Source organism: Eleutherodactylus coqui, chromosome 1 (assembly GCF_035609145.1).
Source record: "Eleutherodactylus coqui strain aEleCoq1 chromosome 1, aEleCoq1.hap1, whole genome shotgun sequence".
NCBI classification, from domain to species: Eukaryota; Metazoa; Chordata; class Amphibia; order Anura; family Eleutherodactylidae; genus Eleutherodactylus; species Eleutherodactylus coqui.
Genome location: NC_089837.1, coordinates 314,804,816 through 314,948,994, shown reverse-complemented (window position 1 = coordinate 314,948,994; position 144,179 = coordinate 314,804,816). Strand labels below are relative to the sequence as shown.

General features: G+C 46.3%; 2 protein-coding genes across 2 annotated transcripts in view; both read right to left on the bottom strand.

Moving 5' to 3' along the window:
• The window catches only part of HDAC1 (histone deacetylase 1), a 24,851-nt gene extending 23,574 nt beyond the window's left edge, over nucleotides 1-1,277 (bottom strand). Inside the window, exon 1 of the mRNA XM_066575019.1 lies at nucleotides 1,130-1,277. Coding sequence (XP_066431116.1) covers nucleotides 1,130-1,178 — 49 coding nt within the window. The 5' untranslated portion in view covers nucleotides 1,179-1,277. The remainder of the gene's footprint in view (nucleotides 1-1,129) is intronic.
• A 57,076-nt stretch (nucleotides 1,278-58,353) lies between these two features.
• On the bottom strand, nucleotides 58,354-132,247 carry LCK (LCK proto-oncogene, Src family tyrosine kinase). Its single transcript, XM_066575017.1, has 13 exons — nucleotides 131,926-132,247; nucleotides 125,699-125,796; nucleotides 113,375-113,450; nucleotides 107,294-107,384; nucleotides 105,748-105,846; nucleotides 103,927-104,030; nucleotides 103,633-103,782; nucleotides 96,640-96,792; nucleotides 94,740-94,919; nucleotides 76,844-76,920; nucleotides 76,272-76,425; nucleotides 63,072-63,203; nucleotides 58,354-59,692 (listed from the first exon to the last, which is right to left on the bottom strand). The coding sequence occupies exons 2-13, from the start codon at nucleotides 125,789-125,791 to the stop codon at nucleotides 59,490-59,492; spliced, it is 1,512 nt and encodes a 503-aa protein (XP_066431114.1). The 5' UTR covers nucleotides 125,792-125,796; nucleotides 131,926-132,247; the 3' UTR covers nucleotides 58,354-59,489.
• Between the last annotated feature and the right edge of the window lie 11,932 nt (nucleotides 132,248-144,179).

Genomic DNA, 144,179 nt, shown 5'->3' with positions numbered 1-144,179 from the left:
CCACAAGCAGAGGTGGTTCTCCGCTCATGGACAGGGGGGCTGCGCTTTCCATAGCAACACTATGGAAGGCATTCACTGCCTTCCCTGCGGCCGGATTATCGCCCGCGGACAGGAGCCCTTACACCCATAAGCTCACAGGGCTATCAGTAGATGACATCCCTTCTACAGTGATGGGCTGGGGTTAAGGATTTACAATGGGGCAGATCTATCAAGACCAGCAATTTAAACGCTGGTCCTAATATTATTTGTGCCAGCGCCTGATGTGCCTAACATTCGGAGAGGTGCCCGCCTCTTCATATATTGGGTGCATCATGGCTGCTCCATGCACCTAGACAAAAAATTTACACTAGCCAGAGCAGAGTTTTTTAGTATATTTTACCAGTTTCTGGCGTAAATTATACATAAATACGTCGGTTCAGGACAGTCACACCCGCCCCGCAAATAGCGACCATAGCATGCTATGGAAAAATCGTTTCTTACTCCACAATTGGTTTCCGCAAGTGGAGGAAAAGTTGCAGCAGGCTCCCTTGGTGCACAGATTCCACACAGACAACTTTCATTGCAGTCAATAGAAGCCGTCCAATCCGCGGCCCGTCCACAATGAACATGCGGCACAAGGGAAGGAAAAAGGAGTCCATACTGCACATGTGTCGGGTTCATCCGCAGTCCAGAAAAGACGCTGACAGAGCAGGGACGCACCAAAGGGCAGCGAAGATGAAAGACGTGCATTCTCCAAAAGCAACCAATCAGCTTTCAGCTCTTATTTTCCGGCTACTCGTCGTCATATGAAAGACACGAACTGATTGGTTATGGGACGAGGGCGCCCGCTGCAGCCATGAACAATAGTATGAGCCCGCCTCCCGGGATACCGGCAGACCTCTACACTCATTACCGGGGCGCCAGCCGGATGCCGCGCCACGCTGTACGTGGAGCCACTTCCGTATTGTGAGCAGACCGGCTCTCCTCCTCGGAAGAGGCGCCATACCAGCATCCCATTATCTACCCGCCTCCGTGATAACTGGCGGGCCGGCAGAGTAACCAGGAAGAGGTAGCCTCCTATGTGCCGCAAGCCGTGCCCAGCCCTCCCTCACCAGCAGTGTCGCGTCCCGGCACCACGTGCCCTCCTTACCATCGTAGTAATAGCACACTTTCTTCTTTGTTCCCTGGGTGTACGCCATTTTCCTTCCTGGGCTCCGGATCCACTCCTTCCTTGCGACCCAGCGTCCGCCTACGTGCTGGACCGCTTCCACCAATTACAGCACTGCTTCCACGGTCAGGAGATGACGAACAGGTCAGCGGCCAATCAGCAAGACGAACGAACAGTAATGAGGCGACACCTTCCGTGCTGCTCTGAAAAATAAGACTAGGTTGATTTACGACCCCTTCTCAGCCAATCCTGGCCCGGGCTCAGGAGTGGGTATTTAGACGAACAACTCAATACCCAATCAGCGATTACAGTGCAGAGTAGCTGGGCGGGACTTTGGTGCCCTTTGAAGTTAGGTTGATTCGTGGAAATTACTCGTGTGCTCCTATTAGCTTTCCTGCGACGGAAGTATCGCGAGATTACACTCCCGCCCTTTGTTTAGCAGCCAGTCCAAAATGTAGAGCAGGGGAAGCATGGCCAAGTGATGGCGCTGTCGTGTCATGTTTACAATGGAAAGACCATAGAAATATGTCATTTTTAATGCCTAAGTACCTAATACTCTGTTCATTAAAATTCTCATCTGTGCCCTAGTCAACGTAAAGCTGTACAAACATGTCTAAGGTGACCAGATTTTCCCAGGGTCACAGCGGGGAAGAAGGGTGTGGTCGGGGGCGGGGCTTAGTGAGACTTATGATTCTAAAAAGTACAGGGCCAAATAAAAAAGACAAAGCAAATTCCACAGCATGTCTGCATCCGAAAAACAGCCAACCTACATATCATTGGTGCGGATATTGACTGGAAATCAGCTGCATATAACCCCTCACCTCCTCCGTAGGCTTCCTGCTGTCAGCGCTCCCCGGCTTTCTGTTCCCAGCGGTCTGTAACGGCAGCACCTGACCAGTGGCGCCACACCTGACCAGGCCACTGGGGAGCACTGACGGAGGGAAGCCCTCGATGGAGGTGCAGGGGAGCGCCGCTGCGTATATGCAGCCGATTTTTAGTCAAAATCTGCACCAATGATACAGATTTTGACAGATTTTTTTAGCCGTGGAAATTTACACTGCGGACATTCTGCAGCATGTCCGCCATGTGTAAACACACAAGTCAGCTTGAGGTATGCTGCCACATGCAGAGCAGCATCAGTAGTAATAGTGTCTCCTATATCAGCCCAAGCCATAATAGTGACCCCTACAGTATCCCCAGCAATAATAGTGACCCCTACAGTATCCCCAGCAATAATAGTGACCCCTACAGTATCCCCAGCCATAATAGTGACCCCCCTACAGTATCCCCAACAGTAATAGTGACCCCTACAGTATCCCCAGCAATAATAGTGACCCCTACAGTATACCCAGCAATAATAGTGACCCCCCCACAGTAGCCCCAGCCATAATAGTGACCCCTCACAGTAGCCCCAGCCATAATAGTGACCCCCCTACAGTATCCCCAACAATAATAGTGACCCCCGCAGTATCCCCAACAATAAGTGACCCCCCACAGTAGCCCCAGCAATAGCAGTGACCCTCACAGAAGCCCCAGCAATAGTACTGACCCCCCACAGTATCCCCCCACTAGAATGGTGACCTGACGTTACAAAATGAGGACTCGCCGGGGTCATGGCAGAAAGCGGGATGTCTGGTCACCTTATACATGTCAGATAAAAGCCAGTTGAGTCAAATGAAATATTTTTACACAAATGAACTTCATGATGGCTGCCTGAAAATAGGATGTCAAGTTGAAAAATGTGGGCTATGGTGGGCTCTAATTACATGTGTAAGGCACGGGATGAAGAAGAATAGTGTCGGGGACCCAGGGAGAAGATGCGGCCAGGCTGACATTGCTTCTAAGGTGTTGTATAGTGTTTTTTGCAGTTTTGCTCGCAATTAGGGCTTTGGTTATGGCTTTGACAGTAGGATTTCCTACTGTCAAAGTAGCATCGTGGTTTTGTGCGACGCAACAGAGAGGAAGGCTCCATAGGGAAACATGGGCTACAAAATCTCACGAGTCATGTGCATATCGCTGGACCCGCTGGGTTTTTGTGTCGGGATGTCGCATGCTACAAAATATCACACGCGTGAATCAACCCATAGGAAAGCATGGACTTCACATACATGCAGTTTGTAGCAGTCACAACACGACAAAATCACGTGACTTTGTCCCCTGTGTGAAGGAGGCCTAAAACTGTCTCAGATATGGCTCTCGCACTATTGGTTGTCAAGTTGAATTTTTCAAGTCCTGAAAGACCTGCAACCCTTGAGATAATGTGTCTCAAGGCACGTTGTGTCTGAGCATTATGTTTGGTGCATATGCTGGGATAAGCTCACTGATTACACAATACATAAAATTCTACCTACCTGATGGAAACCAGAGACTGTATTTTGCCTCTGTCGGATTGCAATGAAGAAAAGAGTGAATGGAGCGATGGTCACACATGCGTGGTGCCATGCCATTCATTTCAATGGGGCTAAACTAAATAGCCAAGTACAAGCACTTGGCTATCTAGCCAGGTAACATTACTGGATCATTGTAGCATTGGTGGAAGATGCCCAAGATCAGGGTGGCGAAGTTCTTTCGCCAGCTCTCTAGCCTTAGGAGCCTGAGCAGGTACTGTCTGTATCAGGGTCAGAGGAGGAAACTCAAACTTCTCATCTCTACTAGAGGTAGCCACAAGGATATCTTCAGAGTGAAATCTTTGCTTAAAAGGTGCTAACATTATAGGCACATATCTTTGGGTTTTGATAGGGATTTCGGGAAGTACCACTCGCCCAACCCCTACAGGAACTGTAAGATGTCAGTGAATTATAAAGTTGTCACTGGCCTGATTGACAGTACGGGATCCCTGAACAGGTCCACATGAGGGATTCTGGATGTTGTCAGATTCTTTTACTTGCACCTTTTGAGACAGAAGGACCTTGATTGGGATGCGGGATCTGCTTTCCTGGCTGCATCGGTCCTTCAGCCAGGGAATGACATCTTACCTTGATTTTTATCGCCATTTTCAAACGCAGAAGAAAGGAAATACTGCAAACTTTTAATGCCACATCACAAATGGGAATTAAATAGAGATGAGCGAGCACCAAAATGCTCGGGTGCCCGTTACTCGGGACAAACTTTTCGCGATGCTCGAGGGTTCGTTTCGAGTAACGAACCCCATTGAAGTCAATGGGCGACCCGAGCATTTTTGTATTTCGCCGATGCTCGCTAAGGTTTCCTTGTGTGAAAATCTGGGCAATTCAAGAGAGTGATGGGAACGACACAGCAACGGATAGGGCAGGCGAGGGGCTACATGTTGGGCTGCATCTCAAGTTCACAGGTCCCACTATTAAGCCACAATAGCGGCAAGAGTGGGGCCCCCCCCCCTCCCAAAAACTTTTACTTCTGAAAAGGCCTCATTAGCATGGCATACCTTTGCTAAGCACCACACTACCTCCAACAACGCACAATCACTGCCTGCATGACACTCCACTGCCACTTCTCCTGGGTTACATGCTGCCCAACCGCCCCCCCTCCCCCCCACAGCGCACACCAAAGTGTCCCTGCGCAGCCTTCAGCTGCCCTCATGCCACACCACCCTCATGTCTATTTAGAAGTGCGTCTGCCATGAGGAGGAACCGCAGGCACACACTGCAGAGGGTTGGCACGGCTAGGCAGCGACCCTCTTTAAAAGGGGCGGGGCGATAGCCCACAATGCTGTACAGAAGCAATGAGAAATCCAATCCTGTGCCACCTCCATCTGGAGCTGCACACGTGGGCATAGCAATGGGGAACCTATGTGCCACACACTATTCATTCTGTCAAGGTGTCTCTGCATGCCCCAGTCAGACCGGGCTTTTTAATTCATAGACACAGGCATGTCCAACTCCCTATTGTGAAGTCCCTGTCGACCGACAGCATGGGTGGCTCCCTGGAACCCACCGGCGATACACAAAAATATCCCATTGCATTGCCCAACACAGCTGAGGTAGTAATGTCGTGCTTAATGCAGGTGGGCTTCGGCCCACACTGCATGCCCTAGTCTGACTGGGGTTCTTTACAAGTGGAAACGGATGCATTTATAATTCCCTGTGGACCCACAGCATGGGTGGGTGCCAGGAAGCCACCGGCGGTACATAGAAATATCCCATTGCATTGCCCAACACAGCTGAGGTAGTAATGTCGTGCTTAATGCAGGTGGGCTTCGGCCCACACTGCATGCCCCAGTCTGACTGGGGTTCTTTACAAGTGGAAACAGATGCATTTATAATTCCCTGTGGACCCACAGCATGGGTGGGTGCCAGGAAGCCACCGGCGGTACATAGAAATATCCCATTGCATTGCCCAACACAGCTGAGGTAGTAATGTCGTGCTTAATGCAGGTGGGCTTCGGCCCACACTGCATGCCCCAGTCTGACTGGGGTTCTTTACAAGTGGAAACAGATGCATTTATAATTCCCTGTGGACCCACAGCATGGGTGGCTCCCTGGAACCCACCGGCGGTACATAGAAATATCCCATTGCATTGCCCAACACAGCTGAGGTAGTAATGTCATGCTTAATGCAGGTGGGCTCCGGCCAACACTGCATGCCCCAGTCAGACTGGTAATATGTACCTTAACAGTAACCGCGTTGGTGGTAATGTGTTGGTGACTGCGGACCTAGTAGCGCGGTTTTATTTTGTTGGTTTTCGGAATGTGGCCAGGATTAAGTGGGCCGTGGCGGGGGATGTTTTGGAGGCACTACGTGTCCTCTCCACGTGTCCGTGGTTATATGCACCTTAACAGTAACAGCGTTGGTGGGAAATGGCCTCGCCGCCATCATGTCTTTGGGAAGCCTCTGTTTCCACACCCCAGAGACATACCATTAGCAGCGGTATAGGCAGAGCCCAGAATTAGTAAAATTTCAGCCGTAGCATTAGCGACAGGCCCCACTAACATATCACTAGCAGCATTATAGGGGGAGCACAGTCTTAGTTCCATTTAAGTCATTGTAGCAGCCTACACAGGCCCACAGGAACAATTCCGAAGCAGCAGTATAGGAGGAGCATAGTCTTAGTTCTATTTAAGTCATTCTAGCAGCCTACACAGGCCCCAGGAACAATTCCGAAGCAGCAGTATAGGAGGAGCATAGTCTTAGTTCCATTTAGGTCATTGTAGCAGCCTACACAGGCCCCAGGAACAATTCCGAAGCAGCAGTATAGTGGGAGCGCAGTCTTAGTTCCATTTCAGTAGCTGCAGTATAGCCAAGGCCCAAGTTACATTTATGTAGCTAAAGTGTAGGCCAACCCCGCACACACTTCTGTACCATGAGTGCAGGCGAAGAACATACAAATTGCTATGATTACACTGTAGGTGAGGGCCCCAAAACATTGGTGTACCAACAGTACTAATGTACCTCAGTAAAAATTGGCCATGCCCAACCAAGATGGCAGGTGAAACCCATTAATCGCTTTGGTTAATGTGGCTTAAGTGGTAACTAGGCCTGGAGGCAGCCCAGTTTAACGAAAAATTGGTTCAAGTTAAAGTTTCAACGCTTTTAAGAGCATTGAAACATATAAAAATTGTTTAGACAAATTAGATGAGTGAGCCTTGTGGCCCTAAGAAAAATTGCCCGTTCAGCGTGATTACGTGAGGTTTCAGGAGGAGGAGCAGGAGGAGGAGGAGGAATATTAGACACATATTGATGAAGCAGAAATGTCCCCGTTTTGGATGGTGAGAGAGAACGTAGCTTCCATCCGCGGGTGCAGCCTACGTATTGCTTACGTATCGCTGCTGTCCGCTGGTGGAGAACAGAAGTCTGGGGAAATCCAGGCTTTGTTCATCTTGATGAGTGTTAGCCTGTCGGCACTGTCGGTTGACAGGCGGGTACGCTTATCTGTGATAATTCCCCCAGCCGCACTAAACACCCTTTCCGACAAGACGCTAGCCGCAGGACAAGCAAGCACCTCCAGGGCATACAGCGCTAGTTCAGGCCACGTGTCCAGCTTCGACACCCAGTAGTTGTAGGTGGCAGAGGCGTCACGGAGGACGGTCGTGCGATCGGCTACGTACTCCCTCACCATCCTTTTACAGTGCTCCCGCCGACTCAGCCTTGACTGGGGAGCGGTGACACAGTCTTGCTGGGGAGCCATAAAGCTGTCCAGGCCCTTAAAGACTGTTGCACTGCCTGGGCTGTACATGCTGCTCGATCTCCGCACCTCCCCTGCTACCTGGCCCTCGGAACTGCGCCTTCTGCCACTAGCGCTGTCGGATGGGAATTTTACCATCAGCTTGTCCGCCAGGGTCCTGTGGTATAGCAACACTCTCGAACCCCTTTCCTCTTTGGGAATGAGAGTGGGAAGGTTCTCCTTATAGCGTGGGTCGAGCAGTGTGTACACCCAGTAATCCGTAGTGGCCAGAATGCGTGTAACGCGAGGGTCACGAGAAAGGCATCCTAACATGAAGTCAGCCATGTGTGCCAGGGTACCTGTACGCAACACATGGCTGTCCGCACTAGGAAAATCACTTTCAGGATCCTCCTCCTCCTCCTCCTCAGGCCATAAACGCTGAAATGATGACAGGCAAGCAGCATGGGTACCGTCAGCAGTGGGCCAAGCTGTCTCTTCCCCCTCCTCCTCATCCTCCTCATGCTCCTCCTCCTCCTCCTGAACGCGCTGAGATATAGACAGGAGGGTGCTCGGACTATCCAGCGACATACTGTCTTCCCCCGGCTCTGTTTCCGAGCGCAAAGCGGCTGCCTTTATGGTTTGCAGGGAACTTCTCAAGATGCATAGCAGAGGAATGGTGACGCTAATGATTGCAGCATCGCCGCTCACCACCTGGGTAGACTGCTCAAAGTTTCGAAGGACCTGGCAGATGTCTGCCAACCAGGCCCACTCTTCTGAAAATAATTGAGGAGGCTGACTCCCACTGCGCCGCCCATGTTGGAGTTGGTATTCCACTATAGCTCTACGCTGTTCATAGAGCCTGGCCAACATGTGGAGCGTAGAGTTCCACTGTGTGGGCACGTCGCACAGCAGTCGGTGCACTGGCAGATTAAACCGATGTTGCAGGGTGCGCAGGGTGGCAGCGTCCGTGTGGGACTTGCGGAAATGTGCGCAGAGCCGGCGCACCTTTACGAGCAGGTCTGACAAGCGTGGGTAGCTTTTCAGAAAGCGCTGAACCACCAAATTAAAGACGTGGGCCAGGCATGGCACGTGCGTGAGGCTGCCGAGCTGCAGAGCCGCCACCAGGTTACGGCCGTTGTCACACACGACCATGCCCGGTTGGAGGCTCAGCGGTGCAAGCCAACGGTCGGTCTGCTCTGTCAGACCCTGCAGCAGTTCGTGGGCCGTGTGCCTCCTATCTCCTAAGCTGAGTAGTTTCAGCACGGCCTGCTGACGCTTGCCCACCGCTGTGCTGCCACGCCGCGCGACACCGACTGCTGGCGACGTCCTGCTGCTACTGACACATCTAGATTGCGAGACAGAGGTTGAGGAGGAGGAGGAGGAGGAGGGTGCTTTAGTGGAGGAAGCATACACCGCCGCAGATACCACCACCGAGCTGGGGCCCGCAATTCTGGGGGTGGGTAGGACGTGAGCGGTCCCAGGCTCTGACTCTGTCCCAGCCTCCACTAAATTCACCCAATGTGCCGTCAGGGAGATGTAGTGGCCCTGCCCGCCTGTGCTTGTCCACGTGTCCGTAGTTAAGTGGACCTTGCCACTAACCGCATTGGTGAGGGCGCGTACAATGTTGCGGGAGACGTGGTCGTGCAGGGCTGGGACGGCACATCGGGAAAAGTAGTGGCGACTGGGAACTGAGTAGCGCGGGGCCGCCGCCATCATAGCTTTGAAAGCCTCCGTTTCCACAACCCTATACGGCAGCATCTCAAGGCTGATAAATTTGGCTATGTTGACGGTTAACGATTGAGCGTGCGGGTGCGTGGCGGCGTACTTGCGCTTGCGCTCCAACACTTGCGCTAGCGACGGCTGGACTGTGCGGTGCGAGACATTGGTGGATGGGGCCGAGGACAGCGGAGGTGAGGGTGTGGGTGCAGGCCAGGAGACGGTAGTGCCTGTGTCCTGAGAGGGGGGTTGGATCTCAGTGGCAGGTTGGGGCACAGGGGGAGAGGCAGCGGTGCAAACCGGAGGCGGTGAACGGCCTTCGTCCCACCTTGTGGGGTGCTTGGCCATCATATGTCTGCGCATGCTGGTGGTGGTGAGGCTGTTGGTGGTGGCTCCCCGGCTGATCTTGGCGCGACAAAGGTTGCACACCACTGTTCGTCGGTCGTCAGGCGTCTCTGTGAAAAACTGCCAGACCTTAGAGCACCTCGGCCTCTGCAGGGTGGCATGGCGCGAGGGTGCGCTTTGGGAAACAGTTGGTGGATTATTCGGTCTGGCCCTGCCTCTACCCCTGGACACCGCACTGCCTCTTGCAACCTGCCCTGCTGCTGCCCTTGCCTCCCCCTCTGAAGACCTGTCCTGAGTAGGCGTTGCACACCAGGTGGGGTCAGTCACCTCATCGTCCTGCTGCTCTTCCTCCGAATCCTCTGTGCGCTCCTCCCTCGCACTTACTGCCCTTACTACTACCTCACTGCAAGACAACTGTGTCTCATCGTCATCGTCCTCCTCACCCACTGAAAGGTCTTGAGACAGTTGCCGGAAGTCCCCAGCCTCATCCCCCGGACCCCGGGAACTTTCCAATGGTTGTGCATCAGTGACGAGAAACTCCTCTGGTGGGAGAGGAACCACTGCTGCCCAATCTGAGCAGGGGCCCGAGAACAGTTCCTGGGAGTGTTCCCGCTCCTGAGCATGTGTCATTGTAGTGGAGTGAGGAGGCTGGGAGGAAGGAGGAGCAGCAGACAGAGGATTCGGATTTTCAGCACTGGACGGCGCAGAACTCTGGGTGGATGATAGCTTGCTCGAAGCACTTTCTGCCATCCACGACAGGACCTGCTCACACTGCTCATTTTCTAATAAAGGTCTCCCGCGTGGACCCATTAATTGGGCGATGAATGTGGGGACGCCAGAAACGTGCCTCTCTCCTAATCGCGCAGCAGTCGGCTGCGACACACCTGGATCAGGAGCTCGGCCTGTGCCCACACCCTCACTTGGGCCTACACGTCCTCGGCCGCGTCCACGTCCTCTAGGCCTACTCCTACCCCTCAGCATGCTGTATTACCAGTGATTTCCAAGCCAGGAAAGAAATTGGCGCAAGCCTGCAGCCAAAATAGAATTTTTTCCCTTGTTTTTCAAAGGACAAGCCACACTGCGTGTATTCAATGAATGCAACTAAGTGTAATAACTGTGTTGTGGCCCTGCAAATGTGTCAGAGAACTGCAGTGATGCAAAGTTATTCGCTACAGCAGATCAGGGATTTCCCATGCAGGAAAAAAATTGGCGCAAGCCTGCAGCCAAAATAGAATTTTTTCCCTTGTTTTTCAAAAGGACAAGCCACACTGCGTGTATTCAATGAATACAACTAAGTTTAATAACTGTGTTGTGGCCCTGCAAATGTGTCAGAGAACTGCAGTGATGCAAAGTTATTCGCTACAGCAGATCAGGGATTTCCCATGCAGGAAAAAAATTGGCGCAAGCCTGCAGTAAAACGTAGCTGGCTGCGTCTGATTTTTTGTAACGTTCTGCACGCAGCACACACGTACCCAGAGCCCTGAGGACTGTCAGAGGCAGGCGAAATAGAATTTTTTCCCTTGTTTTTCAAAGGACAAGCCACACTGCGTCTATTCAATGAATAATGTATGTCTTCTGGCCCTGCCTACACAATTCTATCCCTGTAGTATTAATGCCGGGTGCAATGGTCTGCACAGCCGGTTTTGAGAAAAAAAAAAAAAATGCAACACTGCTAACAGCAGCCTGGACAGTACTGCACACGGATAGATGTGGCCCTAGAAAGGACCGTTGGGGTTCTTGAAGCCTACACTCACTGCTAACACTCTCCCTGCCTAACCACCACTTCTGTCCCTATTGCAGGGCGCAATGCTCTGCAGATCCAATTTTGAAGAAAAAAAAAAAAAAAAATTACAGTGCTAAGACAGTACTGCACACTATTAGATGTGGCCCTGAGAAGGACCGTTGGGGTTCTTGAAGCCTACACTAACTCCTAACGCTCTCCCTACAGCAGCTCCAGCACGATACCACTGTCCCTCAGCTAACTCACAAGGCATCTGAGCCGAGCCGCGGGAGGGGCCGACTTTTATACTCGGGTGACATCTGATCGCCCCAGCCACTCACAGCAGGGGGGTGGTATAGGGCTTGAACGTCAGAGGGGGAAGTTGTAATGCCTTCCCTGTCTTTCAATTGGCCAGAAAAGCGCGCTAACGTCTCAGAGAGGAAACTGAAAGTAACCGGAACACCGCGTGGTACTCGTTACGAGTAACGAGCATCCCGAACACCCTGATATTCGCACGAATATCAAGCTCGAACGAGTACGTTCGCTCATCTCTAGAATTAAAGCATTGAAAATCATTGGTTTCATAATTCTGTGTTCTTACTCACTCTCGCATCACGCAAATTTACTGCAAGTGTAAAGGCACCCTAACGCTACTTTAACACAAGCGAGTTTTATGCTTTGCGCAAGGCACAAACCCCCCGCGGATATGAACTCCATTCTTTTGAATAAACTCATACATATGAGCAACATTTATTTTTTTCTCTCACAGTGATGCTTGGATCGCATCGCCCATTGTTTTTAATGGGACAGTCAAACACATTGCATGCGAGTGCGATGTGATGTTTCACATTAAAAACAATGGGAAACACTTGCCGATCCTCCTTTCTCAGAATTTCAGAGAAGTGATGTGAGGCGCTTTTGCCTGAAAATGGTTTGCATTTGTGGATAAAATGCATGTTGACAAGTGTGATATCAGGCCGGACTTCTCGCCCGTGTGAAGGTAGCCTTAAGATGAGTTTTAGTTGGCTGAAAGCCTGATGTTTCGGTTTAGTTTTGCTTAGAAAAAGTAATATTTTAGTGTTTTTTGTGTGTATGTTATATGCAATGTGTTCTGTACAATGTTTCAGTTCGGCCTTTCTCACACAGACGTTTTTGTACAGCGTTTAGCGCTGCCTTTTCAGAGCTGTGCGAAACGCTGTACAACGCTGCCATTCATTTCAATGGGGCTGTTCACACGAGCGTGAAAACACAGTGTCTTCAGCTTTGCATCTCCCATTGAAATTAATGGGCAGCAGTTTCAGCGCTGCTGAAAATGTGGCACAACTTGGTACCCCCGTTTTTGGCAGCGCTAAACACAAGTGCTAGCTGTACTACCTAAAAAAAGGAATACTCACCTTACTGCCGCCATCTGGGTCCCCGCCGCTGTTCTCCAGAACTCCAGGCAGGCTTCCGTGCACTTCTCAGGCTGACAAAGCATCTATTGCTAGTGACGGAGATTGAAATCCCCGCCTCCCAGCGAGAGAATGCTCTGATTGTTTCTGGAGCGCCGGCTTTGCCAATTAGAGCCAGAGCTCAATGCACCAATCACAGCCATTTAATGAATGGCTGTGATCGGTGCATTCAGCGCTGGCTGTGATTGGCTGAGCCTGCTGAAGCAATCTCTTGCTGGAGGCGGGGTCTTGAAACCCCGTCACAAGCAAAAGATCCTCTGTCGACGATGACAAGTGATGGGAGCTCCGGAGAGCAGCAGGATGGACCCGGACAGCTACAGCAAGGTGAGTATTCTTTTTTTTTTCAGCATCCTTGGCTGGCAAAACGTTGTCAAAAATGCATAACAATGCTGCTAAAACTGCAAAGTTTCTGCCTTCTTGTTACTGTTATGTTTTTCAACTTTATAATAAAAATCTATAGAATCTTCCAGGACTATTTTTGAAACCAATGTGAGCGCAGGACCTTTTGTAGCCTAGTTTATTCTGTTTTTGAAACCAAGCCTTTGTAGGCTTTGAACCATATTTGTAATAATTGTCCTGTTGGAAGGTCCAATGACACACAAGGGACCCCTTACCACACTACTGTGTAAACCTTTAGATTTTGAATAATTGTGTTGCAGCCACGCAAGGCAGCATGTGCATTCTCCTACCCTATGTCCTTCTTGATTATTCTAATGCTCTGAGGCACAAGACTGGAGGAAACGGAGGAGGTGGATGAACATGCTGGTCCGTGTTTAGGAGGATGAACACATTGGGCCGTATTTGCCGAAGGCAGCTAGGTTGTGGGGATGGCAGGAGCCGCCAACAGAAAAGCATCTCTTCTTTCGTCAAACCTTTGATTCCCTATCTCCTGAAGGACCGACATCCTTATTTGAGGAAGGTATGGAGTGCGAGGACACTGTCCATGTGGATAGGAAGCAAAGGAAATAGTACGCTGCCACTATTATTCCTTCAGCACTCACTATACATAGAAGCCGCAGGTGCACAACGGTGGCAACATTACAGGTCAGGAAGATAGTTAGAGGAGCATTCTGTGTAACTGCACTGGATCAGAGGGGAAAAGAAGTCTATGAAGAGCTATATATGTGATGGAGGAGAAAACAATGATGAGCTGTATATGTGATGGTAGTGGATAACCATGAGGGGCATTTCGTGTGAATGGTGGGGGGAAAACCATGAGGAGCAATTTATGTGAATTTGTTGTGATCGATGTGGAGCGGTTTGTGTGAGAGAGGGAGGCAAGGAAAGCCAGTTTTAAGACATAGGCGACATGAACAGTGGTTTGGAAGGGAGAGGCATTTGGGGTAGTAGCTTGTATGAGATTAATAATTAGGAGTAATAGCAGGATGGGAGATTTGTGAGGATGGTGGGGATGTACTGGGAAACGATGGAGCCATAGATTTCTGTGTTGCAAATTTTGCAGAGATGAGATGTGGCAGGAAGAAGTCATTATGGCAGTCAAAACCAGATGGAGAAAGTGAAGAAAGAAAACATCTCCAATCTGAAGACATTACCTGTGGTCACTAAATTTAGCATTTTATTACTTTCTCCAGGTATGTGACTACTACCCACAACGCCACCTCCAGGGACAGTTATGGCGGGACCGCTGCAAGGGAGCAGAGGCTATCAGGTTCTGCGCTGCAGGGAAGCCGCCGCCTACAGGACCTGTGAGCCCGAGGACGGGGAGACAGGCAGCCAGCCAATGATCAACAGGGGGCATCAACCACCCTGTATCTTGGCTCCACCAGTACTTCCGGTGGTGTCAAGATACAATAATATCGGCATATATTCCCTTAGTGCTAAGGGCACCGTGAGCTGCAAATATAGCGGAATTTCCATGCAGAAAGTCCACACGGAAATTCCGCCTGGGGGAACCCAGCCTAAGCTTATTAAAGCTTTAAGCTTTAATACAAAAAGATGCAATGCTTACAAAGGATAAAAAGGGGACAAAATAAAAAGACATGAATACACACAAAAGACTGGACAATGAGGTAATAATACAATAAATACAATAAAAATTCCCACTGAATTCAATGGAAGCTGCGCCTGCAACACCAAGCCCAGGCTGCTGCGCTATAGATAGTGCTTTCTGCATCCTGCACTGACAGCAGTAACAGCGGCCTAGGAATCAGCTGATCATCAGGGATATTGAGTGCTGGATCACCATTGATCATCTATTAATGACCTATTGGTCATCAATAGAAAGACTCTGTCTTTCCTGGTTGTTGCTGACCTGGACATGTGACTGCTGTAGCCAAACACTAGCCAGAGCAGTGACATTTTACAACCAAAATGTGATTGCTCCCAGCAAGAGAAACCACGTATTCTTGCAGATTTGATACCGTTTAATGACTAAAAAAATACATAATGTTATCGTGCGTTTCCAAACCAATGAGGGTTCATCTTCAGACTTAAATGAAATAGATCCAAAGAGGCATGCATATTTATACACACTTATGACACATAGTTATTACAAGGCACAGACATGGATGTGATTGGTTTGCACTTCAAGGAATACTGCAACAGAAACATAAACCTTTTCAACTAGACACTGATAAGGGAGTGAGAGTTTTATGGTCCTTGAATTACTGTTGGGGGGGGTCGCCTAAACACATCAAAAAGTCCATTGTCTTCAGCCAGACCATCAGATACAACCCGATCTGCTCCAACCCAACAGACAAAGAGGAACATCTATACCATCTTAAAAGGACATTTTTAAATCACGGCTACCATCTCACCTCAATTGATGACCAAATCACCATAGCCAGCAGGATACCCAGGAATCAACTACTCCGATACACAGAGAAGAAAATAAACAATCATGTGCCTCTATTAGTGACCTACAATTCACAGCTAGGGGTACTAAGGAAAACTGCAAAGAAACTCCACCATACCCTACACAAGGATGACCATCTGAAAACCATATTCCCGGACCCTCTCCTTCTGTGTTACAGGCATCCTCCAAATTTGGGGAACTTTATAATCAGGAGTGCATTGCCCTCTGACACACAAAAACATTTTCTATTTGAAAATAGAAAAATAAGTTACATGAATGCTAGTGCTGGTGTTTTCCTGGCAATTAACGTTATGCTATTACATGAGGGTTAACTGTACTCATGAATATTATGGGGATCAATATTACCACTGTCTCTACTATGGGGGTCTTGATTACAACTGTGTCTAATACAGACTTTGCTATTACTACTGGGTCCACTATGGGGGTCGCGATTACCACTGGGTCTACTATTGAGGTTGCTATTACTACTGGGTCTACTATGGGGGTTGCTATTACTACTAAGACTACTATTGGGGGTCACTATTACTACTGGGTCTACTATTGGGGTTGCTATTACTACTGGGTCTACTATGGAGGTCTCTATTACTACTGGGACTACTATGGGGGGCACTATTATCACTGGGTCTGCTATGGGGGTCACGATTACCACTGGGTCTACTATGGAGGTTGCCTATTACTACTGGGTCTACTATGGGGGTTGCTATTACCACTGGGTCTACGATGGAGGTTGTTATTACTACTGGGTCTACTATAGGGGTCGCTATTACCACTGTCTCTACTATGGGGGTCTTGGTTACAACTGGGTCCAATACAGAGTTTGCTATTACTACTGAGTCTACTATGGGGGTTGCGATTACCACTGGGTCTACTATTGAGGTTGCTATTACTATTGGGTCTACTATGGAGGTCTCAATTACTACTGGGACTACTATGGGGGGCACTATTATCACTGGGTCTGCTATGGGGGTCACGATTACCACTGGGTCTACTATGGGGGTTACTACTACTACTACTGGAACTACTATAGGGGTCACTACTACTACTACTGGAACTACTATAGGGGTCACTATTACTATTGGATCTACTATGGGGGTCACTATTACTACTGGGTCTACTAGGGAGGGCTTTATTACTACTGGGACTACTATGAGGGTCACTATTACTAATGGGACTACTATGGGTGTCGCAATTACTGCTGGGTCTACTATTAGGGGGTCGCAATTACTACTGGGTCTACTATGGGGAGTCGCAATCACTACTGGGTCTACCATGAGGGTCGTTACTACCACTGGAACTACTATGAGGGTTGCTTTTACCACTGGGTCTGTTATGGAGGTCGCCATTACTACTGGGTCTACTATGTGAGTCGCTATTACTACTGGGACTACTATGGGGGTCGCTATTACTTCTGGGACTCCTATGAGGGTCGCTATTGCTACTGGGTCTACTATGAGGGTCGCTAATACTACTGGGACTACTATGAGGGTCGCTACTGCTACCGTGTTTCCACGAAAATAAGACCCTGTCTTATATTAATTTTTCCCCCAAAAGAGGCACAGGCTCTTATACTCACCTAGCAGGCGCCATCCGGGTCCCTCCTGCTGCTCTCTGGCATTCCTCCAGGCTTCCGTGCACTGGTATTATTGTATCTTGTCACCACCAGGAAGTAGTGGTGGAGACAAAATTGTGGAGGCTTGACAGACCGGTGACGCCCCCAGTTCATGATTGGCTGCCCCACTCCTCGACCTCACAGGTCCTGGTACTCACTACTGCGGTCTTCTGTTGTGATGTTCCGATGCCATCTACACTGCCGTTCTGCCACTTGCCGGCGCCGCTCTGCCAGCACCACTAAAGGTCACTGTGGGTGGCCATCTCCCCTTACAATGTCCCGCATTCCTCCAGGCTTCCGTGCACTGGTATTATTGTATCTTGTCACCACCAGGAAGTAGTGGTGGAGACAAAATTGTGGAGGCTTGACAGACCGGTGACGCCCCCAGTTCATGATTGGCTGCCCCACTCCTCGACCTCACAGGTCCTGGCACTCACTACTGCGGTCTCCTGTTGTGATGTTCCGATGCCATCTACACTGCCGTTCTGCCACTTGCCGGCGCTGCTCTGCCAGCACCACTAAAGGTCACTGTGGGTGGCCATCTCCCCTTACAATGTCCCGCTGTCAGTGTCCCCAGGCCACTAGTATGCGATCCCATTTATTGGCCATGCTGTGAGGGTCCCTGGCGGCTGTAGTCTGACACTTTCTGGGCCGCTGTTGGCCGGCCGTCTCCTCATGCTGTGGTGGAGAAGGCAGGCCAGCCACGCTGCAGTCGGCAGATGGAACAACACTTCTAGGCCACCAGATGCAGTGCGGAGGAGCGTGGGAGAAGGGCATTGACAGACCCGGTGGTCCATGTGAGTGCTGCTAATTGCCGTTGGGCCGCCTTATGCACTGGTGGAGAAGGCAGCGGACATACCCGGCAGTCCACACATGTGAGCGCTACTGACCGTCCGTGGGCCACCTGATGCAGTGAGGGGAAAATCCTGCAGACAGCAGTCCATATGGGCGCTGCTGAGCGCCGGTGGCCACAGCTCATGCTCGTGCTTTTTCCACGGTCAATGTATGTGCTTTATTTTGGCTGCAATGCACGGTTATGCTTTATTTTCCAGTGGCTACCTGCAAGACCTTCCAAGACCTTGCAGAATTCACCCAATCGGGAGCTAGGGGTGTGACGGGGGCGTTCCTCCATGCTAGCCTGGTCAAACCCCTAGCTTCCGGTGGTGACAAGATACTATAATACCCTGTGCACTTGTCTGCACCGACAGACCATCTCTTGCTGGTAATGAGGTTTGAAAATCAGAGGCAGTGCTCGATGAACCAATTACAGCCATGAATGGCTATGATTGATTCATCAAGTGTTAGCTCTGATTGTCTGAGCCGCGGCACTCTAGAACCAATCAGAGCTATCCACTGCTGGAGGTGGGGTTTTCAAACCCTGTTACCAGCAAGAGATGGTCTGCTGATGCTGACAACTGCATGGAAGCCTGCAGGAAGACTAGAGAACAGCGGGTGGGATCCAGACGGCACCTGCTAAGTGAGTATTACTTCTTTTTTCACGTAGTGTAGCTAGGTACGATTTTTAGGGTAGGGTTTATATTTCTACCATTTTTGCCAAGAAAACGCCTCACATCCTCACAAAATTTATCTGGGCGGCACTGCGATACAGGAGCGGGATTCACGTCCCCACATCATGCTCGCCCACGTGAAGTTAGCCTTCCTATGACAGCGTCTTCACACTGGCGAAAAAATCGTGCAAGATTTGTGTGTTGCGAGATGAATGGGGTCAAACACGATATCGCCCAATGAGGCCGGAGGCAGAAGCGCCGGCCCCATTGAAAACAGTAGACGAGCACTGCAATTTCTTGCTGCGGCTGTGTTAGCTGCAGCGGCGATGAAGGGAATCCCCACAGGGATGCAATGCTGTTTCCATGTAAAAACGCCTCGCAACCAGGGGTTTTCAAAAGGATTGCGAGGGCGATATCGGGCTGTGAATCACAGCCCAATATCGCCCTCACCAGTGTGCAGGAGCCGTTAGAGTATACAATGGGCGTAGTTTAGTATAAATGGGTGGGGCCTAAAGACCTGCTGCTGCACTTATTGTGGGTAAACTGGCTGGGGGACATAATTGCCTGCCCCATGCTGGCTGTGGGAACGCTACCATGTGTTCCCTAAAATAAGACCTACCCTAATTTTCAGGCGGGAGTGGTGCTTGAAATTCAAACCCTAGCCTGAAAATAAGCCCTATGTACACTATATGGAATAAAAAGTAATACTTACCTAGCAGGTGAAGTCCGGATCCCTCCTGCTGGTCTTCGGCAGGCTTCCTTGCAGTTATCAGTGCTGACAGAAAATTGCTTGTAAACCCTGCCTCCAGCAAGCGATTGCTCTGATTGAGCCGCGATGCTCGAGAACCAATCAATCATAGACATCGCATTGAATCGCAAGTATTAAACATCCCTCAAAAATATGACCCTGTGCCTATTTTGGGGCAAAAATTAATATAAGACAGGGTCTTATTTTGAGGAAAACAGGGTACCTATAGAGCTTAGCAAACTTTAACTCCTTAAGGACACAGCCTTTTTTTTCCATTTTCTTTTTTTCCTCCCCTCTTTTAAAAAATCCTAACTCTTTTATTTATTTATCTATCGCTGTATGAGGGCTTGTTTTTTTTGTGGGACGAGTTGTATTTTTAAATGGTTCCATTTAACATGCCATACAATGTACTGAAAAACTTTTTTTAAAATTCCAAGTATCGTGAAATTGAAAAAAAAACGAAATTCTGCCATCTTTCAGTGCATTTTGTTTCTACTTTGTACAATCTACAACAAAAATGACATGATAACTTTATTCTATGGGTCAGTATGATTACTACGACACCAAACTAATAGTTTTTTTTGCTGTACTACGTGTATTTTTTTAAAAAGATATTTAATTTTTAAAAATTATTTTTTGTTGCCATCTTCCGACCGCAATAACTTTTTTATGTTTCCGTCGACGTAGTTGTGTGAGGGCTCATTTTTTGTGGGACGTCCTGTAGTTTCCGTTGGTATTTTTGAATACATACAACTTTTTGATCCCGTTTTATTATTTTTTTTTTGCAGACAGGATGACCAAAAAAAGCACAATTCTGGCGTTTATTTTTTTTTTCTGACGAGGTTCACCATGTGGGGTAAATTGTGCATTACTTTGATAGATCAGACTTTTACGGATGCAGCGATAGCAAATGTGTATTTTTGTTTTATTACTTATTTTATTATAAATATGCAAGTGTTTTTTTAAGTAAAACATTTTTTAAACTTATTTTTGCTTTGTTTTTTAGTCTCCAGAGGGTACAAGAATATCTGATACATTCATTGCTCTTGCAGTATGATGTTAGCCACAGCATTACATCATATTGCGATCTGACAGGCAGTTTATCAAGCCATGCTATTCTAACGACTTGATAGGCATTCAGCTATGACAGCGCTAGGGCCCTTCAGAAGGCGCCCGACTGTCATGACACCCTTACAGCTCCCTGCGATCTCATCGCGGGGCATCGTGTAGGACCCCTAAACAGCGGTTGAGGGATTTAAATGCTGCTCTCAGAATTGACAGCAGCAGTTAGCGGAAAGGTTAACAGCCCCGGTAAGTGGTGCAGCTTATCGGAGCTGTTGCCGGTGGGTGCCGGCCGTAGGAAACAGCCGGCAGCTGCGATATATGGTGTGGGATCGCCACTCTTCACATTACCCTGATGCTGCAGGACGCAACTGTATGTCCTACAGCGTTATGGGTGGTGTCACACCTGCGCTGGTGGTTCCGCTTTCCTGTTCTGTTCAGGGAGCATGACAAGGGAATCCCTGCATCCGGTGGTTCTGTATAAGGACGGTTCCGAACAGCAGCGGGCGGACTATATTAGTTATAATGCGGTCCATTCAGTTTCCGCTCAGCTGCCCGATTTCTAGATGGAAGAACAAGCCCTGCATGCAGCACTTTTTCTTCCAGTATCTTGAGCCAGATCGCAGCTCCTGAGGTCCCAATGGCCTGACTCATGAAAGAAGGCTGACTACCAGGTGGTAAGGTGCTGCATGAGGCGGCAGCAGTACTGCAGTGTATTACTCTGGGGTATGGGGAGATCTGTGCGGCTACAGCTGCACAATACCACGTGACGGGCACATACTGTACGTCCGCAGTGTGGTCCAGATCTGAAAGACAAAAGGCGGTAGAGCCGGTGAGTGGAGCACACGGCTGCGTACACACAGGCGGCAGCCGCAGCAGCGCCGCACCTGCCCTCGTGCTTCTTGACCACAGCCAGGCACTTGGCTTCTGGGTCTCGACGTCACTTCCCGTTGCGTGACCCGACGACCCGGTGACCCTTCCCCTGGGGGCCGCACTTGTGTCTGTCCCAGGTTGTCTGGGTTAAGGCACACTTACACTGCGACAGCCAGTCGTGCCAGACGTTCTCGGGCGACTCGCATCGCACAGACACCCCGTCTGTCTGTAATGTAGTGTTATGGCCAGAAACTAGCAGGCATATAGAACCAGCTGCCCAGTGTAAATAACGGCTGTATTTTCGTGCAGGTCTTGTGTGTCTCGTAACACACAAAACTCGCACAATTTTCTCACCTGTGTGAAAGCAAACAAGCGTGGATTTAGGCTAGTCACACCCGGGCGAGCGCAATATCGAGCCGTGAATCCCGCCGCCATATCGCGCTCCCACCCTGTGACAGCCCTGTGGCTGCGAGGCGCTTTCATGGCAAAACAGCCTGGCATCACTTCAGGGATCCTCTAGCACGGCAGTCACATCTACAGCAGAGGATCGCGGAGCCCTTCTGTTGTGTTCAATGTGGCCCGCGCTGTTGCCGACTACCCCATAGAAAACAATGGGGCTGCGATGCGAGAGCATGCAGAAAGATAGAACGTGCCGCCATGTGTTTCTCACATTGCGGTGCCATGCAAGGAAACATCACTCGTGTGTACGACCTAATGCAAAAGAAGAGGATTCACATCTATGAGTCTCAGCGATGGTAAAACCCGTGAATAAGCAGCGAGGGTGTCAAGAGATAGTCGTGGAAATCACGGCTGCGAAACGGGACAAGACGAAACCATTGATTCCAATGGTTTTGCTTTCATTAGCGGGATTCTCTCGAGAGTACGGACAGGACTTACCCCATCATTCTCGCACATAGGACAGGACGCATCTTCCTGCTTTTTTTTCCTCTCAAACTTGCACACAATAGCGTGGATTTTGATATGTCAAAAAAATAAAATATCACTGGTTAATGCGCTCTGTAGCGGCGAACATATTAGCGCATGCGGCCGTGTGCTTTAAGCCCTGAGATGCTCAAAGCTCACACTGAGGGCGCATTCAGACGGGCATGGTTTCTCCCCTTCTGCGGCCGTGATAATCATGGCAGTATAACGGGACAAAACCACTGATCTCAATGGGATTTCAGTGGTTGCGTTTTCACTACGCCTTTCTTGGGCGCGATTTGTACAGCTGAGAATAGATAGGACCGGCCCATCTTTACTCCATGGAGTTAGACTACCTGCCGGGGAAGATCAGGCAGCCGCTATCTTCCAGCTCTGGTACAGGGTTTGAAAAGCCGGCGATGGGGAAGAAATTCCCCTCGTTCAGGTGCAATTTACGCTCCGTGCCGCCGAGTGTAGCTGCGCCCATGCTTGTCTGAATCTACCCTGAGGCTGCATTCAGATGGGTGGGTTCGATAACGGACCGAGAAACTCAGACCAATATACTCTTAAACTTGCGAATAAGGCTGTAAGCACAATACGTCTTTGCTTAAAAAATGCATGGCTTCTAGTACTTACATTTTTCACACACATCAAAAAAATTGCAAGAGATTCCAGTAGTTTCAATAGTAAAAATCGTACTCGCAAGCAAATCTCATGGCACGTGAGTGCAAAGCTACTATTTTAAAGATCCCATAGGATGCTGGCCTATCTTTCCCGCAAGTAGTTAATCCCGCTAGTGAAAATGAAACCACTGAAATCCATTAAGATTTCGTTTTGTCTCATTATGCAGGCTACATAAGTGGAGAAAAACGCATTCGTCTACAGCTGCCTGTCCACGGCCGTGACGGAATATCGCTAGTGGGGTAGGAGGAGGAGCACTGACAGGTCTCCGCGATGAGCCGATCACCACGGCAAATCACAGCATGCCACGATTTCAATACCGCGAGCGGAGAATCGCTATGATTCTCCACTCGTGGACGTCGGGCTGCGCTTTCCATAGTTAGCCTATGGAAAACTTTTCATAGCGTGATCCATGGGCGATTTATCGCAAGCGGATCATCGCCCGTGGACAGGCAGCCTAAATAAGCCCTGATATTGCACTTCCAAACCTGCAATTTTTATGCAAGTCTGATTTATTTTACAAGAAAATCACATCGCTGCACTTGAGCTTTTCACCCTCTTGAAAACCGACCATCATTCCCTATGGAACCAAAAAGCATGAAACTTGCACGTATTTATTTCTCTGCTTCCATAGGGAAGAAGTGGCAATTCTTCAACAGAATTGCCCAAAAATAGCACATTTTGCAATTTTTTTCTCAAACTGGTTCTTTTCGCAGCACTGCAAAACAAAAATCGCACACGTGATTGCACCTATTTAGGCTACCTGGAAACGGATGTTTCTTCCGTCCAATTTATTTCAATGGGTTGTGCACATGGGCTTATTTTTACTCAGACTGACATTCCAAATAAAATTTTTAAAAAGGCAGGATTTCTTCTTGTTCGATTTCAGACAAGAACACGTCAATGTGCGGTGTTCAACACATCGGACAGCACACAGAGACAATGGCCAAGTGTTGTCCGATGTGAGTTGTGCTGGACAATCTCAGGCGTAACTTTTAAATCACCCATGAGCAAGCAGCCTTAGGGTGAATGCACACGGGCAGATCTGAATTGCGGAATCCGGAGCGGGCGACCACCTCTGAATTCCGCAATATATACCGCCCATAGCATGCAATGCAAAAATGATTCTTCATGCACACAAGCGGATTCTGCACATTGTGTGCATGAAGAATCCATTGAAGTCAATGGAAGCCTTCCGACCCGCAGCCCGTCGGCAATTGACATTGCAGATTCCGCGGGAAAAGCAGGAGTTTAAAAAATATATAAAAATCTGTATTGCACATGTCTGACGATTAGCATCCGCAGTATAGAAAAAAAGAAAATACAGGTACGCGTGGACGCCGGCTGGGCACAAGGTTGGATTCAGCTGCGGGCTCCCACATGGAATCTGACCCACCCGTGTGCATGCGGCCTTACGGGTGATTTTCCCTGCATGATTCATGTATGTTGCGAGATACAGAGGAATCGCATGGGAAAGGAACCTATTGTTTATAATGGGTGTGTTTCCATGTGGGATTTTTCTCTTACAGCACTCTGAGAAGCAGCGATGCAGGAGAAAAATTGCAGAATGTCCCATTTTTTGGCAATTCTGGTTAAGAATCCCTCATTCTTCCATATGGGAGGAGAAAAAAAATTGCATCATGCTTAAATGTACATGTGAATTGCATAAGAGCACGATCCAATGCTATTTTTTCTCCTTTAGGCCATAATAGTCGATTTTCACGCAAAACACATTACAGTAGCATAAAAAAGCAGGTTTGCAAGTGCAATATCGGTCTGAGTTTCTTGGACTGATATTGCACTCGCCTTTATAAATGCACCCTAAAAGCAATGGCTCTTTTTCCTCATGCTTTGTGCGAGTCTCACAATGCACAGAAGTCATGCGGGTATTTATTTGCACGTGGCCTTTTTTTCTATCTTGTTCTACCAAATAAATCGGTCAGAAATAGGACTCATTCATTTGAATCAGTTATACATATGGGTTTTTTAAGTTTGAGTAAAAAACTTCACAGCATATCCTATTCTTGCCCGATTTTTGGACAAGAATAACATGTCCATATGCAGTCTCCCACTCATCGGACAGAAAACAGACATGTTTATCCGTGTGCTGCTTGATGCGACTTACGCCCTAGGATCTTGGGTGCAACATTTCATGGGTCCTATCTTCTCGCGCGTAATATTAACCTGCGAGAATCCCGATAGTGGAAATTGTCTTCAGCGCCCGCAGTAGCCTGATAATTGTTGACAAGTTCCATGTGATGAAAGAGGGGGGGTTCAGCTCCTCGGCATATGACACTGCGACAAATACACCCCAACTGTCATGTCACTCCTGCTCCATGTATTACATGGTATTTTTATATCATTTAAATGTATTTTGTATTTTATTTTTATAGTTCTGTTTTTTAATAAAATATATCTGACTTTTATGTTCACATTAGTATATATTGTACTCTTACAGCACTGTCTGCTCCATTTCCTGTCTTTGTATTTTATGTACATTTTTATTGCATTTATTTAGTGTAGATTTTTTCATTTTTATTTTATCTGTTTTTATTTAAATTTTCCTTTTATTATCATATTACTGTAACTACTATAGTACTGCCTCCTATGTACAGGAATATAACTACAGTCAAACCTCTAGTTTCGTTGAAACCAATCGGCCAAACCGTCTGAAACCAATCGGCCAAACTTGAAACCAATAGAACTCGAGGCAATTATTTCCATAGGAAACAATGTAAATCCAATTAATTTGTTCTAGACATTCCAAAAAACACACCAAACCACATTTGATAGAGAATAAAGGTATTAGTACATCCTAACCCCATCGGAAGCTAGGTGTTTGACAGGAGGAACGCCCCTGTCACACCCCTAGCTCCCGATTGGGTCAAGGCACAAAGGTCATAGCAGGACAGTGTACATAAATGCTGCCATGTTACGGCTATAATATGGCAGCATTATAATGTAAGCGTAAGAAGTGATCTTACCCTCACCCTAAGATCCCCCCACTCCCAGCTGCCGCCCTCTTCGCTTCTGTTCTGTCGCCGGAACAGTCCGCTCCCTGGTGGCCGCTGCCCCGGTCACAGCTGCTGCTCTCTGCGCTACTGCTCCTCTGTCGTGGTTTTCTGCTCGGTGTATGCCGCTCCCCTGCTGACAGTTGCCATGCTGAGCGCTTGTGCTCCGCCAGCGGCACAGTCAGATCTGTGCCGCCTAGTCCTCCGCTGAGAGCTGCCGCCATCAACGCTGGTGCTTGGCCGCACAGAAAGCCGTCTGAGATGTGGGGGGAAGGCCGCTGGCGTGTGCTCCTGCATAGCACTGTCTGTTCCCACTGAGGCTGCATCATCCGTCGCCCTCTGGGACAGCGGAACGAGGTGCTGGGGGTGGGGGGCAGCCCGGCGCACTGTGCTCCTGCATAACAGTGTCTGTCCCCCTGACTTTTATGTAAATTATAAAAAGTAAACATTGTGCTGGCGGAAAGTGTACTATATGTATTGAGTGCCGCATTCCTCTTAATACATTTAGCACCTTTTCAGGTTGTCCATGCGCCAAAGATGGATTTTCGTCAATTTCTGGTATAAATGATAGCAAATATGATGGGCCGAGGGCAGCGTAGTCTCCTCATACTAAGTCATGCCCACTCTTTTAAAATGTAGTGAGGCCAGTGTAAAGCACCATTTACATACAAAGATGATCACTCAAAATTAGTTCAAAAGATAGTTTGATAGATAGTTTGAGTGATCATTTTGCATAAGCTACTAATGCACACTAATGCCCATTAGTAGCTTATTAGCTTGATTTGCATGTAAATGAGGCTCCCTTGGCTGTATGAAGATAACAGCAGGAGGTCTCTTATCTGCATACAGCTCCATTGTTCTCCCAGGAGACTGCAGCTGAAAACAATGTTATCAGCAATCCGCAAACTCATTGTGCTGGTCCCTACTATCATGAACAATGGATTTCATGCCCACATGAAATCCATCCTTCAGCAGAAAAGCAAACAATGGGAGGATTTACACTGCACGATTGTCGCTCGAAAGCCATCGTTTGAACGAATTTTGAGTCATAACTGTTGCGTGTAAATCAGCCTTAAGAGACCAAAAAGGTCACATATTTTGTAACAAAATATCCACACAAAACCCCTGCGGAAATTGACATGCTGTCCAGGACCTAATCATGTCAATTTTATCGCCATTTACATTGTGTGATTCCTCTCTTCTCAATGAGGGGGTGAATTCTGCACCAAAATTCACAATAAAAACCACATCAAAGTTTGCACCATTTGAAGCAGACTTTCAGCTGCCGATCTGCTCCAGAATGTCCGCTGCAAACATTCCGCAGCAAATCTGCCCCGTGTGAACATGCCCTTACAGAAGCCAATTAGAAGTTTTTTGCAGGTTTTTCCATAAATCTAAACTATTTTATGCTTTTCCCGTACCGTTGACACTGCACCCTGTTTTCTTACCACTCCAAGCAGAGATATTGAAATATGTCATTCATCCACCCTAAATACAAATCATGCCGCCACCCACCCAGTACACAGCACAATGTACAATGATTCTACAGACTTGGCATAAATGGTTGGTGGGAGTTCTGACATCAGGACCTCCATTATCATCAGAATGGAGGTCCATTGGCACTTTTACTACACATATGTATGACAAACCCCCTTGAACTCAATAAAGAGTGATGGAAACACTCGCTCGGCTGTTCTTACCACTCCCTAGTCATGAAGGTAAGAAGTGTCAGTGGACCCCCAGTATGATAGCTGGTGGGGTCTCAGCAGACTCTCACCAGACCTTACATATCCATGGTAGGAAACCCCCTTTAATGCCTCACTGATATGTCAAATCGGATTTCCCAGGAGTCACCCGGTTTTTATGCTTCCTCAGATGGTCATCTCAGTCGTGCATCTGGTTTTGCAGCTCCCTTAGAGCTTTTACCCACTAGCGTTTTTTTTTCGCTGCAAATTCGCTGCAGTTTTTTTTATGTCCAAATGTCAATGGGAGTTTTAATGTTAAATTTGCATCACACAAAAAACGCAAGTTTGCATTTTTTGTGCAATGCGAATTTAACATTAGAAAGTCTCATTGACATTTAGAGAAAAAAAAAGCGCAGCGAAAAAAACCCACAAGTGGGTAAAAGCCATTACCCAGTCATCCCCTCTGTTCACCCAGCACCCACTCCCATGTTCCCACGCTGTCCATCGGTGAAGTCCACGCACAGTCAAGAACATCTAACTCTTTTCCTACAGCTCTCCTTCAGACCTCTAAGGGAGTGCGTGCACATGGCGGTCTAAAAAGAACTTTCAAGGAGGGAGACTCCCTCTCTACCCATGCGCTGCGGGTGCTTCACCCCAGGAGCCTAGCTGCTTCTCCATCTTTGCCACCCCCTGGACATCAGGACTATTTCTGCGGTCACTATCACTCAGCATAGGGAAGTTGCCCACACTGCAGCCCCTCTGTACTGGCCGTCGCCATGATGCTCTGGCTCTGCCTGTGTCACGCTGCATCTGCCTGCCTCTGTCCTCTGTGCTGCACCACTGACATCAGTGATATAGCTCCTTTTCCTTTTGTATTCACTTCCTTGGATCCTAAAAACTTCTCCGGAGCTTCGGAGATGGGTCGGGCCTAACCCCCATTATTCCCCATCAGTGGCGCAGTCTGTCAGAAGTGACAGGCTAGCTGGAGGAACAGAGCCTCCTTCAGCCTCACATGAGGCTTCTCCAAAATGGTTCAGTGCGTCCTCTACACTTCCTCATACCCTACCGCACTGCCTGGTAGAGGTGCGGGGATTTGGACTGACGCCGCACGTATCTGCGCTCCCCCCTTTCCCGCTGTGTCACTGGGCTGGCAGAGGGGAACACACACAGCGCTCTTCCCAGCAGGCCTAATAGGTCTCTTCTCCCAGCCACATCTCAGACCAGGAGGGGGCGGGACTTAGTTTGGCCCCCTTACAATAGCGCTGTCTGCGGTGCTTTTTTCCGCTAAGAATAGGGAAGCAAACAAAAAGGATCCTTCCTGTTTTATACATTATAGTCAACGAGTGATGGAACTGAACAGAAAGGTTGTTTCCTGTTTGTTTCTATCTTTGCTGTCTGTTTAATGGATCCACTTTCAAATGATCATGCGCAGAAGGCAAAAAACCCAAAACGGATCAGTTTAGGGGCTTCTTCAGACAGATGTATGTGGAATGAATGGAATGAACCTCGGAGGGGACTTTTTGCATTATTGGAGAATATGAGAAATCTGGAGCAGAGATAACACGCTGGTTTGGTGACCCCCTAACACCAATTTAGAGACCATAAAACTTTCACATCCCTTATCAGTGGGCTAATTAAGTATTTATCTCCCCACTCATCCTGTTCTGGTATTTGTGCAAATTAATCACACCATTTCTATGGCTTTGCATATGTGTATATATATACACACATATATATATATACATATATAGACACACACACACACATACATACATACACACACACACACACACATACCTCTTCGTATCTATTTCATTGAGCCTGAGGAAGGACCCTGAGTAGGTTGGAAAGCTCGCGTTAACATCATGTATTTTTGTTAGCCATTAAAAGGTATCATGTCTACAAAACTACTTGGTTTCTCTTACTTGGAACAATCACATTTTGCTCAACTGGCTAACACAGTATTAATAGACAGGCTCACCATGGAGAATCACAGCAAATCGTGGCATGCCACGTTTAAATCCCGCGAACGGGGAATTGCAATGATTCTCCGCACGTGGACGCCGGCGCTGCGCTTTAGAAAGCTTTAGACAGCGTGATTCGCCAGTGAATCATCGTCCGTGGACAGGAGCCCTATGCCAAGAGGGGTGCAGTTTCTAAGTCAGGAGTATCGTTTGTTTTGGGAAGTGCAAAATAGTAGTACTGGACTTTGGATAGGTGCATTTAGATGTGCAATGTTTTTTTTGTTTTTTTTCAACACAAGTAAAAAAAATTGCAGCACGTCTTATTTTGGTCCGTATTTGCAGACCAAAATTGCACATTCAAATCTATAGAAGTGTAAAAACACTGCACTACGGCTGACACATGCGCATTCACTGCGTTTACGCTAGAAGACAGCGTGAAGAAAACGTGATATCAGTTGGGCCTTTTTCTTGCGTGAGTGAAAAATGCATGAATGACACACAGGCCAAAATTGCATCCACTCATGTGAATGAGCCCTAAAGTTGAGATCTCACTGTGTGAGTTATGAAATGCAAGGGAAAAAGATCTGAAAAAACAGATTTAAAACATGTTTTTTTATTACATACGTGCATTGTACAAGTTTAACCAGTGCTAATAATCAGCATTAATAATATATATAAAACACATGAAAAATGCGCTGTGCGAGGCCAACCTACCTAGAGTCCTTGGATTATCATCATTTCCATATATATTTATTATTATTGTAATGGAGTGATATGGGCCCTTTAATTTACTTCTTGTGAGACCAGACATAACAGTTATCCTCTGTGTAGTGCAGTGAAGTGGGCGGAGCTTCCAGAAGGAAAAGCGGCAGTTGGTCAGTCAGACGCCATCTTGAAGCCAGATGAGAACTGCTGGTGCTGCTGACAAGAAGTTAACCAAATGGATTGGATTTTGCCAGGAACAGCTGGAGAAGCCAGAAGAGGAGAAATGACGAGAGTGGCAGATAAAGAAGAAAGAAGAGGCAACAGCAAGTCCTTCGGAGAGTCCAAGGAAATCTATTCTGCAGCAAAGTCCAGGCAGACAAAGAGCAGCGGAGACCCAACTAGGGGCCAAATACATTGGATTGGAGGACAGAAGGAAGAAACTTTAAGGATTGGATTATTACCTGATGGGACCAGTGATCTGCAGCTGTCTGCGGGGAAGCCAGTGCCGGCCGCAGCGTAAGCCTCAAGGATCGCCAGCGAGGGGGTCACCTGGAGTCGTAAGCAACCAAGTCACACAAAGATTAGCAGTCATTTCATTAACAGTTTAATGGTGTGGATTTTGTCTTGGATTTTGGGTGGACTTGCCACAGATTTCACCCTTTGGATTCAAAAAGGTGAAATCTGCAGCACATGGTTAATGATCAGATGCCAGCTGCTGAACTTAAAATGTCACACTCAATGCTGAATGTGGCATCTAAGCCATTAGAGGGAATCCTTCCATCTCTTCCAACAACATAGGATGCCTATGGGTTACTATGGCAACCCAAGGCCTAGTTAATGCTCCTGGAACTGTTGTGTATTAAGGCCTTTTAAGTCTCAGCAGTGATATAAGGACGCAACGATTTTTTGGGGAATTTTCACCTCCACTTTTCAGATGCCATAACTTTTCTATTTTTCAGTTCACTTGGCCGTATAAGGGCTTGTTTGTTGGCCAGGCAAAATGTAGTTTTTATTGCTACAATTTTTTGGTATATATACTATATTTTGTAAATCTTTATGAGCAGCAAGAGAAAGCACATCAATTCTGCCACAGTTTTTTTTTTTTTTACAGTATTTGTCATGCAACGTAATTGACATGATACATTTTTTCAGTTCAATTATGACGATACCAAAATTCTTATTTTTAAAAAATTTTTCCCCAAAAAAATGTTTTTCTTCATTCATTGCTTTTATTTATACATCTTCTGAGTTCTGTGAGGGCTTGTTTTTTCACGTGAATAGCTGTAGTTTTTATTGGTACCATTTTGATTTACATACAACGTTTTGATAATTTTTATTGCATTTTTGGGAGGCAAGAAAAGTACCATATTTTTCGCTCTATAAGACGCACTTTTTTCCCCTCCACAGTGGGTGGAAAAAGTCAGTGCGTCCTATAGAGCGAACATGCTGAGATCTGACCTGACCGGCAGCTGAAACAGATAGTAAATCCTTCTCACTGAGCTGCCGGCCCTTGGTATACAAACAGGAGAGCAGAGCGGCCGACAACAGCTGATTGCTGGGGGCGGGGGAGTAGTGGGGAGCTGTTGTACGGGCAGACGGCTCCTGCTATGGGGCTGACAGTCTGATAAACATTGCAGGTACGATCCGTAGCAGCGTCCGATGCTCGTAGAAACAGCTCATTAATAAGAGGGAACTTCTGCTCCCCCTCATCAGTCAGCTGTAGGGGGATCATACCATGTCGGTCCATGGTTGCACCCCTTAGGCTGGTATTTTCCTGAGCTCTCTGGTGAGGTTGGGAAGGACATAAAGCAGAGATCAGAGGACCTTGACATCTGAGCAAATGGACAACACTTATCTGTTGGCTACATAGCAGAGGTGGGAGAGAGCTGCATGTATGGTGTATATATTTGTGCTTAGTTATGCACACATTTATACACCATACATAACCATAATGAGAAATGCCATGCAGGATCCTGGAAAGTTGAGTGACAACTAATGGAATCATCATTACATTGTCACTCAGCTCTTTCAGAATCCTGAATGCCAACTGCAGAGATATGCAAGCATGTATACCACATGCATTGCTATAGCTAGTCAAACATGACATTCAGGGCTCCGGATAAGTAATAAGATCACCATTACATTTACACTCAGCTTTCCTGGATTTTGAATGGCAGGTTAACAAGTTTTATATACTTCATTCTGAGTTGGTACTACTGCTCTTTATTCCTCATGTATTACCTGACTAACTGCCTGGTCTGGGGGAGTTCCAAATATTTTTTCCAATTTTCCTCCTCTAAAATCTAGGTGCGTCTTATCTTCAGGTGCGTCTTATAAAGCAAAAATACGGTAAGCATTTTTTTAAATGTTTTTTTTGTGCAGGATAAATAGTGTGTTCAATTTATTATAAATATATGAATACGACAATATGAAATGTGGAATTTAAAAAGTTTTTTTATACAAAAAGGGGAATGAGCGCAGAAAAGGTATTGTTTTTTTTGGTTTTTTTACACACTATTTTTATCTTTTTTTTTAACACTTTTTATATTGCTAAGAGCGCCTTCACACTGGCATTAAAATCAGGCGATTTTCTTGTGATGCAAGAGTGAGTGAAAACGCATGATTATGAAACCACTGACTTTCATTGGCTGCATTCTCATTTGCAATGTTTTCATTACTGTGATGCTGCATAAAACAAAATCACAGCATCGCAGGAATGCGATATCGCCCATTGATTCCAATGGGGCCGGCCGCATCAGCGCTGCCCCCATTGAAAGCAATGGGCAGACATCGCGATCCCCTGCTGTGTCTGTGACAGAATCGGCTGGGGATTCCTTCATTCCCGCTGGGAATACTGTGACAGCTGCAGCAGTGGATTCGTTCAGTCAAATCCAGGGGTTTCACCTCATTCTCAATGCGTCCGGCAGCAGCACAGGCCCCATTGAAAATAAAGTGGGAACATTGCGTTCCTCTGCCGCTTCTGTGAGATCAGCGGTTGTGGATTCCTTCATCCCTGTGGGGAGTCCCCTCGTCACTGAATACTGCCACAGCAGTGGCAGAGGATCGCAATGTCTTCCTATTGCTTTCAATAGGGCTGAAGCTGCTGCTGCCCCATTGAAAACAATGGGATGAAAGGGTTCCACCTGCAGTGATGCGAGGCTGTTTTCACATGAAAATGCCTTGCATCCAGGTGCTTCCCATGTATTGCGAGGGTGATATCGCTCTCACCAGCGGGTAGTAGCCCTGTACAGCGATCATAAGCAATGGCAAGCCTGGACATCAGTATCTGGTGTCCTGTTGCCATGGCAACACATAGGCCCCTCCGCAATTACATCACAGGGGTCCGATGATGTTGCACAGGGTATGCCCTCCCTCTGTGAACCCTTTACATGCCGCGATATTAATAGATTAGGGCATGCATGGGGTTAAAAAGGGAGAACAAAGTTCACTAATCTCGGGGGAAGCTGGCTACCAGTAACAGGAGGCTCATGCTGCTCATGGTGAAATTTAAGTATTTGCCAAGACACAGAAGAGTTAAAGGATGCCTCCCCCGATAACCTGCTCTACACCCTAACACACATTCAATTACAGAGGCCCGACGCGGGACAGACCGGCCGAGAGGCCCGACGCGGGACAGACCGGCCGAGAGGCCCGACGCGGGACAGACCGGCCGAGAGGCCCGACGCGGGACAGACCGGCCGAGAGGCCCGACGCGGGACAGACCGGCCGAGAGGCCCGACGCGGGACAGACCGGCCGAGAGGCCCGACGCGGGACAGACCGGCCGAGAGGCCCGACGCGGGACAGACCGGCCGAGAGGCCCGACGCGGGACAGACCGGCCGAGAGGCCCGACGCGGGACAGACCGGCCGAGAGGCCCGACGCGGGACAGACCGGCCGAGAGGCCCGACGCGGGACAGACCGGCCGAGAGGCCCGACGCGGGACAGACCGGCCGAGAGGCCCGACGCGGGACAGACCGGCCGAGAGGCCCGACGCGGGACAGACCGGCCGAGAGGCCCGACGCGGGACAGACCGGCCGAGAGGCCCGACGCGGGACAGACCGGCCGAGAGGCCCGACGCGGGACAGACCGGCCGAGAGGCCCGACGCGGGACAGACCGGCCGAGAGGCCCGACGCGGGACAGACCGGCCGAGAGGCCCGACGCGGGACAGACCGGCCGAGAGGCCCGACGCGGGACAGACCGGCCGAGAGGCCCGACGCGGGACAGACCGGCCGAGAGGCCCGACGCGGGACAGACCGGCCGAGAGGCCCGACGCGGGACAGACCGGCCGAGAGGCCCGACGCGGGACAGACCGGCCGAGAGGCCCGACGCGGGACAGACCGGCCGAGAGGCCCGACGCGGGACAGACCGGCCGAGAGGCCCGACGCGGGACAGACCGGCCGAGAGGCCCGACGCGGGACAGACCGGCCGAGAGGCCCGACGCGGGACAGACCGGCCGAGAGGCCCGACGCGGGACAGACCGGCCGAGAGGCCCGACGCGGGACAGACCGGCCGAGAGGCCCGACGCGGGACAGACCGGCCGAGAGGCCCGACGCGGGACAGACCGGCCGAGAGGCCCGACGCGGGACAGACCGGCCGAGAGGCCCGACGCGGGACAGACCGGCCGAGAGGCCCGACGCGGGACAGACCGGCCGAGAGGCCCGACGCGGGACAGACCGGCCGAGAGGCCCGACGCGGGACAGACCGGCCGAGAGGCCCGACGCGGGACAGACCGGCCGAGAGGCCCGACGCGGGACAGACCGGCCGAGAGGCCCGACGCGGGACAGACCGGCCGAGAGGCCCGACGCGGGACAGACCGGCCGAGAGGCCCGACGCGGGACAGACCGGCCGAGAGGCCCGACGCGGGACAGACCGGCCGAGAGGCCCGACGCGGGACAGACCGGCCGAGAGGCCCGACGCGGGACAGACCGGCCGAGAGGCCCGACGCGGGACAGACCGGCCGAGAGGCCCGACGCGGGACAGACCGGCCGAGAGGCCCGACGCGGGACAGACCGGCCGAGAGGCCCGACGCGGGACAGACCGGCCGAGAGGCCCGACGCGGGACAGACCGGCCGAGAGGCCCGACGCGGGACAGACCGGCCGAGAGGCCCGACGCGGGACAGACCGGCCGAGAGGCCCGACGCGGGACAGACCGGCCGAGAGGCCCGACGCGGGACAGACCGGCCGAGAGGCCCGACGCGGGACAGACCGGCCGAGAGGCCCGACGCGGGACAGACCGGCCGAGAGGCCCGACGCGGGACAGACCGGCCGAGAGGCCCGACGCGGGACAGACCGGCCGAGAGGCCCGACGCGGGACAGACCGGCCGAGAGGCCCGACGCGGGACAGACCGGCCGAGAGGCCCGACGCGGGACAGACCGGCCGAGAGGCCCGACGCGGGACAGACCGGCCGAGAGGCCCGACGCGGGACAGACCGGCCGAGAGGCCCGACGCGGGACAGACCGGCCGAGAGGCCCGACGCGGGACAGACCGGCCGAGAGGCCCGACGCGGGACAGACCGGCCGAGAGGCCCGACGCGGGACAGACCGGCCGAGAGGCCCGACGCGGGACAGACCGGCCGAGAGGCCCGACGCGGGACAGACCGGCCGAGAGGCCCGACGCGGGACAGACCGGCCGAGAGGCCCGACGCGGGACAGACCGGCCGAGAGGCCCGACGCGGGACAGACCGGCCGAGAGGCCCGACGCGGGACAGACCGGCCGAGAGGCCCGACGCGGGACAGACCGGCCGAGAGGCCCGACGCGGGACAGACCGGCCGAGAGGCCCGACGCGGGACAGACCGGCCGAGAGGCCCGACGCGGGACAGACCGGCCGAGAGGCCCGACGCGGGACAGACCGGCCGAGAGGCCCGACGCGGGACAGACCGGCCGAGAGGCCCGACGCGGGACAGACCGGCCGAGAGGCCCGACGCGGGACAGACCGGCCGAGAGGCCCGACGCGGGACAGACCGGCCGAGAGGCCCGACGCGGGACAGACCGGCCGAGAGGCCCGACGCGGGACAGACCGGCCGAGAGGCCCGACGCGGGACAGACCGGCCGAGAGGCCCGACGCGGGACAGACCGGCCGAGAGGCCCGACGCGGGACAGACCGGCCGAGAGGCCCGACGCGGGACAGACCGGCCGAGAGGCCCGACGCGGGACAGACCGGCCGAGAGGCCCGACGCGGGACAGACCGGCCGAGAGGCCCGACGCGGGACAGACCGGCCGAGAGGCCCGACGCGGGACAGACCGGCCGAGAGGCCCGACGCGGGACAGACCGGCCGAGAGGCCCGACGCGGGACAGACCGGCCGAGAGGCCCGACGCGGGACAGACCGGCCGAGAGGCCCGACGCGGGACAGACCGGCCGAGAGGCCCGACGCGGGACAGACCGGCCGAGAGGCCCGACGCGGGACAGACCGGCCGAGAGGCCCGACGCGGGACAGACCGGCCGAGAGGCCCGACGCGGGACAGACCGGCCGAGAGGCCCGACGCGGGACAGACCGGCCGAGAGGCCCGACGCGGGACAGACCGGCCGAGAGGCCCGACGCGGGACAGACCGGCCGAGAGGCCCGACGCGGGACAGACCGGCCGAGAGGCCCGACGCGGGACAGACCGGCCGAGAGGCCCGACGCGGGACAGACCGGCCGAGAGGCCCGACGCGGGACAGACCGGCCGAGAGGCCCGACGCGGGACAGACCGGCCGAGAGGCCCGACGCGGGACAGACCGGCCGAGAGGCCCGACGCGGGACAGACCGGCCGAGAGGCCCGACGCGGGACAGACCGGCCGAGAGGCCCGACGCGGGACAGACCGGCCGAGAGGCCCGACGCGGGACAGACCGGCCGAGAGGCCCGACGCGGGACAGACCGGCCGAGAGGCCCGACGCGGGACAGACCGGCCGAGAGGCCCGACGCGGGACAGACCGGCCGAGAGGCCCGACGCGGGACAGACCGGCCGAGAGGCCCGACGCGGGACAGACCGGCCGAGAGGCCCGACGCGGGACAGACCGGCCGAGAGGCCCGACGCGGGACAGACCGGCCGAGAGGCCCGACGCGGGACAGACCGGCCGAGAGGCCCGACGCGGGACAGACCGGCCGAGAGGCCCGACGCGGGACAGACCGGCCGAGAGGCCCGACGCGGGACAGACCGGCCGAGAGGCCCGACGCGGGACAGACCGGCCGAGAGGCCCGACGCGGGACAGACCGGCCGAGAGGCCCGACGCGGGACAGACCGGCCGAGAGGCCCGACGCGGGACAGACCGGCCGAGAGGCCCGACGCGGGACAGACCGGCCGAGAGGCCCGACGCGGGACAGACCGGCCGAGAGGCCCGACGCGGGACAGACCGGCCGAGAGGCCCGACGCGGGACAGACCGGCCGAGAGGCCCGACGCGGGACAGACCGGCCGAGAGGCCCGACGCGGGACAGACCGGCCGAGAGGCCCGACGCGGGACAGACCGGCCGAGAGGCCCGACGCGGGACAGACCGGCCGAGAGGCCCGACGCGGGACAGACCGGCCGAGAGGCCCGACGCGGGACAGACCGGCCGAGAGGCCCGACGCGGGACAGACCGGCCGAGAGGCCCGACGCGGGACAGACCGGCCGAGAGGCCCGACGCGGGACAGACCGGCCGAGAGGCCCGACGCGGGACAGACCGGCCGAGAGGCCCGACGCGGGACAGACCGGCCGAGAGGCCCGACGCGGGACAGACCGGCCGAGAGGCCCGACGCGGGACAGACCGGCCGAGAGGCCCGACGCGGGACAGACCGGCCGAGAGGCCCGACGCGGGACAGACCGGCCGAGAGGCCCGACGCGGGACAGACCGGCCGAGAGGCCCGACGCGGGACAGACCGGCCGAGAGGCCCGACGCGGGACAGACCGGCCGAGAGGCCCGACGCGGGACAGACCGGCCGAGAGGCCCGACGCGGGACAGACCGGCCGAGAGGCCCGACGCGGGACAGACCGGCCGAGAGGCCCGACGCGGGACAGACCGGCCGAGAGGCCCGACGCGGGACAGACCGGCCGAGAGGCCCGACGCGGGACAGACCGGCCGTGAATACAATAATCATTTTTTCTATCTTTCTATCTTCTTAGGCACAGGACCGGCCAACCCGCTCCACCCAAGCCACATGCCACCAGACTGCAGTAAAGCCAGATGCTGCACCCAAGCCAGACGCCGCCAGAGTCGCTGCACCCAAGCCAGACACCGCCAGACACTCTGCACCCAAGCCAGACGCCGCCAGACACTCTGCACCCAAGCCAGATGCCGCCAGACACTCTGCACCCAAGCCAGACGCCGCCAGACACTCTGCACCCAAGCCAGACGCTTCACCCAAGACAGACGTCGCCATGTATTTTAAGGGACTATTTGTTTCTACAAAGGCTGGCAAGCAGAGACTTTTCTTTTAAATAGTAAAGCCAGCTTTGTCAAAGCATTTGAAATTGAGCCAGTTTAGTGACTGTACTGCTAATTCAGCTGCCAAATAAATACTTATTGTTTACTGCAATGTATGCTGTTTTTAAATCCAACTAGATATACTTTCAGTAGTAGCCTGTGAACTGGCTCTTACTTTGAACTAGGAGCCCTCTACTCTCTAAACTGAGGACCTATACTATGGGAATACCACTTTTTGAAAGTTGTCTGGAACTTTTAGGCTGAGTTCACACAGGGCGGATTTGCCACTGAAATTTTCGTCCACGGCTCCTAATCGCGGGATTAGCCAGCCACGTGGATGAGATTTTGCAAAACTCTCATTCACGCAGGGTGGCCAATCCATGGCGGCAAAGCCGGGCAGAACCGGTGATGTGGCGCAGAATTGACAGTCGGCCGAGAGGCCCGACGCGGGACAGACCGGCCGAGAGGCCCGACGCGGGACAGACTGGCCGAGAGGCCCGACGCGGGACAGACCGGCCGAGAGGCCCGACGCGGGACAGACCGGCCGAGAGGCCCGACGCGGGACAGACCGGCCGAGAGGCAGACCGTAAATACAATAATCATTTTTTCTATCTTTCTATCTTCTTAGGCACAGGACCGGCCAACCCGCTCCACCCAAGCCACATGCCACCAGACTGCAGTAAAGCCAGATGCTGCACCCAAGCCAGACGCCGCCAGAGTCGCTGCACCCAAGCCAGACACCGCCAGACACTCTGCACCCAAGCCAGACGCCGCCAGACACTCTGCACCCAAGCCAGACGCCGCCAGACACTCTGCACCCAAGCCAGACGCCGCCAGACACTCTGCACCCAAGCCAGACGCCGCCAGACACTCTGCACCCAAGCCAGACGCCGCCAGACACTCTGCACCCAAGCCAGACGCTTCACCCAAGACAGACGTCGCCATGTATTTTAAGGGACTATTTGTTTCTACAAAGGCTGGCAAGCAGAGACTTTTCTTTTAAATAGTAAAGCCAGCTTTGTCAAAGCATTTGAAATTGAGCCAGTTTAGTGACTGTACTGCTAATTCAGCTGCCAAATAAATACTTATTGTTTACTGCAATGTATGCTGTTTTTAAATCCAACTAGATATACTTTCAGTAGTAGCCTGTGAACTGGCTCTTACTTTGAACTAGGAGCCCTCTACTCTCTAAACTGAGGACCTATACTATGGGAATACCACTTTTTGAAAGTTGTCTGGAACTTTTAGGCTGAGTTCACACAGGGCGGATTTGCCACCGAAATTTTCGTCCACGGCTCCTAATCGCGGGATTAGCCAGCCACGTGGATGAGATTTTGCAAAACTCTCATTCACGCAGGGTGGCCAATCAATGGCGGCAAAGCCGGGCAGAACCGGTGATGTGGCGCAGAATTGACAGTCGCAACACCCGTGGTGAAATGCCACACGTTCTGAAGCTGCGACTCTCCTGTGGAAATCTTGTGGCTTTTCGGTGTGGCCAAGCAGCGAGATTTCTGCATCAAATCTGTCCCGTGTGAACCCAGCCTTACTATTGATGGTCTATCCACAGGTTATAAATACTTGATTGGCTGGGATCTTCTGCTGGTGATCCCTGCTGACCTGTTGATTGCCGATCCTCAATTGAAGGGGTCAAGTCTGCTGCAGCTCTGCATCAAAATCTGTCAGTGGTGCAGAATTTGACATGATTTTCTGCTGTGGAAAGTCTGCACTAATTTGGCTACATGTGAATGTACCTTTAAGGGTGCCTTCACATGTGACTGATTTACTGCAAATTTTTATACAGATTTTTGTACACATCTACAGTAGATTCCACCCTTCTAATTACTTTCAGGTCACCAAAATATGCAACAAAATAAGCAACAAATCAGCAACATGGGAAAGCACACGGCGGATTCCATTGCAAGATTTTCCACATGGAATCCACCTGTAAAACCTCAGCAGAAATCTGTGGCTATTCTGCCATTGTTTTTGCAGCAGATCCGCATGCAGATTTAGGGTGCCCACCCACTAGCGTTTTTTTACTGCAAAATTCGCAGCGTTTTTTTTTTTCTGCAGGGGTCTTTGGGCTATGGGACATGCAAAGCTAAAATTGCGATCGCGCAAAATCGCGATAAATCGCGATTTTGCGCGATCGCGATTTTTACATTACAAGTCCCATAGACCCCCTGCAGAAAAAAAAAACCTGCGAATTTCGCAGTGAAAAAAAACGCCAGTGGGTGGGCACCCTTAGCTGGTATTATTGTATCTTGACACCACCAGGAATTTCTTGTGGAGCCAAAATTGACAGGGGGGTGAGCCCATCTGTACCCGATTGGCTGCAGAGGGCATTAGGCAGCAGGTCCTGCAAGGCCACTAACGAAGGATAGAAATGCGATGTAGCGGCCAGCGGCACTGCAGCTGCGAATCCCCCAAGCAGCAAGTGCCTTTCCCAGCGATGGGGGCCCCCTAGAAGATGGAACACCCCCTCGCTGTTCAACCGCTGCGCGACATTGGGGGCAGGGAGACCAAACACTACTCACTGTCGTTACCCGGGATCGGCCGTCACGGGGCAGTGATGCAGCCGGCGGAACGGAGCTCCAGCAGCCGGGACGGAGGCGTGAGCCGGCAGGCGGGACAGAGAGGTGACTGTGTGGTAGGGAGCGTATCACGCATGCCTGAAATGCCGGGCAGGACGCAGCACTGAGGCTGCAGCGTCTGTATTGATTTATGGCAGTGCTGCAGGCTTAGGCTGAGGGTTTCTATACTTCTTAGCCTTACATTATGGCATGTAAAAGCAGACATGTTACAGCGGTAACATGGCAGTCTTTACAGGTCATAATGTAAGGCTAAGAACTATGGTAATCCTCAGCCTAAGGCCTCCTGCACACGGGCGGGATTTCCGCCTGTGCACGCTGCCATAGGATTGTATTAGATAATCCTATGCTGAGGTCCGATTGGCTGCATCTGCCTGTGACGTTCCATACACAGGCTGACTGCAGCATGCCAACACTGCATTAGAGGGAAGACTGAAAGATGCGACGCTGGAGATGCATGAACCCAGGAGAAGGGGGTATACATTATTTTTGTAATACATATTTTTTGCATGGTGCGCAGGAATATAAAGGGAACATGTCACGTCCCCACCGCACCAAAAAGAAGCCTGACAAGCCCTGCAAATGTGTTATTGCGTCGTAGAAAGACAAACCTATACGTATTTGGCATCACGTCAATTGTACCGAACCCTAGCATAAAGGTAACACATTACCTATACGTATTTGGCATCACGTCAATTGTACCGAACCCTAGCATAAAGGTAACACATTATTGCCACATGGTGCTGTAGAATTAAAAATGCAAAATAAGAAGCAACAGTTATGGTTGTCTCAAAAAAGTGCCAAAGTTGGCCTGGTAAGAAGTGAGAGATGAGTGCTTTGGTAATTAAGGAGTACAGGCTCATTCACACTAGTGGTCTTGCAGAGCAACCAGATTAAAAGGATCAATTGATTTTAATAAGTTTTTAAAAACAGAAAGCAAACGAAACAGAAATAAACTGAAAGTTTTCAGTCTGCTTTCATTTCTTTTTTTAAAATCCCATTGAAAACAAGGTGGGAGGGGTGGCAATTGATACATTTAATTCAGTTTAAATCTGTTGCTGTGCTCCAACAGAAGAGAAACAGAGAGAAATGACATGCTGCAGCTTGAAATTCTGCACCGCATCGCCAGTTCCGCCCAGCTTTGCCACGACAGATTGGCCGCCCAATGTGGACAAGATTTTTGCAACTCATCCCAGCCACCCAAAAACCTCCACTTTGATAGCAGGGCCATACTAGCAGCACAGCCCCATCAGCAGCCTGCCCTGTTCTTACCCCTCTTGTTTGCTCCAGTCTTACAACCATCACTCACTAGTACTCCTATAGAAAGAGTCAGCTCTTCTCACCTGGTCAGTCAGAGCAGCAGGTGTAATTCATGGGATGGAATGAGAGTTGGGGATCCTCCCAACTCTTCCCCAACCGGCTACAGGACCCTTTACATGCTGGACTGGGACCGAACACAGTTTTCTTCTATGTTCAAACACAATGGAGCTGATTTATTAACCCTTTAGTGACTACCCATACGTGTTTTCACGTCCTTGGTGTCTGGGCTCTAATTTAATCTACAGGGCTGTAAAAACACGCCAGTCTTACAGGGTAAGGCCTCAGGTTCTGTGCATGTGACAGCTCCCTGCTTTCAGCTGCCAGAGGTAGTCGATTGCCGTGAACTGTCACAAGGAGCTGCAGTGTGCAACCCCCAGTTACGTAATTGCTGTTATCCAATGGATAATGGTGATTGCATAAAGTTTTTAAAAAGTTAACGTTTCATCTCCCGTCACGGATCGGATCTGCGAAGAGAGATGAAACTACTCAACTCCGGTCTCTGCGATGCCCTGCAAAGATCTGGTCCTGAAAGACCTGCCGCAACTTCTGCGCACATGCGACAAGTTAAAGTGTCGGGTGCATGTGCAGAAGGATGGGGGGCTCAGGCAATTCAAAATCTCCCTGCTCCAAGCTAGCAAAGATAGCCGAGAGCAGGAAGAAGTCACCGCGGGGCCGCGGTATGCGGTCTCTGGTCACATTGTTATCCAATGGTTAACGATGATCATGTAAGGAGTTCTTTATCCGCTGATCTTTTCCCAGCTTCTGTGCATGAGCGTATCGGCAAAATGGCGGACACATGCGAGGATTGCCCGGGAAATTTAAAATCTCCCTGCTGCTGGCTTCCAAAGATATCTGAGGGCTTGGAGATTTCACTAGGGACCGCAGTATGCAGTCAATTGTCATGTGATCGCCCTTATCCAATGGATATGGGCGATCATGTAAAAGTTTTAAAAAAATTAAAGTTTCACCTCCCCTCACGGATCAGATCCGTGAGAGCAGGTAAAATTACTGCCTACGGCAGTGACTATGGCCTTCTGGAGTGGTCCCAAGTCATGTGATCACCATTATCAAATGGTACAGAAAGGTAACGATATACCATTAGGCCAGTCTCACATGACAGGATAGGAGTTGTGGATTCCGCATGCATTTGATTTGCGGTAATACACGGATCAATCAAATGCATTGGATTACACAATCCACTCACATTAGTGGGTCGGAATTATGTAATCCATGTTCTATTTTACAACAGATATCCGCGACATAAAGCCCATTGTGCTTTATGATCGTGGATATAGCCACAGCACATACGCAGTTGATTTGATGGATCTGCCTATAGCATTTGATGGCTTTTCCTTTATACCCTTTCATGGTTCTGCTATAACCTGATAGCCTATAGCCTTATGGCTCGGTCTATAGCATAATTGCCTTTATAGCTTTACCTATAACCTTATGGCACTGTCTATAGCCTTTATAGGCTTTGTATGTAGCCTTGCGGCTCTGCCTACAGCCTAATAGCCTTTTTTAGCTTTGCCTATAGCCTTTTATGACTTTGTCTGTATCCTTTTTCTTGCATTGTCTATAGCATAATAGCTTTTATAGCTTTGTCTATAAGCTTTTATAATTTTACCTGTAACCTTTATGGGTTTGGAGCCTTGTTCTCAGCCATAAACCGCAGCCCCCGGTGACGGGTCTCAGTGCTGAAGAGCTGGCTGCTTACTTCAAAAAGAAAATTGATGTCATCCGTCAGGAAATAACTCCCCAATCCCAGACTAGCCCTGACCCTAGTCTTGTCAGCACTGCATCTAGCTCCTGCTCACTGTCTGTACTCAGACCAGCGACAGAGGAAGAAGTCTCCAAATTGCTCTTCTCTGCTCGCCCCACCACCTGCGCTAGCGACCCCCTCCCCCCACACCTCCTCCGTTCCTTCTCCCCGGTGGTCATCTCCCATCTCACCACTATATTCAACCTCTCTCTGTCCTCTGGCATCTTTTCCTCTTCTTTCAAACATGCCATCATATCCCCACTGCTAAAGAAGCCGACTCTGGACGCAACTGATGCTGCCAACTACCGACCCATCTCAAACCTCCCCTTCATCTCCAAACTACTAGAACGCCTGGTTTACTTCCGCCTTGTAAGCTACCTATCAGAGCACTCTCTCCTAGACCCCCTACAGTCTGGCTTCCGACCTCAACACTTGACAGAAACTGCCCTTACAAGGGTATCCAATGATCTACTGACAGCCAAATCGAGGGGTGATTACTCCCTACTGATCCTCCTGACCTTTCTGCAGCATTTGACACTGTTGACCACAAATTCTTTCTCAGTATGCTACGCTCCATTGGCCTAAAGGACACTGCCCTCTCCTGGTTCTCCTCCTACCTATCTGACTGCTCTTTCAGTGTCTCCTTTGCTGGCTCTACCTCCCCTCCTCTTCCCCTTGCTGTTGGGGTCCCCCAGGGCTCGGTCCTCGGCCCCCTTCTTTTCTCTATCTACACAGCCCCTATTGGACAAACCATCAGGAGATTTGGCCTCCAATACCATCTGTATGCTGAGGACACCCAGCTATACACCTCTTCCCGAGACATTTCTGCACCTTTACTCCAAAACATCACCGACTGTCTGTCTGCTGTCTCTAACACCATGTCCTCTCTCTACCTAAAACTAAACCTCTCTAAAACTGACTTACTGGTATTTCCACCCTTCACTAACTGACCTCATCCTGACATCTCCATCTCAGTGTGTGGCGCCACCATAACTCCTAGACAACATGCCCGCTGCCTTGGGGTTATATTCGATTCTGACCTCTCTTTTACTCCCTATATCCAATCTCTCGCCCGAACATGTCAGCTGCACCTCAAGAACATTGCAAGAATCCACTCTTTTCTCACTGTGGACACGTTAAAAACGCTTACTGTTGCCCTCATCCACTCCCGGCTCGATTATTGCAACTTGTTGCTGATTGGCCTCCCCTGCTCCAGACGCTACCCTCTCCAATCCATCCTGAATGCGGCAGCCAGGCTCATCTTCCTGTCCAGCCGCTACTCGGACGCCTCTGCCCTGTGCCAGTCACTGCACTGGCTGCCCGTTAAATACAGAATTCAATTTAAACTCGCTACTTTCATCCACAAAGCCCTCCACAGCGCAGCACCACCCTATATTGCCTCCCTCATCTCAATCCATCAACCAGCCCGGGCTCTCCGCTCTGCTAACGAAACCAGACTGAGCGCCCCTTTAATTCGAACTTCTCATTCCCGCCTCCAAGACTTCTCCAGAGCAGCACCGGTCCTCTTGAACGCACTACCAAAGGCTACCCGGGCAATCCAGGACTCGCAGAACTTCAGGCGTGCTCTAAAAACGCACCTCTTCAGGGAGGCATACCACATCCCCTAAACCAAACTCCTCTGTAACGCCGCCTGATAACATGCTCCCTGACCTACTGACTGCAATCCCTGCTAGCCACCATAAATCGCTCCTGCAGTCATACTGTTTCTGCCATCACACGGCTAAATGTCTGACCATTGTCTATGTGTATAACATCGCTCACTCTCCACCTCGCCATACCATGCACATCTCCAGCCCCTTTACCTTCTGTATCACTCCACTATTCGTAGTATGTAAGCTCGTTGGACAACTGATTACTATGTAACCGTGGTTCTGTAATGTTTGTATTGTCTTTCTGTATCCCTCCTGTCTATGTAAGCGCTGCGGAAAATGTTGGCGTTATACAAATAAAGTTTATTATTATTATTGTGGCCTTTGTGATTTAGGTCATGTGGCCTGATATCTGTTATGGCTTTACCTGTAGCTTTTATGGCTTTGGGGCCTTCCTTATAGCCTTTGTGGTTTTGCCCCTGTGGCTTGGCGGCCTTTTTCCCCTTTTGGACTTTTAAAGTTTGTGGTTTACCTATGGTCTATAGCCTTTGGGATTTGCCTATACCCTTTTTTGTATTTTAATTAGGACCTCCGTGCTGGACCTAGGTACTGATAGCGACTCCGTTTGGCCTGGGGCTTGTGTCCTCTGGGCCTCACCTATTCATGTTAGCCTGTAGGCTTGTGGCTGCCGCACTTTGTTTATGGCTGTATGATGTGTCTTTGGCTAATAGCCTCTAGGCTCTGCTTATGACCTGTTTACTCTTCTCCTCTGTGTTGAGCTGCTGGCCGGTGACCTCTGATTTTGACAGACGATCTTCAGTAGAAAGACAATAGACAAAGCCTCTCTTGCCTCGCCATACTCCTTTAGTAATCTATGGTATCTATGGTAAAGAATACCTTTGGAAATCTGAGGTAAGACTGTTCTGAAGACTACATAAGAACAAGATGACAAATAGAAGAAAGTTACAATTTACCTTCAATGGGGAATTTGTATATAGGGATCTTTCTTACTGAAGTTGCATCCTTATGTGGAGTATTTGTAGGATGGTTTTTATACTGTGGAACATTTATTTTTGATAAGCTGCCTAAACGGATCCTCTTAACTTTAAAATCGAGTTCTCAAGCTAGAATTTTGGCTTAGATTCATCTTAAGTACAATTATATTGGTGTAATATTGTGTGAATAGTGTTTTCCTTTCTGGGAATCATACTTCCTAGGAAGAACATCAAAGTGTGTTCAATAGTCTAGCTTTCTCTAATAAAGAAACCAGTACAATGGGGGCAAGTTGGATCCTGGGATCAAAAAAGCTGTTGTATTCTGTAAGGGGACAAGACCTTGTGATGGTTTGATCGTTCCTGCAGTATGATGTAATACCATACTATTACATTATACCGCGATCTGACAGGCAATCTATAACCCACACCATAAGCATGGCTTGACAGGCAATCTGCAATGGCAGCCCTGAGTGCTTTCAAATGTACCCCCGGCTGCCATAGCAACCACAAGGCATGCCGCGACATCATTGCAGGTTGGCCGTATGGGACCCCCAAACATCAATCGGGCATTTAAAGGCCGCTGAAACAATTGACTGTGGCATTGAAACGTCTAACAGTCGCCATCAGTATGGGTATCAGCATGTTGTAGGTGGGTATCAGCTGTAAAAAACAGCTGGCACCTGCATTTTATGGAGCCCCCCATATAAACCTTAAATGCACAGGATGTAACTGTACGTTCTGTGTCGTTAAGCGGTTAAAGAGGTTTTTCCACTCACTGGTCTAGCAGTGACCTCCTATAGGCCCTTCACAGTATAAGACAACTAAAATATAACTTTTATTTAAGAATATTTATAAAACAATTAGGGCTAAGACAAACCAGACATACATAGAGACAGAGAACAGAGATGGTCAGCGTGGGTAGATAAAAAGGTAGTAGTACCCAAACTAAACTTGTAGATACTTGAGACTAGGTGCTCGCTAGTATGATGCGAGATGATCTTAGATTGTGACAGTAACAATCATTGATACGTAAGCTACACATACATGTGGAGTATAGATTACTTAAAGGGGTTGTCCCGCGGCAGCAAGTGGGTCTATACACTTCTGTATGGCCATAATAATGCACTTTGTAATATACATTGTGCATTAATTATGAGCCATACAGAAGTTATAAAAAGTTTTTTACTTACCTGCTCCGTTGCTAGCGTCCTCGTTCCCATGGAGCCGACTAATTTTCGCCCTCCGATGGCCAAATTAGCCGCGCTTGCGCAGTCCGGGTCTTCTGCAGTCTTCTATGGAGCCGCTCGTGCAGAATGCTGGCTCCATGTAGCTCCGCCCCGTCACGTGCCGATTCCAGCCAATCAGGAGGCTGGAATCGGCAATGGACCGCACAGAAGCCCTGCGGTCCACGGAGACAGAGGATCCCGGCGGCCATCTTCACCGGTAAGTATTGAAGTCACCGGAGCGCGGGGATTAAGGTAAGCGCTCCGGTAAGCTTTCTTTACGTCCCTGCATCGGGGTTGTCTCGCGCCGAACGGGGGGGGGGTTGAAAAAAAAAAAAACCCGTTTCGGCGCGGGACAACCCCTTTAAGATAGTGTCACAGGATAAATTCATTCAGTAGTCAACAAAGCTCAAGCTCCAAAATTAGAGGTATGTGGTTTATGTGGCTAGGTGCGATACCAAGCAACAATTCATAAGCCACTCACCACATAGGTAAAATTACCCTCAAAGAGCGTGGTGTTGACAATAATTCGAATGACAGCAGAGGCTGACTAAATTCAAAAGTCAGCAGCGCTGGACTTCAGTATTGAAGATGTAAAAAGAAAAATCCAAGGATCTCATATATTTAAGAAGCGACCCACACCAATATCTAGATGATAAGAGTAACGCCAAAAGTAGATGAAGATCTCAAATTTTAGGTATTTTTTAGAAACTCAAGGACCCGTCTAACTGGGGAGGTAATGGTGTCTCCTCAGTTTTCTGGGGGTATCATAACCTCATAACCACTTGAGAAGGAGAGTAGTCCTCTCAGATGGATTAATTGACGCTCAACGCGTTTCCCTACCAGGGTAGATAGTAGTTCATCAGGAGCGGTTAAATGAGTTTTTAGTCAATTAGAGTTGACAGTATCATCAAAGATATTTTGCCATACTGATATCTTTTGGCAAAAAGAGAGAATATAGTCTCAAAAAGTGCCACAGTGGTAATCTGAGACACAACAGAGTTAGGTAGCCTCTGTCAGCTATCGTTGGTGTGATAGTATAAAAGAGCTCACAGGTAGAATGTAGAACACAGGTTCAGAAAGGATAATATAACCTTAGTATATATTGTCCATGGACTAGTGAGAGATAGTAGATGACAGAATGAATGAAAATTGGCATCAGGGATATCAATTGAGATGATAATTGATTCCCAAGCTCTATGTAGAGGTAGAGTAGTTTTCAGATCAAGACCTATCACTGCCTAGATAAATTAAGTGACAGTCATCCTCTAAAGGGAATAAATCCCAGCCATTATTAGAGCAACTAGATCCCATTCATTCAAAGTTAGTCAAACATGAACAGCATAATAGCGGGCGCAGAACGATATCTTTGCTACCCAGCTAGGAGAGCTAACTATCACACAACAGAGTTAGGTAGCCTCTGTCAGCTATTGTTGGTGTGATAGTATAAAAGAGCTCTCAGGTAGAATGTGGAACACAGGTTCAGAAAGGATAACTATCACACACATCCATTCAAAATAAAAAAATGGTAGAGCCTAGAACTCTGATGGTGAGATTGCCTGAACTCACCATCAGAGTTCTAGGCTCTACCATTTTTTTTATTTTGAATGGATGTGTGTGATAGTTAGCTCTCCTAGCTGGGTAGCAAAGATATCGTTCTGCGCCCGCTATTATGCTGTTCATGTTTGACTATCTCAGGTTCCACATTCTACCTGAGAGCTCTTTTATACTATCACACCAACGATAGCTGACAGAGGCTACCTAACTCTGTTGTGTGATAGTTAGCTCTCCTAGCTGGGTAGCAAAGATATCGTTCTGCGCCCGCTATTATGCTGTTCATGTTTGACTAACTTTGAATGAATGGGATCTAGTTGCGATCCACTTACCCAAGATGGACGCCGTGATGGAGAAGATCCGGGCAGCGGTCGAGGAGCGGGGCCTGGAGTGGCTTGAAAGAGTCCTGGAGGGAGCGGCGCCTGGACCGGTGAGAGACAATGCGAGGGTCGCGGGGTCCAGTGTAGCAGCGGGAGCCGGGCCGGCGGCGGCTGAAGAGCGGTGGCCGATTACCAGGCCCCCAGAGCGGCAGCGGGAGACAGGACCGGGCGAGCAGGCAGCAGGCGTCCAAGAGGAGCAGCGGCAGCAGGGAGCAGAGGTGAACCGGCGGTGAGAGAGAGCAGGCCGCGGAGGGCCCGCCCGCCGGCAAGACTAAGCCCAGAGGTGGCCCCACAGTGCCGACGCCGCGTAGAGAGTCCCTCACGGGTCCCTCCGGTCCGGCTCCCCACGGCATCAGCAGCAGGGGGTGAGGGCAGGCCCGGGAGGAGTCTCGCAGGGCGGCAAGGTGCAGCGTCCGGCTCTAGGTCACGTGCTGCCAGGGGGCGGGGCCTAGCGCCGGACTGTCGGCTGGAGATGCTGGAGATGCGTGGGGATGCTCAGCAAGGGAGGCAGCAGGCAGGGAGCAGCCCCACAGTGGTCGGAGCAGCACGGGAGCTGCTAGAAACACGGGCCAAGTGCCCCCCATTGCTGGACACTGGAGAGAGGCAGAGGAGGGACAGCAGCCGCCAGAAGCCAGACCTATCGGTAGAAGTGCGGCTGCGATTCCGGAGGTGCGACTGCAGCCCGGCATGGATCCTGACTTCCGGCGCGGACCGTATTCGGATGAGGACTCGGATCCGTTGGAGGGAGGATCGGCGGCTGGTGGGACCACAGCCCCAACGCAGCCAGGTGAGATTAATTCCGGGGACACTACATCTGCAGTTAGTCGCGTTGCGCCAGCGACAGATAGCATGGGGGGGTGGACAGGGAGCGCGGGGGCGATGGTAGGCGCAAGCGGTTTAGGCAAGGATTTTGGGTCATTTTTCGGTGGATTATGGGAGATGTGGCGCAGGCAGGAAATAGGGCCGACACCGTCTCCGGTATCGGCATGGGCAGGACCGTCTTGCGCTTCGGTTAGTCGGGACAGCACTGGGGGAAGTAGCATGACAGGGGCGTCAGAGGGTCAGCAGTCAGGGCCCGTCACCGTCGCGGTGCAGACGGAAAAAGATGGGGACGGGATTCGGTTAGACGATAGAGCAAGGGGGGAAGTATATGTCTGCTTCGAGGGCCCCTTGGGGGCTCATTTAAAGAAAGAGGTAAAGGAAAAAATATGGCGCGACGAGTACGTCGAAATTTTTTCTCTTCTCCCTTTAGAAAAAATTAATTTGGATAAAGGGAAGAGAACTGAGTACAAGAAGGAAGAGGAGGAAAAGCGTCGGTGGCGATTGATCCCACAGACATTTTCCAACTGGCTTCAAGCGTTTGCAACGCTGGCCAGTGTCATAGGCGAGAAAGCGCCGGAAAATAGTTCGGGCCTATTCTGTTACCTCGACTCCATAGGCGAGGCATACAGAGTGTACGGGGGACAAACATGGCTCCGGTACGACGAGCAGTTCCGGCAAAGGAAAGCGGTCCGACCGTCCATTCGTTGGGACCAAAAAGATATAGGGCTTTGGCTGCGAGTGATGGCCCCAGTGAGGTATGGGCAGCCCTTTCAGGGGGGGGCCGGGACTTCGAGCTCGGCCGTCGGTTCCCAAGGAAGCGGGTCGGGGGGACAGGCAGGGGGTCACAAGCCAGGGTTATGTTGGCAGTTTAACGACGGCCAATGTAAGTTCGGAAACACCTGCCGATTCAAACACGTCTGCTCTGTGTGTAACGCTACGTCACACGGAGCGACAAGGTGTTTTAGGAAAGGTAGAGGAAAAGGTTTCGGGGGTACTGGTAAAAGGGATGACACCGGTGAAACTGGCAAAGATGGTGCCGTTTCTAAATAGGTACCCAGATAAGGAGAAGGCGAAGTTACTGTTAGAAGGTTTTCGGGATGGTTTCAAAATTCCCGCCCCAGGTCACGAGGTGCCAGTGACGACAAAAAATTTACAGTCGGCACTTCGGCATCCGACAGTTGTCACAGAAAAGTTATTACGGGAAGTGCAGTTAGGGCGCATGGCGGGGCCTTTTAAGTCCCCGCCAGTAGCGGATTTGGTTGTGTCCCCGCTTGGCGTGGTCCCTAAGAAGGAACCAAACAAGTTCAGATTAATACACCACTTGTCGTACCCAAAAGGAGCATCAGTGAATGACGGGATAGACCCGGACGTCTTTTCCGTGGTTTATACTTCATTTGATGCCGCCATTAAATGGGTTCGGAAGTATGGACGGGGGGCTAGGCTGGCGAAAGTGGACATAGAATCAGCTTTTCGGTTACTTCCCGTGTCTCCCGAGAGTATTAGATTGTTAGGGTGTTTTTGGGAAGGGTGTTACTTCGCGGACAGGTGCCTACCCATGGGCTGCTCCATTTCGTGCGCTTATTTTGAAGCGTTCAGCTCATTTTTGGAGTGGGTGGTTAGGGATTCCACCGGGGTTAGGTCCGTCATCCACTATTTGGACGACTTCCTGTGCATAGGGCCAGCGGGGTCGCCAATTTGTGCGACGTTGCTGGAATCTGTTCAATGGGTGTCTCGGCATTTCGGGGTGCCTTTGGCGCCGGAAAAAACCGAAGGGCCCACAACCTGTTTAAAGTTTTTAGGCATTACCATTGACACGGTTGCAATGGAATGCAGACTACCCGAGGACAAATTAGCGGATTTGAAGGGGGAAGTGAATAGAGCGAGGGTTGCAAACAAGGTCACTTTAAGGGACCTGCAATCGTTATTGGGCAAGCTGAATTTCGCTTGCCGAATCATGCCGATGGGTAGAATTTTCTGCAGAAGGTTGGCATCGGCTACGGCTGGGGTTCGGCTACCCCACCATTTTATCCGCCTAGGGGGAGGTCACAAAAAGGATTTGGCCGTGTGGGCGGCGTTTTTGGAGCAATACAATGGTAGGTCGGTAATGTTGGAGGAAGCAGTAGACAATTTTGATTGGGAATTGTTTACCGACGCAGCAGGAAGCACCGGTTTTGGAGCCTACTTCCAAGGCCGGTGGTGCGCGGGCAAGTGGCCAAAGGATTGGTTTTCGTCTGGTTTGGTCAAAAATTTGGTGCTGCTCGAATTGTTCCCTATCATAGTGGCCCTAGCGTTATGGGGAGAATATTTTAGGGATAAAAAGGTACGTTTCCACTGCGACAATTTGGGGGTGGTACAGGCAATAAACAATTTGTCTGCCTCGTCTCTTCCAGTAGTGGCCTTATTGCGCCACTTGGTACTGGAGGCGCTGGCCTTGAACGCATGGATTGTGGCGGTACACGTGCCAGGGGTCAACAACTCAATTGCGGATGCTCTTTCTCGTTTTCAGTGGGAGCGATTCCGTCTGTTGGCCCCAGGTGCAGAGGAGGAGGGGGTGTCTTGCCCGCCACACATCTGGAACGTGGTCGGCGAGCAGCGGAGCACTTGATAAGCGCTTCGCTGGCTCGGGGTACTTGGGCATCCTATGATGCAGCATGGTCGGAATGGGAAGAGTGGCTAGGGCGGTTTGAGAATGTTGAAATGGAAGAACACACCGTTGGGGCGTTGTTAGAATGGCTAGGTGAAAGTTCGGGGGTCAGGATACGCGACGGCCTGTATCGTTGAGATGTTGGAAAAAATAGGAGAGGTATTGAGGGAGGTGTGTGACCAGGTTGCGGAATGTTCACTGTTTAGATTTGCCTTTTCCTTGGCATTTTTTGGGGCTTTGCGAGTGGGCGAGTCGCCCAGCAGGAAGATGGGGGGGGGGGGGGGGGTTTGCAGGTAGAGGACTTGAAAGAGGAAAAGGGTCGATTAGAGTTTTTTATTCGTCGCTCTAAAACGGATCAAGAGGGAAAGGGCCGGCGGGTATCGTTGGGGCAGGTTCAAGGAAGCATCATGTGCCCCGTGAAGTGTTGGAGGGAATATAGTTCATTGCTAGGAGATGGGGCAGGGCCGTTATTACGCCATAGAGATGGCTCCATTTTGTCCAGATTTCAATTTTCGGCGGTGTTCGAAAAGGCACTAATTAAACTGGGCCTGGATAGTGCCAATTTCGGGACACATTCTTTTAGGATAGGGGCAGCGACGGAAGCAGCAAATGGGGGTTTAGACAACCGAACGGTAATAAGAATTGGTCGGTGGAAGTCAGGGAGGTTTAAATCATACATTAGACTGCATTTGTTATAGGGGGAGGGGGTTGGAGGTGGTAGCGGTACAACGCGGGTCGATTATTTACAGTTAATTTCTTTTCGTTACAGATCGCCGAGCGGCCCTCGTATGGATATTGGGTCATTCATACGTTTATTGGGGGGGGGGGGGGGGAAAGGGCTAGGATTAGGCCGAATGGCAGGCACTTGAGGCTTAGCAGGGATACGGCGGTGTTACGGTGGATTGGGGTTAGGGGGATGGCATGGTTCAGAGTTTTACAGGATGTTCAGCGGTTGGTTTCTTTGGATATGGCGCCTGACATTTTAGTATTGCATGTCGGGGGTAATGATTTGGGGCGGAGGCCGTTCAGGGACTTATCCAGGGACATTCGGTACGACATGTTACGTCTACTGACGCAGTACCGGGGGCTAATTCTGGTGTGGTCGGAAATTGTCCCTAGAAAAGTCTGGAGGAATGTGCGGTCGGTGCAGGGCATAGACAAGGCCAGGATTAAGCTCAATCGGGAGGTGTCTCGCTTTGTGGGGCGTAACGGGGGTGTGGCGGTGCGCCATATAGATTTGGAAGCGGGTGTCGGGAATTATTGGAGGACAGATGGCGTGCACCTTAATGAGATAGGCACGGATCTGTGGCTGGAGGGAGTGCAGGAAGGAATTGAGCGGGCCTTGGTTTTGTGGCGAGCTGCGCAGGCATGAGGGGGTCATGCCTGCTGGCCGTGGTGTTTAAAGGGGGGGATCCTTGGAGTCAGCTGTAATAGGGGTGGGGTGAAGGCGGGAGCTCTGAGCTACCTCCCCCACACCCATCGCTCATAGGGTGTATGGTAGTCTGTCGCCTCTCGACTCTGTCAGGCCGGAGTCCCTGCAGAGACGGTGGAGCTAGCATTGGAACGGCTAGCGGGTCTCTGAGTCGGGAGGTCGGCGACTAGGGGCAACCGGGTGTTCCTTCCCTCCCGAGTCGGCGGTCTTGCGGCGGGAGGCGGTAGCGGGATAGAATTTTGGTCTCTCGAGTCGGATAGGTGGAGTGCGGTGGGAGGCAATACAAAATTCGTCCCTGTGGGTGAGGCGACGGCGGTGGTTGAGGCTCCAGGGACTTCCCCCCCAACATTTTTTCTAACGGGGTTTTTTGGTTGGTTGGACGGGTTGTTTATTTTAGGATGTTTTTATAAAATTGTTAAAGAATTTTTTAATAAATGGCTGCTGTGGCCAAATTATTCAAAGTTAGAAGTTGTAACGTGTTTCTTTAAGGTGGAGAAAAGGGGTGGTTGGGTCAGGTCACAGGGCCTAGATCCGTTATACCCGCGTCAAGAATATTAGGGCCACAATGGGTATGTTTCTGAACACGGGACAAACGGGGGTATCCATTTTTGGGTAAAAGCCTCCATTCATATGTCTGCTGTCCAAAAAAAACTGTTTTTAAAATCACATAATTGATAAAAAAAACAAAAATCGTAATTTTTTACTTCTGCTTTGCTTTGATTCATTTAAAAACTGTTGGGTCAAAATACGCAGTACACCCCCTAGATTAATGCGCTAAGAGGTCTAGTTTCCAAAATGAGGTCATTTGTGGGGGGTCCTCCGCGTTTTGGCCGCTCGAGGTGTCTACAAGTGAGCAATGAGGCCTAAAACGCCTTCAAGCAAAATGTCTGATCTGAAAGCCACTGGCTGCTTCTTTCGGTTTTGGCCCCGTTGTACATACGGACAGAAGATTAGGGCCACAATGGGTATGTTTCTGAACACAGGACAAACAAGGGGTTTGGATTTTGAGGTGTAAATCCTCATTTTCATGTGCACTATAGAAAAAAATCCTGTGTTAAAAATTACGTATTTGCAAAAATATGAAAGTTTATTTTTTCTACTCTAAATTGCATTAATTCCTGAAAAGAAACTGTGGGGTCAAAATACTCCTGACCCCCCTCAGTGAGTACACTAAGGGGTGTAGTTTTTAAAATGGGGTCATTGGTGGGGTTATCTATAATTCTGACACCTATAAGCCTTTGCAATCTTGGCTTGGTGCCGGAAAATAAAGTGTTCTCCAAATGTTGATAATTAATGTTAAATTTGTAAGTCTCCTAAATGGTTAAAAAAAACTAAAGTTTTTCAAACGTGCATTCAGAATAAAGTGAACAGATGGAAATATATAGCTTAGCAAAAATGTATACAGTATGTTTGCACATATTTCAGATATTACAGTTGAAAATGTTAAAAAATGACAACCAAATTAAAAAGATCTACCTCCTCACTCAGGGCCCCTGATATGCATTTAAATGCAGGGAAAATGCATACAAAATAATTTCAAGGTGGTATACTACCCCATAACAGACCTACCTCTACTATCCCTTCACCACTGACATTTGTTGGGGATGCAATACAGAACCGGGTATATATGTTCATAACTAGTGGCATTGTTCCTCCATTAGACCACTTTCAGAATGAGGTACTCAAGATCTTGGGCCGTATCTGCTAAATAGGAGTTGATATTCCACTACAAGCCTTATTCCTGAATCTGCCACTAACAAACTGTTGAATAGTTACACCTCATTGAAGAGATGGCAGCCCCTGCAGCCTGTTCTCTCACACATTTCCAACAGACCTGGGATCCCTGGCACAAATATCGTATCTCTACTGAATGCCCATCTTTGATTTCTATGTTCCTCTGACCTTGAATCACTTCTTTACCAAATTACTGTTTTAGATCTCTCTAGACATACTTAGATATGTTGTGCACTCACTCCCACCTCTTGCTTCCCACCCCTTGTTATACTCCCTCCTCCCCATCATCAAGTGTTACTTAAGGTTCGAATCAATATGTATTTCAGTGATAGGCGCACTTCGACCTTAATTCAAAGGTCATTTCTAATTACCTGGCATAAATTACAAGGAATATATTTCTTGACGTCTGTTGATCGTGAATGGTTACCCTGTGCTATTTTTTCCTCATTTTGGTTGTATAATCTGCACTAATATCCCAATTTGATCTGTGGTCATTATTATCTTTCTGAGTATGTGCTTTAAGTATGTTTATGTCTGTTATCTGTTCACTGTTTTATGAAACATTAATGAAAAACTTCGAAACGAAAAAGAAAATAAAAATATGACATTGTCTATTGGTGAAAACATTGATGCCTCTGTATTTCATTTACTTTTGTTGTAGTATGTGATAGGACTTCTAGAACTGATTTAGTAACCATTGTGTTCTATTTGTAAATCAGCAAAGTGATCGTTAAACCACTGTAATAATATGCATTTTTAGTTAGAGATACAGTCAAAATTGCTGTCTTACCTGTTGTTATGTGTGCAAAAATGGCCATTGCAGCAAAATAAAAAGATATTAAATCTCTTTCCTTATAAGCTAAATATACATACAAAACTTTTGATATTTATGTTACATCTGATTTAGTGATATACAGTAATATTTGGTATTTTTTTAAATATGTTTTGTAGGGTTCAAAAAAGTAGACAAGAGTTTCAGTATCACAGCAGTCACTTAGGGTGCATTTACACTGCAAAGATGATCGCTCAGAAATGGCAATCATTTTGCATAAACTACTACTTGGCACTAATGTCTATTAGTACCAAGTAGTAGAGTGTGAGCTGTCAGGAGCTGTAATCAGGGAACAGACCTTTTTCCTGATTACTTTCTCTTTGATCTGTCCGCAGGGCTGACAGCTGAGAATAGCTGATACAATGTTATCAGCTGTCATCAGCTGAGCAGAGCACAGCATGCGGTCCTGTTTTGCTGAGTGATGGCTTTCAAGCAGAACTGAAAACGTCGTTCGGCAGAAAACTGAAAGATGGGCACATTTAGACACAACAATTATCGCTCAAAAGACTGCTTTGCATTGCATTTTGAGCAATAATCATTGTGTCTAAATGGGCTTTTATGCAACCCAGAATCAAGTTGCTAGTGCAATACCAGAGGTACACACTGTATCTCTCCTGACTAGCATTTCTTTGCTCTCTAGTGTTCTGTCCTGTAGTTTTTTAATCTGCTTCTCTCTTATAACGTTAGTTCATTTCTTACATTGTTTATTTCCTCATCTCAAATATTAATCAATAGCTGGTCCAGAGCTACCAGTTTGTTTATTTTACACATTTATATAGAGCATACTTCAATTGATATATAGAAGTGTTGTACATCAATTGATGTCCCTATTGGGGCTCACAGTATGAGTTCTGTATTGGTATGTTATTGGAGTGTGAGGGGAAACTGCAGTACCTGGAGGAAACCCATGCAAACACAGGGAGAACATAAAGACTCCATGCAACTGGCCTTGGTGGAATTTGAGCCCTACAAGGCAACAGTGCTAACAACTGAGCCACCATGCCGCCCATTGTCTGTTGCTGAATCATATAAAATTATGCCAATCATTAAAAATACATCAATTCCACAGATCTTGTTATTACGGTTCAGAAAACTCAGCAGTGTAAACTAATAAGTGTCTTTATTTTATTTCTAAAATGCAAAAGTATTTATTTTACACGACTTGGTAAAATGACTACTAAAAGATAAAGTTACATTTTTCACATCTGAACTTAGGTAAAATAAAAAAATGCATATATATTATTTGTCAATAATTTGTTTGCATAAAAGTATGTAAATAAAGATAGGGCAAGAGTTATAATTTCATATTAAGAGGTATTTCCTGTTAAATAACAACTATTGTCAAAGAGCCCTTTTACACTGAACGATCATCATTAAGATTCGTGCTGAATCTGAATATTAATGGTTCCTTGTAAATGCTACCAGTGATTGAATGCCGAGCAATAATCTGTGCATCGTTAAGTTTCTGCAGGCATACAAATCAAATGACAATCGGCCTGTGTTAAGAGGCAGTCATTCATCTATGAACAACTGCCTGTTTACTGTGAATGGAGGAAGGCAGGTGGAAGCAATCTCCAGCCCACTCCGCCTCCATTCACTGAGTGATGATCGTTATTCATCACTCCTCTGTGAAAGCACAGGAGCAATTATCACTGGGATGACTGTTGAGGGCATAAGTGCCCAACAGTCGTCCCATGTAAAAGAACTCTAAAAGACTAGATTAAAGTGGTTTTAAAAGTACTTACTTAGTTAAAATCCCTAATTTCAAACTCAAGTTTACAAAATAACAAACTTTGCAGTATACTTCTCTTACCATTTCCATTTCTTCCCCTATCACTGGCCTTTTGCATCATCTACTGCTCCTGTTGGTACAACGTGTGTGTCAGTGGACCAGAGAGTAATAGGTAAGGTAACTATATTGTAAACTTTGTTATTTTGCAATCAAGAGCCAATTAAACCACTTTAATGATGGCAATACTCAGTGTCTTGAATGTCCATGTTGCCTATCGGAGTTCTCAACAACAATGCTTGTTCTTGTATAAAATTGCTGGATTAGACCATAAACAAAAGGTGGCTCTTGACCACACCTTCAGGAATGTCGTTGGACAGATGGGATTCTTCGACAAATCTAATGTCCATACTCGGGTTAAGGCTGAGCCTGATACTGGCCCTCTGTAGCTGTGAAAAAATCTTCCAAATAGGAACGAAGAAATTCAAATGTGGGCCTTTCTTCAGGGCCATCCTTCCAACATCGAAGCATCAAATCATAAAGTTCTTTAGGACAATTTTCTGGTCTTGGCATTCGGTACCCACGTTCAAGATGATCTATCACTTCTGGGTTAGTCATGCCTGTAGAATGAAAAAGTCATATCCTTATGTACTGTAATTACTGTAACTAAAGAGGCGCTCTGAAAACACAGGCTATGAGGCATTACATAGCATTTTCTAAAACCAAGAGGGATCCAAATAATGTAGTCATTGTCTATAACAATAGCTATAGCTTTGCAGTCAGTCTCCGCTGTTAACAGAAGGGGATCTTGATTACAGGGTTTAAGACTATCCTGTATTAACTCCAAATGCCTTATCAGGGTATGTGGAAAATATTGCTTATTACAATGCTTTATTCATGAACTAAACACTAACCTAAATCCAAATAAAATTCACAGTAAATGACTAGGAACCACTGAGCACTATTATTTATAAGGGAAACAATACAGTAGTAACACATGGAATTCCCGTGGCTCCAAATTTCTGCACACAGCGCGATATCAGCATATATACTGAGCGATTAGCATTCAAATTCTTGCTGGATCATGGAAAACTGAATGAAAGTCATTCAGTATAAATGGCTACATGATCTGAATGACAAATAAATTAGAATTCGTTCAGTGTCCGTATCGTGCAGGCAAAAATAATCTAACTATATTGGACTGTGTAAACAGGCTGTTGTTCACCTATGAATGATGGTCTATGTATTGTAAATGGAGGCGGGTGACTGGGGCTGTCTTCGGCCCATTCCGCCCCATTCATTGAGTGATGGTTGCTCTTGTGTAAAATCACAGGAGTGATTATCGCTGGGATGACTGTCGGGCGCTTCTGCACCTGACAGTTATCACATATAAAAGGGTCCTTACTCATGCAAAAGATGCTGTGCAATAAAGGAGAATATAATGATGTAAGCAAAAGATATACATAATACTTTCAGTTATGAAAAAATATTATTGTCACAAAGTTTAATAAAAAGTTCCTAAATGTCCCAGCTACAGGTATGATGTGGCACAATGTGAACATTGTATAATATTTCTGTTTAGGTACGATATAACACTATGTAGACACTTGTCTGACTATACAGGCTATCTACTGGGGGTAGTAAGTGATCATGGAATGATATACATGAGGTTGTGTCGATGGACATAAATCTCTTGTAGGGCCAGCTTTGCACTCGTTATGGTGTATTACAAGAATCACATTTCATAGAGAGTCAAGGGCATAACTACCAGGGTAGCAGGCATAGCAGTAGATATCAGGGAGATCAAGGAAAAGAGAATAAGAACAATTTTAGCATTGAAAAGTTACAATTTATGGTACATTTGCAACCTTTTGCTTCTCTCGTCACTTGTGATGAATGGGTTTAGCTGGAGGAAGTAGGGCCTCCCATGGACTGATAGATTTACTATAACCTGCACAAGAAATTGGCTCAAATTATAATGCAAATCGGTTTTAGTGTATTTTGATGCCACCAGTAATTCCTGGTGGAGTCAAGTTTGACTGGGGGTGACGCCTCCTGTACCCGATTGGCTGCAGAGGTGGATGGGCTGCAGGTCCTGGAACCCCACTAACGATGAATGGCAAAAGCATACAGCATCCGCCCGTGCCCCTGTTCGTTCCTGGAACTGCACAGCGTGCTTAGCAGCAGGGACAGAACTGCAACGTAAAGCTCCTTCCCCGGCGGCCCAACGCATTTAGCTGACATGGCCGGCTTCAGCAGGGACACCACAGCGGCAAGAAGCGCCTTCCCTGGCGTCGCTGCAAGACGGAGCCCACAGGCCCGTGGGACAGAGATGGACCGTTGGCGGACGCTGTCTTCCGCAGTAAGAGTAGGAGAGCTGGGAGGTAAGACAGCGCGGAGTGAGGGAGCGGCGGCGCGGCATGGGCTACTATTAATGCAGTGTGAAGCTGCTGTCACAGCCACCGGATACAATGAAGAAGGCAATCTTACTCACTGCCAGGGCCCGAGAGCCTGAGCAGGGAAAGACAGGCCTGCAGCCAATGAGAAGGGGGTGGGTGTGCGGGGGGCGTGCCCAGACTGTCCAGCAGGCTGTATGTTGACACTACCCACAGTTCTGGTGTCGTCAATATACACTAATACCATGCAAATTTAAGGCTGGCTGCACTCAACCGGGTCTGATTCCGCATGCGGGTGCCCGCAGTGGAATCCGACCCTGTGCACAGCCGGCATCTGTGCAGACCTGACATTCTTTTCTTTTTTTTTTGGCGAGCCATTGGACATGCGCAGTGCAGTTTTTTAAATTTTTTTAAATCCCTGCTTTTCCCGCTTTGTCGCTAGGTGATGACGCGGGTACCCACGATCTTTCCGCAATGTCATTGCGGAAGGACTACGGGTCGGATGGCTTCCATTGACTTCAATGGAAGTCGTCTGTGCGTAACCTGCACTGAAATAGAGCATGCTTCGATTTGTACTCTGCAAGTGGAAATCGTGATTGATTTCTGCTTGTGTACAGGAAAAAATGCTTTTCCATAGCATGCTATGGGTCGTATTTCCTGCGGAATCTGGAGGCGGACACCTGCTCCGGGTTTCACGATAGAAATCCGGCCGTGTGCAGGCAGCCTTAATCTACTCATAGCAAGCATAGATTCCGTTTCTAAGATAAGGGAAGGCAAATATAGATACAAGCTTGTCTGTGTGCCCTTTCATACGTATAAATGTTCTCTGTGTAGTATTGGATCCAAAGGCCAAGCTTTTGGTTCTTATTTCTGTCAGTCCCAATTTACTTTGTGACAGATTTGCAGCTTGAAGATGGAAGATATCAGCCATAACTTTATTCTTATGTGGTCATTGCATTTCATATCACTGCACGGGCGCTGCTCTACAGCATGATATGTTTGTGTTCCCTCAGTATGGAGCCGTGTATGGGCACCCTCATACTACACAAAGACTCTTCGTATTACCAGTGACAGCTCTGGGTGATACTACCGCATGCTCAGTCACTCTGTGCAGGATCTCTGTAGCTGCTACTGTTTACTCCTCTTTCTGGCTGTCAGTCAGATGTGGAGCTTTGTGCCTCTTTCCCTTTTTCTATGGCTGTCTGGCTTGCTTATTCCATTATATTTGTGGTCAATAACAGCTATCTTTATGTGTGAATGAGATTCCAGGTTCAGTAGTCCCTGTACAAGGCTTGTCGGGATGGACATAAACTGGGTGTAATACATTTGGGTCATTGTACTCAATACACTTTAGTTTAAGACTGTCATTTAAAAAAACAGTCTTAGTAAATTCCCCATTTAGAGTACAGAGTGTGAACCATAATCTTTTCATGTCCTAAAAATATTTTTACTACACCAACTACTACAACCATTGATGTCTACACAGATGTTATGGAAAGCTTTCTCCACCATTTTCCCTGTAGGTGAAGGATTTGCAGCAATTAGACATTTAATAAGCATAAATGCCATTTTTTTTCATGTAATCTATTTTCTGTAAACTTACCTGGATAAGGAATTCGCCCATATGTGATGATTTCAGTTAAGAGAATGCCAAATGACCATACATCTGATTTAATAGTAAATGTTCCATAATTTATTGCTTCAGGAGCTGTCCATTTAATTGGGAATTTGGCACCTGCAGTTATAGAAAGATTATTTTACTAATCTGACTTACAATAATAATCCAATACTACGCAATAAAAAGATGTACATCAGTAATTTCCCTTGATTTCCATAACCTTCTAAATTTGTAATATGTCAATATCCTTATGTATAAAAGTCAAGGCATATTGGTGACAACTCACTTCTTAAAAATGCCCCCTGAAAGGTATATGCCTCCCCCCAAAAATGTATGTGGACCTGTCTCCAAATAAAAAAATGTGTACCTTCCTGAAAAGTCTGTGTGCTCCCTTTCCCTCAAAAAGGATGTGCTCTCCAAAAAAATGTGTGTGCCCTGTCCCCTCCAAAAAGTGACCACTCCCTGACAAGTATATTTGCCCCACCCCAAAAAGTATGTGTGTCCAATTGAAAATTGTGTGGACTCCTCTCAAAGTGTGTGCAGATTGTGAAAAACAGAGCGCAAGCGCATGTCATGTGTTACAAAGCACATGTCTGAATAGCCCCATTGAGTGTAATGGGTCTGTGTGCTGTCTGTATGCTGTCTGTGTGCAGTCAGATCCTTAGTCCACTCCGCCTCCATTCACAGAAGGACTATCACTCCTATGTAAAAGGACAATAGTGATAGTCGCTGGGATGGCAGTTGAGCACTAATGTTCCTGAAAGTTGTCCCGTGTAAAGGGACCTTAACACTACTACCAGTATAACATAATTATATATTTCTATAGACACAGTAAACACACGGAAACTGACAATTGCATGCTTCACTCAAAAGCACAGCAGAAAACAAGGCCATGAAATATTAGTAAACTAACAATAAAACCTATAGTACGAAAAATTATTGTCGGTCATTTCTTTCATTCTTTATGAAACATTAAATTACAAAATGCGGAAGGATTTACAAGATGATAATCCTCCCAAGGCAAGAGATGTGGATTCCCTCCATGTGTCTCCCCATGTATTTTGTAGGTTTTTGGATTTTAATTTTCTTTTGTATTTATTGTTTCTTATTAGAGATGAGCGAGCACCAAAATGCTCGGGTGCTCGTTACTCGAGACGAACTTTTCGCGATGCTCGAGGGTTCGTTTCGAGTAACGTACCCCATTGAAGTCAATGGGCGACCCGAGCATTTTTGTATATCGCCGATGCTCGCTAAGGTTTTCATTTGTGAAAATCTGGGCAATTCCATAAAGTGATGGGAACGACACAGCAACGGATAGGGCAGGCGAGGGGCTACATTTTGGGCTGCATCTCAAGTTCCCAGGTCCCACTATTAAGCCACAATAGCGGCAAGAGTGGGCCACCCCTCCCAACAATTTTTACTTCTGAAAAGCCCTCATTAGCAAGGCATACCTTAGCTAAGCACCACATTACCTCCAACAAAGCACAATCACTGCCTGTATGACACTCCGCTGCCACTTCTCCTGGGTAACATGCTGCCCAACCCCCCCCCCCCGCACAACCCAGTGTCCACAGCGCACAACAAAGTGTCCCTGCGCAGCCTTCAGCTGCACTCATGCCACACGCTGGCCTCATAGCCACACCACCCTCATGTCTATTTATAAGTGCGTCTGCCATGAGGAGGAACCACAGGCACACACTGCAGAGGGTTGGCACGGCCAGGCAGCGACCCTCTTTAAAAGGGGCGCGGCGATAGCCCACAATGCTGTACAGAAGCAATGAGAAATCCAATCCTGTGCCACCTCCATCAGGAGCTGCACACGTGGGCATAGCAATGGGGAACCCATGTGCCACACACTATTCATTCTGTCAAGGTGTCTGCATGCCCCAGTCAGACCGGGGTTTTTTATAAATAGTCACAGGCAGGTACAACTCCGCAATGGGAATTCCGTGTGCACCAACAGAATGGGTGACTCCCTGGAACCCACCGGCTGTACATAAATGTATCCCATTGCAGTGCCCTGGACAGCAGAGCTAACGTCAGATTAAATGCAGGTGGGATTTGGCCCACACTGCATGCCCCAGTCACACTGGGGTTTTTTATAAGTAGACACAGGCAGGTACAACTCCCTATTGTGAAGTCCCTGTGGACCCACAGCATGGGTGGCTCCCTGGAACCCACCGGCGGTACATAAATAAATCCCATTGCAGTGCCCATCACAGCTGAGGTAACGTCAGGTTTAATGCAGGTGGGCTTCGGCCCACACTGCATGCCCCAGTCAGACTGGGGTTCTTTAGAAGTGGACACATGCAGTTACAACTCCGTGTGGACCGACAGCATGGGTGGGTCCCAGGAAGCCACCGGCAGTACATAAATATATCCCATTGCATTGCCCATCACAGCTTAGGTAACGTCCGATTAAATGCAGGTGGTCTTCGGCCCACACTGCATGCCCCAGTCACACTGGTTTTTTTTATAAGTAGACAGAGGCAGGTACAACTCCCTATTGTGAAGTCCCTGTGGACCCACAGCATGGGTGGCTCCCTGGAACCCATCAGCGGTACATAAATATATCCCATTGCATTGCCCATCACAGCTGAGGTAACGTCAGGTTTAATGCAGGTGGGCTTCGGCCCACACTGCATGCCCCAGTCAGACTGGGTTTTTTTTTATAAGTAGACACAGGCAGGTTCAACTTCGTATTGTGAAGTCCCTGTGGACCCACAGCATGGGTGGCTCCCTGGAACCCATCGGCGGTACATAAATATATCCCACTGCATTGCCCATCACAGCTGAGGTAACGTCAGGTTTAAAGCAGGTGGGCTTCGGCCCACACTGCATGCCCCAGTCAGACTGGGGTTTTTTATAAATAGACACAGGCAGGTACAACTCCCTATTGTGAAGTCCCTGTGGACCCACAGCATGGGTGGCTCCCTGGAACCCATCGGCGGTACATAAATATATCCCATTGCATTACCCATCACAGCTGAGGTAACGTCAGGTTCAATGCAGGTGGGCTTCGGCCCACACTGCATGCCCCAGTCAGACTGGGGTTCTTTAGAAGTGGACACATGCAGTTACAACTCCGTGTGGACCGACAGCATGGGTGGGTCCCAGGAAGCCACCGGCGGTACATAAATATATCCCATTGTATTGCCCATCACAGCTGAGGTAACGTCCGATTAAATGCAGGTGGTCTTCGGCCCACACTGCATGCCCCAGTCTGACCGGGGTTTTTAATACATAGACACTGGCAGGTACAAATCCCTAATGTGAAGTCCCTGTGGACCCACAGCATGGGTGGCTCCCTGGAACCCACCGGCGGTACATAAATATATCCCATTGCAGTGCCCTGCTCAGCAGAGCTAACGTCACATACAATACAGGTGTGCTTCGGCCCACAGTGCATGCCCCAGTCAGACTGGTAATATGTTTATGTAGCAAAAGTGTAGGCCAACCCCACACACCTTGCTGTACCATGAGTGCAGGCGAAGCCCATAAAAATTACTAGGATTACACTGTAGGCGAGGGCCCAAAAAAATTGGTGTACCAACAGTACTAATGTACCTCAGAAAAATTGCCCATGCCCAACCAAGAGGGCAGGTGAAACCCATTAATCGCTTTGGTTAATGTGGCTTAATTTGTAACTAGGCCTGTAGGCAGCCCAGTTAAAATAAAAATTGGTTCAGGTGCAAGTTTCAACGCTTTAATGAGAATTGAAACGTATAAACATTGTTTACTAAAGTAATATGACTGAGCGTTGTGGGCCTAAGAAAAATTGCCCGTTCGGCGTGATTACGTGAGGTTTCAGGAGGAGGAGCAGGAGGAGGAGGATGAATATAATACACAGATTGATGTGGCTAAAAGGTCCCCGTTTTTGATGGTGATAGAGAACGATGCTTCCATCCGTGGGTGCAGCCTACGTATTGTTTAGGTACCGCTGCTGTCCGCTGGTGGAGAAGAGAAGTCTGGGGAAATCCAGGCTTTGTTCATCTTTATCAGTGTAAGCCTGTCGGCACTGTCGGTTGATAGGCGGGTACGCTTATCCGTGATGATTCCCCCAGCCGCACTAAACACCCTCTCTGACAAGACGCTAGCCGCAGGATAAGCAAGCACCTCCAGGGCATACAGCGCGAGTTCAGGCCACATGTCCAGCTTCGACACCCAGTAGTTGTAGGGGGCAGAGGCGTCACAGAAGATGGTCGTGCGATCGGCTACGTACTCCCTCACCATCCTTTTACAGTGCTCCCGCCGACTTAACGTTGACTGGGGAGCGGTGACACAGTCTTGCTGGGGAGCCAGAAAGCTGGCAAAGGCCTTGGAGAGTGTTCCCCTGCCTGCGCTGTACATGCTGCCTGATCTCCGCGCCTCCCCTGCTACCTGGCCCTCGGAACTGCGCCTTCTGCCACTAGCGCTGTCGGATGGGAATTTTACCATCAGTTTGTCCGCCAGGGTCCTGTGGTATAGCATCTCTCTCGAACCCCTTTCCTCTTCGGCTATGAGAGTGGAAAGGTTCTCCTTATACCGTGGGTCGAGCAGTGTGTACACCCAGTAATCCATAGTGGCCAGAATGCGTGTAACGCGAGGGTCACGAGAAAGGCATCCTAACATGAAGTCCGCCATGTGTGCCAGGGTGCCTGTATGCAACACATGGCTGTTCTCACTAGGAAGATCCCTTTCAGGATCCTCCTCCTCCTCTTCAGGCCATACATGCTGAAAGGATGACAGGCAAGCAGCATGGGTACCCTCAGCAGTGGGCCAAGCTGTCTCTTCCCCCTCCTCCTCATGCTTCTCCCCTCCTCCTCCTCCTCCTCAACACGCTGAGGTATAGACATGAGGGTGCTCTGACTATCCAGCGACATACTGTCTTCCCCCGCCTCCGTTTCCGAGCGCAAAGCGTCTGCCTTTATGCTTTGCAGGGAACTTCTCAAGAGGCATAGCAGAGGAATGGTGACGCTAATGATTGCAGCATCGCAAGCCCACCATCTGAGTAGACTCCTCAAAGTTTCCAAGGACCTGGCAGATGTCTGCCAACCAGGCCCACTCTTCTGTAAAGAATTGAGGAGGCTGACTCCCACTACGCCGCCCATGTTGGAGTTGGTATTCCACTATAGCTCTACGCTGCTCATAGAGCCTGGCCAACATGTGGAGCATAGAGTTCCACCGTGTGGGCATGTCGCACAGCAGTCGGTGCACTGGCAAATTAAACTGATGTTGCAGGGTCCGCAGGGTGGCAGCGTCCGTCTTGGACTTGCGGAAATGTGCGCTGAGCCGGCGCACCTTTCCGAGCAGGTCTGACAAGCGTGGGTAGCTTTTCAGAAAGCGCTGAACCACCAAATTAAAGACGTGGGCCAGGCATGGCACGTGCGTGAGGCTGCCGAACTGCAGAGCCGCCACCAGGTTACGGCCGTTGTCACACACGACCATGCCCGGTTGGAGGCTCAGCGGCGAAAGCCAGCGGTCGGTCTGCTCTGTCAGACCCTGCAGCAGTTCGTGGGCCGTGTGCCTCTTCTCTCCTAAGCTGAGTAGTTTCAGCACGGCCTGCTGACGCTTGCCCACTGCTGTGCTGCCACGCCGCGCGACACCGACTGCTGGCGACGTGCTGCTGCTGACACATCTTGATTGCGAGACAGAGGTTGCATAGGAGGAGGAGGAGGAGGGTGGTTTAGTGGAGGAAGCATACACCGCCGCAGATACCAGCACCGAGCTGGGGCCCGCAATTCTGGCGGTGGGTAGGACGTGAGCGGTCCCAGGCTCTGACTCGGTCCCAGCCTCCACTAAATTCACCCAATGTGCCGTCAGGGAGATATAGTGGCCCTGCCCGCCTGTGCTTGTCCACGTGTCCGTTGTTAAGTGGACCTTGGCAGTAACCGCGTTGGTGAGGGCGCGTACAATGTTGCGGGAGACGTGGTCGTGCAGGGCTTGGACGGCACATCGGGAAAAGTAGTGGCAACTGGGAACCGAGTAGCGCGGGGCCGCCGCCGCCATCATGTTTTTGAAAGCCTCCGTTTCCACAAGCCTATACGGCAGCATCTCCAGGCTGATCAATTTGGCTATGTGCACGTTTAACGCTTGAGCGTGCGGGCGCGTGGCGGCGTACTTGCGTTTGCGCTCAAACAGTTGCACTAGCGACGGCTGGAAGCTGCGCTGAGAGACATTGCTGGATGGGGCCGAGGACAGCGGAGGTGAGGGTGTGGGTGCAGGCCGGGAGACGGTAGTGCCTGTGTCCTGAGAGGGGGGTTGGATCTCAGTGGCAGGTTGGGGCACAGGGGGAGAGGCAGTGCTGCAAACTGGAGGCGGTGAACGGCCTTTGTCCCACCTTGTGGGGTGCTTGGCCCTCATATGTCTGCGCATGCTGGGGGTGGTGAGGCTGGTGGTGGTGGCTCCACGGCTGATCTTGGCGTGACAAACCTTGCACACCACAGTTCATCGGTCGTCTGCACTCTCAGTGAAAAACTGCCACACCTTTGAGCACCTCGGCCTCTGCAGGGTGGCATGGCGCGAGGGGGCGCTTTGGGAAACAGTTGGTGGATTATTCGGTCTGGCCCTGCCTCTACTCCTGGCCACCGCACTGCCTCTTCCAACCTGCCCTGCTGCTGCACTTGCCTCCCCCTCTGAAGACCTGTCCTCAGTAGGCTTAGCAAACCGGGTGGGATCAGTCACCTCATCGTCCAGCTGCTCTTCCTCTGAATCCTCTGTGCGCTCCTCCCCCGGACTTACTGCCCTTACTACTACCTCACTGATAGACAACTGTGTCTCATCGTCTTCGTCCTCCTCACCCACTGAAAGGTCTTGAGACAGTTGCCGGAAGTCCCCAGCCTCATCCCCCGGATCCCGGAAACTTTCCAAAGGTTGGGCATCGGTCACGACAAACTCCTCCAGTGGGAGAGGAACCATTGCTGCCCATTCTGGGCAGGGGCCCGAGAACAGTTCCTGGGAGTCTGCCTGCTCCTCAGAATGTGTCATTGTAATGGAGTGAGGAGGCTGGGAGGAAGGAGGAGCAGCAGCCAGAGGATTCAGAGTTGCAGCAGTGGACGGCGTAGAAGTCTGGGTGGTCGATAGATTGTTGGATGCACTTTCTGCCATCCACGACAGGACCTGCTCACACTGCTCATTTTCTAATAAAGGTCTACCGCGTGGACCCATTAATTGTGAGATGAATCTGGGGACCCCTGAAATTTGCCTCTCTCCTAATCCCGCAGCAGTCGGCTGCGATACACCTGGATCAGGAGCTCGGCCTGTGTCCACACCCTGACTTGGGCCTCCGCGTCCTCGCCCGCGTCCACGTCCTCTAGGCCTACCCCTACCCCTCAGCATGGTGTATTACGAGTAGAGCAGAAACAGAACGCTGTAATTAAATGTGCCGCTTATTGGCCTGTGGTTGGAGGCTGACTTCACTTACGGAACGCACAGCAGAGCCAGGAAACAATTTTGCGCACGCCTGCACTGAGACATAGGTGCGTATGACTGAGCTAGTGCAATTCACAGCGCAGAAGCAGTCAAGTAGCCAAAGGCCACTATTAGGCCTTAAGTATTTTGCTTCAATTTTTTTAAATGCTGAGCTGATACAGCAGACAGATACTGTAGGCAGCGTATATTATGTATACTGTTTCCCTCTGGCGCGATGACGGTGGTGATGTAACGGAGACAGCAGAGCCAGGAAACAATTTTGCGCACGCCTGCACTGTGACGTAGGTGCGTATGACAGCTAGTGGAATTCACAGTGCAGAAGCAGTCAAGTGGCCAAAGGCCACTAGTAGGCCTTAAGTATTTTGCTTCTATATTTTTAAATGCTGAGCTGATACAGCAGACAGATACTGTAGGCAGCGTATATTATGTATACTGTTTCCCTCTGGCAGGATGACGGTGGTGATGTAACGGAGACAGCAGAGCCAGGAAACAATTTTGCGCATGCCTGCACTGTGACGTAGGTGCGTATGACTGAGCTAGTGGAATTCACAGCGCAGAAGCAGTCAAGTGGCCAAAGGCCACTAGCAGGCCTTAAAGGGGTTGTCCCGCGCCGAAACGGGTTTTTTTTTTTTTCAACCCCCCCCCCCCCCCCCCCCCGTTCGGCGCGAGACAACCCCGATGCAGGGGTTAAAAAAGATCACCGGACAGCGCTTACCTGAATCCCCGCGCTCCGGTGACTTCTTACTTACCCGGTGAAGATGGCCGCCGGCATCTTCTCCCTCCGTGGACCGCAGGGCTTCTGTGCGGTCCATTGCCGATTCCAGCCTCCTCATTGGCTGGAATCGGCACGTGACGGGGCGGAGCTACACGGAGCCCCATTGAGAAGATAAGAAGACCCGGACTGCGCAAGCGCGTCTAATTTGGCCATTAGACGGCGAAAATTAGACAGCAACCATGGAGACGAGGACGCCAGCAACGGAGCAGGTAAGTGAAAAACTTTTTATAACTTCTGTATGGCTCATAATTAATGCACAATGTACATTACAAAGTGCATTAATATGGCCATACAGAAGTGTATAGACCCACTTGCTGCCGCGGGACAACCCCTTTAAGTATTTTGCTTCTATTCTTTTAAATGCTGAGCTGATACAGCAGACAGATACTGTAGGCAGCGTATATTATGTATACTGTTTCCCTCTGGCGGGATGACGGTGGTGATGTAACAGAGACAGCAGAGCCAGGAAACAATTTTGCGCAAGACTGCTGTAACGCTTAGCTGCGTATTAATTAGGACTACTACCCCCAGCAGACACGCAGTACACTGAAGACGGTCACAGGCAGCCCAAATATAGTATTTTTCCCCAATTTTTTCGAAAAAGCCCACTGCCTATATAGCCTGTATATCTCTTTCCCTGTACCACTGTCCCTGCCTCACCAGTACTGGCCCTATACTCTGTACAATGACTGCAGACTGAGGACGCAATGCTCTGCACGCCCGATATACAAAAAAAAATAAATTGTGCAACACTGCTCACAGCAGCCTCAACAGTACTGCACACGGCCCTAAGAAGGACCGTTGGGGTTCTTGAAGCCTAAAATAACTCCTAACGCTCTCCCTATAGCAGCTCCGGCACCAGCAGCACTGTCCCTGATCTCTGTCGGAATGCATCTGTGGCGAGCCGCGGGCGGGGCAGATTTTAATACTCGGGTGTCACCTGATCTCCCCAGCCACTCACTGCAGGGGGGTGGTATAGGGCTGGAACATCACAGGAGGAAGTTGTAATGCCTTCCATGTCTTTCTATTGGCCAGAAAAGCGCGCAAATGTCTCGGAGATGAAAGTGAAAGTAACTCGAACATCGCGTGGTGCTCGCCTCTAGTAACGAGCATCTCGAACACCCTAATACTCGAACGAGCATCAAGCTCGGACGAGTACGCTCGCTCATCTCTATTTCTTATCATGAATCAATTTTCTACAATCATTTACAAATCAGTCATCAAGCTTGAAAGACTTCTTTGTATACAATATTTCTTGTAAAGATTTTGCCATCAAACAAAACAAAAGGAATTATTTTTTAGAAATGTGCAATCTTTGGGGGGTTTTTTCCCACTCTTCTCCACAAAATGTTTTAAAACGTTTCTGAACACGTTATATGGTACATTATAAAAAACAAGCCCTCAAATAGCCATATCAATGAAAAATATAAAAGTTCTAGCTCTTGGAAAGTAGAAAAGAAAAAAATTACATAGATTTTAACCCCTTAAGAACGTTGCCCCTTTTTTCTTTTTCCATTTTTGGTTTTTCCTCCTCCCTTTTAAAAATCATAACTCTTTTATTTATCCATCATGTAGCTGTCTAAGGGCCTGTTTTTTGAGGGACGAGTTGTATATTTTAATGGTAATATTTAATGTATCATATAATGTAATGAAAAACTTAAAAAAAAATCTGAGCTATACTACTTTTATTTCTTTCCAAACTGGGCAAGGGGGTCCAGTGTCCCCCCGTAGAAGGGGGGTTACTGTCAGAACTGGCGACTCTCGGGGCCTCTGTGCCCGCACTACCGGTCCTACCACCCAGGTTGCAGGAGTGCGGCGCAGGGGAGCCCAGGTTCTAGTGATCTTCCCTGGCCGCTGTAAATCTGGTTGCCGCCGGGTGGCTAGGGATGCAGCTGGTGCTGCCCCGCACCGCGTCCCCATTTCCATGACTACCAGGCGTGCTTCCTTGGTATCTGTCTGTTCAGCAAGGCTGGGGGCGGTGTTCCCAGTGTCTCCTTGATTGTGCCCTGCTGCTGTCAGGCTCCCCGCCCCAATCAGCTGTTGGGGCGGGAGTTCTGACAGCATTTAAATGTGTCTGTTTCCTTCCAGCATTGCCAGTGTTAGTTTGGTCTTCCAGCTGCACCCGTGTATTGTTTGACTCCTGTTGTGACCCCGGTTTTCTGACTTCTGCTTTTGGACTTGACTTCGTTTTTGCCTTACCCCTCTGTACCGCGTACCCTCCTATTGCCGACCCGGATAGTCTGACCATTCTGCTGTTTGTTTGTCTCCAGTGTCTGTTTGTCTTTCCCGTGTCCCGCTTCCCTAGTGAGTGTAGGGACCGCCGCCCAGTTATCGCACTGGGGGTTAGCCCAGGGGGACAAGTAGACAGGAACAGGGGTTGCGGGTTTTCTCAGGGACTGCAATTATCCCGGACCCTGTCCTGACACATAACACTTTTTGATTGCTTTTTGTTACTTTTTTTTTTGGAGATGGGTGTAACCAAAAAAACGCAGTTCTAGTGTATTTTTTTCTGGCGGCATTCACCATGCAGGGTAAATAAAGCATTACTTTGAGTCCACATACGGGACAAGAACTTGTGATGGTTTGATCGCTCCTGCAGTTTGATGTAATGAATTAGCATTACATTATCTCACAATCTGACAGGCAATTATCAAGCCACAGCACAGGAATGGCTTGACAGGCAATCTGCAATGGCAGCCCTTGGGCCTTTCAGAAGGCCCCCATCTGCCATGGGGGGGGGGGCAGTGTGGGACCCCTGAACATTGATCAGGGGCGCTGTTAGAATTGACGGCAGTATTTAAAGGGTAAACAGCTCCAATCTGAGATGTTGCGGGCGGATGTCAGCTATATAGTTAGCATTGTTGAGAGCGGGATCAACATCCCATCCCCCTCTATACAAACCCCTAACCAGGACATAAATGTACATCCTGTAGCGTTAAGGGGTTAATGATATTTGAATAAAGTCTAGAATATTTTTAACCTCATTTAATTTGTGTCTTTTAATGTTCACACATTGTGGAAAATCCACTGCAGATTTTGGTGTAGATTTACGTCACAGTCTACTTATGTTAGATTTGAGGGCTTGATCACACGAGCGGAAATCCGCACGTATTTCCGTGCGAAAAAAAAAATGTGCAGCAGGTGTGGACGAAAATCCGCACCTACCAAAGAAAGAACATATGGGTGGCAATGGTCGTGGTCATGCAGATTTTTTTCTCACACGCGGTGCGGTTTTTTCTCCACACAGAAACGCACGAATCTCTGCCCGTGTGACCGAGCCCTGAAGAGGTGAAATCCATAGTGAAAATCCACAGCATAAATTAACATGATAAAGATTTTTTTATGCATTGTTTTGTTGAGATTTCTTGCAATCTTATTCATATTGCCTGTACTGTAAGGCCTTAGTCAGACGGGCGTTTTTTGCCGCGATTTGCGCATGCGCATGCGTCCGGCGATTTTTTAAAACCATTGCTTCGCAATGGTATCGGACACATGAGCGCTTTTTATGCGCTCGTCCGAAAAATTATAGAACAAAAAATCGCAGATCGCACCTATCTGCGATCTGCGATTTCTGTTCGCTTCTGTATATGCGCTCAACGGGGCCGGCGGCAGCAGCGCCGACCCCATTGAGAACATATAGAAGACAAATCATTCTTCTTTGCCACAGCTGTAACAGCTGTGGCAGAGAAGAACGATGTTTGCCCATTGAATTCAATGGAGCGGCAATACAGCCGCTCCATTGAAAGCAATGGGCTGCCGGCGTGCGCGGGGTGAATTTTCGGGAAGGGGTTAAATATATAAACCCTTCCCTGCAATTCATGCTAAAATGTGTTAAAATAAAAAAAAATTGTATACTCACCTTTCCGCTGCAGCCAGAGTCCAGCCGCGGCCGCTGTCAGTTCTCCTGAACTGCTTCTCGGCACTATTCAGCCGGCGGGGCTTTAACATCCCCGCCTGCTGAATGATCCGCCTCTGATTGGTCACAGCCTGACCAATCAGAGGCCGGTTTCACTCACACACCCATTCATGAATTCATGAATGGGTGAGTGACTGCTGCCTCTCAGCGCTGAGCCAATCAGGGGCAGGTCTGACTCACATCCATTCATGAATTCATGAATGGGTGTGAGTGAGGCATGCCTCTGATTGGCTCAGCGCTGAGCCAATCAGGGGGCAGGTCTGACTCACACCCCCTTCACACCCACTGCAGGACGGCCGCTCGGAGCTGCCGGCAGAAGGTGAGAATGCAATTTTTTTTTATTTTAACACATTTTAGGATGAATTGCAGGTAAGGGCTTATATATTTAAGCCCTTACCGACAATTCATCCCGGGCTCGCCCGCAGCGCATTGCTTTCAATGGAGACGGCTGTATTGCCGTCTCTATTGAATGCAATGCGCTGGACAGCTCCGGCCCGTTTCTAATGAAACGCGGCTAGGAGCAGATTTTCGGGCGATTTGCGGGCGACATGCGCGCACCGGTCACGCGATTTGCGGATGCGCATCCGTCATGCGATCCGCAAATCGCGGCAAAAAACGCCCGTCTGACTAAGGCCTCAAGTGCACATCCAATTCCACTGTGGAGAATCCATAGCATGTCTGCACTGCGTGCTGATACAACCTCTTTGAATGTTCCAATGTCACAGAAGAATTTGGAAAGTTTTTAAGCATTTTTCATACTATCAAAAACAGAATGAATCTCGGAGGTGGCTTTTTGCATCAGTGGAGGATATGAGAATATGAGAAACCTAGAACAGAGGTAACAATGCTGGCCTGGTGACCCCCTAACATCAGTTCAGAAACCACAAAACTTTCCCATACCTGGTCAGTGGACTAATTAAGTATTTACTGTTCTGCTCATCCCTTTTTATCTAATTGCTAATTAATCACACCATATCTGTGCCTTCCAACAACAGCAGAGGTTTAGAAGATTACATTCTTTAATGAATATTGTATACATAATGTACATTTTCTTTTCACAAGACTGGGTTTCATATTTAGGTACCTTCTCGTGCTGTGTACTCATTGTCCTCTATCATACGAGCCAGACCAAAATCTGCAACTTTGCATGTCATTTTTTCTGATACCAGGATGTTGGCAGCTCGCAAGTCTCGATGGATATAATTTTTACGTTCCAGAAAAGCCATTCCTTCTGCCACCTAATGATTAGAAAAGTGCATTTCAGTGAAGAGCAAAATTGAAAATAAAGTGCACTTATAAAATACTATGAATGGAATTTCCAGCAGCTTACAGGAAGTCCGTCATAAAAATATATTCCATATCTCACTGCTAAGAGTAGGCAGGTGCTTTGTAGACACTCATCAGAAAGATTGCAGCTCATTTTCATACATCAGCGGGCATAAATGTCTGCACACACTTTAAGGGCAAAGTGAGGTGGGATCTTGCATGTCTGCCTACTGCTAGCAGTTGTGTATTGGACATATTTTGGGGAAGATCTCATTTAACAAACTATGAATCTCTAATCCCTCTATGGTTCCCCATAATTTCTTTTCATTTTGGAACTTAGAATTTCTGTGTTCTTTACCAGCATCAGCATTCTGCCATCTAAATCCTTACCTGAGCTGACATGTCTATAAGACTATAGATATTTAGTCTGAGTCCTTCTGGTGTCTTCAAATAATCTACCAGGCTCCCTGTAGAATGGAAAAATAGGTCAGTTGAATTTCCCAATAAGTATATAACAAACCAAGACAATTCATTATCAGCATTTAATCATGACTATTAAAAGGATTGTCTGGCTTAGACCTCTTTCACACGGGCTACAAAATCATTGCTACAAAACGCATGTATGTGAGGCTACATCTGCATGGGCTACAAAACGCCTGTATGTGAAGCCAATAGTTTTCTATGAGTTCTTTCAGGCTATAAAACATCTCTTATGTGAAAGAACCCGTGGGAAACTATGGGCTTCACATACCTGGGGTTTTTTAGCGATGATTTTGTAGCCCGTGTGAAAGAGGCCTTAGGGATTATTCAGAGAGGTGTATAATGGGACCTTGTGCTGTCCATGGGTTTCACTGAAAGCACACAGGTTATGAGGCTATTCAGACCTGCTATCTTTTACATGGACCGGTAGTCCCAAAAAAACACAGCGTGCACTACTATGGTCTATATCAGGTATGAGAATAGGACATGCAATGTTCAATGTCCACAGAAATCAGAAATGTCAATGGACATTTGTTCAGGTGTTGTCTGAATCTTGTGAATCTTAGGCGCAACTTGTATATAGGGTTTACGATGCTTTTACATGGGATGATCTGTCAGGCAACAGATGCCCGACAGGTCGTCCCAGCAATAATCTTTGAAAAGGTGCATAAGTGACAATCATATACTGTATTGAAAAACTTTTGTGGGGTAAAACGGAAAAAAATGCAATTGTGCAATTTTGGGGGATTGTTTTTTGGACTTCATCTTTACAGCATTAACCATGTGGTACAATGAGACACAAATTCAGTATATGTCAGTATATTTACAAAGATACCAATTTTATACAGTTTTTTATATAACTTACAAAATTAAAAAAAACTTTTTCAAGAAAAAACATTTGCTTTGTATGGTCATATTCTGAAGCCAATCCTTTTTTTAATTTTTTTTTTTTAAACTCTTTTTATTGCATTTTCATAGATGACATACATGGGTGTACATTTCTACCGCCTCTATCTTTGCAGTGACAACTTATCCAAAGAAAATTTTTCTAATAAACATATTTTCATACAACGAAAAGGTTTTTGTGCGTATTCTGTTTTGTATTCTTGCTGATGGTTCGAAGTTATCTTATCCCATGTATAATCTTTTCCTTTTCCTTTGTCATCTCCTCTCTCTTATCTTGTAACTTTTATTCAACAAAAAACATTTAAACATTAATATATTGGAATATTGAACTTATTGAACTGTTTGAACTGTTGGGACTCGTTGACGGTGTCTCAATTTCCGTGACGCTTATTTTTCTCTAATCTAGGTCTTTTGTAGTCGGTTTCTCCTACGACATCTCCAATACTCCCAATCTGTTCCTATCTTTCTGGCTGTAATACCAAGTGGTGTTAGTGAATTGTAACATGCATTCCTTAACTTCGTTGGGGTCGAGGAATTTCTCTATGAATTCCCTCCATTTCTCAAAGAACTTTTTGGCTTGAGATTCCACCTTGTGTTCTATTTCGATTCTTTCCATTTTAAGGAGGTGTTTTACTTGCTGTATGACCTCTCCTACTCCCGGTGGGTCGTTTTGTAGCCAGTTGTTGAGTAAGCATCTTTTGCTAATCAGGAGTATGGTGTGGGTTATTGCAGTTTTTTTTTGTTGTCTGGTCTGGTAGTATATGTAGTATGAATGTTTGTGGTGTAAGTTGTAGATGTTGGGGTTGCCCGCTTACGTCTTGTATCAGTTTTTGGATTTCTGCCCAGAACGTTTTAATTTTGGGGCAGTGCCAAATGCCATGTAGGAAGTTAGACTTGGGTGTCGCACATCTCGGGCATGCCTGCAATCTTGTCGGACCGTTGGGGTTCTGGGGTTTGTCAAATCCGTATATTGCCCTGTGTATTAGTTTAAAATAGGTTTCCCTCCACCTTTCGTTTAGTACCGCTTTTCTTACTGAGTTCCAGCCTTCAACTATTCCCTCTTGTACGTCGGGGTCTTGCAGTTCGCGAGTCCATGATTTAAATATGCTCTGGCCCCTGTCTTTTCCCCCTGCTTCTCTGATTCTAGTGTATAATGTAGAAATTGAGTTTCTATGTGCGCGGTTGTTGGCAAGAGTGTCTATGGGGTTAGTAATTGCTTCTTTTGAAACATCTGTTAGTCTACTTCGTAGAAAGTTTTTCACCTGTGCATATGGAAGAAAATGCGTTGACGGTAGGTTATACTCCTCGCTCAGTTCCTCGAAGTTTTTATACCTTGGGGCGTCCGGCTGCATAAGTTGCTGGGTATTTAGGATGCCGTTGTGCTGCCATCTTTTAAACATTTTATTCTCCCTGCCTTCTTTAAATTCGGGGTGTCTCCATAGTTCCATGTGTTTGGATATTTTAAATGGCAAGTCATATAGTTTACAGGTGATCTTCCACGCTGCTATGGTGTCTTTGGCCATGACTGAATGTTTGCTTTCTATTGGAAGTTTGGAGAAGCTGGTATGTAGGAGCGCATTTAGGCTCCATGGGACGAATAGCTCTGCTTCAAGGTCGTAGTTGGAAAAGTTGCTAGTTCCTTTTAGCCAATCCAAGGAGTGTCTCATAATGCTTGCTATGTTATATAGTCTAATGTCAGGGAAGTTTAAGCCTCCCTCACTTTTGGGGAGCATTAATTTTTTAAGTGCGTGGTCTTTGTCTTGACCACAAAAAGGTCGTGAATGCTTTGTGGAGTTTTTCCAGGTCACGTTTTTGTAGTAGGAGGGGAATTGTTTGTAAAGGGTATAACATTCTTGGAAAGCTTATCATTTTGATTAGATGGGATCTGCCTAGTAGGGAGAGTGGTAAGTTGCTCCATTTGTCTAGTTCCTTAACTATTTTGGTTATCAGAGGGGGGTAATTTAATGAGTATATTGATTCTGGTCTTTTTCCTATATGTATCCCCAAATATTTGATACTATTTTTGACTATGTTTACTGGGTGGTCTTTGAAGATTGAGTCTGTTAGTTTGCCTCGTGGTGAGATATCTATTATGTCGCATTTTGTGGTGTTGGCTTTGAATCCTGATTTTTTCTCAAATGTTTTCAGTATGTTGAAGACTTTGTGTAAGTCTGTGCGTGGACTCCCTAGCGCTATCAGTATATCGTCTGCGAATAGCATGGTTTTAATTGTTTTGTTCCCAATTTTGATCCCTTCGATCTCTATGGAGCTTTCTAAGGTTCTTGCTAGGGGTTCTATTGCCAAATTAAATAGGAGTGGGGATAAGGGGCACCCTTGCCTGGTGCCTTTCTGAAGAGGGAATTTTTGCGATAAGAAACCTGGTGTGTATACTTGTGCTTGCGGTGTGGAATATAGATTCCATAGGTATGTGCAGAAGGGGCCCCCAAACTTCATTTTGTTCATTACTGCCTTTAGTCAAGGCCATAGGACGTTATCAAAAGCCTTCTCTGCATCTATTGCTAGGAAGGCTGGTGAGGGATGGAGCATCGGGTGTATTTTAATTTCGTCTAGTATTGACAGTATTTTTCGTATATTAGTGATGGCTGATCATCCTTTTGTGAAGCCAGCTTGTAGTGGGGAGATTAATTGGGGCATAAGTCTGGCCAGACGGTCAGCCATAATTTTGGCCATCAGCTTCAGGTCTGTATTGATTAGAGATATTGGTCTATATGATTTTACATCTGTTGGGTCTTTTCCCGGTTTGGGCAGTAATTTGATATGTGCTGTATTCATTTCTGAGGGTATGGGGCTGTCTTTCATGTATCCGTTAAATAAAGATTCCAGTATTGGGGCAGTCTGGTCTTTTAGTACTTTGAAAAATTCTCCTGTGTAGCCGTCTGGGCCAGGGGCTTTGTTGTTTCCTAATTTCGATATACTATCCTTAATTTCTGCTATGGTTATGGGTGCGTTCAGTTCTGTTTTTTGGTCTTCTGACACTGTGGGCCAGTTTATGTTTATAAACTTGTCTAATTCTGGGTCCTTGTCTGTCTGCATGTGGGAGTAGAGTTTGGAGTAGAAGTCGAAGAATAGTTGGTTAATTTTTTGTGGGTGGTTTTGTGTTTTCCCTGAATTGTCTTTTAGGTCCACTATATTGTTCCTATGGGATGGACCCCTTGCCAGATTAGCCATTATTTTCCCTGCTTTGTTTCCATATTTGAATAACTTTGCCTCTTTTCGTGTGTATAACATTTGTTCTCTTTTATGGAGCCATGTCTCATAGGATTCTTTTGCTAACTTCCATTTTTCCTTGTTACATTCACTTGGTTTCTCTTGAAATTGGGTGTATGTTTCTCGTAGTTGTTTGCTGTAGTTATTTATTTTATCCTTGATTTTCTTTTTAAGAGAGATTACGTAAGTTATTATTCTGCCTCTGATTACTGCTTTGGCCGCATCCCAAAGCAGTTGGGGGTTACTCGTATGTGGTTCATTATCGGACATATATTCCAGCCACCATCCTCTAAGAGATGCACAAAAGGTTTCATCTTCTATCAGAAATGTTGGGAATCTCCATATATAGTCCGTTCCCGTTGGTGTTTGTTCGTTTAGGGACCATATTACAGGAGCGTGGTCTGAAATTATCATTTCTCCTATGGTGATGTTAGATGTTCTAGAAACTAGCTGAGGTGTTGTGAGTATATAGTCTATTCTAGACCATGAAGTGTGTGCATGTGAGAAGTGAGTATATTCGCGTCCCTCTGGATTAATTTCCCTCCTTATATCTTTGAGCCTGACGTTGTGTATAAAGTTCGTTAAATTGGTGTCTTGGTGTCTGTTCTCATCTCCCTTATTGGTCTGTTTGCGGCGGTCTTCTGATGCTTTGATTGTCGTGTTAAAGTCGCCCCCCCCCCTCCCCCACTACTTTATGGGGCTCTGTGTCTGTAAGTAATCTGTCGGATAGTTTTGTTAGAAATTGTTTATTGTTTGAGTTCGGTCCGTACACACTGTAAACACTAAATTTCTCAGATCCTATTTTTATATGTAGGTTTACAATCCTCCCCTCTGTGTCGCTCCATTGATCCTGTACCTCAAGGTTTAAGCCATTTCTAATAAGGATCAGCACCCCTGCTTTTGATTGCACTGATGGTGATCCATATACTTCCCCTCCCCTAAGCTTTCGCATGCGGAAAAAGTCTTCTTTGTTTAAGTGGGTTTCTTGGAGTAGTGCTATATCTGCTTTAAGTCTTTTGAGATGTCGGAGGACTGCCGTTCGTTTGTGGGGCGATCTTAGACCCTTAACATTCCATGTTATAATTTTCATTTTTATGATGTTTTGTGTTTCTGTCTAATTGTTACGTGGGCTGGTCTCACCTGGCTAAGTCAACGAGTCCTTACTTATAAACTTTAACTTTTAACTGGGGTTAACCTTTTCCTTCTCTCTGGTACTCTTCCCCCTGCGTCCGATGATTAGTGTTGGGATAGCAGTTAGTCGGGCACCAGGGGAGGAGTATTATGCTTTCTCCCTTAGGGTACAACGCCTTGCATACCTCCCTAGGGAGAGTGCATTAGTTGACTTCCTTCAATTCCACTTTGTGAACAGTTTTCGCGGGCAAGATGTACTTGCAGCCGTGCGATGTCGGCTGTGCTTTTTCTTATTCCTATTCCTTGCTCCTACGTGGGTCACATAGTGGAATGGAACGAAAACAGTTTCATTCAAATATATACATACATAAATGTATTCTTTCCTTCCGCTCCAGCATTTTCTATTGTCTTGCTCCGTTACATTCTATAACATTTTTAACTATAGCATTCTGTCTGTAAACCGCTTAGGATTTACTCTATGTCAAATAATGTAACTTGAAGATTCTGTGTTTTTGAAATGTCTCTGAAATGTCTCTCATGTGTTTCCGTACTCACGGCTGACGGTCTCAGGGTGGTGAGTCCGGCGTTGCAGTGTTCTTGTGTCAGAGGTCTCTTGTTGTTGTCGATGCTTCTGGTGAGGACAGCTGGTTTAGTTTGTCAGCTTGTCCGTGGCTACTTTCATCTGTCGTCGGGCTTGCGTGGTTCTTCTGATTTTCCGGTGTTTTTTTTGCTCTTGGGGAGAAAAGTACTTGTTCCGCTTTCCTCGGATCATGGAAAATAAGAGTATCTCCGATAGTATAGAATACTTTCAATACCGCCGGGTATAGCAATGCAAACTTTAATTTTTTCTTGTAGAGTACTGAGCATATTAGAGAGAACTCTTTTCTCTTGCGTTGTACTTCCGCTGAGTAGTCTGCAAAGATTAGTATTTTGTGGCCCTCGAGTTCTAATATGCTGTTACGACTTTTAAAGTTGCGTAGGATTAGCGATTTATCTGTGAAGTCCAGGTATTTTACTATTGTCGGTCTTGGGCGTACTTTAGTTGCTGCATTAGCGTTAGTGTTTGAGTTTCCAGCACTATTGTCAGGGCCTAGGCGGTGAGCCTTTCGATCCTACATATTTGGGAGATTCCCAAAATATTGGGAATCGTTGATTCACATAGTTGGCGTAGATCTTTTTGTAGATAGGATTCTGGGATTCCGATAATACGTAGATTGTTTCGTCGGGATCTATTTTCTAGGTCCTCTAACCGGTCCCAGAGCAGTCTATTGTCCCGTATCAGTTTCTCTACGTTTTTGGTGTTGGCGCTCTGTTCTGAGGATATTGCCTCTATGTCGTATTCCATTACGTCTAGTCGGTTGCCGTGTTGGGATACCGCGTCTCTGAGATCATGCAGGGTGCCCACCACGTTGTTTGCTAATGTAGTTTGAATATCTGGAGCAATCAGCTTTGCCACCTTAATCGCTAAGGCCTTGTAGTCTATCGTTGTCCCGTCTTGAGATACTAAATTTTCTTGGTCTAACGGTGAGGGAGGCATAGAGGGGGAGGTTTTGCACGATGTCATTTCTTTTTCCGTTGGTGTTTTAGCCATGGTTTTAGCCGGGGTTTCATTTTGCTTTGCTCTAGTTCTCCCCATCTTGACCACAAAGTCCTCCATGTAATTAGTTTATGCGCTGGTATGCTGTTGTATATAGTATTGCTCACGTGTTAGAAAGACAAAGTTCTTTTGACAACTTTTGCGGTTGTCAGGTGAATGGCTCTGCAGTAAGATGTTAAGGTGCTTCTGCTATTCTCTGCCTTCAATTATCCGATAACGGCGGCTACTATTCTTTGGTCATCTTCTCTGATGTATTTTGTTATTATGTGTTGTATAGTTCACTTTGTGTTTTAGGTGCTTTCTGGGGTAGCTCTGGGGTGGTTCTTTATTGTTTTGAACAATTGGTTGGATGGTGTTTGCTGAAATCTACTGGCTCTGGCGGTTATAGTTTTGTCCCTAAGCAGTACGTCTCACTGCCTCGTGGGGCTCAAAATGGCCGCTGTACCTTCTGAGAGAGGGGGGGGGGGGGGTGAGTATTACACTCTGTTTCACTGCTGTATCCTGCAGGGCAGTAGGATTATGGTGACTTCGGTTAACTTTTATTCCTTTTTATTAATGTCCCCCGTGGCAGGTTCCCTCTGACTTTCCCTGCTTCTCCCCTCCCCTGCTCCTTTCACTTTGTGTCGGGATCGGCTTTATCCTGTTACCACTGTCCCGTTGGTTGGGGCCGCTGCTGTCCTGCACACTCCTCTGTCCTCCGGAGCCCCACTGTGTCTGGTGAGTTGTGGAGGCTGTCAGTCGGCAGTCCGGGGGTCTGCGCTGCGGTGATGCCGCTCGTCCGCCCCATGTGTCACCTACCGTCTCCCGCGCTCGTCCGATCCCAGCTGGACAATCCCCGCTGTGGCTCCGGGCACTGCTTTCCTGCTGCTGGCGTCGCTCCGGTTCTCCTCGTCCCTCTGCCCGGCTGTAACTCTCCGATGTTGTTTTCGGGGCTGCGTCCGGCTTGCTGCACCTTGCGGTCAGCAGTGTTTGGAGCTGTTGGGGTTTGCGCTGCCCTTCTCCGGTACTCGGTGAAGTATCCCTGGGGTTAGGTCAGTCCCCTCCCGGTTGCAGGGTCGGTGGCAGCTATAGAAGGTTTGTTAGCTGGAGTGGCGTTAGCGGAGCTTTCTCGCTTCACTGTTCACTCCATGGCGCCGGAACCGGAAGTCCCTTTTTTAAAATTTTTCCATTGACAGAGCAGTGTAAAAGTTTTTTTCTGGGTGGAATTTTAAGTGGTACCATTTTGAGGTACTGTACATAAGACTTGTTGATCGGTTCTTGTTCCATTTTTCTTATTTTGGAAGGTGAAATGACCAAATCAGTAATTCTGGCATATTTTTTAAACAGAGTTCACTGTTGCAATTATATTTTAATATCAGCCATGTTTATCAATTTTTTTAGTGTTTATATTTTGGGAAAATAAATAGGACAAGGGGTGCAATGTACTTTTAACCTTTTTTTCAAATATTTTGGCACATTTTATTAAACTTTTTTCATGTTTTATTTTAGTCCCACTGGAGAACTTTACAATGCAATCAGTTGAACACTCCTATAATATACTTTAATACTTCTGTATTCCACTGCATTGTGCCTCTCAGTACTATCCTACTAGACCCTTCCTCTGTCAAGGGATAATAGATATATTGAAGGACCTTTTCACACAATATAGAATTGTCCACATGTTGAAACAAAGAATCATATTTTGTAAATAGATTTTATTGCGTTTTTACCTGCGAAATGCGTTCTGCAGAACTTCTTGTGGAATTTCTTGCTTTTTTTTCAACAGACTTTTATTGCGGAATTACATGCTCTGTATGTTAGAAATCCACAACATCATTTCCACAAGATGTTCCTTAATTCTACAGCAGAAAGCTTTTCCTCTGTGGAATTTAATCTTGTGGCTTTGAAGTAAAGACGTGTGAATTTTAACCGCTTAGCGACCAGCCCATAGTGTTTTTATGTCCTACCTAAGAGGGCTTTAATCCCCGAGGACATAAAAACTTGCTTCCTGGTGATCGGGACCTGTCACGGGCTTCTCTGCATGCGCCGAAGTGACGCATATACGTAGAAGCCCGGAGAACCTGACAAATTTAAAATTCCCACTGTATGTGGTTCCCGGTCACATGATCACTGTTATCCACCGGATAACAGTGATCATGTAAAGTTAAAAAGTTTAAAAAAAAGTTTTGTATCCGTTAATGGAGATGATATTACATAACTAAGGTCCCCGGATTTGTCCTCTGATTGGATCGTTATCCTCGGACCTTCGGCACATGCGCCCGTCAGCATAATGGCAGACACATGCGCAAAAATAAAGGATTGCCCGGGAAATTTAAAAACTCTCTGCTCCTGTAGCCAAGAGCCTGGAGATGTCACGGGGCCCGCAGTATGCGGTTCCTGGTCACGTGATTGCCGTTATCCAATGGATAATGGCGATCAGGTAAAAGTTTTTTAAAAAGTTGAAGTTTCATCTCCCTTCACCGATGTGATCAGTGAAACGGGGTGAAACTTCCTACCGGAGACCTCCGTCCTTGAGCCGTGAGGCGATCATCCTCCATGGACCTTTCTGGCTTCTGCGCATGCGCCCGCCGGCAAAATGACGGATACATGCGCAGGAGCCAGGGAGCCCAGGAAAGTTGAAATCTCCTTGCTCCTGGCGACCAACTGTGGCCTTGTTGAGCTGTACCCAGTCACATGATAAAAAGGTAGCGATCCACCAATAGGCCGGTCTCACATGACCGGATAGAAATTGCGGATTCTGCATGCGTTTGATCAATGGTAATACGCAGATCAATCAAATGCATTGGATTACACAATTGCGCTCACATTAGTCGATCGGAATTACGTAATCCACTCGCAGAAAACAAAACGCAGCATGGGAAATACAAACAAAAAACAGTGTACTTCGCATGACCGCCTGTGTGAGTACGCAGTTATGCGCAGTACACGGCCGTATGCAAGGCCATGGCCGGGCTCAAAGCTGGGATCCGCTGCGGGCCTCCACAAGCACATTCCACATCCGGCCGTGTGAGTCCGGCGTTATTCAGATCACTAACTGTAATTTACAACGAGGCCTGGGAACGCTCGCCTTCCAGCAGTTCCAGTAGCAGCTTGTTGAGCATCTTCTGGGTGAGATGGCCGCACCTCAGCAAGCTTACGAAGCCTTACATAGTGCAACTTTTTACACCCCATCCCTGCCGCTGAGGTCAACTATACCCCTAGAGGAGTTCGTTAAGGGGTCTAGTTTTTAAAATGGGGTCATTTGTTGAGGTTCTTTATCATTTTGGCCGCTGAATGGCACTACAAGTGGGCAATGGGGCCTGGAATTTATTCAGTTGTGCCATGAAATACAACGAATGTTCCCTCCATTATAAGCCTAGCCATGTCTCCTGTAAGTAGATTAGGGCCACAATGGGTATGCTAAAAAAATGAAAATCGTAATTATTTCCTTATGCTTTGCTTAGATTCATACAAAAACTGTGGGATCAAAATACGCAGTACACCCCATAGATAAATTCGTTAAGGGGTCTAGTTTTTAAAATTGGGCCATTTGTGCGTGTTCTCCATCGTTTGGCCACTCAAGGGATCTACAAGTGGGCAATGGGGCCTAAAACGCCTTCAAGCAAAATGTCTGTTCTGAGAGCCACCGGCTGCTCCTCTCATTTTCGGCCCCGCTGTGCATACACACATAAGATTTAGGCCACAATGGCTATGTTTATGAACAAGGGAAAAACGGGGTAATCCATTTTGGGGTGCAAGTATTCATGCCTATGTACGCTGTACAAAAAATACTTTTTAAAATGACACAATTGCCAAAAAAATGAAAATCCTAATTTTCTTCCTTCTGCTATGCTTAGATTCATTCAAAAACTGTGAGGTCAAAATACGCAGTACACGCCTATATATATTCATTAAGGGGTCTAGTTTTCAAAGTGGGGTCATTTGTCAGTGGTTTGCAATGGGAGTGGGCAGGACGGGGGTGGAGCTCAGCTCACGCCCCCATCCCGCCCTTATCCATTGCAAAAGCCAGCGTGGAGGAGAGAGGCAGAGAGTCGGGGAGGGAAGGGGCAGACTGCTCTGATGGAAACACATATCGGCTGGCCGTGAAAACCCCGGCCGATATACGCTCGTGTAAATAAGCCCTACAGCTGATGACTAGATACTCTGTGATCAGTTTGCAATCAAGGGCTCTTTTAAGAGACCTTTTTACATGAGAAGATCATTTCCACAACACTGCAGCATTCTACCGACAATTCCACATCAAATCCACATTTAGGCTTTATTTCCATGAGCGAATATACGCTGTGTTTTCATGCCCGGGCACATATCCGGTACCTATGTGAAGCATTGGTTTTCCAATGCAGCCGTTAACACAGGCGAATATACGGTGCGTAAATATGCCGGCAGTGGGAAAAATAGAACATATACGCGGTCGGCATATATACACTCAGCCAAAACATAGTTCTGGCCAATATACGCCGGCGGGTCCATTAGACTCCTTTGGGAGCAGGGAAAGAGAAGGGAGGGGGAGGCATTTTTGCAGTATCCAACCCTGCAAAAAGCTTACAAGTGCCTCTATATAGGCACTGGAAGGCATCCCAAGGACTTTGGCAGAGCGAGGGTTTTTTGGGGTGCGGCATATTTTTTAGCGGTCGGGTGAATGGACGAGAAAACGCTGGCCGTTATCGTGGAAAAATGCCCATTCAGGCGCTTATACGAAGTGGGCGTGAAAACGTAAAAACAACGTCGCCATTTATGCACTCGTGGGAAAGAGCCCTTAGCATGCAGAATTTGGTGTGGAATTTTTTTACATGGCAAATCCGCTGCGGTGTTGCAGCAATAATTTGCCCGTATGAAAGATCATTATGAGTACTATTACATGAGCAATAGCACTTAGCACTCTTGTTTTCCCGACAAGTGCAGGTGCCGACCAGCAATTAGTGCTATTGCACGCTGTCAACGGCTGGTATAATAGCACTAATTGCCGGGCTGCACCTGCGTTTGAAGATGCAGAATAGCAATTATCAGGAAAATATGAGCGCTTGTGGCAGTCCCTAGTGCTCGTATAATAGCAGCTTTAGATTCTTTTCTAGAGATGAGCGAACGTACTCGGATAAGCACTACTCGTCCGAGTAATGTGCTTTATCCGAGTACCTCTCTGCTCGTCCTGAAAGATTCGGGACGCGCTGCGGAGCGGGGAGCTGCAGGGGAGAGCGGGGAGGAACGGAGGGGAGATCTTTCTCTCCTTCTCTCCCGCCCGCTCTGCCCCGCTCCCCGCTGCGACTCACCTGTCAGCAGCGGAGCGTCCCGAATCTTTCAGGACGAGCGGAGAGATACTCGGATAAAGCACATTACTCGGACGAGTAGTGCTTATCCGAGTACGTTCGCTCATCTCTATTCTTTTCACATCTGTGGTGTTTATAATACTGACAGCTAACAGCACCATGTACCGGCCAGAGAGCAGGGCACAGACATACTTGTGTGTCAGATGTCATTATGTGCAGCAGAACTGATTGATAAAATAATTTTTATGGCTTAAATCACGGGCGCATGCGCAAATACACTCTCCGTGACGGAGCGTATTTGCGCATGAACCAGTGAAAAGTTGTTGTTTTTTTAACTGTCCAATCTTTGCGCTATTGCGTGCAAGAAAAAAAAAAGACATAACACAGGGCAAGAACAATCTTTTCTCAGGCAAAATCACACTACTGAAAACGAAACCATTAAAGTCAATCGTTTAATTTCGGCAGTTTTTGCAATCATGATTCTCACAGCCGCAAAAAGCTCCGTAAACATGGTTGCGTGTTTAAGCCCTTAGTCCCAGTTTTTCACCATCACAGATGCTGGGGGCGTGCGGTGCTTCTTTCTCCTGTGCTCTCAATCTATGAGAATGAGCTATCAAACAGAGATGTTACACAGCTCATTGGATATATCAAGAGTGCACCAGAGGAAAAAGCGCCACCCTCAGGCAGGGAATAAAAGTTGATCTCATAGGCCCTGTGCGTAATGTATCTATATATCAGATATATAGGTAATGTTTTTTTTACAATTGCCGATTATCGATTGAATGTCACTGCTAGCTTGTTCGCTCTTGTACAGCTCGTTTAGACAAGCAAATGCATCGTTAGCTCATACAAAACAGAATCGGTCTGAATCATTCAGTCTTTCACATTCATTCTATACGCGAATGTCAAAGACTGAATGAGCACTATTCAAACCGAACAATAAGTGAAGGAACCAGCAATGATTTATATGCCTGCATAAAATGAACGACGAACAAAAAGTGAACGATTCGTTCGGTTGTTGGCTCATGTTTAGACCAAACGATTATTGTTTATTTTCGCTCATTTGAAAGTTTTTTGTTTTTTTATATAAATTCTTTATTTAGAAGTTTTTCCATTTTTCAAAACAGCAATTTTATCACTGACGGTTCTCCACACTAAGCCTATATGACAGATAGGCTCACCGCCTGGAATTGCGGCTAATCGCAGCATGCTGCGATTTAAAACCCATGAGCGGAGAATAGCTGTCACCCTCTGTTCGTGGACAGCAGGGCTGCACTTTACATAGTAGTCAATGGAAAGCGTTCACTGCATTTCCCGCAGGCGGATTATCGCTGCGGGAAACGCAGTGAAGAATCGCTCGTAAACAGGCAACCTTAGTTGTGCAGAAATATTAACAAACCATAATAGAAATGATGGTACAGAATTCCATTACTGGATTAAAACATGTAACAAAACAGCGGAGCAAATATGTTAAACCCCCAAGATTGGGCTGTTCAACTAGTAGGCTATTGCAAGGATAATATGCAATTTTGCTTGGTCCAACCCCTGAGAGATGGAGATGGGGACCTATTTAAGGGAAAGTCCCTAATCCACTCCTCGACAAACTTCCGCCCGTAGGTAACTCCACCCGGTCTACAAACCCTATCTATTCTCTTGTTAGAAAAAAGATATTCTCCCCATATAAACCGCTAACTCAGGGGGGAAGTAAAAAAATAGAAGAGAAGAATACCACAGACAGTAAGAAAAGAGAGAGAACGAGAGAGTGAGAGAAAAGAGAAAAAAAAAATGCACACACACAAAAGGTAAAAGGAGGGGGAGGAAGGGAAGGTAAAATTGCCTTGTATTATAACTAAACTAATAGCAAGTGACAAAGCTTTGGTAAACCACAAAACAGCTGTCTTAACGATTCAGAACCAGATTCAGCACTCCTATGCATTTATGAATTGTAGATATTCGTAATTCCATAGAGTCTTGGAATTCAATCCAATAAAACTATGTTTTCAGAAATTTATCATTTGTAACTTTTACCGATGCCATTAAGTCCATGGTCTCCCCCAACTATGGTAAGACACAATGAAATGGAGGGAGACACACTCTGCCACCATAGCCTCGGAATTCAGGCTCTTCCTGCATTTACCAGATGGCGCACCACCAACCTTTTGTATGTGGTCAGAGGTATGTCGTTGAGGTGCAGTAAGAACAGCATGGGTAATTTGGGTACAATGAAGCTTGTAAATTTGGAGTTGATTCGCCACACTTCGGACAAAAAAATGGCCAGCACTGGACATTTCCAGAATATGTGTAACATTGTACCCTGTTCTCCTCCACATCTCCAGCATGTAGAGGAAACAGAAGGGAACATCGAATGCAAGCGAGAGAGCACCCTGTACCAGTGTGTGAGGATCTTGACACTGGATTGGAGCAGCAGGTGTAGTAGTCGTGCCGGTCACTGGAAAATAGTCACAATAGTCAGGAGTCATTATCGGGAAGTTACGGTATGCAGTACAATGGGATGGGATGAAAGCATAGTCAAATGGAAGCTGGTGGTCAGCACCAGGAGGTATCGGTATGCAGTACAATGGGGGGAAATGGAAGTGCAGTTAAATGGAAGCTAGAGGTCAACGGCAAGAGGGTACGATCACAGAGGAGCAGGTGGAAGAGGAGCTTGATCAAGGTGGTGGAGCACAATAATCACGTACTGGATCTGAGGCATGGTCAGGCTGTTATAGGAAGTCCCAATTAGTAGCAGGGCAGAGCCAGAACAGGGAGACAGAAAGTGGATTTAGCAGGAGCGAGGAAACATAGAACAAGGCTGGGTTTCAGCAAGGAACTGTCCAAACCCTGGATAGCCATGGGAAGGGAGCTGCTGACTGCAGCACAAAAGGTCCTGAGTTCAAGTCCTGACTACCAGTCCCCTCCTTTCAGGATGGACATGTCCAGGCAACTGTCCAAAACCTGGATAGCACAGGGAAAAGAGATGCTGACTGGAGCACAAGAGGTCCTGGGTTTAAGTCCTGACTACCAGTCCCTTCCTTCCACTGAACATCCCAGGAGCCGGCTTACATGAGTACCTGAGATGAAATTTTCTCATCAGCTGAGGAGCATGAACATTGGAGGCCCGTTCCCAGGAATTCTCCTTTGGAACATATCACTTTCACCGGACTACAGCCACTCTTTATGTTTTCTGGAGTCCAGGATCTGTTCTACTAGGAATTCCTCTGAACCAAGAAGTAGTGGACTTCTTAAAGGAAAGTGTTCTCTTTGAATGGCTTGAGCAGTGATACATGGAACTAGATAGATTCAAAGACTGCCAGGGAGTTTTAGACGGAAGGAGACTTGGCCCACTTTTGCAAAAATCTGAAAGGGCCCAATACATTTTTGCCCTCATTTGGTAGCGGGCATATGGGCCTTCAGGTTCTTGGTTGATAACCATACTTTTTCTCCCACTTGGAAGGCAGGGACAGCTTTGCGGTGTTTATCCGCCACCTCTCTGTAGGCCTCTTGGGCAACCTGTAAGGCTTCCTTTAACTCTTCCTGAGTTCTAGCCAGCACTGTCAGTTTCTGGGTGACAGTCGGCACCGGAATATTGATAGTGAGGCCAGGAATAAAGTCCGGATGCATACTGTCCAAACCCTGGATAGCCCAGGGGAGAGAGAGCTGCTGACTGGAGCACAAGAGGTCCTGGGTTCGAGTCCTGACATCAGGTGCCTAAAAACTGCGAATGTATAGAGACTGGTAGGGTTTGAAACAGATAGAGCAGTCTTGGAAGAATGTTCATTTCAGAAGTCAAACATCTACCGAGCCATAAAAATACACCCTTCATCCAAGTGTTCAAATCTGTTTTAATTTCTCCCAGAAGGCCTGGATAGTTAGCTGAGTAGAGGTCCTTTGTATCTGTGGTTAGGTGTATACCTATATATTGTATATGATCTTTGGAAAAGGACTCTTTCAGATCTACTACTAGAGGTTGGGGTAGAGAAATGTTCAGTGTGGCAGATTTTTGGTAATTAATTTGGAAGTTGGATAATTGGGCTTAATTTCTAACTTCATTAGTTGGGCAATGAGACCTGTGAAGTTGAAAGAAAGAACAGTAAATCATCTGCATAAGCAGCCACCTTGTGTGCAGTGCCACTCGCCCATATCCTGATATGTTTGGGTTGGCGCGGATATGACCTAGGAGAGGTTTCAGGCAGAGGACAAACAGAAGAGGGGAGAGCTGGCATCCTTGTCTCGTACCATTTGAAATATCAAATGTCGAGGAAATGTGGCCATTGGCCCTCACCGCGGCTAAAGGAGATGTGTAAAGGGGAATAATGTACTAACTAGTATCTTAGTAAATAGTTTAAGGTCAATATTTAATAGAGATATTGGACGGTAACTTTGACACAGAGTGGGATCTTTTCCTTCTTTTGGTATTACTGAAATAGGCGCTTTAGTGTATCCCTTGGGATGGAATCACCTGATGCTAAAGAATTGTATGCCTTTAAGAAATGTGGAGAGATGATATCTGAGAATGTCTTGTAATATGAGAGGGAGAACTCATCTGCCTCTGGTGCTTTCCCCATTTATGATTCTTCTACCGTGAGAGCCAAATTCTCCTGTGAGATTGCGTCTTCCATTGACCTAACCGCTTCTGGAGAGAGGTGGCCCAAGCCTGAGTCTTAGAGATAAGCCTGTATTGTGACTCTTCTTGAGGTTCGCTCTTCCTCTGATAAGGGAGGTGACAAGTTATAAAGGCATTAGTAATAGTCCTGGAATATTTTTGATATTATCTGGGGTAGATGATGAAAAAGGCCTGATGAGGTTGCTATACGTGGAATGTATGATCGTGTCCTTTCCTTCTTTAAGGCTTTAGCAAGCATGCGACTAGGTTTGTTGCCATATTCAAAATAATGTCTTCTACATTTTGTAAGTGCCGCTTTAGTCTGTGACAAGAGAAGGGATCGTACCCGGGTCCTCAGTTGAGTTGGTTCAGACCCCACCACCCCATCTAAGGTGGCCTTGTATTTTGTTTCTAGTGTCTGAATGCGCCCCAAGAGATCTTGAAGAAGCGTGTTCCTTTCTTTTTTGATGCGGGAACCTATTTTAATGAAGTAGTATTACACACTTGTGAGCCTCCCATACTAAAAGAGGGTTAGAGTCAGGTAGCGCGTTATTAATAAAATAATCCTCTAAGGCTTTTTGAATCTCTGCTTTTGCAAAGGGATTTTGTATAAGGAACTCATTAAGTGTTGAAAGGAAAGATAATGACATGGTAGCCATGGCGTGGTCTGAAAAAGATATTCTGTCAATAGTCGCCACTGAGAGAAGAGATGAGGTGGAGTATTGGAGCAGTACGTAACCTATCCTAGAGTAAGAATTGTGAGGCGAGGAGAAAAAGTTGTAGTCTTTAGTGGACGCAAAAGATTTTTTGAACAATATACTTCCATCTAAAAGTATCTTAAGTATGCACCCCAATCTTCGGCTCCTACATGAAGCCGTTTGAAGTTTTGCAGTGCAAAAACTGCTAACAGACTCCCTTTAAGGTTTAGGCTGGGCAACATAGTTTGAGTGACGTAACTTGGTACAGCGTCCAATGACAATTCCATTCATGAAATGCCATCTGGGGCACAGCACCCAGAATTTCTGCTTGTTTTAGCCACTGAACAGTTATTGCAACACTACTTTAATTAAGTCTTACCATTTTCCATGAATTCTGTCACAATAAATATAGGTTCCTCAGTTACCACTGCATGCAAGCGTACCAATCGTGGATGTTGTAGCTGTTTCATGAGGTTTGCTTCTGCCAGGAACGCTGTTGGTGGCATGGCACCCTGCTTCAGGCTCTTTATTGCAACTTTTGTATGCTTATTGTAGTATCCTAATCAGGAGGACAAAGTAAAGTACATAAACAAACTAAGTTGATCTAAACAGAATTAATGTTAATTTCTTCATTAGATCTTAAAGGGAACCTGTTATGGGGCTGTTAGGGGATGTGAGAGTGAGCCATGTGATGTATTTTTATACACCAAAAGAAGAGGAGTGGCAGCATAGATGACAAAGACCCATCTGGGTCAAAACGTAGCTGTTAATCTTTGGCATGGAAGAATAAAAGTTGTTTATTACTTTGCACCCATCTATGCTGCCAATCCTCTTCTTTTGGATTTGACTTGGGAATGGTGGTTCACGTTTCCTGGTGGCTGCTGCATTATACCAGTCCTACCCAGTGTGGGTACAATTCTGTGCAGCTGGTAAGCTCTCTCTTTCAATACTATATGTTTATACTCCCTCACAGCACTGTTTTCTGCAGCTGTCACGGAACCCCCCCAACTGAATCACAAGGTATATTAAATAACGCTGTGTGAACACTTCCTAAGGCTGCTCGCACAGGGATGTTCAGTAATTTGAATGGGTGTGTGCCCACTGGCTTTTTTTACTCAGACTCATAGTTCGATTGTCTTATGGACGGAACTCGCAGGAGAAAAGAACCCATTGATTTCAATGGGTATATACACATGACTGTTAATCCGAGATGAAAAACAATGCAGTAAGTCCTACTTTTGTACAATATTTGTTCAAGAGTCGCCCATTATTTTCGGTGGGAGCGTGACAAAAAAGTCAAGTGCAAGTGTGATGCAATTTTTAGCATTTTACTATTGAAAATGTGATTTTTTTTTTCACACACATGAAGAGCACAAGAAAATTTGATGCTAGTTGCACGTTTTTTTAGTTTAGTTAGTTGCTGGGAAATCAGTTAGAGTTTCACTGACTAATATCGCTAGCGCCTATGCAAATACAGGCTTAAAGGCCTATTTAGACCCAAAGATTCTCGCTCATAATTCGCTCAAAGCTGTCTTTTGAGTGAGAATCGTTGGGTCTAAACGCACGGACATTGTGTAATTTTCGTTAACGATTCACTCATCGTTGTCTTTCAGCAAGCTGAAAGATATTGGTGAGTCTTATCAGGACCGTGCACTGAGTTCTCAGCGGGATTCCCCTGATACTATTGTTTTAGTTGGTATCCTGCTTGGAGAACACAGCAGGAGTATGCAGAAGATAAGTGCTCCAGTTGTATTCCCCGCTTGGAGCGCTCAGCTACATACCAGCTGAGCGCTCCGTTCACAGAACAGGAGTATGCAGAAGACAGCACTTTGGCTGTGTTCTGCATACCCTGCTTGGAGCACTCAGCTGTATACCAGCTGAGCGCTCTGAGAACACAGCAGAAGTTTGCAGAAGACAGCGCTCCAGCTGTGTTCTGCATACCCTGCTCGGAGCACTCAGCTATATCCCAGCTGACAATCCGAAAAGACAACAGCTGTAAGCAGAAAATAGCGGTCCCACTTGTCTACAGCATACAACGTGAGCCTTCATTTACACACTTATGCAAAGTGAACGCTCAAAACTGTCACTCAAACTGTCGTTTAAGTGAATTTTGAGCGATCATCTTGCCGTGTAAATACACAGAACGAGTATCGCTCAAAAGATGTCTTTTGAGCGATAATCGTTGTCTAAATGGGCCTTAACATATGAAACTAATTACTAAATTACAATTAACATTCAAAATTGTTAGGATTATTTTAAATAAAAGTACATTTACTTACCCATCCACACTTCCCCAAACTGCCCTGCACCTAGTTTTTTCACAAGCTGAAGTGAACTGCGTGAAATTTCCCATTCGTCGCCCCACCAGGGCTTTTGTGGCCTTTGAGTCTGACATGGTTCCTTCAGCAAGGTGCACAGTCCATCCAAGGTACCTAGATAAAATACTGGATATGACTTCTTAAATTACTTTATACAAAACTACATTTACAAGTGATCTGTGAATTCCTTTGTAGTTTTGGAAAACACTACCTGGCTTGTAATTATTAGTGAAAATATTAAAATTTTAAAGGGGTCATATTGTTAAGGAAATGCCCTAATCACTTTTTAGGCAAACATACTGCACATTAGATACAGCACAGTTAGAAATTGGAGTTTCTACCTATATATTTGAGTCCTTTTCTTTGCATCTGCTTGTTACTGCTAAAGGGGTTTTCCAGGACCAAAAAAGTTAAAAGGACTTAAAATGAAAAGAAATCGAATACTCACCTATCCCAGCAACCTATGACGTATGGCACCCATGGGCAGACCAAAGGGTCAACTTACTCCCAGCTGCCTGGGTCCTGCACTGATGCAAGTTGGAGCCCAAAGTGCACCCAGGCATAGTCTAGCTTGCTGCAGCACACTTTGCTGCCACTACTGACTATTTGTGACAGCTAGGTCAGTCACCTCGGTTTTGCTCACTGTATAAATATGGGCTCCTGTTCTCCACCAACGACACACAATTAATACACTTTGGGGTTATGGATTACCTTTTTAGAGCTAAAGGATGACTAATAAAGTTTTAAGCTTTATTCTAAAAAGGGTTAGCAATGCTTAGGTAAAAAATATACAAGACTGGATATTTACAAAATGGTAAGGAGTATATAAATAATCACGGAACAGTATTAAAATAAAAAGAAAGAAAATAATAGAAAATACCAGTCTGTGAAGTGGTTTCAAATAGACCTGACTGCAAGGCGTGCTCTGAAAGATGGACAGTCCTGCATTAATTCCAATCCTGTTTCTGAGTATGGGGAGGAGGATCCCCTTTAGTTTTAAGGCAACATAGTATGTTAGGCTAAAAAAGACATATGTCCATCTAGTTCAGCCTATTATTCTCTAATGTTCCAGAGGAAAGCAAAAAAAACCATGTAGTAAAAACCAATTTTCCTCATTTAAGGGAAAAAATTCCTTACTGACTCCAATCTGGCAATAGAAATAATCATTTAAATAACAAGCCTTCTGAAGAAATCAGTTGCAATAACATATAGTAATATCGTAAAGCTCAAAAAAGGCATCCAGGCCCCTTTTATCGAATTCACCATCACCACATCCTCAGGCAGAGAGTTTCACTGCTCTTACAGTACAGAATTCTATGTTTGTGTAGAAACCTTTTTTCCACTAGGCACAGAGGATGCCATCTTTTTTCTAAAATGAATAACCCAAATTTTGATAACCTCTCTAGATATTGTACTTCGTCCATTCCATTTATTACTTTATTAGTTGCCTGCCTTTGTATCCACTCAAGCTCTGAGTTGTCTTTTTTGAGTACCGATGCCCCAACCTTGTAAACAATATTTCATGTGTGGTCTGACTAGTGACTTGTAAAGAGGAAGAACAATGTTCTCGTCATGTACCCCATACCACTTTTGATGCACCCCATGATCCTATTTGCCTTGGCAGCAGCTTCCTGACACTGGTTGCTCCAGGTAAGTTTATAGTTAACTAAAATTTCCAAGTCCTTTTCCATGTCAGTGTTACCCAGTGTTTACCCATTTAGTGTGTAATGGTGACAGGTATTTCCCTACCCTTGTGAGGTACTCCATGACAGCATCATCTAGAAACCCTTCAAAATTTTACTCACAAAAGAAATAATGGTGCTTTTACACAGGACGATTATCCTTCAGATTCCCGCACTCCCACGGGGTTTGAATAATATCATGCCGTGTAAATGCATGCAGCGACTGAACAAGAATTGTTCAGTCTTTCAGTTTCTCCATGCAGAAAACTGAACAACGAGCTGTTCACTTTTGAGTGCCTGTCTGCTTATTGTGAATGGAGGCGGGCGAGGGCTAGAATGCTCCCCAGCCTGCTCCGCCTCCATTCTAGCAGTACTGTGAGCGATGCCAACAATACTCGCTTCTACAGAACAGCACAGGAACAAGCATCACTGGGATGATATGTAGGGCATTATTTGCCCAACAGCTTGTCCCATGTAAAAGGAACATAAGACTTACCGGGCGGGTAGTTTATGGGCTCATTTTTTGACCCTTTTTTGAATATTGGCACCACATTGGCCATGCGCCAATCCAGTGGAACAGCCTCCGTCACTAAAGAGCAATGGTGGAAAACCTTTTAGAGACCAAGTGCCCAAACTGCAACCCAAAACCTACTTATTTATAGCAAAGTGCCAATGCATCAGAGGGCGGGGCTTATCACAATGTATGATTTTTACCTCCATCGTTCTTAAAAGGACAGGGCTGTTTCAAAATAGACAGGTTGCAGATTTTGACTGCTTTTCAGAGGCGGAAATGCTGCAGAATTTGCCACTGAAATTTCTGCTCAAGACATTCTGCAGCATTTCTTCCACATGTAAACATACCCCAGCAGTGATAGTGAACCCCAGAACAGCTCCAGCGGTAATAGTGACCCCCCACAGCGGCCCCAGCGGTGATAGTGACCCCCCAAAGCGGCCCCAATGGTAATAGTGACCCCCCATAGTGGCCCCAACGGTAATAGTGACCCCCCACAGTGATAATAGTGACCCCCCTACAGTGGCCCCAATGGTAATAGGGAACCCCCACAACACGCCCAGCGGTAATAGTGACCCCCACAGCGGCACCAGTGGTAATAGTGAACCCCCACAGTGGCCCCAATGGTAAAAGTGATCCCCCCACAGTGGCCCCAACGGTAATAGTGACCCCACAGCGGCCCCAGCGGTAGTAGTGACCACCCACAGTGGCCAAGTAGTAATAGTGACATCCCACAGTGGCCCCAGTAGTAATAGTGACATCCCACAGTGGCCCCAGAAGTAATAGTGACAATCCCACAGTGGCCTCAGTAGTAGTAATGACAGCCCACAGTGGCCCCAGTAGTAAAAGTGACATTCCACAGAGGCCCAGTAGTAATAATGTCATCCCACAATGGCCCCAGTAGTAATACTGACAACCCACAGTGGCCTTAGTAGTAGTAATGACATCCCACATTGGCCCCAGTAGTAATAGTGACATCCCACAGTGGCCCCAGTACTAATAGTGACAGCCCAAGTAGCCTCAGTAGTAGTAATGACAGCCTACAGTGGCCCCATTAATAATAGTGACATCCCACAGTGGCCCAGTAGTAATAATGACATCCCACAGTGGCCCCAGTAGTAATACTGACAGCCCACAGTGGCCTCAGTAGTAGTAATGACATCCCACAGTGGCCCGAGTAGTAATAGTGACATCCCACAGTGGCCCCAGTACTAATAGTGACCGCCCAAGTAGCCTCAGTAATAGTAATGACAGCCTACAGTGGCCCCATTAATAATAGTGACATCCCACAGTGGCCCAGTAGTAATAATGACATCCCACAGTGGCCCCAGTAGTAATACTGACAGCCCACAGTGGCCTCAGTAGTAGTAATGACATCCCACAGTGGCCCCAGTAGTAATAGTGACATCCCACAGTGGCCCGAGTAGTAATAGTGACATCCCACAGTGGCCCCAGTAGTAATACTGACAGCCCACAGTGGCCTCAGTAGTAGTAATGACATCCCACAGTGGCCCCAGTAGTAATAGTGACATCCCACAGTGGCCCGAGTAGTAATAGTGACATCCCACAGTGGCCCCAGTAATAATACTGACAGCCCACAGTGGCCTCAGTAGTAGTAATGACATCCCACAGAGGCCCCAGTAGTAATAATAACATGCCACAGTGGCTCCAGTAGTAATAGTGACAGCCCACAATGGCCCCAGTAGTAATGCTATTACTACTGGTGCCGATATCGGGGACACTATTACTAATAGTATCCCTTATATCAGCCCCAGAAGTTATAGTGCACCCCTGAGACCCATATACTTACCCCCTCCTCCTCGTTGAAGCGCCGCTGCTCGGCACTGATCCCAACTGCACACTGTGACATCAGTGTGCTGCTGGACACCTTCTCACCCTGCTCTCACGGAACCAAAGAGGAGACATCAGGGGAGGTCGATCCCGGCTGCACACTGACGTCATAGTGTGTGCCTGGATCAGCGCCGCTAGCAGTGCCGCTGAGTGAATACCGGCAGGGGAGCCACGGCAGCCTGCCTGGTGTTCACTGCCGTGGTAAGCAGCCGCCAGTGCGTTCGCCAGCAGGGAGGGCTCTGCATGCCACCTCTGGCACGCATGCCATAGGTTCGCCACCACTGCTATAGAGTCATTAAATATAAAAAACAATGGTCTGTCTATCACATTACTTAATTCCCTTACAACCCAAGGGTGTATGCTATCAGAGCCCAGTGATTTGTCTATTTTAATCTTTTAAAGGTGGCTCTGCTCTTCTTCCTGGTTAAACTGGTGACATTTGAGGGCATTGTCCCAGTCAATAAGTTTAAAGGCATCTCTGTCTACACTATCTTCCCCTCTATCTCTCTGGTTGCCCTCCCCCTCAGTCCCTAGTTTAAGCACTCCTCTAACCATCTTGCTATCTTCTCCCCCAGAACAGTTGCACCCTCCCCATTGAGATGCAGCCCATCCCTATGGTAGAACCTCTAGCCAACAGCAAAGTTGTCCCAGTTCTCTAGGAACTGAAACCCCTCCTGACAACTCTTATTTGTTTACCTCCCTAAGCTCCCTCTAAGTTTCTGGTGTGACACGTGGTGCAGGTCGTATTTCAGAAATACTACCTTGGAGGTCCTTGCATTAAGCTTACATCCTAGTTTAGTGAAAACATTTTTAAGGACCCTCCACCTATCTCTAACTCATTTGTGCCAATGTATACCATGATGCTAGATCCTCACCAACCCCTCCCAGCAATGTGTCAACCCGATCTGCGATGTGTCAAACGCGAGCGCAAGGTCTCTTTGGGTCACACCTTCACCGACCATCCATGACATCACCTGAAGGGCTGGCGAAGCATATGCACAGATCTTGTAGATGGTAACCCAATTTAATATTTCGACCATATTTCCCCAGGAGGTGCTCCACATGGGTATTTATAGCTACCATATTGCATATCATCAATTTACCTGCAAATGGGTACCAAATATGATCTGTGACAGATGATTAGCATTGCAGATATGTGGTTCCCTGGGTTCTGGGTATCGCACAGCAACGGCAGTGAAAACCCAGTGTCCCTGGTACACTCATGGTTCCGAAAATATAACCGCTGTTGGACTAGAACCTACAAATGACCCATAATTCCAGTTATCCTCCCTTTGATTAATAACAGTTTGACTTCTCTATGCCACAGAGTCTGGTTTTGTATATTAGGTATGATGGGAAACAATGATGGAGGGATGTAAATAATTGACATCCTTTTGCACTTGGTTACTATGATAAAAGGAGCATCCTGGTCAGTGCAAAGACACAAATGGATTTAAAGATCATCAGCCAGGTGCAAATTGACATGCAAATTAATCTGATTTGGACAGGACACATGCATCTTTACAACTGAGGCCGCCTGCACACGGTAGAGCTGGATTCCACATGTGGGAGCCTGTAGCGGAATCCTACCCTGACAGCGGCGGCGTCCACGTGTACCTGTATTTTTGCTTCTTCTTCTGTACTGCGGATGGACCCGGCAGCTCGCCGTCGGACATGCGCAATACAGATCTGTTTTTTCTCGCGCCGTCGCTAGGCGATGATACAAAATCCACGACCTGTCTACAATGCTAATTGCGGAAAGGCTGCGAGTTGAATGGCTTCCATTGACTTCAATGAAAGCTGTCCGTGCGTAATCCGTGCATAAATGGGTCATGCGGCGATTTTTCCTCTGCTTGCGGAAACTGTAATTGGTTCCCCCAAGTGTGCAGAAAAAAGCGTTTTTCCATAGCATGCTACGAACAGTATTTGCTGTGTATCTGCGGTGCGGGACGGACGATCGTGGATTCTACAGCAAAAATCCATTCGTGTGCAGGCGGCCTTACAGTATTCAAGTGTCTTAGAAATAGCTTTCCCAGGCACAGGGGGCAGAAAACAGAGGGAATTGTTTACACGTAAAAGATGAGGGAATGTACCACATTACACCGGTGGCTTCATGTCCAGCATTGCAGCCCCTGATGCCCACTACAGGGAACTTGGAAAAACATCAGGCCATCGCATGCACAATGAACAGCATGTGGTCGCCTGCTGTTTCTTCCAGGTTCCCTGCAGCGGGCATCAGGGGCTGCAATGCTTGACATTGCCAGTCACTCACAGGCTTCAGCCATGATTCTTCCATGGCAGCTGAAGCTTGTGACAGGCTGAGCGGTCACATGCACAATGCACATGACTACCCACCTCTTCTTCCAAGTTCTGTGAGGTGGGCACCAGGGCTGCAGCACTGGATGTGGAGCCGCCAGAATAGGTAAGTATTCAATTTCTTTTCCTTTTAAGCCCTTTTAACTTTTTATTCATATCCTGGATAACCCCTTTAATGCATATGTTCTCATGCTGCTGACTTAGCAGGTTCTTCCTGGTGTGATGTAAGACTCGTGCCACTACAGTTTCACTATAACACAAACTGAGGAACTGCAGCAGTATCCCCCTTTTCTTTGCTCTTCTAGGATAGGAGAATTTTGAAAATTAACAGAAAGCCTACATTCAGGGAAAAGACCAATGGGCATTTGAAAGGTAAGATAATTGTACTTTTCCTTAAACAAGATATCTTACAAAGTTTTATATATTAACATATACTACTGGTTTACTTGAAAATGTAACACTGGGTATGCTTCAAATGTAATTGAATTGGATTATGTGACAGCTATATACAATTGGGTTTTGTACTGTATAAAAATGCAAAATACAAGTCCTAGATTGTATCTCGAAAGAAAAAAAAAATATATATAAATATACCAGAATAATGTTGCACAAGTTCTTGAAGGGTCTTGAAAGTTATTCGAGGAGATATATAAAATCCTCCATTGTCCATATTGCGAATCTTATAATGTTTCACCACCTCTCCATGATTCTGATCCAGATCACGCACAGATAACGAATAGGAGCCTGTAATCAACAATAAGTGGGATTCATTCGCAGAGTGAAAAAATGGAATACAATAAATGTTGAAAATAAGACGTAAAAAAAATCAACTCACAGAAAAGAAAAATCCAATTTATTTCACTTGACTTTTTCATCATAAAACAATACCTTTATTTGTTTCACTCTCTCGGATAAGAAAAGATCCTTGCTGGTTTCCTGGAGCTAAGAGCTGGCGCTCTGCATCTTTCCGGCCCAGGTCTTTGAAAAACCACCTAAAGAGAACAAGTTGGGACATATTTATAAGAAGTATGTTTTCTAAACTATAAAAATTAATATACTGAAACTAATGTTGCTATTTGACGAGCTCATGATGATGATCAATTCTTACAACATTAAGGAGTTGTATACAGTGTTACTTAAAAAAGATATATATATACAGTGTATATACTTTATAGCTATATATATACTTTATAGCTATATATATCAAATTGTGTAATAGCTATCAAAGCAATTATTACAAGATTATCGACATTTCAAGTTGGAAATGTACCAAAATGATTACTGAAGGGGAAATGTCTGTTGCAAACCATCTGCCACTGCACTTGTACCTCTCTTTTTAAACCATTACATTCTAAGGGTGGCCATGCAGAGTAGATGAATGTACTCCAAATCAGCTGACAATCTAATGTGTGTGTTAGTGTCCAAACTCTACCTCGATATCAGATGTTGGGGTAAAGAAGGGTTTAGAAGCGGTCATAAGCTACAGTATATGCAGCATATAATTCATGACTGCATGCTGGAGCTATGAAAAGTGCGAGATGAATGAATCCAGTGCTGTCATTCAACATGTTTCATAGCTCAGCATGCGATCATGAGCTATATGCTCTTTGTACCTGACAAAGATTTCATTCTGCAATCAAAACATGTTGTACAGTTCCATTTGTCCAATAAAGGATGCATATGAGCAACTGGAGTTCAATGTGACCCCTAAGCCACACCACAAAAAGAGCTGGGTTTATTCTACTTATAGAGCCCCATGTTTGTGTTAGGGCAGCAGACATAAGCTCTCACTCACGACCTGAAAGTTGCAAGTTCAATCCGCTTTGTCACGGTAGCCGGCTCAAGGTGAACTCAGCCTTCCATCCTTCCGAGGATGAGTAAATGAATACTTAGCTGGTGGGGGGTAAAAGATGACTGGGGAAGGCAATGGCAAACCACCCCGCAAAAATAGTCTGCCAAGAAAACGTAACAATGTGACGTCGCCCTTGGAGTCAGTCATGACTCGGTGCTTGCACCAGGGGACTTTACTTTACCTTATTATGTGCTTGGTACAATAAATAGTACAATTAAAAAGCAATGCATTGACAATTCATTCTGCAAAAAAAAACAAAAGCCGAGATGGGAAACCACTGCTATAGTTACTTGACCAATAACTACGAAAACATCATCGTTGAAGCTCAGCGCACTACATTGTTTCAGTTTCCTTAGCTCTCATTCACTTCAGTAAGAGCTACGTAAATAGTGCTGGACTGAAGTGCTTGGCTGTTTCCAACAGTTGGTCAGAAATGGAAGGCTGAGTTTTTCCATCTTGGGAGGGCTGAGTTTCCCCTTTAGGGAGCTTCCTGTCATGTACATACATGTGAATATCTTTGCAATTATTTTATAATAGCTTTTTTTTTTAGTTTAGTAGTCTCAAGTAAATATAGACAGGTCAGGCTAAATTCTAAAGTGTAAGGGTAGCAGTCCATAACTTCAAGCTGAATAGATGTTAGGTGATGCAACAAAAAAATGACCCAAGCACTTAAAATATTTCTAAGATGGCTTGAGAGTTCTCAGAAATATTTCACTTCTGTCTCCACACTTCCTTGTAGAAGTAATTGACTCGTAGACACTCTGTTACTTCTTCCACTGACTAAACGATAAGCAATATGAACCATATTTAATAAGAAGGTTTGAAGGCATTAAAGAACTCCGCACAAGAGCACTCACCGTTCAGATGCAATCCCACTTACATGTCCTACAAAATTATATGGCACAAGTCCTTCTTCTCCTGTACGCAAGGACTTAGCTTTCCACCACTCTCCAGATCTGTAAGTGAAAAAAGTGAATAATGCAATGATTACACAGCAGACTAAAATTCAGAGCAGCTAAAACAGCTCTGCAGTACATGGACTCTGCAGAAGAGCATCTCAGATCTCAGCTTCCTACACTACTGTATGATTTGGGAAGAGGAAGTGGAAATGGTTTACTAAAGGGAAACTTAAAAATGTAGGTTTGTCTGGAGCTCTATTTAAATAAAATTTTAATTTATAACCATTAATTGAATCCCTGTGAATTAAATGGTCACTGATTCGTAAAACGCCAATGTGATAACTAGCAAAAGTGCAAATCACTTTATTTACTCCCCCCCCCCCCCCTCCCCCACATATTTGTGCTGAAAAATCAAGTATGGCCACTAGGGGGTCTCTCTTCCTTCTAATTTGCTGTCCAGTGCTTGCTAACCAAAAAGGGATGTCTCTTTCAGCTCCTAAATTATTTTATTTAATACTACAGGCTATTCTGCACTCCTCTAGTGTCTGTGCTCTAATCTGACTGTAGAATCTAAAGAGCTGAGAGGAAGTCAGAAGAGCAGATAGACAGCCCCACCTCTCCATTTCACTTCATGGTACAGAGTCTAATTAGAGCACTGAAATGAGAGCACTGCAGAACAGCCCAAGTAACCTCAATATAAATAGGTTAAAAGAACTGCACTCACCGAAAATATCTGTCTCCACTCAGTCACAGAGCAGGCTTATTTGCAAATGACCCCTCACCACTACTAAGGCCTTGTTCACAATAGTGCTCAAGGGGGTTTGTTTTTCTGCTCTGTCTGGGGAACAGAAAATTGCCCTCCCTTCCACCCCTGGCCGAATATATCCCTGTTATGATGGAACTGAACAGCTTCAAATAGACCCCATTGACTATGATAGGGTCTGTTTGATTTCCAGACAGTTTTTTCATAGGACAAACAAGCACAGCATGCTTGTTACCAAAAAAGATAACAAGACACCGAACAGGAAGTGCAGCAAGGTGGTGACTCTTGCTTCCCATAGAACTCTAGGTTGAAGAGAGGGAAGAGGAAATCCAGTCCGTGGACAGGGGGCCTAAAGATGAGTTATTTACTCTGTTACATTTACTGGAATAACATCTACATTGCTCTGTACTTTTCTAGTGTCCTCCATGCTTATGTTATTTCTGTGTGTGTTACACACAGCTAGGGAGTAGAATCTGCTGTTTTCTCTATGTGTAGTGCATAGAAAACATCATAAGAGCAAGCTTTTTCAACCAGCTCAGAAAGAACTAAAAATTAGAGACAAAGCCTGCAAAGGGGAAAAACTGATGATAATTTTCAGATACAAGTCATATAATGTCCAGAAATAGTGCTATGCCTCCACACAGCAGCTTATTCTGAATGGTGCGGTGCACATGTACTCTGTGACTTTCCACACCCAAAGAAATCTAGCATATATTGGTCATGCATGGAGTTAACACTTACGCTTCCAGGATGTGTAGCATTTCTCCAGCCTGAAAGCCAAGATCACCATCATGCACAGGCACGTAATCATACAAGGCAACAACCTGTTTATCTGGGCAATAAAAAAACATTAATCTATAAATACTATTCTTAAAATGTCAAATGTTTTACCTATTATGTTTAAGATTAGTTTTTGTGCATATATGTAGTAACTCATGATTTTAAAAAGATTTTCAAGTTACTCAATTCATTTCTATGGGCAATGATCACAACAGTTTTTTGTAGGTCTAGCCTTAGCCTTAAAGCAGCTACCCTATCTGAAGGTAATATAGGATAAAGGGCGAAATGCTGAGCTCATAAATACAGTAAAAAAATTTCTATCATATACGTTTAAACTAATCACACAAAAAGCCGTTTAACCCCTTAGCAACTAAACCTGTTTGCGCCTTAATGACCAACTGTTTTTTAAATTTTGTTTCATCCTTCCATTCCAGAAATCATAACTTTTTAATTTTTCCGTCAACATAGCCATATGAGGGCTTGGTTTTTGAAGGAAAAGTTGTATTTTTTAATGGCATAATTTCTGGATACATATAAAGTACTGTATAGCTTTTATTAATTTATTTATGGGGATTGGGGAGAAGAAAGACATTACACTATATGCTTTATGGATTTCATTTTATGGCTATCACTGCGCAAAATAAATAATGTGATAACATCCTTCTCTGGGTCAGTATGATTTCGGTGATACCAAGTTTATACAGATTTTTTATGTTTTGCTATATTAGTACACAAAAAACATTTTTTTTTTTTTTGAATATTGCTTTTGTGTCGCTGCATTCCAAGAGCCACAGCATTTTTATTTTTTCCATCCACGTAGCTCTATGAAGGATTGTTGTTTTACTCAAGACTTCATTTATCCAATTTTTGGGAACATATAACATTTTTATACCTTTTTTTCCAATTTTTTTGAGAGGCAAGATTAACAAAATCTGCAATTCTGTCATGTTTTTCTATTTTTATTTTTAACAGTGTTTACCGTGCAGTATAAATAATATGTTAAATTAATTCCACAGGCCAGTATGCTTGTGGCAATACCAAATTTATGTAGTCTTTTTTGTCTTGCAACTTTTTCACACTTTTTAGAAAAAAACAAACATTTTTTTGTTTATCGCTGCATTCAAATATCTCTACAATTTTTATTTCAACAGTGCTGTGTAAGGCCTCATGTCCACGGGGAAAATAAGAATTAAAATCCTCAGCGTTTTTACCGCACGCGGATCCGCGCCCCATAGGAATGCATTGACCACCCGCGGGTAGATAAATACCCGCGGATGGTATTTAAAAGTGAATTTAAAAATTTCTGGAGCATGAAAAAAAATGGACATGCTCCATTTTAGTGCGGATCACGCGTGCGGGAGCTCATAGAGCACATAGCTCAATTGATCTCCCGCATGAAACATAAAAGACAATTACAGTGCATCCGCACTGCATCCGCAGCCCAAATCCGCGTTACAAATCCGCAGCGGATTTGATTTTCCCCGTGGACATGAGACCTAAGGGTTTTTAGCAGGTTAAGTTGTACTTTTTAATGGTACCATTTGTTGATCCATGCAAAGTTTTAATCCCTTTCTATTACGTTTTTTGTAAGGAGGGATAGCCAAAATAACTATATTTGCCATGTTTTTTGTATTATTTTTCATGACATGCACCATGCGGGTTAAATAATATACTAACCTTTTTTCTCTGGGTCATTATAAACGCAGCAATAGCACATAATGTGATATTTTTTTTACATACCCTGTTTCTCCGAAAATAAGACCTACTCTGAAAATAAGCCTTGCTCTGATTTTTCAGGGAGGCTTGACATATAAACCCTACCACAAAAATAACCCCTACCTGCATTGCATAAAAAAACAATACATTACTTAGTAGATTTGGTCCGGGTCCTTCCGCTGGTCTCCAGAGCTCCAGTGCACTTGCTGCAGTCCTCGGACGTCCACAGAAGATTGCTTTCTGGTTACGGGATTAATAAATCCCGCCTCCAGGAAGTGATGGCTGTGATTGGCTGAGCAGCGCTCAAGAACCAATCAATGCAGCACTCGATGAACCAATGCGAGAGCTAATCAATGCAGCGCTCGAGAACTAATCACAGCCATTGCGTTGTGGAGGTGGGATTTATGACTTGACCAATCAATGCCACGGCTCAGCCAATTCATAACTCCTACCTCGACAATGTGATGGCTATGATTGGTTGACCGAGCGCTGCATTGATTGGCTGAGCAATACTCAAGAACCAATCACAGCAATTGCTTCCTGGAGGCGGGATTTATGAATCCCATAACCAGGAAGCGATCTTCTGTGGGCGGCCGAGGACTGCAGCAAATGCACTGGAGCACTGGAGAGCAGCGGAAGGACCCAGACCAAGCCTGCTAGATATTTATAATAAGACATACCCCTAGGGGCAAAAATTTGTATAAGAAATGGTCTTATTTTTGGGGGAACACAGTAGTAAAGGGGAAAGGTGGGATTTTGATGTTTTCATTTCCATTTTTTTAAAATACTTTTATAACTTTTTATCTTTGTCCCACTAGGGACTTGATGATTAGCATTTTTGGATCACTCTTCTAATACACTTTTCTTCTACACATCAGTACAGTAGTGCATTAGAAAGCCTATGAAGCTCAGCCAAAGGCTGAGCCTCAGGGTTCAGTCACATGGGCACCGATCGCCCGTGTATCAGGACAGGAAGACGGCCGCACCTTGTGTCAGACGAATCTCCGCATGACCGACTCCATTGTCAGCCATATGTTCTTTTTCCGGCAGGTGCGGAGATTAGTCCGCACTGCCGTCTTCCTGTCCTGAAACACAGGCGGATCACCGCCCGTGTGACTGAGCCCTCATAGGTGACTGTAGCTGGCAGCCCCAGAGGCGATATAAAAATCCCTGGGTACTGTAGCAACCCATCAGGACCCTGCAATCGGGTCACGGTGGTCCCTTCCCCTGTCAGTCTTTTACATGCCATGGTCACATTTACATACCATGGCGTGTAAAGGGTTAAACACCGGGAATCCGTTTTTTTTTTCCAGTTCTTGCTGTTAAGAGTGCCAGGCTTCTAATTCAGTGCCGTCAAAAGATGGCACTGCAGAATAAAGCCCATTAACAACCACCATCAAAAGACATATGGGCGGTCGTTATGGAGTTAAATGCTGCCAGAACTCATAGAAAAAACCTGTGCATCCTGCTTTTCCTACCTACACACAGTTACTTACAGCTTTCATTATATAAGCTTGTATGTAGATCTTTCAATGTCGGCATTTAAATCTTTTTATGCAATGACTCAAATCATAGGAAAGTATATACCATCAAGCTCAGCATCTCACCCTCTAGCCTAAGATACCTTCTAAGAGGGTAGTGCAGAAGGACTGATCTGCTGTTGTAAAAACATGGATTCTCATAAACTCACCCTGCCAGTTATTTAAGGTAATAATAAGTATCCATTTCACCTACCATGTTTCGCCAAAATAACAGCTACCCCCAAAATAAGCCCTGCCCTGTTTTTTGGGATTTCCAATGGGCCTTGAACTATAAGCCCTATCCTGAAAATAAGCCCTTGCTAAATTACATTTAAAAAAAACAATACCAGCCGCGGTCCGTGTCCTCCCACTGGTCTCCGGAGCTCCGACGTGCTTGCTTGCAGTCCTCAGCAGCCGACAGAAGATCGCTTCCTGGTTCCAGGATTCATAAGTCCCACCTCCAGGAAGGCTCTGATTGGTTGCATTGATTGGCTGGCACCGCTTGATAAAACAATGTGATGGCTGCGATGCGCTGCATTGATTGGCTGAGCAGCGCATGATTAACCAATCACAGCCATCGTGTTGTGGAGGCGGGATTTATGAATTGACTAAATGATATTTGACTCTGCATCTCCAGTGGAGATAGTGATGTCTGCTGAGGAGTGAGGAGAAGCCGTCACCAGAGATACAGAGACTCTGCTGAGGCGAACGTCGCTCAGCCAATTCAAAAATCCCTCCTCTACGATACGATGGCTGTTGATTGGTTCTTAAAGCGCTGCTCAGCCAATCAATACACTGCTCGATGAACCAATCACAGCCATTGAATTGTTTCATTGAGCGCTCCATTGATTGGCTGGCAGCACTCGAGAACCAATCAGATCCATTGCTTCCTAGAGGCGGGATTTATGAATCTCGAAAGCAGGAAGCGATGTTCTGTTGATAGCTGAGGACTGCAAGCAACTGAGATCAGTGGGAGGACATGGCTGCTAGGGGTACTGTTGTATCTTGTCGACACCAGAAGCTAGTGGTGTGACAGGTGTTACCAGGAGTGAACGCCTCTGTCATGCCCCTAGTTTCAGATTGGGAGACAAGATACAACAGTAACGCCCAGGGGAGCACACACAGACACTCACTGGCAGCCGCTTGCCTTTCTCTGCCTCCTGCTCCAGACAAGCATTCTGCACTGCTAATCTCATCTCCCGGCTGCTGTCACTGTCCCTGGAGCTTGCAGTTATTGTCTCCACGCTCCTGCACTCCCCGTTATGAGTGTCCGGACAGCAGCAGAGCTGAGAGGGGAGAAGGCACAGCACCGGGGACACTGACAGCTCATGGCAGGGGAGCCTGAAAGAGCCACACATAGGGCTGATGGCAGCCCGCCGGATAGAATCACTACGGACAGCGGTTGAGAGCCCATAATTGCAAGCGGCAGTGACAGTCACACCAGTGGGGAGGTGGGATTACGGGGGCGGAGACTGGTTGTCCCGAGCGGGGAGCACATCAATCCACGCGACATCCTCACATATTGCTGGCATACTGACACTCACAGCAGGGGGCATTGCAGGGAGGCCGGCAGGGAACAGTCACAGTGGGGGACCAGAGCGCCTAGCAGCAGCTAGAGGAGATTACACGGGGCACATGTCAGAAAAAGTGAACTTTGCCTGGGATGGAGGGTTAAGCTTTGTTTCAGTGTTAGGCTTACATTATTAACTGTAAATGCTTGCATGTGAGATCCGGGGCCACATTCGCATAGAAGCATTAACAACTATTAATGAAAGGCTAACACTGAAACTAACCCTAACCGTCCATTCAAGGCAAACCTCTGTCCCCACGCTGTTAGGACCTTGATGCAACCAGCCAATGAGTAGCTTGTGGGCGTACACTGGGCAGATACAGCCCATCACGAGGTCTCTACCCATATTTGTGGTGGAGACAAAGTACACCAGTACCGCTGCTAGGTAAGTGTAATAACACATCCCCTGAAAATAAGACCTAGTGCCTCTTTTGGGGCAAATATTTATATAAGACAGGGTCTTATTTTGGGGGGAAATACAGTAGCATCCCCCCTTCCCCATTAAAAAAAATATATGAAGCTGATCAGCCTAAAATATGCTCAGTCCACTACTGTTTGGTACACTCTGTACAGCAAAGTTGTACCAAGATTTCAAGAAATACCCTATCCACAGGATAGAGGATAACTTGCTGTTCAGTGAGTGGGTGGGTCTCACTGCTGAGACCCCTGTTGTCCTCACTGTGGAGTTATATAACAAATAATGCAAGAATTGCCCAGGGTTACACTAGCCTATTAAACTAATATTCTTTAGTCTATAGAAGCTGCAAGAGTATTGTAATTGTAATATTTTTGTTTTACTTCACTTATATAGTAAAGGTTATTTTCTACTTCGGTGGGGGTCATAACCAACAAGCTTTTGGTTGCCCTGTGGCAACTTTGTTTGCCTATCACTGCAGAGTTACTGCACCCCCTACAGTGGGGAGACTGAATGGCGTTCCATTAACTGTCAATGGAACTGCTGTGGTACCCAAGCAGCAAGCCCCATAGAAATGAATGGAGCGCTTAGCATGCATGCTCAGCCAGCTCTCCATTAATTCTGACCTCACTGCAGAGGAGAAGTGACCCACACAGTGACAGGCAGGGGGAACAAGGGACCCCTGTTTTTCAGATTGGTGGGATCTCAGCAGTGAGACCCCACCGCTCAGCAAGTTAACTCCTATTCTGTGGATAGGAGATAAGGTGAAGTATTGGTTCAACCCTTTTAAGTTCACAGTATTAGTTTATTCTTTTGCTTACCATACACTGGTGAAATGGGAGGAATTTGAGACATATATGAAACCAGTGGATCTTGTATATCATATTGAAAGATCATCTGAGAGGGCGACAGAAAGAAGAAATGATTATTCACAATTAAATATATAGTCTCCTGTAGCTTTGAAATCCATGTTTATTTACTGAATTAGCGCTGTAGCCCCTTCATGCTTAAGGCCCATTTAGAACAACAATGATCGCTCAAAATTCACGCAAATGTCAGTTTTGAGCGTTCATTTTGCATAAACTCTTAAGTAGCTGCTCAGCTACTTAAGAGTTTTTTAGCATTCAGCTCCTTTGTTCTCGAGAGGGATAGCAGCTAAAAGAATACTATTAGCGCTATCCCCCTGAGAACTCAGCGTGCGGTCCTGATAAGACACATCGCTGACTTTAAGCAGGCTTGAAATCAGCCATGAACGAATAATGCACAAAAAGCGCACGATGGGTGCGTGTTTAGATGCAGCGATTATCGCTCAAAAGATGGCTTTTGAGCAAATTTTGAATGATAACCGTTGTGTCTAAATGGTCCTTTAGAATCATTTTCTTATCAGTCATATCCTAGCAATAGATATGTCATCAGTCACTTAATGCTATGGGAACATCCCTTTAATAAAGACTATTTAGAAAGTGGATTAATTTTGCAAATGGAAACAAACAAAAAAAATCAGTGCAAAAGTTGTCCAAAGCTTTTAAGGTTCAAAATAATCTGGTCATGAAGGGGTCAAGATGATAGCAAAGCTTATTTGCACTTTAAACCTATGATTTTGTTGTGCTATTACCATGGATGATACTGCATTTTTATTTGTCTTTAGCCTCCTGCAGACGGCCGGGTCGGATCCCGCTGCAAGCTGTGCCCATGCAGTGACCACTGCGGCTCACCCTCTCCCGGCATCTTCTCTCTGCGCTATATGCCGGCTGCCTCCCAGCCAGTGCATGCGCAGAGCAGAGCCAGCGCGTCATTAGTGACGTTTCTTTGCGGGCTTCTGCGTTTTCACGTAGACAAATCGTGGCTATCTGCATAAGATTGCATTATCTAATACAATCCTATGGCAGCAGGCACAGGCAGAAATTCTGCGGGAAATCCTGCCGCAGAATTTCCGCCTGTCTGCAGGGAGCCTTTGAGTACAAAAATTATAAGCTCATTTAGACACAACAATTATTGCTCAAAATTCGCTCAAAAGCTATCTTCTGAGTGATAATCGTTGCGTCTAAGCACTATTCGTTCATCATGATTTCTAGCAAGCTAGAAATCACCAATAACAGTTATCAGCGCCATATGCTGATTTTCTCAGCAGGGGGCGCTGATAGTATTCTTTCAGCTGGTATCCCGCCGGCAGTTCTCAGCAGGACACCAGCTGAAAGCTCCGAAAACAATGCAGCTGTTTGCATATTCAAAACAGCTGCTTTGTTCTCTGAGCTATTGCGGCATATCCCGCTTCGCCTGCATTAACTCTTAAGTACCTAATTAGCTTCTTAAAGTCATGCAAAGATTAACGCTCAAAACTGTCACTCAAACTATCGTCTAAGTGATTTTTTAGCAATTTTCTTTCAGTGTTAATGGGCCTTGATACTGTTAACCTAGTGATCAGTGATTAGGAAGTTGTTCTCATGCATAATACTCCATTGGTGCCAGAGCCAGAGATAAAATTATCTATGATATTGTGTAGAGGGAAAAGAAATACCCACTGATCAGCAAGTACAACTACTTGTGACATTCTGTCTGGTAATGAACTCCAGCATAGTCTGCCAGTTATCCATAGGTACCAGACTACAACACTACAAATAGCATGAAGGCCAATACAGGCCATACAAGTAATTTCATGATATATGATACAAAGACTATCTAAACAAGTAGAGTATTATGGTATCCCAAGTCTTCCATAACTGCAGAAGGTGTTTTTTAAGGGAGATAAGTGTCTGGGAGGGGTTCATTACTCTCGTCCCATTCAGAACAAATGCATGCTTGGCTCACTCTATCATTTCCTGCTCTCAGATTAGACAGCAGGTTCATTTGAAATCCATAGGGCCCTTTCTCACTGAATGATTTCGCTCCGATTCTTGCTGGATCATTCAGTGTAAATAATGAATTTGTTGTTCAGTTTCTGCAGGCAAAAAAGTTAGACGATGATTGGCCTCTGTAAACAGGCAGTCGTTCATCTATGAACGACTGTCTGATTACTGTGAATGGAGGCGGGTGGGCAAGATCTATCTCCGGCTCACTCCGCCTCCATTTACTGAACAACGATTGTTCCTCTGTAAAAGCACCGGAATGATTATCGCTGATACAGTTGTTGGGTGTCAAGTGTAAAAGGGCTACTGTTACTGCCAATACTTCTTTTTAAGATGGTCACTAAGGGGACTTATACTGATGCATAAAACATTTTTCATTGGGAGGAAGGAATCCCTAAAACTTAAACGGGTTTTCTGAGCATTTACTTTTGATGACCTTTCCTCAGTATAGGTCATCAATAGTTGATCAACGGGGGTTCACTTCTCAGGATCCCTTCCAATAAGCTGATCCTGCTGCCCGTTGTCAGTGCAGTGGAACCGGATGTTGTCATCAGGGTTGGAGCTCAAAGTATAACTTTTTCTTAAAACGAATAACCCCAATTTTGATAACCTCTCTGAGTATTGTAGTCGGACCATTCCATTTATTAATTTACTCGCCTGCCTTTGAAACCGCTCAAGATCTGATATGTCCTTCTAGAGTACTAGAGCCCAAAACTGTACATAATATTCCATGTGTGGTCTGACCAGTGACTTGTAAAGAGGAAGAACAATGTTCTCATCATGCGCCCCCAGACCTCTTTTGATGCACCCCATGATCCTATTTGCTTTGGCAGCAGCTGCCTGACACTGGTTGTTTCAGGTAAGCTTAAAGTAACTAAAATCCCCAAGTCCTTTTATATGTCAGTTTTACCCATTGGTTTTCCTATTTAGTGTGTTATGGTGACATGTATTTTCACTGCCCATGTGCATAACCTTACATTCATCAGTGTTAAACCTCATTTGCCACTATTCTTTCTAATCCCATAACTTATCCATATCCAGTTGCAACCGCATTCTGTCCTCTCTTCTGTTAATTATTTTTCATAGTTTTGTATTATCTGCAAATAATATTTTACTGTGCAATCCTTCAACCAAACCAATAATAAATATATTAAAAAGAATATGTCCTAATACTGACGCTTGCAGTACCCGACTAGTAAGGCCTCATGTCCACGGGCAAAAGATGAATTTAAATCCGCAGAGGATCACCCGCATGCGGATCTGCATCCCATAGGGATGCATTGACCACCCGTGGGTAGATAAATACCCGCGGATGGTCAATAAAAGTGAATTTTAAAAAAAATGGTGCATGAAAAAAAATGGACATGCTCCATTTTCGTGCGGGTCTCCCGTGGGGACCGCTCCCGCAGGCTTCTATTGAAGCCTATGGAAGCCGTCCGGATCCGCGGGAGACCTAAAATAAGAATAACTTACCCGCAGCAGACCGGGCAGCTCTTCTCTTCTTCATGGCCGGATCTTCTTTCTTCGGCCCGGCGGATGTGCCTGGCGCATGCACGCGGCACGCAGCCGGCGTGCCGAGCACATCCGCCGGCCGAAGAAAGAAGATCCGGCCATGAAGAAGAGAAGACCTGCCCGGTCCGCTGCGGGTAAGTTTATTCTTATTTTCAGCGCTCATGTCCGCGGGGCAGGAGGGACCCGCTACGGATTCTCCATGGAGAATCCGTAGCGGGCCTGATTTTCCCCGTGGACATGAGGCCTAAGGGTGACCCAATCAGAGTAGGTACTATTAATAACAGCCCTTTGATTTCTATCATTGAGCCAGTTACTTACCCACTTACACACATTCTCACGCAGACCAAGTATTCTCATTTTATATATGAACCTTTTATTTGGCACAGTATCAAACGCTTTGGAAAAGTCATGGTATACAAGATCCAGTGATTCTCCCCAGTTCAGTCTAGAACTTACCTCCTCATAGAAGCTGATCAGGTTGGTTTGACAGCAGCGATCCCTCATAAACCCATGCTGATATTGAGTTATACAGGTATTTTCCTTGAGTTACTCCCAGATAACATCTTTTAGAAACCCTTCAAACATTTTACCCACAATAGAAGTAAGAATTACCGACCTGTAATTTCCGGGATCATTTTTTGACCCTTTTTGAATATTGGCACCACATTGGCTATGCGCCAATCTAGTGGAACAGACCCCGTCACTATAGAGTCCCTAAATATAACAAACAATGGTCTGTCTATCACATTACTTAATTCCCTTAAAACCCTGTGGTATATATCATCAGGACCCAATGATTTGCCTATTTTAATCTTTTAAGGTGGCTTTGCCCAGTTAAACTGGTGACATTTAGTTGAAAATTTACTTTATCACTCTGCATCTCATTTTACATTTCCTTTTCCACTGTGAATACACTGGGGGGAAAAACTATTTCATAAATTTGTTTTCTCCTCATCACATCTTCTAATATATTTTCTACATTATTTATTAAAAGGCAAATACATTCAGTATTAATCCTTCTTATTATTTTTATAATTGAAGAACAGTTTAGGCTGCCTGCAGACGGCCGGGTCAGATCCGGCTGCGAGAATTCTCGCAGCGAGACCCGACCCGAGCGCCTGCAGAGAGCAGCGCGGGCACTCACCTCTCCACGGCCCCGGCTCTTTCATGTGCCGGCTGCCGGGCAGCCGGCGCAGAGCGGGGCCGGCGGCCAGAGAGTGACGTATAGAGCATGCCGCGATTTGTTTGCCGCGTGAGATTTTGCACGGCCAAATCGCGGCCATCTGCATAGCATTGCGTTTGTTAACGCAATCCTATGGCAGCTTTCAGCGGCTGAAATCCCACGGGAAATCTCGCCGCGGAATTTCCGCCCGTCTGCAGGCGGCCTTAGGGTTAGTTTTACTGTCTTTGGCAAGGAATCTCTCTGTCTCCACCTTTGCTGCTTTTATCTGTTTTGTACATAATTTATTTTTTTCCTAATACATATTAGTGCTTCTTCTCTGCCTCCTTGCTTTGGTATTTTAAAGACTTTCTTTTTGTTGCTCATTGTTCCTTGTACATCTTTATTGCGCCACATTGTTTCTCCTATTTCTAATTCCTTTATTCTTGTAAGGTAAGAAACTCTCATGGCAAGTATTTAAGAAGGTTTTAAACATATCTCATTTATTGTCTGTACTCTTATTTTTGAGGACATTGTCCCAGTAATAAGCTCACACGCTAGTCGACTCAACCTTGTCTTCCTACAGTTTAGTATTTTTGTAGCTCTCCGATAAAACACCCTATTGAAGTGGAAATTTAATATACTGTGGTCAGTATTTCCAAGATGCCAACCAAGCTTCACTGATGATTTATCACTGATCTTTGCTCGCTGCACACATTTACACCTAATAATTATTGTGCAAATCACTCGATCTAACAATTATTTGCACAATAATTGTGATGTGTAAAAGGGCCCAAACTCTTTGCCCGGTCCACTTTCGCTTAATATCTGTCTCTCAGATAACTCAGTTTTTTTGTACTGAACAAAAATCTCCATTATGAAAGTGTCAAACAATTTCTTCACAGGTAAATCGAATGACGACTATCCTCTACTGATTTTTTTGGATCCCTCTGCAGCATTCAACACTGTAGATCAGTGGCTCCACCTAAGTATTCTCCACTCTATTGGCCTTAAGGATACTTGTTTTCCCCCTGCTTCTCTGACCACTCATTCAGTGGAAATAGAGAGTGACTCTTGATAGAAACACCCTCACCCACAGAACCCCTATGCAGCCTCCTCACAGGCAGAGGTATAATCTCTTTACAGCACAAAAGTCCTCCATATTAACACAAAGGGAGGAAATAAAGGACAGCGACCGCAGGCAGTTACAGAGGATGCTACTAGGCATGTGGAGACCCAACATGGGTCAATGTCACCCCACGCCCTTCTCCTCTGACAAGCCAGCCACCATCTTGCACTCCATCAGATATCCAACAATTAATTCAAGGCAGAATCCGCGAATTGGAAAGCTCATTTAAAAGCTATCCCCACCAAAATGGAGATTACCGATCTTTTTCACATTTTGAAACATCACAAAGACAGATTGTGGTATATGCAGTCAATCCCCAACAGCACTTTTCCTCGCCACTCCATTGTTGAACCCAATATGCAACAGCTGTCAGGAACCTGAACCGGTTCCCAGATAGAGTTCAAATGAAGAAATAATACGGCAGCATCCAAGTTGCAAAAAGTAACTTAGCAAACTTTATTCTCCCATGACATGAAAACAGTGAAGTTTTTTCTGTAAAACAGCAGGAGTTAATAGAGAAGCAAAACTCAATAGTTATTACCCCGATTCAGCATTTTGTAGAAATATTCCACGTGGAATATTCCTAGTGCAAATCATGATTCAAACATAGGCCTCCACCTTATCGATTTTGGGGCCTACCTTTTTACTAGGACTTTCTCCAGGCCTCATTTCACATTTGCAAAGTCCACTAGATGCCCAAACTCAAGGACATGCCCTATTTGGGCCCAAAGGACACAACAATTTTTGGGGGATTTTCATCTCCACTTTTCAAAAGCCATAACCTTTTTATATTTCCATGGACATGGCTATATGACGGGTTGTTTTTTTCATGGCGAACTGCAGAGAAAACACATCAATTCTGCATTGTTTTGGTTTTTTTACAGCGTTAATCATGCATCATAAATGACATGATACATTTTTTTCTGAGGATGGATCAGTATGATTACGGCAATGCCAAAATTATTACAGTTTTTATAGGTTTTTCCACTTTTGCACAATAAAAAACCCTGTTGTGGAAATTATTGGTTTTTCTACATTGTTGCATTCAAAGTCCCATAACTTTTTTATTTTTCCATGAACAGAGCTGTATGAGGGCTTATTTTTTGTGTGATGGGCTGTAAGTATTATTTGTACCATTTTGGGGTACATACAGCTTTTTATGACTTTTGTTGCATTTTTGGGATTTGGCCTCAATTTTTTTAGGGCTTTTTTTTAAGAGACTTTGTCAAGCAGAATAAATAGTGTGTTCAATTTATTGTACAGTTTGTTATGGATACGATGACACCAAATTTGTGGGATTTTAAATTTTTTTAGGTTTTTATACAAATAGGGGTAAATGTGCTTTTTAGCACATTTCCCCCAATTTTTTGTTATTTTTTTATACTATTTTTAACTGTCTCGTGAGTACATCGCCACTGTTTTAGAGAAATAAAAATTAAATTTGCATCAGCTCATTCTAAAACCCATAAGTTTTTCATTTTTCTACCTACATATCTAGGTCTTTTTTTTGTGGGAAAAGTTGTGTTTTTTCATTGAAATCATTTCAGTGTACATGTGACTTTCTGATCGCTTTTCATTGCATTTTGTGAGGCATACTGATTAAACATGGCCAGTTCGATATTTTTTTAAATTAACTTTTTACATCTTTGTGATATAGTTATATATCGGTAGAATATAAGTAAATAATGTGTATTGAGTAGAGGAGGGTATACTAATATTTAACCCCTTCCTACCCCAGGGTATAAAGGTATGTCCTGGCTAGGAAGAGGCTCCAACAAATGGACATAAACGTATGTCCAATGGATGGTGCAGGCTCAGAAACTGATAAGCCAGCCTCCCGCTGTTAACCCCTTACATACCGTGATATAAAAAACTGAGTTAGGGCTTATTCAGACGTGCGTGTATTGGCTGGGTTTTCACGCCCGGCCGATATATGCTATCCTTCTCTGCAGGGGGAGGAGGTGGGCTGGGCCAGGAGCAGTGCACTGAGCTTCCGCCCCCTCTCTGCCCCTCGCCACTATTTGCAATGGGAGGGATAGGACAGGGGCATAGCTAAGTTCCGCCCCTGCCCCACCCCCTTCCATTACAAATAATGTTGAGGAACGGAAAGAGAGGGCGGGAGCTCAGTGCACTACACCCGGCCCACCTCCTCCCCCTGCAGAGAGGTAAAGCGTATATCAGGCGTGAAAATCTGGCTGATATACGCACTTCTGAATAAGCCCTCCAAATGCTTTTTTTGTTCATTTTGCCCCCCAAAAAATGCAAAAAAAATGATCAAAAAAATTAAAATGATACCAATAAAAACTACAGCTTGCCACAGAAAAAAACAAGCCCTCACAGACATCCGACGATGAAAAAATAAAAAAGTTACAGATGCAGCGATGCAAAACATTTTTTCCCATAAGAGCAGTTTTATTACGCAAAAGTAGAAAAACCTAAAAAAAATATCGTTTTGATCGTAATCATACCAAGCCACATAATTAACACTGTAAAATAAATTGCAGAATTGATGGATTTGACCTAAAAAAATTGTAAAAGTTCTACAATACATTATATGTACCCAAAGAATTGTACCAATAAAAACTGCAACTCGGAATGCAAAAAAACAAGCCCTCATATGATCCTGTCGATAGAAAATTAAAAAGTTATGGCTTTTTAAGGCCTTAGTCAGACGGGCGTTTTTTCGCGCGATTTGCGGATCGCATGACGGATGCGCATCCGCAAATCGTGTGACCGGTGCCCGAAAATCGCCCGAAAATCTGCTCCTAGCCGCATTTCATTAGAAACGGGCTGGAGCTGTCCAGCGCATTGCATTCAATGGAGGCGGCAATACAGCCGACTCCATTGAAAGCAATGCGCTGCGGGCGAGTGTGGGATGAATTGTCGGGAAGGGCTTAAATATATAAGCCCTTCCCTGCAATTCATCCAGAAAAGTGTTAAAATAAAAAATATATACATACTCACCTGCTCCCGGCAGCCGGAGTTCCGCGCAGCCGGCCTGCAGTGGGTGTGAAGGGGGTGTGAGTCAGACCTGCCCCCTGATTGGCTCAGCGCTGAGCCAATCAGGGGCAACTCTGACTCACACCTCCTTCACACCCACTGCCGGCCGGCCACTCTGAACTCCGTCTGCCGGGACAAGGTAAGTATATATATATATATTTTATTTTTACACATTTCTGGATGAATTGCAGGTAAGGGCTTATATATTTAAGCCCTTCCCGACAATTCATCCCGCGCACGCCGGCAGCCCATTGCTTTCAATGGAGGCGGCTGTATTGCCGGCTCCATTGAATTCAATGGGCAAACATCGTTCTTCTCTGCCACAGCTGTTACAGCTGTGGAAGAGAAGAATGATTTGTCTTCTATATGTTCTCAATGGGGTCAGCGCTGCTGCCGCCGGCCCCATTGAGCGCATATAGAGAAGAGAACAGGAATCGCAGATCGCAGATAGGTGCGATGTGCGATTTCTGTTCTATAATTTATCGGACGAGCGCATAAAAAGCGCTCATGTGTCCGATACCATTGCAAAGCAATGGTTTTTAAAAATCGCCGGACGCATGCGCATGCGCAAATCGCGCAAAAAAACGCCCGTCTGACTAAGGCCTAAAAGTGGAGATTAAAATACCCAAAAATCATCGCGTCCTTAGGTTCAAAAATTTGCCATGTCCTTAAGGGGTTAAACATGTACACACTACGATGCTGATAAGGCCACAATGAAGCCTCTGTGAAAGCAGGATGGCCACGACCTAGGTGGTTTCACAATCCTCATATTCTGTACCTGCATGTGATTTTAAATGTGGTAAAGGACCATATTTGACTAGTGAGTACTGCAAATCTCTATTTCTTGAAGATAACCTTGGACTTTTACTCAGTGCAGACCTCCACCAGTAAGGTACACTGATGCTTCTGAATGATAAACATAAACAGTACTGTTTAGGTCTAAACTTTTATTGTACTTCCAAAAAGACATTAGCACCTACTGTCACGCCAATACCATCCACCTACATCAGGGGTGTCAAACTCATTTTTACCGAGGGCCACATCAGCCTTATAGTTGCCTTCAAAGGGCCGACTCTAATTGTTAATTGTAAGACAGTATAGTAAAAGTGAACCCCATAGTGGCCCGATTGGTAATAAGGTCCCCCATAGTGGCCAGTGGCGCACACTAATATACATATGAATATATATACTGTATATATATACAGGCGCACACTAATATACATACATATATATATATATATATATATACACCGGCACACACTATTATTTTTATATATATATATATATATATACACAGACGCACACACATATACGCACAGACACACACACACACACATATATATATATATATATACACTACCGTTCAAAAGTTTGGGGTCACATTGAAATGTCCTTATTTTTTAAGGCAAAGCACTGTACTTTTCAATGAAGATAACTTTAAACTAGTCCTAACTTTAAACAAATGCACTCTATACATTGCTAATGTGGTAAATGACTATTCTAGCTGCAAATGCCTGGTTTTTTGTGCAAAATCTACAAAGGTGAATAGAGGCCCATTTCCAGCAACTATCACTCCAGTGTTCTAATGGTACAATGTGTTTGCTCATTGGCTCAGAAGGCTAATTGATGATTAGAAAACCCTTGTGCAATCATGTTCACACATCTGAAAACAGTCTAGCTCGTTACAGAAGCTACAAAACTGACCTTCCTGTGAGCAGATTGAGTTTCTGGAGCATCACATTTGTGGGGTCAATTAAACGCTCAAAATGGCCAGAAAAAGAGAACTTTCATCTGAAACTCGACAGTCTATTCTTGTTCTTAGAAATGAAGGCTATTCCATGCGAGAAATTGCTAAGAAATTGAAGATTTCCTACAACGGTGTGTACTACTCCCTTCAGAGGACAGCACAAACAGGCTCTAACCAGAGTAGAAAAAGAAGTGGGAGGCCGCGTTGCACAACTAAGCAAGAAGATAAGCACATTAGAGTCTCTAGTTTGAGAAACAGACGCCTCACAGGTACCCAACTGGCATCTTCATTAAATAGTACCCGCAAAACACCAGTGTCAGCATCTACAGTGAAGAGGCGGCTGCGGGATTTTGGGCTTCAGGGCAGAGTGGCAAAGAAAAAGCCATATCTGAGACTGGCCAATAAAAGAAAAAGATTAAGATGGGCAAAAGAACACAGACATTGGACAGAGGAAGACTGGAAAAAAGTGTTGTGGACGGATGAATCCAAGTTTGAGGTGTTTGGATCACAAAGAAGAACGTTTGTGAGACGCAGAACAAATGAAAAGATGCTGGAAGAATGCCTGACGCCATCTGTTAAGCATGGTGGAGGTAATGTGATGGTCTGGGGTTGCTTTGGTGCTGGTAAGGTGGGAGATTTGTACAGGGTAAAAGGGATTCTGAATAAGGAAGGCTATCACTCCATTTTGCAACGCCATGCCATACCCAGTGGACAGCGCTTGATTGGAACCAATTTCATCCTACAACAGGACAATGACCCTAAACACACCTCCAAATTGTGCAAGAACTATTTACAGCAGAAGCAGGCAGCTGGTATTCTATCGGTAATGGAGTGGCCAGCGCAGTCACCAGATCTGAACCCCATTGAGCTGTTGTGGGAGCAGCTTGACCGTATGGTACGCCAGAAGTGCCCATCCAACCAATCCAACTTGTGGGAGATGCTTCTAGAAGCGTGGGGTGCAATTTCACAAGCTTACCTCAACAAATTAACAGCTAGAATGTCAAAGGTGTGCAATGCTGTAATTGCTGCAAAAGGAGGATTCTTTGACGAAAGCAAAGTTTGATGTAAAAACAATGTTATTTAAAATACAAATCATTATTTCTAACCTTGTCAATGTCTTGACTCTATTTTCTATTCATTTCACAACGCATGGTGGTGAATAAGTGTGACTTTTCATGGAAAACACAAAATTGTTTGGGTGACCCCAAACTTTTGAACGGTAGTGTATATATATACACATACATACATATGCATGCAAGGACACTTCTGCATTTTTATACACATTTTTATACTTACCTGCATCCAATGTGGTCCCATTGGCAAGTATATCGGCTGCTCTCTTCTTGGGGCCCTCCTGCATACTTGGGCCCCTGATGTCTCCCCAGGCCTGCAGCCATGAACAGATGTAGGGCCAATGGGAGGAGGTCAGCGCTGACCAGGCTCTCACCCTGCAGCTGTTCCTCCTCAGTGCCGCTCTCCTCGCTGCAGAGATCATGTTCTCTGCAGTCTTCTTCCCTCCTTGGCGGCTCTTGTCAGTGTGCTATCGGCACTCCTCTATTACTGTCTGCACTAGACAGAACAAGCTGAGGGAAGATTGCCTACTGACAGCAGCACGGAGGTGAGGGAACTTTGTACACAGCCGTCGGGTCACAGAAAATGAGGCGGCGGGCCGGATTCAGCCCGCAGGCCTTGTGTTTGACACCTGTGACCTACATGTATTACACACGTATCTATCTTAGCATGTTTACTGACCTGTTTTTTCTCTCGAGGAAGATGGCAGTTTTCACAAACATCAAAGTTTTCCATCCAGTCCTCATCATAGTCAGAGCTGCATCCACACCCCATTGTACCTGCAGACGCAAAGACATTTAAAATAATGTAAGGTATAATGTACGTTTGTATGTTTAACACTTAGGGTCCATTTACACCAAACGATATATCATTTGACTGAGCGAACAATGTCAGCCAGAGGCGTAACTTAAAACTCCTGGGCCCCAATGCAAAACCTGTAACAGGGCCCCCAACTATAATGCTTTATTCATAGTACTGGGCTTCCTATATGGGGAAGATAGGCTTTACGGGCCCCCTGAGGCTCCTGGGCCGGGATGCAACCACATCCCCTGCATCCTCTATAGTTACGCCAGTGATGTCAGCGTTCGCTCCTTCTCTCAGCCTGTTTATATATTATTTGCTGTATAAGTGAATGAGAACCACTGAACAAGCGCCTTTTAAACTGAACAATAAGGGAATGAGCCAAAGATGATTTTTATGCCTGCATAAAACTAACAACAATTTATTGGTCATTGCTCGAATTTAGAATGAGTTTAGAATGAACCATTATCGTTCACTTTTGCTCGTTTGATGATTTTTTGAGCAACAATCGTTCCATCTAAAAAGGCCTATACTTGGGACCATTGTTAATCTTTTTTTGCCCCTAAAATTCCCATATTATTTGTGCCTAATGCTTAAAAATTATATCCTTATCACTAAAACACTGTAGTTTATTGAAATTGACAGTCTTTCAATGCTTACATGCAACTGTAAGTGAAACAGCGTAAAGGCCCATTTACACTGGACGACTGTCGGGCAAACATTGCCCGACACTCATCCCTGTGTGTCCGTGCTCCTGTGCTGTCACACAGGAGCTACCGTAGTAGTGCTGGCTCGCTCACAGAGCGGCCAGCAGGGGGCGGGGCAGTGCAGGAGATTTCTCTTACTCTCCTGCCCCTCTGCATTGAGACAAAACAGCGGCTGTTCAGTATTGAACGGCCGCTATTTACACTGAACGATGAGCGATGACCTTATTGCTGATCTTTACAGTCGTCCCGTGTAAATGGACCTTAAGGCAATGTATTTAATTGCCTGCGGATTACCGCGTATCAAGCATGTGGACATCACACGTATAATAGGCGGTAATCTTATTCTCGTGTTAGCCCAGCCTAACAGTATTTTACTATGTGATATTATAATATAAATGACCAATATGCATTTGTAATGAATGTGAAATAGTAACAGCTCCTCACTCAGGAGAGGTAAATTTTTACTTGACTTACACAATACACACATTTGATGAACATTTTATATTGTAGTTTACTATCACTTTTTTAGACTAGAAGTAATGGGTCCTCTTTAGGGCTCTTTCACACAGGGGAATTCACACAGCTAACTTACATGTGCAAAGAAAATGCGACTATTAAAATTAATGGTTTCCTATGGAAACGTTCATACAAAGGAATTTTAGCCATGCAAAAAACACACAACTAAAAAGATAGGACATTAGTGACTGAAATTCACGCAACTTAAATTCCCTGCTGTGTGAAAATATAGGACCTGACCTATCTGCGAAGCACAGGAGTGTTCATAGACTCCTATGAGAGCTGAAAAAAGGTAGGGGGCAGGAATTTGGCTGCATCCAATGCTTGGAAAAGAAGACACGTGCCTGTAGTTTAGACATTAGAAGTCATTAGGAGGATTGCTACTGACTGAGGGAATTCCAAACAGCAGCACTAGGATTCAACCTAGGAAAATCACTCATTCACATGATTTTTAGAGCAGTTAGCCACAATTATTTGCACTACTAACTACTGTGCGATTTTGATGGCCATGTGAATGAGCCCTTAAGCTGTAATGGATCACCACCTGAGGCCGATAAACGCCTTAGGTAATGGATCACAGTCGAACGATATTCGCTGTGATCTGATACACTGGATTTCAATGCATCAGATCACATGGCCGTATTGCCGCAATGTAAAAGTGCCTAGCCGGCCAATATAGCAGCGGGCGTTTTTATGTCGGCCCCAAAAGATAGTCCTGGAACTATCGTTTAGACTGGAATACATCAGCCACTGCATGGACTCCTATGGGAGACAATGACAGCGGCCGGAGAAGGGAGGTGGGAGGGAGTTTAGCAGCGTGACTGCTAAACTCCTTCACTTTTCTCTCCTCTGCTCTGGCCTACTTGTAATGGGAGGCGGCGGAGCTAAGTGCCATCCCGCCTCCTCCCATTGCTGGCTGCTGACAAGTGGTGGGACCGGGGCGGAGTTAAGCTCCCACTGCTCCCCGCCCCTTGTCTGCAGGCAGCAATGGGAGGAGGTGGGATGGGGCTGCACTTAGCTCCACCCCCATCACTCCCCCTCCCATTGCAATCAACCGGAGGGGAGAGGAGGTGAGCCGGCAAGTAGGAGGGAAGGGGCAACGGCATGGTGGCCTTGGCATATGCGCTGGGCCCCATGCCTTCTGAACGGACGCACAAACGTTAGATTTATGCGCCCGTTCACAAGCTTTTACGCCCCAGATGGTAGCGTATATATCGGCCGGCCGTGAGAACGGTGGCCGATACACGCTCATGGGAATGAAGCCCAACCAAGTCTTATCCAAAGAGACAAAGACATATTTCTGAAAATTTCGTGAAAACTCAGCATGTTTACCAAATATAATAATAAATCATTTTACCAACTTTGTCCAATCTGTGCCTGATAAATTAGCTTTAGTCAGCCAATGTGATTACCCCTATATGCATCCAGGACAGACCTTTCCAAAGGAATCTCTATTGAATCCCATAAAGGGGCTTAGTGGCATCCAAGGCACACAGTGTTCTAGAAATTTGACTATGGGATTAAAATTACAAGTTTGAAAAAACTTATGTAAATATATGTGTAATAACCTTGGATAGCAGATTATCCAAGGCATTTTCAGGAGTTCCACATCAGTATTTAGGAGAAAAATAAACCCATAAGGGCGGCCATCCACATTAAATATGTATGAGCCAAAACTGCTAATTTTGGTGAGTCTGGCGAGTCATCTATTGTGTATGGTAGTCTCTAGACTCTTCTGTAATGGGGAACATAAGGATCGGGCATGTGATTTCAACTGCCCAATCTTTTTTCTCAGGGAGATAAGCTGCTAGCAGAGGTGTCAGGCAGCAATTTTCTCCCTTGTCTCCATTTTAAACACATGTATGGGGTTGTTGATCGAGATACTGTAACTTTTAGCCAAAACAGTGTTTGGCTGACAGCTGTCTAATGTGTATGGCCACCTTAAGACTCCATAAATAGACCATTTGTATCTTGATTATTGATTGAAAATAAAGCTTATAGCAATCTAAACAAATAAAAGTCATTTAACAAGGAGCGATAATCGCTCTGAAATCGCTAAAAAGCGCTCATTTGAACGATAATCGTTGTGTCTAAATACGCAGCCATCGTTCACTGTGCACAGCTAGCTGATCGTTATATTCAAGCCAGCCTAAAAATCGTCCTGCAGTCTTATCAGGACTGCACACTGAGTTCTCCGTGGGTAGTGCTGATAGCATTGTTTCAGCTATTTAACCTGTTGGACAACAAAGGAGGTGAAAGCAGATAAGAGCCCTCTGGCTATTAACTGCACTCAGCTAAAGGCTTCATTTGCACACTAAATAGCTATTAAGTAGCTGAGTAGCTACTTAATAGTTTATGCAAAATGATGGCTCAACTCTGTCACTCAAACTGTCGTTTCAGCGATTTTTGAGCGATCAACGCTCTGTGTAAATGGGCTTTTACAGGGGATGATTTTTGGCCAGTTAAGTACTTGACAGTTGTCCCAATGATTGTTCCTGTGCTTTCATACAGGAGCAAATAGTCATTCAGTGAATGTAGGCGGAGTGGGCCAGAGATCACTTCCGTCCGCCCTCCTCCATTCACAGTAAATAAGCAGTTGTTCATTGATTATTTATTACCTGTTTACACAAGTAGATCATGGTTTGATTTTTATAACTGCATAAACTAAACGATGACCATAAGTGAATGAATTATCCTTCAGTCTCTGGCAGTGTTTATACTGAATGCTTATTGTTCAGTTTTGCAGAATCCAGCAATAAACTAAATGATAATTGTTCCATGTAAAAGGGCCCTTTAAAGGGAACCCATTTAACCTAAAGTAACCTGAAGTTTAGATAACTCCAATACATGCAAAAATATTATAGCCCAAAACTATGTTCACCAAGAATTTAGAAAGTTGAGTGACCTCTTCTTAATACTTAACATTAGTAAAAAAAAATAAATAAATAAATAAAATTGTGAGATTTTAAATAGCTTCTAAATTCTATAAATTCTAGAGTAACAATTCGTAACTGGCAGCCCTTATGTGCTAAATGTGTGAATCCCCTATGGAAAGGCAAACTCATGTGGCATAGCTGCCTTCACCAGGATAATGAACAAGCACTACTGTATGCTGAATACGTGCCCATCTATAAAAAATTGAAGAAAAACGAAGATGTATAATATATATATACACATTTATCTATATATGTAGAAATATATATAATATATATATACCTGCGGTTTGTGTCTTCATCTTGTGACACAATCCTTTAATGAAGCCAAGGTGTCTTTAACGTCTTTCGCAAATTGTTAACTTTTTTCTGCAGATCACATAAAACTCCTAATCTTTTCTCAAAGAACAATTTTTTTTCATACGATACACCTTGGTTGTTCTGATTCAGAGAATCAAAGCAAACAACTAGGTCATTATTCGTTCATTCCAACAATTAGTGTAAAAGGGCCCTAAATCCAATAACATTTGAATTAAACAATTTAACCAAAATATTAAATAAGCAGAAAGCAAGAGAATATCTCAGTCCCCACTGCAGCCAGTATGAAGCATATATTGTATCCTGCATGCTGTTAACATAGCCTTTTACAGAATATCAATTTCAAAATTAGAAGTATTTCCACTGAGCAGGAAAAGACGTGGTCATGAGATGACCACCAGAAACCTTACTGGTCTGCGTTTTTGGTTGTTTTGTGTCTGTATACACATACCACAATACAATATAAAATTATCTGAATAAATAGGCTAGTTTACCCAATTTTGTCCAGTGGGGCCAACCAAATTGACAGCCAAACTCAGAAGTGAAAGGTATGACATTACCTTTTACTGTATGTCCATCTCAAAAAAAGGTTTCAAGAGTGTGGCTTACTAACACATAAGTTTTTTGAAGTTTTAGAAAAAGTTCTGTTAGTTGTATCTTAAAATTCAAGTCAACTATAGGCATTACACATGTGAAGTCTATAAACAGTCCCTGTTGTCTGCAATTGTAGCAAGCTAGAATAAAACAGATTGAATTATTACCTATCAAATCCTTTATTTACTTCACAGATAAGTGCTGCTGGGTGTATCTGGCAGCCACTTTTCTTTCCCGTCATTGTAATAGGAATAGTCCAAACAAAATTAATAGCAATAAGTGTTATAGTCAGTGAACCACTATGTAATGTCTATGTCCATTGTATGGAATATTACTGATCTCATCTGTGCTTTAGATTCATTTAATATAAAAATATGCATCAGGTAATGCCGATAGTAAAAATGTATCCAAGCATTTGCTAGTATGTATAAATCATGGAGACGGACTAATGCGGTTTAAAATTGTTTTAATGCCATGCAATCTATGGGAAATAAAATGTTACGTTGTAAAACGTCTTCCTCAGTTAATATGTATTTATCTGCAAATAGTAGGTATGTACTGTATACCTTGAAACATCCTCCCAGGTTCAGCCATCTTGTGAAATAGATCAGAGGAAGCTCCCATTTTATACAATATCAGTCAATGTATAGTATACTAGAGGCTGTAATAATTCCTGCTAAGATTGCCAAATGCAATAAACACAAAATGTGGTTTAAAATGAAACATGCTTTGCCTTCATAAGACATATGTATCAATTCAGATGAAATACAGCTTACTATACATAACCGATATCGCTTCTCTAGACATTATTAAACTTAGGCCAAACTGGACAGTGTAAAAAAAATGGAATCAGAATTTTTGTCAAAATTTCACTGAAAGAATAAAATGTAGAAGAAAATAGTAATAATATAACAGAAGAATTGTGTAGGGCATAATAAAGTAGACACATTAGATGGAAACAGTTGATGGACACCGTGTTGTGCAGTGAACGTGTGTGTGTTCACATTTAGGAAGTATTAGCACAAATGAAGATTTTTACCTGTGAGAAGAAGACTGTGAGTAGTTCCAGTTAGGGTATGATCACCATCGCACCTGTGATATATCTTTCATGTATGTATCTTCTACCTTTTCTCTGTCTTTCTCCTTCCACGGATTGGCTTCCAGTGCTGACCTTTGGCTTTATGTTTTTCCAATGTTTGACCTAGTATTAAATGTCCTTTGTCATTGTACCTTTTCTATGGCTTTTTACAGCCACTTGCTTGCTATTTTCATCTACTTCATACTCTTCTCTCCCTCCCTTCCTCTTCTTTTACTTTGCATCTGTTTCTCTTCTTCTCATTGTTACCTGACTTCCTGCCCAAGCATAACACCCATGCTACAACCACAAAGACTTGCTAACTATTGAGATGCTGAAATAATATATGTAGTACAAAAACATGACTAAAGCTCTTATACACCCAATGGGGTCATTGCTTAAGTGATTTTGACCAGTAAAGGCCCTTTTAGACACAACGAGAATCACTCAAAAATCGCTAAAAGCCGTCTTTTGAGCGATTCACGTTCTGTCTAAATGCACTGACATGGTGCAGTTTGTGTGTACGAGTCGTTGATCGCTGAATTCCAGCTTGCTAGAATTGAGTGATCAGCTGTTATCAGTGGAGCAGGCTGTTATCAGCCGACTGCACTGATAAGATTTTCTATGCCTGTGTCCTGCTGTGAATTCACAGCGTGGCATAGGGCTGTAAGCACAGAGAACATTACAGCTGTTTGCATATGCAAAGCAGCTGTATTCTTCTATTAGCGGCAGCGGCTGGGTCCCACTCTGCTTGTATATTCTATAGTAGCTAATTATGTACTATAAAGTATGCAAAGATGATTGCTCAAAACTGTCACTCAAACTATCGTTTGAGTGACTTTTGAGCGATCATCTATCAGTGTAAATGGGGCTTTACGTCTACCTTAATTCAAGAAAAACTGTCTGCCTTCTGAAATCAAGTGGTTAACTTAATCTCCAGAACCTATAGTTCCTTGTAACATGTACAGTCCTGCCGCTGAGGGTAAGTACCCTCAAGCTTAAAAATCAAGTCCATAAAGTGACCCAGCACATTTGCCTGGTGGACAGAATTTAAATAGCAGCCCAGTGGAAGTCATCCTTTCTGTTTATATCCACTTTCAAGGACAGAGTATCATGAATGTTGCCATATGACAAACTGCATGCTATTAGGTCAGACACCATGGAGGGTTTACAGAAAACATGTCAACCTTGGATAGATCACCTGGGATTATTGGGGGGTGAGGAGGATCTTAGATTTTAAGAATATATTATCAATGCAAACATCATCTCTTACACTTCAGAAGTGACCTTGTTCTCAACTGCCTGAAACATTGAGGATGCGTTTACACGGAACAATTATCATTCAAAAAATCGTTCAGCGTAAACTCAGCCAACGATGGAACGATGAATTTGTTTGCTTATCCTTCATTGTATGCAAACATGAAAATCATTGTTGGCCTGTTCACTACTTGTTCGATTGAAATACCAATTGTTCAGCTGTTCTCATTCACTTACACAGTTAATGTGAACAACCGAATAAATTGTTAGCGAATGATCTATCTGTCTGTATAAACATGACTCAAGGGGTCTAAATTGTTCCATGTAAAAGCATTCTTATTACTCCTTTGTCATATATGATCTGTTTTAGTTTCTGTTTGGGTTTCCTGCCTCCCCTGTTTTAGGCATGTTCAAAATGACATGTGAGCCTTTATGGTGCACATTATTTGAACACTAAGTTATAGTATTAAACAAATGCTTAAAAGGGGTGGCCCGCGGCAGCAAGTGGGGTTATACACTTCTGTATGGCCATATTAATGCACTTTGTAATGTACATCGTGCATTAGATATGAGCCATACAGAAGTTATTCACTTACTTGCTCCGTTGCTGGCGTCCCCGTCGCCATGGCTCCGTCTAATTTCGCTGTCTTCTGGCGTTTTTAGACGCGCTTGCGCTGTGCGGTCTTCTGCCTGGTGAATGGGGCCGCTCGTGCCAGAGAGCTGGTCACCGCGTCGTCATCGTAGCTCCGCCTCCGTCACGTGGTGCTGATCAGCAATTGCGGTGGCTGTATCGGCAGTGGAATGCGGAAGACAGAAGAAGAAACTCCACAGTGCACCATGGGAAGACCCGCGGTGCACCGTGGGAGAAGACCAGCGGCGCCATCTTTAAAAGAAGAAATGAAGAAGCTGCAGAACGCTGATGCAGGTAAGTGCAATGTGCTTTTTAAAAACTAACACATGCTTTCTTTTTCACAGGGCATAATGCAGGGGTCCATTTAAAAAAAAAACCATCACTTTCGCCGCGAGACAACCCCTTTAATGACAGTGTTATTTGTATACAGCATATTATTTTGCACTATTAGGCAGTGTTATATTGGCATAGTATAGTAGTTTTGTTGTAGCACTTTACGGCAGTATATGATGCAAGTGCTATATGGTAATATTGTTTGGATACTGCAAAGAGAAAATGATATTAAAGCAAAATATGGTAATAGCTTTAGGACACTGTCTGACAGTATTGAGTGGGAACTCTGAAAGTATTACTTGACAATGTATGGTAGTATTTTGTATATATGCAGCTTTCAAAATGACAATAAAAATGGTATAAAAATGATGCATGGGGACTTTGCTATTTGCTGTAAACCTGTAAACCGTACTAAATGATGCTGTTTAAATACTATATAACACTATAAAAAAAAATCTTGTTATTTGTATAGCGCCAACTTAGGCCTTAGTCAGACGGGCGTTTTTTTGCGCGATTTGCGGATCGCATGACGGATGCGCATCCGCAAATCGCATGACCGGTGCCCGAAAATCACCCGAAAATCTGCTCCTAGCCGCGTTTCATTAGAAACGGGCCGGAGCTGTCCAGCGCATTGCATTCAATGGAGCCGGCAATACAGCCCGCTCCATTGAAAGCAATGCGCTGCGGGCGAGTGTGGGATGAATTGTCGGGAAGGGCTTAAATATATAAGCCCTTCCCTGCAATTCATCCAGAAAAGTGTTAAAATAAAAAATATATATATACTCACCTGCTCCCGGCAGTCGGAGTTCCCCGCGGCCGGCCTGCAGTGGGTGTGAAGGGGGTGTGAGTCAGACCTGCCCCCTGAGTGGCTCAGCACACGCCGGCAGCCCATTGCTTTCAATGAAGCCGGCTGTATTGCTGGCTCCATTGAATTCAATGGGCAAACATCGTTCTTCTCTGCCACAGCTGTTACAGCTGTGGCAGAGAAGAATGATTTGTCTTCTATATGTTCTCAATGGGGTCGGCGCTGCTGCTGCCGGCCCCATTGAGCGCATATAGAGAAGAGAACAGGAATCGCAGATCGCAGATAGGTGCGATCTGCGATTTCTGTTCTATAATTTATCGGACGAGCGCATAAAAAGCGCTCATGTGTCCGATACCATTGCAAAGCAATGGTTTTAAAAAATCGCCGGACGCATGCGCATGCGCAAATCGCGCAAAAAAACGCCCGTCTGACTAAGGCCTTATTCTGCAGCGCTTTCAGGTAATTTATTACCGCCCACCAGCTGGGTACTCAGTTTACCAACCTCAGAAGGATTGAAGGCTGTGTCAACCTTGAGCCAGCTACCTGAACAATGAGGGGATTGAGCTCACAACCAGCAGGGCATGGGCAAGAGCTTTGGACTGCATTGCTGCTGCCTTAACACTCTGTACCACACAAGGCTTCATATGGGTACTGATATTATGTTTACTGATGCCAAGAATGAAGATGTCATGGCCATCTTGATTTTGCTTATGGCACAGCACCCATCCTGACGCACTGTAGAGAATGGAAACATTGCACTGTGAGAGGAAAGTTTGAGTGCAGCAAAATGTCTTTACCTTGGTAAAAAGTTTGACTCATTTCTGTTATCAGTTCAATCTTCAGCTGTGATATACTCCTAAAGTTAACTTTAATGAAAGTAAAACATTGTTTACTACATAAGCAAAATGTTATCCATTTTTAAAGGAAATGTGTCATTAGAAAATAACCTATTATATAAATCAAGTTTTTACGGTAAACATATCTATTAAGTATTTTTTAGTGATTACTTTTTCATTTTTGATGTCATAATCTATATTTTAAAAAATCCTAAAATCTTGCAGTTTTCATAGGCCACTATGCCTAATAATAGTCTGACACTTCCTGTTTTCTAGAGAAAACCTTACAGCAGTCATCTTCTTACCATCACAGGCAGGATTACAATGAAAGGCGACACCTATATGTAGATAACACAGAATCCACAATTCACAACATGTGATGTCACAGTTTAACTACTCCCTCCCCCTGCACAATGAACTCTGCAGAGGTCACAGAACATGCCTAGAACAGGCTTTTTTATAGATGTCAATGGGTCCCCTCCTGTCCATTGTTTGAATGGCCCATGGGGCTGCTGTACAGCATCTCTAAATACTATTATCTGCAACTCAGGCAAGATGGCCACACCATAGTCAGGTACAGACAATACAATTTTAAAAAAAACTACAATCAGAATATTATAGATTAGAAAATTGGATTATGTTTAAATATCTGGGTTTAATCAGTAAAAATATATATAGGTGATACATTCCCTTTTAAAGTAATTGTGTAGTAATGTTTATCTGCTGTTCATTTTCTTGTATTATGAGCTGCCTAATTATGTTTTAGTAAGAGCAATACATTTTCTAAATGTGCCAGGAAGGATCGTTATTTTCATATTACTTATGATACTATCCAAATCCATCATTAAACCATGTTAACCCCTTAACGACCAGCCCATAGTGTTTTTACGTCCTCCCGAAGTGGGCTCTATTCTCTGAGGACGTAAAAACATGTGTCCTGCAGAGAATAAAGTCCCTCAGGCTCTGGACGTGACAGCTCCATGCTATCGGTGCCCGCAGGTAGCCGACAGCATGGAGCTGTCATCCCGGGCTGCGGGGACACCCGCCCCCCCACGGCAATGCGATCGGCGCTATCCAATCGATAGCGCCGATCGCATAAAAGTTGCAAGAAGAGCAAAAAAAGTTAAAGATTCAGCTGCCCTGGTCGATCGGATCCATCAGGGCAGATGAAATTACTCACCCGGGTCCGCTGCACTGCTCCCCGCTCTCCTGGTCCTCCGGGCCCCAAAGCCGGCGTTCTGCGCATGCGCGCCAGGCGGCATTACGTCAGCCACATGCGCAGAAGGCCTGGCGGCCCGGGAAATTTAAAATCTCCTGGCTCCCGGCTCCTGTAGGTAGCCGGGAGGCAGGAGATGTCAGCAGGGACTGCAATGAACGGTCCCCGGTACCGCGATCGCCGTTATCCAATGGATAATGGCGATCGCGAAAAGTGCAGAAAAAAGTTTAAAAAAGAAAAGCTTCACCTCCCCTCATGGATCGGATCCATGAGGGAAGGTGAAAATACTCACCCCCCTTCCTCCATGTCCTCCGGCCGGTGTCGGGACCCTCCGCTGGCTTCTGCGCATGCGCCGATGTGGCGCGCATGCGCAGCAGCCCGGCGAGCCCGGCAAATTCAAAATCTCCCTGCACCCGGCTGTCACAGATAGCCGAGTGCAGGGAGATATGACTGTGGACCGCTGTATGCGGTTTCCAGTCATATGATCACCGTTATCCGATGGATAACGGTGATCATATAAAGTTAAAAAGTAAAAAAAAAAAAAGTTAAAAGTTAAAAAAAGTTTAAAAAGTTAAAGTTTCATCTCCCCTTACGGATCGTATCCGTAAGGGGGGATGAAATTACGTACCCAAGGTCTTGGATTTGTTCCCTGGTGGGATGTTGATCCGTGGACCTTACCCCAGCTTCTGCGCATGCGCCCGTCAGCACGATGGCGGACGCATGCGCAAAAGTGAAAGATTGCCCAAGAAATTTAAAATCTCCCTGCTGCTGGCTACCAAAGGTAGCCAAGAGCCTGGAGATGTCACGGGGAGCCGCGGTATGCGGTTACTGGTCACGTGATCACCGTTACCCAATGCATAATGGCGATCACGTAAAAGTTCTTTAAAAAGTGGAAGTTTCATCTCCCCTCACTGATGCGATCGCTGAGAGGAGATGAAACATCTTCTCAGAGGCTTCCGTATTTGAATCCAGATGCGATTATCCTCCATGGATCCTGCCGGCTACTGGGTATGCCGGACACATTCGCAGGAGCCGGGGAGCCCAGAAATTTTACAACTCCTTGCTCCCAGTGACCAACGGTTTTTTCAAAATTTTCCCAATTTTGGCGCTTTTAATAAATAAACACAAATTCTATCGGTCTTTTTTTTCCGCCTAAATAAAGTACAACATGTGGCGAAAAAACAGTGTCAGAATAGCTTGGATATGCAAAACCTTTCTGGTGTTTTTCCATGTTAAAGTGACACATGTCAGATTTGCAAAATTTGGCCCTGTCATTAAGGCGCAAACAGGCTTGATCACTAAGGGGTTAAGGAGCATGACAATGAGTTTCGGATGCAAACTGTATCCTTAAAGGGGATGTCCAGTTGAAAACTACTCATGGCATTTCTGCAGAATAGGACATAAATATATAACCAACAGGGGTCTGCCACCTGGGATCCCCACCGATCACCTGCTTGCTGGACTAATGTGCTTGTGCACTGAGCTGATTTCTGTAGTAAGCAGATAGCCACCCACTGCAGTAGCCAGGCTTGGTATTACAAGCAAAATTCCCATTACTTTGCCTGCAATACCAAGAAGGACCACTGCAGTGGGAACAGAACTGTCTACTTCCTGCGGAAATCAGCTCAATGTACTAGCACACTGGCCCAGAGAAAAGCTGATCAGAGGTGGTCCTGGGTAACGGACCTCCATTCATGTACTATTTGTGGCCTATCCTAAAGACTGACCATTAATTGTTTATAAATGGAATTATAATTGTAACTCTAATTATGACTTACAAGTTATGAGGTTATTGTCTCATTAAGGTCAATGTATTGCATTTTTTTTACTAATTAAAACCAGATAGTTAAACATATTCCATTATTTTTATTTTCAAATTGTAGAGGTTTTTTTTATCTCATTGTATGTACATGACTATGGGGGCTGCCATCTTGCCCGAGCTGTAGTTAACAACATTTAGAAATGTGTTTTACAGCAGCCAGATGAGCCATAGACGCAATAGATATAATGAGAAGACTGCTGAAAAGTCTTTTCTGCAGAACAGGAAGTGAAAGCCTAATTAAACTTGTTGGTCAGTGTGAAAACTCCAAGATCTTGGGATTTTTTTAAAAATACATAAAGTGACATTGAAAATTTTTAAAAATGACCAAAGATTATTGATGATATGTTTAACATAAATGTTAGGTTGTGCTGCTGGAGTTTGTTGTTCTGCAGGGTTCCAAGAGCACATCTGCAGAGGTGAGAGATAATTTGACTGCTGGGTGTGGTTAGCTCAGTTCAGCTAATCCCCAGGGTCTGGGTGTGTATATATACTCCTGCCCCTCTGCTAGAGAAAGCTGTTGTCTCCTCTGTCTGGTGTTTGTCAGTCTGGTTGGTTTGTGTATGTGTCATGTCTCTCTGCAGCTTGCTGTGTGAGTAGTGTCTTGTCATCTTGCTTTGCAGCTTGCTGTGTGTTCTGTTGTCTTTGGGTTCCAGGCTGTGTGATCTGTGTCCTTTGCTGCCTGATCTTGTGTCTTGTTAGTATAGGGACCGCAAGACATGAGGAGCCTTGTAGCTGCCTTGCGGCTCAAGTTCATTGGCCAATGTAGGAACTAATCCCTCGTTTTTATATTCAGCTTTATCATTTGCTTTAGCATTCGAGGTTGTGTGGTAAGTGTGTTTGTGCATTTGGTTCGTCTGTACTTGTCCTGCTTCCGTGTGCCACCTATTCTGGGAGAGCCAGGGCCGAGGTTCCAGCATGGGGCCACCTTTATTGAGGCGATTGCTCTGCTTGTTAGGTAGGGCCTCACCATCTTCCCTTCAGCACAGGGTCAGTTTCCCCGTTCCATATCTTGTATTCCAGCTCCGTGTTTTGTATGCCAGTCTTTCGTTTTCCCCTCAGTCTGTCAGTATGTCAGTTGTTCCAAATCCCTGACCTTTGGTCACATTCGTGTGGGCCTGCTGCTTATTTGCCCACACGAACGTAACAATAAAAACTTGATGTATACAATGTAATTCCCTGATCACACATTCCCTTTAATAAACCATGTGGCATACTCCTGGCCATGAATAATAAATACAAAATTGCACACATTGCATGGATGTGAGCTGCATCTATAGAATATTTAATGATTAAGCCATGTTCTCCTGACATTGGAAATTGTTAATAAACTAGAGGAGAATGATTATATTTTAGCTCTACTTTATTGGGGTGTGACTACAGTATGATCAGTGACTTTAACTTAACTGCACCATCTGTTGGGAGCCAGAGATGTTCAAAATTCAACATCCTCATGTCAACAGAGACACAGAATTCCCTGTATATCTCCATTCTTTACCCTGCAGCTCTGCTTGTTTACTTGTACTGTTGCGTTAAGCTGGGGTTACACGTCAACTTTGGCCATGATACATGGCTAAAAGTCAATCATGAGCTTGCTAGGAAATCATTGTATGTAGAGCTGCTTTATTACAGCAGGGACAATCTAGACTACAAAGAATCAAACTACCAATGACAAAGAAAGTATCAGATAACTACCACATAAGTCTCAATAAAAGGATATCCTGAAGTTTTTTCCGTTAGTGTATTTTAATTTGCATGTGTTGAAATATACCTACAGATTATTGAGCTACAATATGTATGTATGAATATATTACACTTACACCTGGTTTTATATGTGTTTTGTTCTCTACATAACACTTGGCATTTCTCTTTGTCTTTGTTACTTACATCAAGACTTTTGCTCATCTATTTCCTCCCACATTCATGAACTATTTTCACATTAAGGATAGACATAACCACAAAGGCAATCTCATGACACACATAATTATAATTGGGGTTATACATTCAACCATACAAGAACTAGACCAAAAGAAACATTTAAGGGGGTACTTTGGGCACAGACTAACATTTAAGGGTGCTTTCAGACGAGCGTGTGCGTGTGCGTACATAGGTGCGCACAAAACTTTGCGTCTATTAGAACCATTGGTTCCCTATGGTGTGTTCACATATACGTGTTTTACAGGCGTGCAAACGCACGTACCTGCAAAACAAAGGACATGCGTGCACTATAGGTACGTGGTGCGTGTCAATATTCCTCAGCGGGGAGTCCCCTTGTCACTGAGCACCGTGACAGCACTGTCACAGTGTTCAGTGACAAGGGGATTTCCCACGGGAAGTAAAGAATCCCCTGCCACAGCTGTCACAGTTATTGCAGAGGATTTCTTCATCCCCGCGGAGAGTAAAGAATCCCCCGCCACAGCTGTCACAGCTGTGACAGCTATGGCAGAGCATCGCGATGTTCTCCCATTGCTTTCAATGGCAACGGCACTTCTGCAGTCCCATTGAAAGCAATGGGCTGCCGGCAAGCCCTGCAGGGATTTTCGGGGAAGGGCTTTAAATATAAGCCCTTCCCTGAAAATCATCCATAGAATGTGTTAAAAATAAAAAAATATATATATACCCACCTCTCCTCAGCTGCCGGGGCTCAGGCGTGTCCAGTGTGTCTTCTCCCTGCACTGCTCTAAATCTCCTACAGCAGGCGGGAATTTAAAATCCCCACCTGCTGAAAGGGCTGTATCTGATTGGCTGAGCGCTCAGCCAATCACAGGCACCACTCAGCCATTCATTGAATGACAGCTGAGTGCTGCCTGTGATTGGTCACAGCACTCTGCCAATCACAGACAGCGCTTGACCATTCATTGAATGCAGCTTGACAGAGACCCGTCTGTGCATTGGGTCGCAACGTTGCTGCTATGCAGGAATTGCATGCAATAAAGAACCTCTTCCTTAATGGGGAGTTTTAATTTGCACTAGTTTGATGCTGCCTGGAATTCTTTACTTACAGCATTGATGATCACTATGATAATGGCATTGCAGGACTTCTCTCCTGTTGTTACAGCGATCACAGGCACAGGCAATACCGGACGCCGCTATCTGGTGTCCTGTTGCCATGGCAACCAGTTGGGCTCTCCGCTATTATATCGCGAGAGTCCGATGACAACGCAGAGGGAGCGCTTCCTCTTTGAACCCTTCCCATGCCGCGATCTTCATAGATCGTGGCAGGGAAGGGGTTTACAGCGGGGGCCGCTGCTCCGATGCACCCCCGCTGTTGCAGCAGGAGGCCAGCTATCAGTGATAGCCAGCTCCCACTGACAGATAGCGTGAGATCTCTAATGATCTCGCACTATCCACAGGACGTAAGTGTACGCCCTGTTGTGAGCAGTACCCTGCTGCCAGGACATAAACTTACGCCCTGAGCCGGAAGGGGTTAAAGGGCCTTGATTTTTTTTTTTTTTGTCGCACAATGTATTTGAGTTTTGGGATCAATTTTATTACCATCAATGTGTGACACCATGAGAACATGCTATGCAAAACTATTTATGGGGTAGTTTAAAGGTGTATTTAGACACAAAGATGATCGCTCAAAAGATGGCTTTTGAGCAATCATTTTGCATAATCTACTAATTTACACTAATGAATATTAGTACCAATTAGTAGCTTGTGAGCTGCTAGGAGTTTAATTTATTCAGAGGACTATTCACTGTTCTCTGAATAAATTCTCTTTGCTCTGCTGGTAAGACTGACAGCTCAGAACAGCTGAGACAATGCAATTAGCTGTTCTCAGCGCTCCCCGGGCAGAGCACAGCGTGCGATTTGTCTTATCGGCTGTTCTGCTGAACGATGGTTTTCAAGCCGAACTGAAATCCATCGTTTGGCAGAAAACTGAAAGATAAGCACATTTGCACGCAACGATTATCGGTCAAAAGATGGGTTTTAAGTGAATTTTGAGCGATAATCGTTCTGTCTAAATGCGCCTTAAGTCCTCTCATATCTATGGATTTCCGAATTTTAGTGATCATAACAAATACTATAGGCACTGTACTGATGGCCTATCCATGATGTGGGAGGGATTCAAAGCAATGGATAGACCTGCATTTTAACACCCTCAATAGGAATAGCTAGGGGTTGTTCTTCACCCCTAGCATTTCCATAGACAACATGGTTTTCCTTGATCTAGAGATTATGGTGCATAATAGACACATCTCAACCAAAACCCATTTTAAATCAGTTGATTCAAATAGATATGGGTTATGAATATTGCATATTATTGGAAGTGGATCAAAATCTTCCTTATAGTCAGGTAAGCAGGATTAGGAGAAGCTGTACTGTAATTTTAGATTACATTTTGCAGGCAGGGCTAATCAAAGAGAGAGACTACCCCAATAAACTCATCTAATCAGCTTTCACTAGGAATTTGCATAGTTCACAGGAAGAGTGCCTTATGAAGAAAGGCACAAGTAACTACTAAAGTTGCATTCTCTTAAGGAATCATGTTCTCAAAAATATCCTATCAAGAAGACCCCGTATGACTTTCCATCGGTCTAACATCATAAAAAATATCACACCCAGTGGGCATGGAGCCCCTTTCAAAAGGGTTCAATCAGTATTAGGGAAAGGTAGTATGTATGCATTCTGGGTCATATTGTTGTTATAATATCAAATGCTTTTGTAGTAAAAGTATTTGTCAGGCCAGAAAAGAAGTTCTATTCCACAGAACTTGAGAAAAATTCAAACTCTGACAGCATCTGATGTTCATTGAACTTTGTAGTTTATGTAATTGATTGTAGCTGTGGGTTACAATATGTTATTCATGCAAGTCAGATGCTGAAGACTAGAATTAATGGTCATAGGTATAAAACCAATATAAGCTTTCTTAAACAAAGTCTGTCAATGCACTTGACTTTAAAAATATTAAGATCACTTTGAGAATATCTCAGGTACTCCATAACAAATTCCTATAAATAAACTAGCAAAATGCTCGTCGTGTTTGGGGGGGTAAAAAAATGGACTCGGTTTTCGCTAAATCAATTTGGGTGTGCACAACCCGAATTTTGGTGAAAAAAATCTAATTTTCTATAATGCCTGGCACAGAGGTTAGCCTGCAGCCAGAGCGCCTTGATGTTACCAAGTGCATATGGGTAGCAGTTTCATTGGATGCCTGCATCACATGACCTCACCATATACAACATAGGCACAGTGTAACCAGTGGCCATTTTACAGCAGAGTATAGGAATAGAAGCTGCATTTATATGCCTTTATAATATGTGGTCTGTTCCTAGGGAGAGATATTCTACAGAGGATATATTGCTGCTAGTGTGAAA

What these genes read in the sequence shown, in the direction of transcription:
- LCK (XM_066575017.1), bottom strand. Translation starts at nt 125,791, where the DNA reads ATGGGGTGTGGATGCAGCTCTGACTATGATGAGGACTGGATGGAAAAC. An exon ending in ATGCTACACATCCTGGAAGC is followed by an intron (nt 105,847 to 107,293) that starts GTAAGTGTTAAC and finishes TTTCACTTACAG; the next exon opens with ATCTGGAGAGTGGTGGAAAG. An exon ending in ACTTGTGCAACATTATTCTG is followed by an intron (nt 96,793 to 103,632) that starts GTATATTTATAT and finishes TATTTTATCTAG; the next exon opens with GTACCTTGGATGGACTGTGC.